Source organism: Lissotriton helveticus, chromosome 2_2, assembly GCF_964261635.1.
Source record: "Lissotriton helveticus chromosome 2_2, aLisHel1.1, whole genome shotgun sequence".
NCBI classification, from domain to species: Eukaryota; Metazoa; Chordata; class Amphibia; order Caudata; family Salamandridae; genus Lissotriton; species Lissotriton helveticus.
The window spans coordinates 134165523-134309701 of NC_136060.1; the positions used below are offsets into that span (position 1 = coordinate 134165523).

A 144179-nucleotide genomic window follows, 5' to 3' on the forward strand; every position below is an offset into this window, starting at 1 on the left:
GAAGTTTGCCCAGTTGCGCCAAGTCAACTCCTCATTTCATGACATCAATCATACAAGGCTGTGTCTTCCTCTACTATGGCCAGTTGGGTGCTAAATGTCATGCAAGAGGCCGGGATTGGCATTCCTGTTTTTGGCGCACATTTGGCGAGAGGTGCCATGGCTTCCAAGGATTTTTCCTTTTGGGGCTAGGTTGAGGGATATCTTGCACACTGCTGATTGGTCGTCTGAATCTACATTGATGATGTTGTATTTCAAACCTGTACTTAACATGCCATGCTGGTCATCAATAAGCTTCAAACTAGCATAATTCTCGCACCCTGACATACAGTATAACATTTCCTAGCTTTCGTAACGGAAAGTTTCAATTCTATTAAGGATACTAAGGCGAGGATTATTCCCACCCGAATCAGGGATTCCTGTCTCCCCCTAAGGATGTTGTGCTAGATGATAAGTGTCGAAATTGCATATGGTATAAGTATACTTTCCACCATTGTTAGGTGGGAGATAGATCACATATAAACTGTAATGTGATATTAGTATCTACTTGTCTTGTTATGAAATTGATATTGGGTCTTTGGATGGAAAAGTTACAAAGATGTCCTTTTTTCCTTCCAGGGAATGATGCATCCAAACAGGAATGAACACAATGGAACTGGAGGCTTTGGTCTCACAATGAAAGAGGGGCATGAACATGGGCACTGGACTGTTACTGTGTACATTATCCCCTGATTGGTTATTCATGGTTATTCCTGATCCAGGGTTGATGGGCAAGGAAGTTTTTTCTGCATTATTGAGGCTACTGTAATAAAAGTGAAGAAAGGTGAAAGCACCATACTTGCCTCAGTGTCCTTAATAGAATTAAAACTTTCCATTACGAAAGCTAGGAAATGGTATATTCTTCTCTGGTATGAATTCATTTTCTCAGGTGAATTTAGTGGCAAGCTACTGCTCCCTACTGAAGGTGCTGTGTCTGGAACTGCACCTTTATAGTGAGAAAGCTTTCCTGCCTTCCACTATCCCACAATAGCAGGAATGGAGGGAACAGTTAGGACCTTACAGTCACTTCATACTTAGCAGACGTTTATATCAGGCATAACACCTACATTTACTGACATAGGGTTCTGTCAACTAATGATCTGTGTGTTGTTTATAATGGTACCACACATGGTCTAGGGAGGACTTTATACACATTTAGCTGTATAAACACTTTAGAGTGACTGTGCATGTAGTAAAGCCCTATCTAGATCATTACAATGCACAAAAGGGTGCAATTCCTTTTTTGCATCCCATTCTTTTTATTAAATTTTTTGTAATGTGCTACTTACCATCATACAACAGCCTGAGTACTTGTGGTTGAGAGACCAGTAGAGGAAGCTAGAGAGGGGGTGTGGTTGAACAATAAGAGAGCAAAGAAAAAACAGTTCACAGCAGGAGGGATGGTACCCATGGAAGCTCTCTCCTAGATGTAAATTCAATATTTAAAAGCGTAAGCACAGAAAAACCAGAGTACTGGCGTTTGATCTGAAGCGTAGTGAACATAGTGCCAGTCCTAGTTGTATGACGATGAAAGTAAGAGGACGTGGTCTGGCCCTTTGCATTGCAGAGGGACCCTAGCTGTCGGCCTTAATGAAAAGGTTAGTTTTTAAGCTCCTTCTTAATTCGAGTAAGTCATTTTTGAGATCTACAGTGTAAAAGATGATGACTATTTTTTAGGTTTGCTGACCAAAGGCTGGAAGGAGGCAAACAGTTTAGCATGGTACGGGTGGCTATAAATTCCTTGCGGAAGAGGCATAGAGTCTTGATATTAGGTCTTTTTTTTGTTGGGAGCCAACAGGTAAATCTCTGTGCTGTTGTGAAATGGTTTTGGATACTCTGGAGTTTTGGGAAGGACCTGTGTGGGAAACGTGTAGATGTAATGACAACAATTCATCCAAGAGATTATCACTGGAAATTTTTGAGCAAGGTCAAGGAGAGGCAGGATTTTTCTTGGAATTCCAATGTGGCCAGATGCTGATTTAGAGGTAGCATTAACTTGCAAATTTATGGCCAGTTCAATGTCCAAGAGAACTCCCAAGTTATAAATCTCTTCCACATAAAATGGTGGAGTATCCAGAGATGTAAAGCAGGGAGTATATCGCTTACCAAGGCCAATTAGCAAAATTTCATTTTAATCACCATTCAGAAAATGTCAGCCTTGAAACACCCAATAGCGTTCCTGATCTAAGCAATGTGGCACATTCAGAGGATTTTCTCATTTGAGATACATCTGATTGTAATCCATGGACATATGCTAGCCAATCCTTTCAGTGTCCACAATTTGAGTGAGTGGTGCCATACAGTAGAAGAATAGAAAGGATAACAGAGCAGAAGGTTCTCATAATTGTGGGAGGTGATTTTTGGAGAAAATAGGGTCCACTTTAATTTACAATGTGTTTTTGTCCGTTCAGAGTTGTGAAATTATCCTTCTTATGATGAATCTATATGTGAAGGAGGTGGGACCAATGTGTTGTATCTGCGTCTCCACACCGTATTTGTTCGGATGTTAGTTTCCTTCGAACCAAAAGTTTGTCTCAGTCGATGCGTAGTCTCGCGAGAAAAACACTCATAATTTCTGAAATATCGATTCATCCGAATCCTCGAACACTGTGTGGAAGTTCATGAATGACAGGGGGTCTTTACTCTGTAAAGATTGAATTGTCCTGAGGATGGCCTTAAGGATTTAGCGACTACAAGGCCGAAACGTCGACTTTTTTGTCCATCTCTTTTAATTTAAATAACTTTTGACATTTGAATCATTGTCTCATATTATTCAAGATTCATTGTTAACTATTGTCTTAAGAGTGGACTATTACACAAGTGGAAGTGAAGAGCAATTCATTTATTTCTTGTCCATTTGTGTCTAACGAAATCTTACTTTTCTGTAACAGTACCCTTTTTAACAAGTTTATATAAAGAGAATTTGTCAAACTCTAAAATCCGTGTAGCTTTTCGTTTGTAGTAATTTGATTACTGTATTCCAATTTATGTAAAATCATAATATAGGCAGGTAAAAAGTCATTTTTGTTGATCTAAAAGTGCAAATATATTTGAGAGATCAACCTCCTGTAAATCGATTGTAGAATAAATTAAATTTTACACAGCATACAATCTGAGACAGTACCATCACATCATCCCATGCACGGGGAGTAGAATAATCCAGCAAAATCATAATAGCTGAACAAGATGCATTGCCCAATATATATCAAGCTCCTTCATTATTGAGTGGCCCAAGTGTTGGATACAGTTTCTAAACATAACGGAACTTGATGTGAGTCATTTCTGGTACAAGATAAGAGCAAGCAGATCTACAGAGGTTTCATCTTTCTTCTGCGACGGTAACTTCCCTACGTCTTCCAAGTGGAAAGTGTTACATGGAATGAACATAAATCATATACAAACTTATCCCAAACGTGAGATAACGTAAATAAAAGACAAAATAACCTACCCCCACCCTTCTCGTGGTGGCGGCAACAATCATACAGTGAAGGAGTCGTATGACACTAGATCTCTAATCAAAATTGAAAGAGATGAAGGGTTCTTATTGTGAAAGGACAAACAGCCGATGGGAGGCCTCGTGAAAGGAAGGAGACTAGGAGGCCCCTTTTAAATCTAAAGTTCTTATAGTTATCTCTGAAAATGTCAGACATGCGCTCCAGGCTAAGCAATTTCCATAGGCGAGAGTGCCAAAGGGAGATGGCCAGAGCCTCCTTCCTCATCCAGGCGGCTGCCAAAGTTATCTTAGCTGCTCCAATGCAAAGCCACATGATCATTTTATCAGCTCGGGTCTGGTGTTCTAAGGAAGCGTCACAAAGCCCCAAAAGGACACCCGCCATGGTAGTGGGGATGGGATATCCCAGCATGTCTTTTATATGCGCCAGAATTTCTTCCCAGAAGGGGCGACTAGTCGGGCAATCCCACCCTATGTGTTGAAAGTCCTCAAGTAATCCGCATCCTCTCCAACATCTATCAGAGGTGGCAGGGAAGATCTGCCTAAGCTTGGATGGATGCTGGTACCAGTCCATCATGGTCTTCAAGTGCGCTTCCCTGAGCTCAGTTGAGTGATTGAATTGTGTAATATCAGACCATAAATGTGCCCATTCCTAATCGGAAATAGGACGGTGTATCAAGTCTTCCCACATGAACATATATCTTGGGCGCGGGGATAGAGCGGTTTTAAGCAGGAAGCTATATAAACGATATCACCCCTTTCATAGAAGTAGTCTTGATGAGGAAGGCCTCAAATTTGGTGCGAGGTCGGGTGGCTGCTTCCCGTACCTGCGGAGTAAGAGCCCAATGCATCAATTGAGTATAGTGGTATCTTTCTGTGTGCCCTATTTCATAGTCCTGTTTACAATTATCAAAAGAGAGAGGGTCGAAGTTATGGAACAGGTGTGTCAGAGCTAGGCAACCTCCTTTCCTCCAGGCATCAAAGAGTCCCTCATGTAGGACCAGGGTGATTGCTGGGTTGAAGTGGAGCAGTGTAAATGGAGAGAGGAACGAAGTCCACCTATTGTCACCCGCGAATGAGTCCCACTCTCTTAGGGTGGTGCGTGTGGGGGTGCTGATGTATGTATTCTTAGGTCAGTCCTTTCTAGGGCACCAGACCAAATCCCAAATAGTCCTCCCCGTCACACTGCGGTCCATATGTAACCAATGTTTCTCAGAGTCCTGACCATTCAACCAAGACTCTCAGCTGCGCAGCTTTGTAATATAACTGAATGTCTGGGAGTCCAACTCCCCCTTCTTTGCAAGAGCGACGCAGTAGAGAGTAGGAGAAGCGAGCACGCCCCCCTGCCAAATAAAGCGTAGGATCATGGCCTTCACTCTTTGGAGGAAGTCACTCTCCAACTCAATGGGTAAGGCCTGAATTAAATAGAGGAGCTTAGGCAGAAGAGTCATTTTCACGGCGTGAATTCGGCCTAACCATGACAGGAAAAGAGGTTTCCATTTCATGAGTTCTGTTTGGATGCGTGCAAGGATGGGGGGGGGGGGGAATTGGCAGCATAGAGCCTCTCAATTCTTGGCGTTAGTTGAACCCCCAGATATTGGATGGAAGAGGTAGCCCACGGTAGAGGAGTAATGGACTGAAATCTGAGGACTTCTGCTGGCGGGAGGGTAAGGTTGAGTATATACGATTTGTCTAAATTTATTTTAAACCCTGACACTACTTCAAAACGTTCAAGTTCCGACTGTAAGTGCGGGAGGGACGTAGGACATCGTCTGCGAACAAGGAAATTTTATGGGACTTCCCTGTGAATGACAACCCCTGAATTCCGGGTTTAGTCCTGATCGCTAATGCTAACGGCTCTATGCAAAAAGTAAGGGTGAAAGGGGACACCCCTGTCGGGTGCCTCTCGAGTGGTGAAAGGAGGATGATTGTACCCCATTAATCACCACCTTAGAGCGGGGGTGGAGGTAATTAGCTCTAATAATATTGAGAAATGTAGACGAAAATCCGAATGCTGTAAGTGTGTGGAATAGGAATAGCCAATCAACCCTGTTGAAGGCTTTCTCAGCGTCCAGTCCTACTAAGACCGCAGGGATTTGGCGTCTATTGGCCTTTTCTATCAGGTGTATAATTCAACGGAATGAGGTCATTTAGGTGTTTGGCTATAATGGAGGAAAACAGTTTTGCGTCATGATTTAATAGGGCAATCGGCCTATAAGAGGCGCAGCACTGGGGATCTTTCTCCGGTATGGATATCACCGAGATCATGACCTCGGACATTGTGCCGGAGGTCGCGCCTTCCTCAACCATTTTGTTAAAAAGACGTACAAGATGGGAGCTAATGTCGGGGGCGAATGTCTTATAAAAAAAGTGCGGTATAGCCGTCCGGCCCGGGAGCTTTGTGGGGCTTCAGGGCTTTAATGGCCGCTGTAACATTGTCTATGGTAATAGGAGCGGTGAGCAAGTCATTCCATTCAGCAGACACCTGGAGTAGGGGCAATGACTGGAGGTAGTCCTGTTGGGTGTGCGAGTCTAAGGTTTTCCCCAGAGTATAGGCTTTCATAGAAAGAGCCAAAGATCTCAGCTTTGTTCTCGTCCTTATGTGTAAGGTCCCTAGAGGGATCCCAAATGCGACCTATGTATTCTCTCTCCTGTTTATCTTTTAATTGTCTGGCAAGATGTTTACCAATTTTATTGCCCTGGGTGTATGATAGGTGCCGTAGTTTGAGAAGTGTTAATTCCGCCCTATTATTATATAAATCCCTGAGTTTGCCTCGGAGTGACATGAGATTGCGTAGAGTTTGCCTTGTGGGGTTTCATTTATGGGTGCGCTCAAGAGAAGTCAGCTCAGTTCCAGTAGCTCTCTCTCGCAAGCGCGCTGCCTATTCAATGCCGCATTGAAGGCGATACATTCTCCCCTAACAACAGCCTTAAGTGTATCCCAGGTGGTATATTCCGAGGTGTCCTTAGGCCTGTTAGCAGCGAATAATTCAGTAATGGTTTCTCTTAGTTTGGTACAGGATTCCTTGTCTCGGATAAGCAATGGTGGAAAGTACCATCTGGGGGTAGTCGGGGCATTCCCATACCAAGTGAGACTAACAGAGATTAGGCTATGATCTGATACAGAGAGGGGGAAGATCTTGGCGTCCTATAGGGCTCCTTGCAGGGACTGACTAATAAAGATATAATCGAGCCGAGAGTATGTACGATGGACATGTGAATAGAACGTGTAATCTCGGATCTGCGGGAAAAAAGTGTGCCAGGCGTCTAGGAGGCCCAGTTCATGTATGCGCTGTTGTGTTTCCATAGAAAAGGAGCCCGTGTCCGAACGCTGTGGGTGCGTACTGTCCAAGTCTTTCTGCCATGTTAAATTAAAATCACCCATAAGGATTAGTGGACCCTCTACAAAGTCTGTTAATTTCCTCAAGAATGTGTGAAAGAAAACCGTCTGGCCAGTATTGGGGGCATATACTGCCGCAAAAGTGCAGATTTTCCCTCTCAGGCGCCCTTCGACCATAACCCAGTGGCCTTCTTTATCACTCTGAACTCCCAGTGGTTGAAATTGTATGGAAGAGCAACACATGATAGCCACCCCCCTGTGTTTCGTGTGAACTCAGGACCTATAAATTAGTGGAAAATGTTTTTGCCTAAGACGCGTGTCCTCGGCTCTGGCTAAGTGTGTCTCTTGTAGAGCTACTATTTTGAGGTGATAGTCAATAATGTATTTCCATACATTTTTTGGGGGAGTTAAGACCTTTAACATTCCAGATTCCAATAGTAATCTGCATTATGTCGCAAGGAAGAAGCTACAGCTCTCCCAAAGCCCCAAAAGACCCATCATGTCTCCGATCCTAATCTGTCCCCCTAAGGAAGTGTAGTTCCAGATCACGCCTTCCCAAAAATCAAAGATTCCCTCAGAAGCAACTGTTAAAAATCCGCCACCACAACCCTCCTGGACCCACCCCGTAACCCCTAAAGAATTGAGAACAAACATGAACGAGTAAACAGTACAAACACTACTTTTGGTCGCCCTCTGGGGTTGAAATGACCCCTCATGGACCAGGGGGAACAGCAGGTCTGAGGACCCCGTCCACGCACGTCCCGGTGGGAAATTCAATCGAAAGTAGATTTGTGTGGCTAAGAGAAAAAGTATGAAAGGGCAAGCCTTAATACAAATCCATGCCTGTATAAACGCATCGATAAGTTATCTGCATTAGCGAATACAACCTTTAGCGACATCTTAAGTAACAGCATCTAAGAGCAATAATATACTTCACCTTTCAGACCCACTTTACTATTTACGGTCGCCATGGCAGTTATGCAGGAGACTGTGAGGTTCAGCCCACGGTGCAGATTGGAAGCGATCATCAGCGCCCCCCTGCGGGTCCCAACAGACCATGCTGAGGGTGACGTAGATCCTCAGGTAGATTCTCCATTTTTACCTTGGGAGGGGGCATCCTCTTCAGAGAGGAGGCGCAGAAAAAACAAGCCTTCTTGTAGATCGGTGATATGGCATCGCTTGTTCTAAAATTCAAAGCTGAGCCCAAATTGGTAGTTCCACCTGTGCCTGATGTTGTCGTCTCGCAACTTAGTGGTAACGGGTTTGAGCAGTTGTCTCCGTGCCAGAGTAGACAGTGCTACATCCTGATAGATGGTGCAGGAGTGGCCTTCAAATGAGACAGAGTCCTTCGTCCTAGCTGCCTGGAGAATTGCCTCCTTAACTTTATAGGAGTGGAAGTTTGCCAGGACGTTGCAGGGTCGTTTCTTCTCACCGAGCAGTAGAGTCCCCACTCGCTGAACCCTATCCAATTTTATTTTAAGAGTTTGTGGGATCAGGATCTCCGAGAAGAGACCTACCATGAAGGCCTCCAAGTCAGGCCCCTCCGCGCCCTCCTCCAGGTCCCTGATTCGTATGTTCTCCCTCTATGCTCTGTTCTCGAGGTCCTCCATCTTGAGTTGTGACTGGTGGAGCTGATCCTTGAGTAATCGAATATCATCCAGGAGCACAATGGAGAGTTGCTCTTGCTCCTGGTGTTGTGTCTCGAGATCAAGGACTCTAGTGCCCACAGAGTTCACATCTTGTTGCAGGGAGGACAAGCGTTCCGTCAAGTCTGATCGCAGTTGATCCACGGAAGATTTAATGTCTTGGCTGATGACACTGAGTAGTTCAAATTTGAAATCTTTGAAAGTGGTTAGGAGTTCCGCCTTCATGAGAGCCATTGCTGCAGAGCTTGCGTCTCCTCATAGCGTTGATCGTTTTTATGAGGTCGAGAAAAAGTCTGAGACCTTATTCGGTGTCTTGCTCGTTGTCTTCTTAGGCGGCATATGGCTTAAACCTCCAGAGTCATGCAGGCGTATTAAGAATAGAGTGTGCAGGGTTCCGACTGGGGAGCGTCATGAGGTGGTGCCTGAAGTGCTGACACCCGTGCTGTAAGAGCTCGTACTTTGAAACTAACGAAGGATCTTCTCATGGAGTCAACTATTCAATCAGCCAGCGCACAGGAGAGGCCAATGTCGCCACGTGGGAGCACGTCAGTCAGGTGCACGTTAATGCCCTTGGCAATGAAGAGAGCCTTGAAGTATCACTCCCTCATCCAGCTATGAGGAAACTTCAGTGGGGGCAGCAAGGCACCAAACCGTGGTGTCCAAGGTCGCCTATGTGGGGCTCGTTAGCCATGGTTAGCTTGCGCTGATGTTCTCCACAGTTGGGGGGAGGTGTATAAGCATTGTGACATCGAGGCAATGACGAGTAGCAGCATCTCAATCCATCGGGCCATTTGTAAGTAGGCGCCGGCTCCACGGAGTCTGTTGAGGAGTAAATACTAGTGACAGTGCTTGATGAGCCCTCCGATGCGGAGACACCAAGCGGCTCTGGACATCAAGTCGCGAGTATCGGTGGCCGCCGCCATTCAGGAAAACGCGACCGCCATGTTAAAGTCAGGCATGCGCGGAGGAGGTAAAGTTCCCCCCTGAGTCAACTGCTACCTTAAGCTTGCTTCCGCTCCGCTTATGGGGTGTTCTGCGTCCGCACTGTCAGTGGAGAATCGGGAAAGGCTCCTGTCGCCGCAGGACTCACGCTGCCATTTTAGCCTGAATTTCGTTGTGCGCCCTGCATCGCAAAATACGATGCAGTGCAAGCTACGAAATTCATTTTATTTATTTAATTGTTTATTTACCTCCAATCATCCATATTCCGGTGTTTACTATCCACCACTCTACCCCTCCCCCGCCCCACCTTTTCGCCCCACAGAACTCCCTCCACAGGCCGCTCCTGTCTTTGGATCTTACTCCGAGCAATGCAGAGCCCCACAGAGCTAAGCCATGCACCTCCTGACTGAAGGCTTCACCAGATCCTATGCAGAGCAATGCAGAGCTGTGCAGCTCCTAACCAAAGGCTTCAGAGATTCTGATGCCGAACAACGCAGAGCTGCACCACAAAGTCATACACCAAAGTCAGAAGATAAAACTTCCAGTGGGACAAACTTGGTCCATGGCGATGGACATGAACTTGTGACTTTGACCTAGTCCAGCGCGACCATATACCCACAGTTGGTGCTTTGTGCTTTTGCTCTGAATTTTACCTAAAACTTTAAAAACTCATATATCCATTTCCATTCATTGTGTTTTTGCCATTCTGTTGTCATTTTTTCTATTAAAATATAATCAATTTTTCTAAATTTGTTTGGGATTTTTCTTGTGCTGTGTTTCTACTTTATTACTGTTTGAGGACTGCATAAATACTTTATACATTGCTTTCAATTTAAGCCTTACTGGTTTTGTGCCAAGCTACCAGTGGGTTAAAAACAGGTTTATTAAGTGACTTTTGTTGGTCAACCTTACATGGATTGTGCTTATTATTTGAGATTGGTTCATACTTCCTTCATCTAATACTCCAATTTCTTACACCGACCCTCTATTATTCTATGTATAGCCACAATGTCACCTGGAATATTAACAACATGTCAAAAAAGAGACCTTTTTTGTGAAGCATTGCAGCACCATTGCCAGGAATGCCCTCAACATGTCATAGGTTGGTCACTTTTATGCCTGGAATAGCTTGGATTGTGCCCTGAATGCCCACAATATATCAAGGATAGCCCCCTCCTTTTTCCGCTTTATATAAATGATGTACCAGTGAAATTTTTTTATGTAAACAATTCTCCCCCCTAAAGTAGCATCAGTAAATATACATGTGTTAATGTACGCTGATGATGTGATACTCTTTGATCTTACCCAGTTGGGGTTACAGAGGACTGTAGATGCACTCAATAAATATTCAGAAGAGAACTACCTAAAAGTGAACATCTCTAAGATTAAGGCAGTCCCCTTTAGAGGCAGGAAACATCATACTCATTATAAATGGAAATTAAGTGGTACTACAATCGATGTGGTAAAAGTCTACACCTATTTTCGTTGAGTTTTTTCAAAAACCCTAGAAGTACACTCCCACCTACAACAGATTAAACAAAAAGCAGTAGCACATATAAATGCCCTAAGGAAAATATACTCGTCTTCGGGCAAGTGGCACTTTTATGCTATTTTAGAAATATATAGGCAACCATCACCTATTCCATAGAGTATATTCCAATAGCTAGATGGAACAAACTGAATATTAGTGAAGGCAAATCTTTACGTAAAATAACATTGTTGAGCCAGGCCTTCCCAGTACAGATCCTTTGCTTAGAATTTGAAACTTTAAGTGCATTCTAAATAGCTTTAGCCAATCTAATCAGATGGGCTTTTAAACTCTTGCATGCCGAAGAAGGCTCTTTAAGGGCCTTACTGAAACATTAAACCTTTAAGTCAGGGAAAAAACAAGACACTTTTAAAACAAATCTTTAGATTGCTCTAGAAAACTTTCAATGCACTGAAAGCATCCTCCAATCCTGGTCCCCAGCACATCTGAAGCTCTTTTTGAAAAATATGACTCCCCGATTAAGCTATGAGCTTGATAAGGCATATTGCATTCAACTATCCCATTATAAATCTCTTACTCCTACTATAGAGTTTAAGAACCCCAAAAGCATGTGAGATTTACTCTGGAGCATAGTATCTGGAGATGTATTATCATACTTCGACTAGGTATACTTCCTTTAAAGACTCATACAAGAAGTTGGAGTGTCCTAGATGGAGATAATGGGGTATGCGACAAATGCAATAATGGAATCCACAATTTAATACATGTTTTATATTTATGTTCCAATAAGGAAGTAGTAGAGGCTAGAAATAGTTTTATAAAACCTATTGTTTTTAGATATAACCTCTCCTCCTCTACCGACTTGATCGCTTTTTTGAAATCCCCACCAAATGAATTTGTTTGCCATAAATCATACAAATTCATGAAATCTATTTTACTTATGTTTTAAATGAGATTTTAATAAAAAGTTTGTAAAAGAAGTTTATAAAAGTGATGGATTCATGTATTTAGTTTAATAGTTGATCTTGTAAGCAATCTAAATCAATAACATTAATTGAATTGATTTGAATTGAAAGATGGCCACTGTTATGCATAGCATAACCTGAATGCCACTATGAATATGTATGAGCAAACAAAAAGTAACTGTGGGTCTATACAACCTGCTGACTATCTACGTATCTGACACAAACGGGGAGAAACCACCACCAACTAAAGACTAAGTGTGGGGAAAGTGTATCTAAAAGTATGATACAAGGTCAAGAGGATACTTTCCAGATGTGAAAAATACCCATCAGTTATCGACCGATACCGCCCTTGTCATCATCTGGGACCATTCACACAGAGAAGAGTAAACCTTGCAACCACTTGTAGGTTGATCAAAATGTGGGTGCCCCAGTGGGCTGTGAGTATATGGACGTGTACTGATAACTGAGAAGCAGTGCGTGAATCAAGTGAAGGTGAAAAAAGTGCAAAAAAGCCTCAAATTGGAGAGACAGGAGGAAAATAAGTTTAATAAGTACCTCTCAGTGTTCCAAAGGGTAAAATCAGTGCGAAAAATGTAGTAGTTTCAACAAATAGCTACTATGTATAACAACTAGGTCGCATTTTGATCAACCTACAAGTGGTTGCAAGGTTTACTCTTCTCTGTGTGAAGGGTCCCAGATGCACTTTCCCCACACTTTAGTCTTTAGTTGGTGGGTGTTTCTCCCCGTTTGTGTCAGATACGCAGATAGTCAGTAGGCTGTATAGACCCACCGTTACTTTTTGTTTGCTCATACTGTTTCACTAGGGGTCGTAGCTGTGCCAGGTCTCTAAATATCCCCATGGACCCTCTTTTCACTGTTTGTTCATGCCACTATGAATACCCACACTTTGCCCAAAATAGGCCACTAATAAGCAAGGGGTAGCCAGAATGTTGCTATGAATGCCCACAATATGTCAAGGATCGACCTAATTATGCCTGGAATAGGCAGAATTCTGTAGTCAGTGCCCACAGTATGTCTTGGATGGAACACTCTTATGCAAGTTATAGCCTGTATGTCACTATGAATGGATAGACACAGTAATGCCAATGCCAGAAAATTGTTGGCAAGAATACCCCCAAAACAGGGCCCCGTTATGTTGGGGGTACCATATGCCACTGAAAACTAATGAGTTTCTGCAAGCTCGCCATCTCTGCCATTTCCTCTACATGCAACGATCATCACATTCAGACAGACAAGCAGACAAACACATATGTACACACAGTAAGACATGCTCATTCACATGTGCTCACTCACAGACACACACATACATTGAGAAATGCCAGCAGACATGTGCGACTCTCTTCAGCAATCCACCTCTTCACTCATCTACCAGCAGATACAGTGAATTCAGGATCCCGGCTGCACTGCAGTAAGTACTGTATCAGTTTCTTCAGATGTCTGTATCATCCTCCGGCAAAGGCCTGGGCTGCACCAGGTGACTGGATTAGGGTGAGCAAAACCTGGTACCTAGAAGCAAAGAGGCTGTAGGCTTCCGCAGGGCTCAGATAGGTAGAGCTGCTAGCTGGAGCTCTCCTTTCCATGCCCAAGGCAGCTGAGGGCCAACATCAAGTGAGCTCATAGGATGGGAAAGCGCAAGAGGGAAGGATACTGCCAGGGGCAAGGGCAGGGATGCAAACAGGCAACAGTGGTTGCTCACATTCTCTCACTCTCTACCTCTCTGATTTGCCTCCTCCTCTCATGGGCTGACTGCATGGATTGTCAGTCAATGGGAAGGAGGGGTGGGGTCCTGGAGGCAGGGCTCAGCTCGCAGCAGGTTTGGCCAGGTTCTGTCTCGGAGCCTAGTGCGTGTCTATCCACTGCTCTGCTGTTATTCTGCTGCCCGCCTCAGCAGTTGGAGAGCAGCAGGCTAGTATGTGAATCTCCTTCTTCTCCCTTCCCTTCCCTAGGACTGATAAGGCACCATCCCAAATGCCCTTTTGACCTGCTACCCTGTAAAGTATCTCAGAAGAGGTTTCCATGCCTGGATTGTCTAAGCCTAAAAGGGTATTTGTGAAGTTGTCCGTTTGAACTTTAGTAAAGTTTCCCAACATGATAGGTAGGCCTTATTCGATTGAAGGATTACGTTTTCACTGAAGCTGTCCCTTAATGAAAAGTTAAAAAGGGCATAGTCTGGCCAGGAGAGATGTTAGTTTGATAACCACTTACTCTAAGATCCACCTGGTATGGGAGAGAGTCTACTAAATCAAGGCTGTGCCTATCTGAGTTGGTTTGCTAATCCACAAATTTCATGAAATCTACGTTATCCATTATACGAAAATGGATTATTATTTGGGGCCGGCGACTGCCCACTTCAAGGAATAATCACAACCCTTTTCAGAGTGAAACCTCAAAGTCACTAAATTAACTTGAGCTCAACCCCCTGTTGTCTATGGCACAGATCAGACAAGGCAACATGTGAAGTGCATATGCAGTACGAAAAAAGTAATAAATCTAAAAGCAAAACAATAAAAAGCCCAAACTCAACAAGAATACACTAAAATTGAATAAACAAAATGATACCAAAATTACAAAAATCCAATAAGGGGAACCTGAGATGTTTTAAATAACAATAGCTCCAAAACGCACAAAACATAAATGATAGTTTATGGGCACAGTAGACCAAAACCTGACCACAATTCCAGGCTGAACGCAAAGGAGCACGGATAGGAAACACTAACCAAGTTCGTCCCAGTCAAAGATTTTACCTTCTGACTTAGACTGTTACATCCAAATCCACCACAGGAGTACAGTTCTAAAGCCCCCCCAGGACCTCAGGGGAGACAATCACTGGGTGTCAGGCAGATGTCAACAGAAGGGTCCAGTCCAAGTCCAGTTGCCAATGGTCAGCTGGGTACCTCCAGGAAAAGACCTCTTGCAGCTTGTTGTCTCCCTGTAGCCACTCAGAATGCCAGTCAACTCACCCTTGGAGTCCTGGGTAAAAGAGGGAGCAGGCCCATTCCTTCAGAGCTCCTCGCAGGTCACAGAGAGAAGGTCCAGTCCTCATCTGATCTTCCACATTAAAAGTCCCCAGGAGCTACCCTACCCACTTTTGCAGTAGCTCCTCTTTATCTTACTGCAAACAGGCCCAAAATCAATGTGTCAGAGCATTTTCAAGATGGCGTAAGTCTACAGCCACACTAAACTTGGGCTCAGAGGGCCGGGCTGAGAGTGGGGCGTATACTCATGTAATCCTAGTGGCTTCCCATATAGGACACTAAAATCCAGTTTGCAGCAGGCACTGTCCCCACAGTAAACGCAAAGACAGAAGTCTGGTAAGACAAAAGCATGAAATGTATCCCAAATGTTATACGTGAACTCAGCAGACCTGTGAAGCAGGATTTGACACTGAAGCAGGATTTGACACTGTAGTGCCAAAAAGGATGCCCACATAGATATATGCCTGCACAGAGGGTGTTTGGGTCAGCCCTCTACATCTATTGGTCTGTAAAATTTCGGTTCACATTTTGCTTCTGCCCACTACAGCCTAGATTGTGGGCAGTGGGTCAGCACACTTCAACCATTAATTGGCTTCCTCCACTGTGAGCAAAGCCATCATGCAGGTGCACATGTCCGTATCCACATAAAAAGTCGGCCGCTAGGGCTAATGATCTCCTCTTTCATCATTTATTTTTCTTTTATTTTGCTACTTTTATACGTATAATGCTTATTTCATATTTCATAAAGACAGCCACCAGCTGTGTTTCTGGGCGGCACTGGTCAACAGGGCCGGACTGACCGTAGCGGGCACCGGGCATTCCCCCGGTGGGCCGCAAGGATGGGGCACACCTCCAAACCCCGGGGGGGCCGCCCAAGCACTTTGCCAGGGCCGGTTTTGGTTCCCAGTCTGGCCCTGCCAGTCAAATATCCCAATGTTATAGTTCTCTTATGCCCACTCCTGTAGTTCTGACTGCCCACAAAACTCAATCCTTGGTAAATGCTTTCATTATATTAGGAGGGCAACCACATGTCCTTGTTCACATTGAACTTTTCAATTCAAATTGCATGTATCTGTAATCACTCTTTTGTTTTCAATGACTTTACAAATCACGCTTTTCAATTAATTTCCAGAAGTTGCTGTCTTTTTTCCATAAAGTTATTTTTCTTAAGTATCCAATTACATCACAAATTAATTGGAAAGTAATTGAAATCAAAAGAGTGATAACAGATACATACAATTCGAATTTGAAAGTTCAATTTGAACAAGGAAGTTAGGTTGCCCTCCTAATATAGTGAAAGCATTTGCCTTTTTCATATTTGCAAAGACAAAGAAAATAAACATTGCACGCCTACTATTGGCTTTGCAAAAGGTTGTTGAATGCATAAAGCTGGCGAAACGGGTAAAGCACCTATCTAGACTGCAGCCTTCAGGCAGTGATGACAAATCTTAAGTATTTAAGGGGTTAAATGTGTTTGCCTATCACAAAACTCTCAGCAGTTGTAAAGCTGCACGATGCAGAAAGTTTAGATTAGCTATCTTTTTTTTCAATAAAGGTGGGTGTTACTGCCTTTCTGTAAATATTTCATCAGCCAATCAACGTCTATTGACTTGAAGCAAAACCGAGTCTCTACTTCACGTCCAGCACAGACAGGAGCTGTAGTCGTCCTGGGCACGCGATAGCCTCAGCGCTGTAAACAGTCTGACGAAATGGCGTCCGAAGCAGCATCAGCTCCGGATCAAGCACAGCCGCCTGCCTCTCCTCCACAACCAAACAAACCGGTGAGTTAAGAACGTATCTATTTCCTGACGAGAATGATTTCCCTGACGAATGCTGGGGTCCCCTCATTTGAAGCACTATCAAGCCAGAGCAAGCAATACGCATACAGACACACAAGGAAACTAAATGCATAGAATCCAAAGTTTACGTGTGTTGCGAAAGGTAAACATTTGAAATTAAAACTTTTATGTTGTGGCTCCCTCTTAAAAGTGAGTTTCGCTGGGCACTTTTGCTACGTAAATTACAGCATTTTAACAGTGGCGTTTGAACCAGGCGATCTGGGAGCGAGGCGGCGTTTACCCTTCGCGTGCCCCCCACAACCAGCTCTCTCTCAGTTTCTCCTTTCCAAACTCTCCGTGCTGGAAATGCGTGGTTACGCCCTCTCACAAATTTAATAGCTGACTCATTCCAGTGAACTTTTTTTTTCTTCCCTTTTTCACAGATTTTCTTTTGCGAAATTGTTCACCTTCGTTCAAATGCAACGCAGTCTTGTCATTCCAGATGAATTTGGCCTTAGTAACAACGCATAGCCCAAAAAACATATATAAATGTAGGTGAGAGAAAACGGGCAGGCAGTTAGAAACACAATAATGGCAAACTATCCCAGTATAGACAATATCCGGTCACCTGTGGCACCATTCAGAGTTTCCATTCAAAAGGTGTTTTTAGGTCAGCTTCAACATTTTTGTGCACGGTTGCTGCGAGGAGTATTGTATACTGTAAAATGACTTGGAGCACGCCCATTACTTTTTACCATTACCTCTGCTGGGTTGATTGTCATTCTTTTTAGCTGCCTCCTAATTGGTTACTATATGCCTCAAGTCACTTCCTTTTATTTCTCCCTAGCATCTGCTTCTCGTGCTGTGATTGAGGGTACTTTCCCCCCCCTTTTTTCTAATCATCTTTTCCACTTCCATGCTACACCTTTGAGTTAATTTCCGTACTTCAATCAATCAGGGTACTTGTAAAGCGCGCTACTTACCCGTATATCATACGTTGGATACAGGGGACAGCGGCGAGAGCGAGGCTGGCGGAGCGGAGCTGGCGGATGGGGGTGTGGATGCTGAGTCTGCTGTTCAGATAGGCTGGTCCGGCGTTGTGGAGTGCTTTGTGTGCGTGGGTGAGGAGCTTGAAGGTGATCCTCATGTCGACGGGGAGCCAGTGTAGGTCTCTCAGGTGGGGGGTGATGTGGCTGTGTCAGGGGACGTTGACGATCAGTCGGGTGGAGGCGTTTTGGATGCATTGTAGTCGTTGTAGGTCTTTGGCTGGGATTCCTGCGTAGAGTGCGTTGCTGTAGTCCAGTCTGCTGCTGACGAGGGCCTGTGTCACCGTTCTTGTTTCGGTCGGGATCCACTTGTAGATCCTGCGGAGCATGCGGAGGGTGTTGTAGCAGGAGGAGGAGACGGCATTGACCTGCTTGGACATGGAGAGGGAGGGGTCGAGGATGAATCCTAGGTTGCGTGCATGGTCGGTGGGTGTTGGTGCTGTTCCCAGTGTGGTCGGCCACCAGGAGTCGTCCCAGGCTGAGGGGGTGGGTCCGAGGATGAGGACCTCCGTCTTGTCCAAGTTCAGCTTCAGACGGCTGCTCGTCATCCTGTCTGCAACGGCCTTCATTCCCTCGTGGAGGTTGGTTTTGGCGGTGTGTGGGTCCTTGGTGAAGGTGAGGATGAGCTGGGTGTCGTCGGCGTAGGAGATGATGTTGAGGTTTTGGTGGCGGGCCACTTGTGCGAGGGGGGCCATGTAGATTTTGAACAGCTTCTGGGCTGAGGGATGAGCCCTGGGGGACGCCGCAGATTATGTCGGTGGCTTCGGATCGGAGGGTGGGAGGCGGACGCTCTGGGTTCTGCCGGAGAGGAAGGACGTGGTCCAGTCAAGGGCCTTCTCTTGGATTCCGGCTTCTGGGAGGAGTGTCTTTAGAGTGTGATGGCAGACTGTGTCAAAGGCGGCCGACAGGTCCAGGAGGATGAGGGCTGATGTTTCGCCGTTGTCTAGTTGGCACCTGATGTCGTCTGTGGCGGCGATGAGGGCTGTCTCGGTGCTATGGTTGCGTCTGAATCCAGATTGGGACAGGTCCAGGATGTTGTTGTCTTCCAGGTGGCTGGCCAGTTGCATGTTGACGATTTTCTCAATGACCTTTGCCGGGAACGGGAGCAGGGACATGGGCCGGAAGTTCTTGAGGTCCTTGGGGTCCGCTTTGGGCTTCTTGAGGAGGGCTTTGATTTTGGCATGCTTCCAGCTTTCTGGGAATGTCACTGTTTCGAAGGAGATGTTGAGGACCTTCCGTAGTTGGGGTGTGATGGCTGCGTCTGCTTTGTTGAATACATGGTGTGGGCATGGGTCTGACGGAGATCCTAGGTGCATGGAGTTCATGACCTTGCAAGTCTCGTTGATGTTGGACCAGGAGGTCAGGCGGTTGGCGCTTCCAGTGTTGACATGGAAGGTGGAGCCTGGCGTGGTCGGGGCGGTCGTGGTGTTGAAGCTATCATGGATTTCAGCGATCTTGCAGTGGAAGAAGATGGCTAGAGAGTCGCACAGTTCTTGTAAGGGCGGGATGTCTTTGGCGCTGGGGTTGGAGAGTTCCTTTGCGATGTTGAAGAGCTCTTTGCTGTCGTGTGCGTTGTTATCCAAGTGGTCTTTGAAGGAGGATCTCTTGGCTAATCTGATGAGGTGGTGATGTCTTCGGGTGGCGTCTTTGTGGGCTGCGTGGTTGTCCGGTGTGCTTTCGTGGAGCCATATCTTCTCCAGTTTCCGGCATGCACGTTTGGAGGTCTGGAGCTCGTCGGTGAACCAGGTGGCTCTCTTGCTGGCGTGGCTGTTGGAGGGTTTCTTGAGCGGGGAGAGGGTGTTGGTGCAGTCTTCGATCCACTGTCTGAGATTGCGGGCTGCGGCGTCTGGGTTGCTGGGGTCGGTGGGTGGGTTCTGGGCGAGGGTGGTGATCAGCTGGTCTTCGGTGACTTTGCTCCAGCAGCGGCGAGGCAGCTGTGGGGTGCGGTGGTGCGTGGTTGGTTTCTGGAAGTTGAAATGGATGCAGCGGTGGTCGGTCCAGTGGAGTTCGGTGGTGTGGTTGAAGGTGACATGGAAGCATGTGGAGAAGACTGGGTCCAGCGTGTGGCCGGCAGCATGGGTGGGTGCGGTGATGAGTTGTCTGAGGCGGAGGTTGTCGATCAGGGTGGCGGAGTTGGCGTCGTTGTTGTTCTCGAGGTGAAAGTTCAGGTCCCCGAGGAGGATGTAGTCCTTGGAGGCGAGTGTGTGGGTGCTGGCGAGGTCGGCGATGGAGTCGCTGATCTGAGTCCGGGGGTCTGTAGATGAGTGTTCCTCTGAGGGTGGTGTTGGGGTCGGTATGGATCCGTAAGTGCAGGTGTTCGGCGGTGTTGAGGGTGTCGTCTGCATGGGTGGAGACCTTGAGGGTGGACTTGTGAACGATGGCTATTCCTCCTCCGGTTCCGTTGGCGCGATCCCTGCGGGTGATCTTGTAGCCGTCCGGGATGGCTATGGCGATGTCGGGCGCCGAGGAGTCATTCCACCAGGTCTCGGTCAAGAAGGCCACGCCTGGGGCGGAGGTGTCGATCAGATCCCAGAGCTCGACGGCATGTTTGCGTGCGGAGCGGGTGTTGAGGAGTATGCAGCGGAGGTGGTTGGGTCCAGTCCTTGGAGGTTTGGTGGTTTTGTCGCAGGTGAAGCTGCAGGTGCGGCAGGATAAGGGTCCGTGGGCCCGTTTCGGGGCGGCCTGGAAGCAGGTGTGGTTTCGGCCGGTGTTGAGTGTGAGGAGGGTGGTGGCGTCGTATCGGAGTGTGGTGGCGTGGCGTTCACAGGGTTCTGGCATTGGGCGCGGTCCAGGCGCGGACGGGTGCAGACGGGCTTGCCTCTGGCGTGCCTCCGGCATGCCTGTGGCCGCAGTTTAGTGCGAGGAAGGAGGGGGGAGCAGCTTGGAGGCGGGAGCGAGGCGGCAAATGAGATAGCGAGGGGGCGGGGCCGCAGAGGAGCAGCGGCGGGAACGAGACGGCTGGGATACAGAAGAAAAAAGGGGGGGGGCAGAACGGCGATGAGGGCACGATAATTAAACAAAACACGAAGGGGCAGAGCGGTACAGAGGCACAGTACAGTTACGGTACAGTTATGGCAACAAAATACAGTTATAGCAAACCAGGCGGCAGGGGCGCAGAGGACAGCAGCTGCGAACTTGCGGCAGAACCGGCAGCACGGGGGAGGGCACAGACACACTGGTGGTGCTGTGTGGCGTGGGAGCGACCGGGCCTGCAAGCAGGGTCAAGGGTCGCTTAAGATGTCTTTGTTGTTGCCTTAATTTTTTTGAAATTCGGCTCTTCATTTTACAGCACCAAACAAATGGCACAAACTATTAAAGCAGTTTATGACTTTGTTTTATAGTTCTGCACTTCCTTTTATAGTACCAAGCAAATGGCACAGAATATTAAAGTAGTCCGAGTGACTGCTTGTGTTTGTAGGCTGCTCCTCTTCTCTGCGCTTACAGAGTGTGTCTGTTTAAAGCGTACACTAGCGTGAAAACAGACTCCTATAGTTTTTCCAGACAAGCAGTCCAGTCATAGGCAAGGCTGCCACTAAGCAACATAAACATTTTGGACACATCTGTGTAAGAGACCGCGGCGTGTAAGAATACACGGAGCCGCAGTCAAATTTAACTATGTGCTTTATTATCCCGAGCGCCGGGAGAACGCCTTTCACTAACTCGGGCGTTCGGCATCTAAGATGGCTGACGCCACGTTCCCGGCATCCCCTGGTGACGTCGCTCAAACACTAGAGCGCTACACCACAATCTGTGCCTTTTCAAACACAAATATGTGGCTTTTTAAACTGCCTCAATTTTGGGCTGTGCTGCAGATAATCCATTTCTCCTTAAAAGCTCTGTCCTCAGTCTTGTATGTCTTCCGCCTCATTTCTGTGCATTAAAAGTATGTCCGTTTAAATCTTCAATTTTGTGCAGCACAGCAACTACTCTATTTCTCTCTAAAACCTGTGCCTAACTCTTTATTCTCATATATATTCCACCCAAAGCGCTTTCAGGCACCCTATTTTTACTGCAGGGCCCCACCAGCCCTAATGCAGCAACAGCATTAAGCGCGACCGCCGCGTGGAGCAGGAAAGCTATCCCCGGCCCGGAACACGGCGACTTAATCCCGATCCCAGACGTGAATCGGAGACTGTATAGGACTCGACTTGAACAATTCTCCAAAACCCTCTTTAAATATGTATATCCTCCTCCAAGCATACTCAAACTATGACCTCTAAATACTCACCTGGAACCATTAAGTTGAAAATCCTTCCATACCAGAGTGCTACATTAACCAGGCTTCGAAGAGACTGGACCTACATAGAGTGCGCCAGACACTCCTCCTCTTCATTTACCTGCTCCCTTAATTATTTCAGACTGTTCACCCTGTCCTGATGATGATCTTGACTAAGTAAAGATCGAAACGCCGTCGACCCTCCCCCCCACCCCCCAATGAAAATCCCCCCATTGTATATATTGTTGTGGATTTCTTGTTGTTGTCTTTGTGATATTTTGTGTATCTTCACTCTCACTTAGTCACGTTACGCACTTTTTCACTCATGTAAGCACCTGAACATACCTGTGTAAAGCCAACTTGCAATCATAATGATTAAAAGTATACATGTTGCCCTACATACTGTGCTCCCTAATTTATTCAATATCTAGATAAAATATCTTTTTCTTTGTATCTTTGGACCTAATTAGGCCACCCCAGAACCATTGTTTTTTGTATATACATTACAACCCCAGGTTCGCTTAACGAGGTACCCTTGTGTTCCCTAACCCGCAACTAATATAGAAGTCAATAAGCATCGGCATGTCTTGACTATAGCCACGCCCACTCGCCACATTTTAATGAGCACCTGCACTGTTTTCCCCATTTAAAGCACTGGGTAGGCCCAAGGTACCCCTGTGGGCAGGGCGCAGTGTATGTGAAAGTTAGGACATGCCCTGGAGTGTGTGGCATGTCCTGGTAATTAAATACTGCCAATTTCGTTTTTCACTATTGCAAGGCTATCTGTTCCCATAGGATAGAATGGGGAGTTTGCTTATAACATCTTATAAGCATAACTACTCCTGGGAACAAGGTAGGAAAATAAAGTTTAGTATGTCTGAACTCGGAATGTTAAAATGCTTCTTTTAGTAAGGGTGACCTTTACATTCTGTGTTTGAAAATACCACTTTTAGAAAGTAGGTATTTTCTTTCTTTGCCTTCCAGTGTGCCTCTGCTAGAATGTGTATGGACTGTCTGGTTTTGGAGTGACAGGGCTGGGGATGTGTGGTGGCTCCAGAGAGTCTGGTTGAGTTAGGGCTGGGCTGAATAGACCTGGGCTGCATTCAGAGGACGGGGAGGAGATTTCCTTTCACCTGAATGGGCCTGGTCTACCTTCCACAATGCAGTCTCCACCTCCTGCTTGGAAGCTACACCTGATAGGACAGCACTGGTTTTGACTGAGTACAGGGATTCTCTGCCACTAGAGAATAGAGGAATTTGCTGTATACATTTTGGTGCCCAGACCGCAGAACCTTAGATCATCCTGGAAATCAATAGGACCCTTTACCAAGGAGAAGAGCTTGAGAGACTGAGAAGTTCTGCTCCTTTGATGTGTGCTGTGTGGGGTTGGCCTGCAGATGCGGTTTCTGACAAAGAAAGGAGAAGTACTTTGCTGTGTACCCTTCTTGTAGGAGATCTGCAAGGGCCTGTTTGTGCTAGCCTCCTGTTCTGAAGTCTCAGGGACACAAAGACTTCATCCCCAGCTCCCCTGAACTCTGCTGCTGTAAGTTCTCACCTGCCAAGAGGTGCATGTGCCAGTTTTGGACCCTGGAGGTTGATGCTGCTGTTTGGGAGCAGTACGTTTAAAAGGTTGGTCGGAGTAGTCAGAACATTAGATACAAATAAATAGAAATGTATGTAGAGCAAGACAAATCACCACACATTAGAAGTGAGTTCAAAAAGTGGAAATTTTATTTCCATATATTACCAGCATAAAATGCGATTGTCATTCAAAGCATTACTGGGTTATTATGCATTACTTATTTGTAGTGCTCATAGGTGTAGGAAGCAGAGGGAATTAGGGCAGTGGTAGTGAATTGACGAGTGAGGGACAAGGTAAAGGTGTTTGTGACAAGGAATACAATACACAATATATGCAAATAGACCTTCACAGCCTATATTAGGTCAGTTGTTTCCTATATATACATTGCTCATAGGTACATTTGCATTTGATACATTTAGTTCAGTGAGCATGTAGGAGTTAAGTAGGACGGTCTACGTTGCGACCCCAGTGGAGAGGAGGGTTAGTGGTAGCCTCACTCCGGGGTCTTCATCAGGACAGTAGAGCACCTATAAGTGACAGATAAAGATTCAGTCTCTGATACTACTATGCTTGGATGTGGTGAAAAATGTTTAGTAGGTGGTTATGACTGGTACCTACTTGTGTAAAAGGAAAGACGAACAATGTTCGATCCTAGGTGGGCTGTCACAGTGCTCCGAGCTTACTAAAAGGGAAAGATATGATGGGTGAAAGTACATGCCACGGAAGGATTTCCCAAAACTTTAGGAAAGTCCAAAGGGTGGTTTACTCACATAGGTTTAGCAAACAACATGGGGAATCAATCTCTCGATGTAGACACTGGTTAATCCGGGAAAGAGTCTGCGGGAAGAAGGGATATCAACTAAGTCAGAGTGAACTCGAGGCGCTCAGGTTAAAAAAGTTGCGCCGTGTAACAAATGCAAAAGCACACAGTGCCCACACCACAATTACTCATTCAATATTCAAGAAGGGTAAGAAACCAGTTTATTGTAACCACCCTTAGACAGCATTACTCAGTGTCTATAATTTTATGCTTTTTTTCAAATTTTCAAAAAATCATGACAGAATAAAGGACTACGTATTGGAATATTTACAAGACTAAATACACTTTGTACATACATCAAAAAACAAACATTATTTACACACTAAAAAACGTTTCTGCATCAAACATTACAAAAAATTATAATAGTTGCATCACAACCAACAAATATTACAATAAAAAACATGAAGAAAAATGATTTCCAAGGGGGTATAAGCAACTTAATAGCTTGTAAACGCTTAAATACTGGACCAGCCGGTCCTAGTGTCGTGAAGTTGACAATTTATTCCACCCAAGAAAGACTGCCGACGCGTTTCAAGAACCGGGCACAAAGTCACTGGTCTATCATCAGGGCTGTTTATTCTTTGTATCACAATTGTTTTAAAGAGGGGCGTGATGGTTAATCTTCTTGTGGTCCAACTCGGTAGTTATTGTGGTGGCCAGACAGAGATGTCTTATTTTTTGTGAACTGCCGTAGCACGGCGAATTTTGCTTGTACGACGTCACCATCAAGGTGTAATTCTTACTGAAGTATCTTGTTCTTAAAGATTTAAAGGGAGAAACTGCAGTCACCGTCCTGCCCGTGCTCGAGTCTGCTTTCTTTCAATAAAGAAAGCAGACTTGAGCACGGGCGTGTTGTGGCAGAGGAGCAGGACGGTATAAACAGCCCTGATGATAGACCAGTGACTTTTTGCCTGGTTCTTGAAACGCGTCGGCAGTCTTTCTTGGGTGGAATAAATTGTCAACTTCACGACACTAGGACCGGCTGGTCCAGTATTTAAGCGTTTACAAGCTATTAAGTTGCTTATACCCCCTTGGAAATCATTTTTCTTCATGTTTTTTATTGTAATATTTGTTGGTTGTGATGTAACTATTATAATTTTTTGTAATGTTTGATGCAGAAACGTTTTTTAGTGTGTAAATAATGTTTGTTTTTTGATGTATGTACAAAGTGTATTTAGTCTTGTAAATATTCCAATACGTAGTCCTTTATTCTGTTATGATTTTTTGAAAATTTGAAAAAAAGCATAAAATGATAGACACTGAGTAATGCTGTCTAAGGGTGGTTACAATAAACTGGTTTCTTACCCTTCTTGAATATTGAATGAGTAATTGTGGTGTGGGCACTGTGTGTTTTTGCAATTTAAATATAAGGTCTAGCCCCCACTACGTGTTTATGGACCTATCCCCTTTTGGTTCTCAAGTGTAACATATGCGGCATGTTGGAGAACTGTTTGTCAGTGAGACCTATCTTGTGTCAGGTAAGTAAGGAAGTTCCAAATGATGGAAAGATGCAGAAGACGGAAAAAATCGGCGGTGATTAATTACCAGGAGAAGCGCGTTGCGTGCAAGATCTACAAAAGTGCAGGGTGTCTGATGTTACAAAAATTCGGGCGGTGAATTTATGCCGGCATTCGTACGTAAATGCATTCCAGGGTGCCTGGTGCGGGCAGAGAATTAGGCCGGCATCTGTGTGTAAATACATGCCCAGATGGGACTGACACAGTGAACCCGTTTGTAAGATGGTTCAATAAATACTGGCAGGGAGGCGCGCTGAGCCTGATGAGCGGTGAAGGCTCGTGAATGAGTTAAAAAAAGGCGATGATTCATTGCCAGGTAAAACGCCTTGCGTGCAAGATCTTTAAAAGTGCAGAGTGCCTGATGTTACAAAGATGCAGGCGGTGAATTTATGCCAGCATACGTTTGTAAATACCCAGACGGGACTAGCAGAGTCCATATTGTGTCCGTGCAGTTGGAAAAGCCGCTAACGGTGACTTAAAGTGCGTAGCGTTTAGCCGGATTAAGGGTAAAAGTACTCGGTAACGGCTCAGTGGCCCTGATTGTGTTAAAAATATAAGCAGTGATTTAATGGCAAGGTTTCATGCCTGGATGAGCCCTAAAGACGCGATCTCGAAAAGTGAGGGATACCAAAATAGCATGCCTCGACAAACCCCACCGAGTGAATACACCGTATTAGATTGCGGAATGGAAGGACGAAGGTCCAGTGACAGCTTAACCCTTACCTGCTTGATGCGGCTGAGTAGCTCGGGGAATGAGCTTACGCCAGCTGACTCACGCTAGTTGTAGGAAAAACCACAGCTTGCGTGCACCGCGCGGTGCAGCCACTCAATGGTTCCTGTGGGCTCGCCCTGACGACCACCAATGGCTGGTCAGGGGGGCGTGGCTCTCAGAGCAATCAGCTCGATTATGCTGAAAATCAGTATGTACTCTGGTGAGCTGATGAGGAATACGTGTTGGTTAATGGCATTAATTCGAAGGATAAAAATGTTAACGAACGCCCCAGAAAGAAGATAGCATGTATGTATCTAGGTGGACACGTTCACTAGTACCGCTGTGCTTGGTATACTGATCAGATACAGTCAGTTATACATACACCATGGTTATGTCAATTAGTAATAAATATAAATACGATAAAATAGTGCAGTTCATAGTGGTAGTTAAAACCCAAGACTTATTGTATATTTGCGCACTACAACATTAGTCTTCTTATGTATTGCCTGGATATAAATACAAAATGGCGACATAATCACATACAGTGAGGTGACACAAGATGTCGTTAGGCATAACATTTACAGTGGGGAGACACAAGATATGGTTAAGCATGTCATACTTAGAGAGATGAACATGTGTTGTTAAACATTAGAGAGGCTAGCCAGTGTTAGTTAGATCAGGGTGTCAAAGGGAGGCTGCTCTATTCTACATGTAGACCAGCCATTTAGGCGTATGTGGCATCTTGTTCATTTAAGCCATTGATCACAGTATTAAGTCTATGCATCCATTTGCATTCTCTGGTATTTAAGACTTGACATAAGTCTCCTCCACGTTGTACAAGGGACACTGTCTCTAGTACTATCCATTTGATGGATTCAGGGGTGTGTGAGGCAGCACTGAAATGTTCCACGAGTGGGGCTCCTGCTGTCTTGCACCAAATCCTACTACAGTGTTGTAGGATTCTTGTCTTAACCTTTTGTTGTGTTTGGCCCACATAAAGTTTGTTGCACTGGCATTGAATGGCGTAGATTACGTTTGCAGTGTTGCAATTTGTTTGTTCCTGCAAGGTGATGGAATGATCATTGTATTCAAAAGTCTTGGTTTCTATGCACATAGAACAGGCCTTACACTTAGTGCACTTGTAGTGTCCTACTACTTGTGGTAGATTCCACATTGTTTGGATGGTCTGGCTAGGTGGTGCATCTAATAGTGAGCGGACAACTTGATCATTAATGTTTTTGGCTTTTTAAAAAGCATACATGGGAGGTTCTTGTATTTCTACGGTGTCAGAGATTAATCCCCAATGTCCATTTATTATCCGTTTGATCTCGTTGCTCCTGGTGCAGTAGGTTGTGACACATATCATTCTATCCAGAGAGGCGGTACGTAGTTTGGGCGTGAGTAGGGTTTCTCTGTCATTGTACCATACTCTCTTCCTTGCTCTCTTGACCAACCTCTTCGGATAACCCCTTTCCATGAGACGGTTGATGAGGTCATCTGACTCTCTAAAAAAAGTCTTCTTTTAGTGAATAGTTTCTCCTGATCCAGAGAAACTGGCCAAAGGGAGGTTATCACGGAGTCCCCTTGTGTGGTGGCTTGTATATTGCAGCAAGGTATTCCGTTCAGCTGGCTTTCTATAGAGAGTTGTGTAGAGGTGGTTGTCATTGGCCTTGATGCTGATATCCAGGAAATCAATGGTGTGTTTGTCATACTGCATCGTGAACTTGATGTCATCAGACTGAGTGTTCAATCAATAGAAAAAATGGGTAAGCTCATTTTCTTCTCCCATCCAGATTAGGAGGACATTGTCTATATATCTTCTCCATTCAGTGATGTTGCTCCTGAATGGGTTATCAGATGATAGTATATTGGTTGTTTCAAAAACGTCCATAAAGAGTATCGCCAGGTCTGGGGCAAATGCAGCCCCCATCGCTACACCTTTGCTCTATAGGAAGAATTCATTTTGAAAGATAAAGACGTTTTTAGTCATTACTGCCTCCAATAGGTTGATTATGAATTCAGTAGGGACATTGTTGGGTTTTGGTCCTCTCTCAAGGGCTCTTGTCATAGATTCCAATGCTGGTGCTTGGGGATACTTGTGTAGAGAGAGACTATGTCCATGGTTACCAGCAGTTGTTTGCCCTCTTCAAAGTTCATGTTGTCCACTAGGTTGACTACTTGCATGGTGTCTCGTAAGTATGTTTTAGTTCACTCGCCAGTGGTTTCAAAAAGAAATCAACGTATTTACAAACTGGTTCCAACAGTGATCCACAGCCAGATATAATTGGTCGTCCTGGTGGTTTAAGTGGGTCCTTATGTACCTTGGGTAAGGTGTAGATGGTGGGTGTGCGGGGTTGATTTACATTCAGAAACGCATATTCTTTTTGTGCCAGGAAACCTAGTTCTTTGCCCCTATCGGTGATACTTATGATGGTTCTCCGAATTTCTTTGGTGGGGTCCATGTTGATATGAGTATAGCTGATCCCATCTCTCAATTGTGAGTAGATCTCTGCTTTGTAATCCTCAACGTTTTGCATCACAATAGCTCCCCCTTTGTCTGCCGGTTTGATAACAATTTTTCTGTTATTCTTCAGGTTGTTACGGGCTTGTTGTTCACCTTGTGTGATGTTGTATTTCACATAGGGTTTTTTGTCACACATTTTCATAACGTCCCGCAATACCGCGCTCTCATAAGTCAGGATCCTGTCGGATACAGAATGTGCTGGAGGCATGAACGTTGATGGTGGACGCATCCAAGTGAATGATGCTGATGATATAGGTAACAAGTGTTTGAAGAAGTGTCTTAGAAGAATCTTTCTAAAGAGCCTGTGTAGTTCGGCCTTTATGTTGAAACGATTCACGTGTGATGTAGGCACAAAAGACAGACCCTTCTTCAGGATGTTGGTTTCTTCAGGGGAGAGTATGTGGGAGGACAGGTTAATGATCGGGTTCTTCTCAGTTACCAACGGTATGTTCTCCTCCTGATGGTGATCTCCCCGTGGTTCTCTGGTTGGAATCGTACTTGTTTGGGATTCTGTCCCTGTTGGCGTCTTGCGTCCCAATTCTGTTGGTTCTGGTCGCGCTGTGGTTGTCTGTTCCAGGATCCACCTCAGCCTCTCGGAGGTCACCAGTTGGTTTCCTCTAAAAAAGGCAGTGTCCCAGTTTGGCGATCTTGTGGTGGTTGGTACCATGGATCCTGGTACTGATAGCTGCTGCTCGAGCTAGCTTGTTCACTATCACTTCCTGTGCTGTATGAAAGAAGAAAGAAGAAACTGCAGAAATTGACGCATCGCTCTTCTCGCGGCTGTTTTTCCGACGCATCTCCACGGCGCGAGAAGAATTTCCACGCATCGCTGTGCCGCTGTGAAAATCGACGTGGACCGTTGCCACCCTGCTCCCTCCATATTGCTTCCCCCACCTGTGCCGCCTCCTCTCTTCCTGTTGTCCCTTCCCCTACCTTCACCCTTCTTGTTGCTTCCCCTTAACCCCAGTGTTGTTTACCTGTTTCTTCCACCCTTCCCCGTGTTGCTTTTGCCTCCCTCCAACCCTCTCTGTGTTGCTAAGGCCTCCCATGTTGCCTTTGCGTTCCCCTGCCTCCTCAGCGATGCTTCTGAGTTTCAGCCATCCTGCACATTGATGCTTCTTCCCCCTGTTGCCCCCCTCATTTAAAAAAAGTGCTTTAGTGCCTATTTTTTTTTGTTATACCGATTGTTATAGGATGTGGTCCGTCGGCTAGACTGCCGACTTTGGTGCTGGAAACCAGGGTTTGAGCCTCGGGGTCGCGTCCACATCCTGTGATTCTGGGCAAATCACTTAATCTCCGCGTGCTCGAATGTGTAATGTAAATACGGTGCTCATGTAAAGTGCTCTAATACCTTCGAGTCGAGTTCGCGCTACATAAATCTGCAACAAAAAAAAATCTGTAAGTATAAAGAAGTGCCCACATCATTTTGCGCACATGGCGTGTCCCTACAAAATGACATGGGCTGCTGCATCAAAGGCTTTTAAAAAAGATATTAACCAAGCTGCACACCTTGGGGGATGCTCTACACCATCTCTAAAAACCCTGGGATAGCCAATAGGTGAGACCTTATGGCTTTGCCATTGCTTTTTAGGTCTCGGAACTGCGAACAGATCGCAAAGCGATCTGTCGTTCCGAGACTCTATTGTAATCATTCTCGGTTTCAAGGAGTCAAGGGAGACAGGAGACAAGTGAGGTGCACGCGCAACCTTGGAACTGGGATCAGGTCGCGCGCGCTTCCTGTCTCCCATGGCTCCTTGGAAGCAGACTCACACGCACACACACACACACACATACAGCCCCCCCGCCGCGCATACACACACATACAGACTCCCCCCCCCCGCCGCCGCGCATACACACACAGAACCCCCCCCTTACACACACATCTCCTCGTCTCGGCGTGTCATTGCGATCCCTTGCCCCCGCTCCTCTGGTGCGTGCGCACCACTGGTTTCGATTCCCGCGTCGGCCGGTTTCGATTCCGTGCTTGTTTATTTACTTTTGCTGTAGGCGTCCACCGACGCTTCTGGTGAGGTAGGCTGCCATATTGGAAGGGGGTCTGCTGTGATCACTGGCCTTAAGTCTACATCAGATACCTATATGTAGTATTTTTTTGTCACTTTGATCGACAATCTCATATTCTGTTTAATTCCAAATACTTACTAAGAAATTGAAAGTAGTCAAACATAATGTTCTTGCTTGCATCACTTAAAAATAACACAAACATATATATTTTTTAATACGTTTCAGCATGGGACAAAGAGTGAAATGTAATTTCTTGTACGCTTGATATATACGTGCTGCACTGTAGTGATAGCTTTATTTATTTTATTTTATTTTGAGAGTTTTATATAGCGCTGGCTAGACCCGGAGGTATCAGAGCGCTTTACATAAGGTTCCACAGAAATTACAAAATTACATCTCTTACTGTGCCGAATGTTCGGTCGCTGAATATGGGTGATAATCCCACTTGCAGCCGCCTACGCAACCCGGAAGCACAGCTAACTCCAGGTCTGGGAACTGCTTTACTACTCTGGTAATAAACAAAGAGGCCTAGCTATTTTCTCGTGCACTGTCAGTCTGGAGCAAAGTGGTTCCTGGAAAGTGTTTTCGCACCTTCTGTCTGGCGCCATGCAGTTGGAAATGGGAACCACCTTAACGAAGGATAGTGCTGGAGCTCTATCCTGACAGCTGCCCTCCCCTCTTCATTCTGCTTCGCTCTCCTAGAGCTGCCTTTGTTTTTATGTTCCCACATTGAACTGTTTGTTTTCGGACAGCTAGCAGTCTCTGTGTCCATCGCTTTGAAACCCTGGTAACGCTTTTGCTGTCCATTGTCCAGAAAGGGAGCCAGCTTTTTGTCAAGAATGTCCTGCACCGATGAATACAAAAACGCAACGCGTTTAGAGTTTCTTGTATTGCTTCCTAGAATACCTAAGCACCACACGGCTAGTGACTGGAGAAACGAAGCATCCTGCATCTAATGTGCCACGAACATAGGAGGGCACTGCACGGGTGCTGTCTATTATTTTAATTTATCCAGTCTTCGGTGATCGTGTTTTTGATCACCGTTCCTAGAATATTGATTTGTCGAGCCATTGAAACAATTGCGAGTCCGCTAGCAGATATCCAACAATGGACAAGAAATCCTTTGACGTGGTGCTGGATGAAGTGCGAAAGGTAAAATCTAAAAGTTCGTTTTAAAAGGTTTTTTAGTTTCTAAACCGGAGGTTGGTACATAGCTGGAAAGTTAACCCGGTCCATGCGCGAATAGCTAGCTGCTCCCGTGCCAGTTTTTTCCTAGCATGCAGGGATGTCGTTCTGATTTTATAGTAGTGGGATAAACAAGAGACCAGTCCAAGACTGCAAAGAAAAAAACTGCTCTCGAGCAGTTACTCATGGACCTGAGAAACTTGGCTAGGCTGGTGGTGGGTAGATAAGGGCGAAAGAAATCTGATACACTGCATGGGTAAATATTGTAAATCCAACGCACAACTCTACTCATTAGAAGGTTTTCGATGTATCAATTTGGTATTCCATTCTTCAAATGTCTTATGTTAACACACCCCATTTCTGCATCTTTCGTACACACTTGGCATGTATTTTATTTATTTATTTAAAAAGTTTTATATAGCGCTAGCTTGACCCGCAGGTATCAGAGCGCTTTACATACACACAGTTAAAAAAACACAGAAGGAGATTGCATTACATAGTAGGCAGGCAGGGGAGCAAAACCCGAGATGATAAGAAAAAAGAATACAGCATGAAAAATAAGTATGACGTGCATCGGAGGGGGAGGGAATAAAGAAAAAAGGTGGTTCGCTCAGACCGGTCACCAACTATCATTGAATGTCAAGAGAGGGAAGTAGTGAGTGCAGAGTAGTGAGTAGTGAGTGGTGAGTAGTGAGTGCAGAGTAGTGAGTGCAGAGTAGTGAGTAGTGCGTGCAGAGTAGTGCGTGCAGAGTAGTGCGTGCAGAGTAGTGCGTGCAGAGTAGTGAGTGCAGAGTAGTGAGTGCAGAGTAGTGAGTGCAGAGTAGTGACTGCAGAGTAGTGAGTAGTGAGTGCAGAGTGGTGAGTGCAGAGTGGTGAGTGCAGAGTGGTGAGTGCAGAGTGGTGAGTGCAGAGTGGTGAGTGCAGAGTGGTGAGTGCAGAGTGGTGAGTGCAGAGTGGTGAGTGCAGAGTAGTGAGTGCAGAGTAGTGAGTAGTGAGTGCAGAGTAGTGAGTGCAGAGTAGTGAGTGCAGAGTAGTGAGTGCAGAGTAGTGAGTGCAGAGTAGTGAGTGCAGAGTAGTGAGTAGTGAGTGCAGAGTAGTGAGTGCAGAGTAGTGAGTGCAGAGTAGTGAGTGCAGAGTAGTGAGTGCAGAGTAGTGAGTGCAGAGTAGTGAGTGCAGAGTAGTGAGTGCAGAGTAGTGAGTGCAGAGTAGTGCGTGTGCAGAGTGCGAGTGCAGAGTAGTGCGTGTGCAGAGTGCGAGTGCAGAGTGGTGAGTGCAGAGTGGTGAGTGCAGAGTGGTGAGTGCAGAGTGGTGAGTGCAGAGTGGTGAGTGCAGAGTGGTGAGTGCAGAGTGGTGAGTGCAGAGTGGTGAGTGCAGAGTAGTGAGTAGTGAGTGCAGAGTTGTGAGTGCAGAGTTGTGAGTGCAGAGTGGTGAGTGCAGAGTGGTGAGTGCAGAGTGGTGAGTGCAGAGTGGTGAGTGCAGAGTGGTGAGTGCAGAGTGGTGAGTGCAGAGTGGTGAGTGCAGAGTGGTGAGTGCAGAGTGGTGAGTGCAGAGTAGTGAGTAGTGAGTGCAGAGTTGTGAGTGCAGAGTTGTGAGTGCAGAGTGGTGAGTGCAGAGTTGTGAGTGCAGAGTTGTGAGTGCAGAGTTGTGAGTGCAGAGTTGTGAGTGCAGAGTTGTGAGTGCAGAGTTGTGAGTGCAGAGTGTGAAGTGTGAGTGTGTAGGGTGAGCAGTGTGTGAGCGTGCAGGGTTAACAGTGTGTGAGCGTGCAGGGTGAACAGTGTGTGAGCGTGCAGGGTGAGCAGTCTGTGAGCGTGCAGGGTGAGCAGTGTGTGAGCGTGCAGGGTGAACATTGTGTGAGCGTGCAGGGTGAACAGTGTGTGAGCGTGCAGAGTGAACAGTGTGTGAGCGTGCAGAGTGAACAGTGTGTGAGTGTGCAAGGTGAACAGTTTGTGAGTGTGCAGGTTGAACAATTCCAATCCAAACCACATAATTCCATTACACACCACATGCATACACTCCATAACACATGGCTAAAAGACATTGCCATTTACAATGCCATTAGCTCTAACTCAAATATATCCGAGAACTATTGCATTTCCAATGCTTGTTGTTGTTAGTCTACTGCCCAGCTGCCAAGAAAATGGAGGCTAATACCTGAAACAGAGAGAGGACATAAATAGAAAGAAAAAAACATAGGCCTAGACCCCAGACCTGCAACAAGAGTACAGTAGATAACATTGCTATTTGTCTCTTTTGTGTTCTATTGCATTTCCTTGTAAGAGGGATGTGTGGTGATCTCATTAATGTATGAACTATACACATGTACCATCTTTGTAGAGGTGCGTGTGTTTCTTTAATGCACCTGCACGCCTGCAGTTTGAAATCCTGCTCCAGTGTGGTGTGTTCCACAACAGTCATTTGGTATGCTGTGCTGAGGAGCTGGCTGTGTGTTGGTGGTGCTCCAAGACTAATAAAAGAAGATGAACAAGACAACTGGCCGTGTCATCTTTTAACATGAAGCAAGCAATAGGTAGTTTGCCTTGGCTGGAAATTGTTACATTATTTGTATGACAGAAAGTGCATATGTTTAAAATCTCTGTTACATTGAAATGAGTTCAAGATTTTGAACAAACAAACCAAAGGGGGACACGACCAAAAAACCCAGTTTAGACTGTGCGGGCTTCATCACAACCGGTTAAAAAGGGCTCACTTCAGCACCTAGGCATGACTGCCATGCCATCTAAATGCCATTATTTCCTGTATTTTCAGCAAAAACAAAGGTTCTTTGAATTAACTTCACAGAGAGTTACGATATCTCTATTTTTTCCCTTCAAAATAAATAATTAAATCAAGGCCAGAGGACAGAAAACATGACTAACTATTAATGGGCTTGGGATTTGTGTAAAAATAGATTGCATTATTGACCTGCCTGTACCAGAAAACTCTTACCATTAAAATCCTCAATTCTTACCTGAAACGGTATATAATTCCTCTTATCTGTCGCCGTCTCCTCTCTCTGTCGTGATGTAACTTAGAGGTTTCTCAGGGCACCATGAACCAGAGAGAACTTCCGCTATTGTGTTCCAGCCTGCAGTGGATAAAACAAATGTAATCATGGCAGGTAGCAGAGCGTCTTTCATTCACTGGGAAACTACTCAAGCAGTTCGCACTTGGATCCAATACAAAAAAGTATTCTGCTCAGCACAGATGATCAAATTAGAGTTAATTGTAGAAACAGGAGAGGCAGGGACACCAGTTTCTGCCACTGGCGAGGGCATTGTAAACGATCAGCACAGCTGTGAGGCAGGCCTGACTTGAGCCTGCTGACTGATTGTTCGGGGGAGGGAGAGCAGAGAAAATACACATGAATTAAATGGAAACCAGCACGGTGCTCGTGTAATGGGCGCAGCGCTGAATATCCACAATATTAAAACAAACAACCCAGCAGGAGCCATGGTGGGGGAGGAAGCAGTAACACAACTGTGGCATCAAAAGGAGGTGGGAGAAAGATTGTTATATTTGAATGTAAGCAGTTAGGGCTCTTAAGCTATGCACAGACAAACAGTAACAAAGTAGGAAACCAAGAAAAAAAATAGTCCCCCAAAGCATACAGTAAATGTAAAAAGTTACTTTTTTTACTTAAGTTATGAAATCCAATTTCACCATTAAATCTGATTTTGAAAATCAAGTAGGCAGTAACTTTGAAGCATTTCTCTATCCTTTTTTCAGATAATAAAAATGTATCCAGTGTCAGACCATTGGCTGTTGGACCACTTCAGAGAGTCAAATGCTTTCTCAACATCGAGTACCTCAACTACCACTTTAACCTTCGAGTTTATTTGATTAAGTACTGTAAAAAGGGTGTGCTTATTCAATGTGGTCAACCAGAACTGAAAAAAATGGATTGTGCAGCAGTGTCGATATTTTCTAGCAGGAGGGAGAGCCTGGTAGAAATAGCCCTGGCCAATATCGTATTATCACAGTTGATCAGGGAAAGCGGGTTATATGAAATACACTTTGTAGTATCTTTTCCAGCTTTAGAAAAGATGGATATGATCGCTTCGCATATTGATTGCAAGAGTTCCTCGTCTTATAGTGCCCCTGAATAAAGTGCCATAAGATGCTGGAATAATATGTTTCTCTAAGCCTTCTAGAAGTCTGTGGTAAGCCCATCAGAGCCTGAAACTTTCCCTCCCGCCAATGAGTCAATAGCTGCATTCACTTCATTTTTCTCTGTAGTGTGGCAGATAAATTGCAGACGACATTCCACTAAACACACTAGTGCGATGTCATGGAGGTATGCATTTATACTGTCCCTTCTCAGCAGTATAGTTGTGTAATAGCATACAAACTCAGATACTATTTCTTCACTGTCCGTAGCTATGGCTCTGATTCCATCATCCATGTGGTCAGTGCCTACTCTGCGCCTTTCCCTTCTGATGAGCCATGCCAGTGTCCTGCCTGGTTTTTCTCTCTCCCTGTATTGTGTATCCAACACATACTAAAATTATGGTGGTCTGAAGTTCCTCTTCTCAAAGAGCGGATCTAGTAGCAAATTCTCACGGAATCGCTCATGTGTTCAGCTTAATCTAGAGCAGTTCTGGGTCAATGTCAGTTTAACTTGCAAATGGAGAGTGTACGAGGTAAGTGACATCACAGATTGCTCAATCTCGGGGTGGCCAACCAGTAGTCACTACAAAATGAGGTCTTGTGAAGTGCAGAATAAAACATATACTCCCTACCAGCAGTGTGTGTGGAGTTTGAGGCGCCCTGCAGTTCATAGAGGCCGATAATGTCATGTAGCTCCTTTGCAGCTTGCGTGTTCCTGGAATGGCACACCCCAGAACAGTCCACCTGGGTGTCTATGCCAATATTTCTCAACTTGGCGAAGGTGTCTAAAAATTTTTAGGATCATCTATACGCTGAGCATAGGTATTGACCATCACCAGTCTTGGCGTAGGTGTCTAAAAAAGTGTTAGGATCATCTATACTCTTAGCACATGTATTGACCATCCCTGTCTAAGCAAGTTCAGAGTGCCAAGTAGGATGAAATAGCGACCTTCAGTTTCTTCACATTTCTCTTCCACAGATTTAAGGGATTCTGTGAGCATATCAGGATGCAGACCCATCTGGAGTAGCTACTACATGACAAGAAGTACCTGTGCGGGTCCATTTGGAGACAAATGGGTTCCGAGAGGTAGGGGGCAGATGTGTTTACTGCAAAAATGCAATGTCAATAGTATGTCTACCTAGGTATGTTGTGGTTCTGAAATTCTGGACCCTACTGTTATCACGATATCGAGATCCAATACCCGTGCCACAAAATATCAACGTACCATGACGAATTTGGTGTCAACAGACCGATAATGATTAGGACATCATCCCTATGCATTTGCGTCATGATTGGGGGATGCCAACACCCTTAAATCATAGTTTCCGTTCCGAACCCTTAGACTCCATTTTGTGAATGGCATCCATCTTGTGTCTTGCCCTCATGATAAGTCAATTAAGTAAGGCCGAGTCTGATCTAAAAGGACACGTCCGCCTTTCCTTGACTTCCCCCTGACCTGTCCCAACTGACTCCATTGCCTCCAGCCAAACCTGTTTGGGCAGCTCCTCACCCAGTGGCCGAATACGATAGCATCAATGCACGACATACCACAAACCATTCACTACATCCAGATCATGTTTTTACACACACACACACCTGTCCCCGCACCCTGTTTATGGCCAGTTTTATGACTAGGAGGTGCCTTTCTTTATTGGGGTTTCGTCGATATCTGATGGGAGTTCCGGGCCTGACCGGGTAATCTATCACGAACTGGACGTCTAAAATAGGGGCTTGCCTACATGACTTCGCTCTTTTGTATTATTGTAGAAATATGTGTATAGCCATATCATAAACTCAGGAATTCTTGCTTGCAGCTATTATTTTTGTATATAAGGAGACGGCTGGTTCTGTAAAAACGAACAGTCTCCTGAGAACACACGATCCGCGTTTGTCGTGCTTCTAGGACACATGTTACTTGGTAGCTGCCAATAAAACTTGATCTCTGACTGTGACTAGAAGACTCAGTGTTTCTGTGGTCCGGAACAAGGGAGAACTCAGAGGTCTTCGGGTGTTATCCCCTGGCACCAGCGGGTTCCTAAAAACCCGTTACCTCAGTTGGCGCCCAACGTGGGGCGGTATCAAGCGGCGACGGTCCAAGCCAGATGTTCGTGAGGAGCTTCGTGTGAAAATTCCAGAGGACGGCCGGCCACTTCAGCGACCCCTGTATGTCGACGTGGTTCCGAAGGTCTTTGCTGCGAGGTTCCCCGCGTCCCGACGGCTACGAAGGACTGCTGCCCTGACTATCGCCTTGTTTTGGACCCAGTGATCCTTGGTAGAGCGAAACGATAGACGAGTCTTCTAGCGACGTCACAGATCTTCAAATACTTCAGTTAAGTATAAGTGGAGCGTCTCCCAGTCCTTAGTTTGTCCTTAGTTTTTGGTATCCTTGAGATACGCTTTGATTTGGTACTTGCAAGCCCCAAAGCCGAAGGACTCGTGTTTTCACGAGAAATATCGTAACAGATAATCCTTTGAAGTTTGAAGCTAGACTAGTGAGCGAAGATGCCTGGTTTTAGCAGACTTGGAAACTTGTTTTGTCTTGGTTGTAGTAAGGACTCCCGATTAGAGGATTCTTGTCCGGTTCCTCCAATTGGAACTCCAACATATGAGCTCTATGTAAAGCACGGTGTAGGTCCTATCACATATAATGAAGTGTGGATAAAATACACCCGCAAGGATGGTGTTTTAAAATGGCCCCAATATGGTAGTTTTGATTCAGAAATATTAGATAACCTAGAGGTCAAATTGTTCAAGAAAAAAGCCCGGCCGGCGATGTTTGACTCCTTTCGCTTATGGCGCAAAGAAGCCAAACAGAAAGAAATAAAATTAGCAAAAAAGAATAAAAGAGGAATGTCAATGGTGCAAGCTGCCGTTGCATATAGGGATAACGAGGAAGAGCAAGAAAACGAACAAATGCTTAGGAGCAAGAAACTAGCAGTAGATAAATGCTACCCGATGTTACCACATAAGGGACAAGGTCAAGAGGAGAGATCCGAGAAAGGTCCATTAATGTCCCACTTATTAAGCTCGCCTCCACCGTATGCGTTAGACGCTATGGCATCCCCAAAGCGTTTTACTATACCGCGCCCCGGCGCATGTAACACAGCTCTTGCACAAACGCCAGCTACTGTTCAGCTGGTTCCTACTTCACCGGCGCAGCCTTCTCAAAGGCCGCTGTCTTTGCTACATACTCCGTCTACTTCTACCACTTTGCCTACGGCTCCAACTGTTCCCTATGATACTACGTCTGCCACTGTTTCAACTTCCTCTGCTATTGCCTCTACTTCTTCTTTGCCTCAGCATGTCTTTTCCGATGCACTTGCCCTTCCGCAAGGTTCTCCTTCTACTAGACAAAGAGTGACCGGTACCGTCACTAGTCTACTTTCACCTTTCTTCGGGTCGCCTAAAACGACCCCTAAAACAGAAGATAGACAGTCACGTAGTCAACTGCCTGATTACGAGGAAAGAAAAGTGCTGAATGAACTAGCCCGCCAATGGATTGCGGATACTGTTAGATATGATGTTCAGTCTGTTATGGAAGTTTTCCGTCAATGGAATGCACCCACTCAGAGATACGTATTCGAAGAGATGTGTGTATATCTGTGCGAAGATGTGAAGACAAATGATCCCAAATGCACAATGGACGAACTATGGCGTACGCGCTTTAAGTTCCATGAAGGTATGATTGTAGGTGCAGATGTTGAGAAAGCGATAGAGTTATTGCTCTCTTATAGGAGTAAGGGAAACGTCTCTATATCATTGCACGAAGACGACGTATCAGGTAGGAAAAGAGCGAGACAGTACCCTATGAGAGAGGTTCCCCCGGTTTGGAGGGAAGGTGATGCGAATGCAAATCCACCAATTCTGCCTCATTTCCAGCGTGTATGGGTACATGTCCCCTGGAAAAGATCAGAAGTTTTAGCGCTCAAGCAGACACTACCTGATCCTCGTAAAAACCCGACTGGGTATTATAAGGAGTTATCGCAAACTGCAAGCTCATGTATAATGAATTTAGCGGATGTAGACATGTTGTTTGGGAATGTTGTCCCACATCCTTTATGGAGTAAAATTCGTCATACGAACCATGACCAAGAACTAGGTGACTCATGGGAAAACATTACCGCTACAGATGCTAGACAAATTGGTGGTTTTAAACCTGAGCCGTTAATAGCTGAACTTCCCGGTAGGATTATCGCGTACATGAAAACAATAATGCCTGAAGTACGCGTAAACTGGGATAAGCTATCTGCGTGTAAGCAGAAGAAAGATGAGAATGTGTCTGACTTTTTCACGAGATTTGAGGAGACTTTCACCGATCATAGTGGTCAAGATATGGCTACCGAGGGTGGTCAAAGATTGTTTGTAGACAAATTCGTACATAACTTACTTCCTGAACTGTGTAATAAACTAAAAGATTCAGAGAGTGCTTGGGCTGTCTCTACGTCAGCGCAGATTTTAGCTACAGCCCAGTACTATGAAAATAGGCGCAAAGACGAGCTAGATAAGGCAGACAAAAAGACGAAAGATTTAAAAACTAAAGTTCTTCTCCAACAGGCCTATCCGCCTCGTATGGCTAGTCAGCCCAATTATCAGCAACAACAGCAGTATTCGAGAAACGCGCAAGGAAACGAGTTTTCCCATCAACGTCTTCCGTATGGCCCGAATCAATGTGCGTATTGCAAGGAAGAGGGTCACTTCAAAAGTAATTGTCCGGCTCTTGCGCGATGCTTAAACGGCGTTTCGGGTGTAAGGGGAAGAGGTGTTCAACATGCCCCTAGAGGTAGGGGTCGTGGAAATTTCTCCCAGAACACAGTTTCTTTTCCGCCTCAGAATTCCATGAACAGCTTTGACCAACAGAATAATGCATTGTCTAGGTCAGCTCGGTACTATGCTGACGACTATTACACCGAACACGACACTGAGGGTAATGATTGCTAGGACAGCCATGGACAAAGAGAGGGAGTCGTTTCAGTTCCAGTAGATCAGAATGGACCTTATGTCGAGGTAATTGCCTCAGGAGTGTCAGAGCCATTTCTGCTGGATACTGGTGCTACAAAAAGTTCTATTATGCACTCGAAACTTCCTGGCGCACCTTTGTCTGGCGAAATGAATGTCTCAGTAGGTTTCTCTGGCGCCCCTGTTAGAAACCCGATCTCTAGTCCTATATCACTTTCTGTTGGCCCATGCGAATTAGAAGCACCCCTCATTTTGACAACAGGTTGCGGTGAAAATTTGTTAGGTTTGGATTTACTAAAGAGGTTGTATGCGACTTTATACTGTTCCCCCTTGGGAGTTCAACTTACTTTAGGTAAGAAAGTCATTTCTCCAATGTATTTGTCAAAGGAAAATATTCCAACTGAATTGTCATCACTCCCTGATATACTTTGGGCTAATGGTTCTAATGATGTCGGTCGTTTGGAGATAGCACCGTATGTCATAACTTTGAAAGCCAACGTTAGGTTGCCACGTATTCCCCAATACAAAATATCTAGCGAATGCGAAAAGGCGTTGTTGACGATCATTTATGATCTGATCGATAAAGATGTTATCGAAGAAACAACAGGAAATGTTTGTAACAGTCCAGTTTTGCCCGTCTTAAAACGCACTGATCCTTCACAACCGCCTGTGTACAGGTTCGTGATTGATCTCAGAGAAGTGAATAAGGTAGTTATCCCGCAGTTTCCAGTTGTCCCCGACATTACTGCTTTATTGACAATGATTCCAGCTTCAGCGGCTTGGTTCTCGGTGATTGACCTGAAGAACGCTTTCTTCAGCATCCCGATTGCTGAGGAGAGTAGGGATATTTTTGGATTCAATTTAGGAGGACGAAGCTTCCGCTTCAAGTGCGCTCCTCAAGGCTACTGCGAAAGCCCATCAATATTCAGTCAGGCCCTGAAAACACAACTAGACACTATTGTTCTGCCAGATGGGTCAACTCTGATTCAGTATGTAGACGATCTGCTGATCGCTGCAGACACGGAAGAAATTTGCAGACAAGCCACGTTGTCATTATTGCGTCACTTATGTGACATGAAGCACAAAGTCTCCCTTTCCAAACTACAATTTTGTCGACAAGAAGTTACCTACCTAGGTCACATCTTATCGAAGGAGGGAAGGAGACTGACACCAGAAAGAATACAGGCAATTGCAGAACTGAGTGCCCCAAGGACACAGAGAGAGGTTCGAGCCTTCTTGGGCATTACATCGTACTGTAGACAATGGATACCGAATTTCTCACTACTAGCTAAACCCTTGCTGGCACTACTCTGTAAAGACACGCCAAATCCTATGCCTTGGTCTGAAGATTGCCAGACGAGTTTCCACGAGTTGCGTGATGCATTGTGTTCGGCTCCTGTTTTGGGAAACCCCAACTACAGTAAGCCTTTTACATTATACGTCCATGAGAAGGAAGGTTGTGCATTATCAGTCTTAACACAACACTTTGGGAACAAACAGCGCCCATGCGCGTATTTTTCGGCAACTCTAGACCCTGTGGCTAAAGCCCTACCAAGTTGTCTGAGGGCTACCGCCGCAGCAGCTGTCTGCATTCGACAGTCTGCTGGATTAGTCATGAATAATACTCTGATCGTTATGGTCCCGCATGCGGTAGACATTTTGCTAAACAGGACGAAGACACAACATCTCACTAGCGCTCGACTATCCAGTTACGAACTTACACTGTTAGCAAGTCACATCCACATAAAGAGGTGTGATACACTCAACCCTGCTACGCTACTACCCATCCCGACAGAAACAGACGAGATTGATAAACATGACTGCTGCTTTAGGACAGAAGAAGAGACAAAAGGGAGAGTAGACTTACAGGACACTCCCCTTCCCGAATGCAATGATACTTTATGGGTTGATGGTTCATGTTTCAAATTGCCGAATGGTGATACGACTGCAGCATATGCCGTAACGACATTACACACCATTATAGAGACCGCGCGCATTTCCCACAATTCTGCACAAGCTGCAGAGCTGATTGCGCTTACAAGAGCATGTGTGTTGGCGAAAGGAAAGCGAGTGAATGTGTACACTGACAGCCAATACGCCTTTGGTGTGGCTCACAGTTTTGGGAGATTGTGGCGTGAACGTGGGTTCCTTACGTCACATGGTGCAAAGATACAACATGGTCAGCTAGTTAATGAACTCCTTGAGTCACTGACCTTGCCACTACAAGTTGCCATTATGAAATGCAGTGCACACAAAAAGATTCAGGATGATGTTGGCCGCGGGAATGCATTTGCAGACGAGGTTGCGAAAGAGACTGCAAGGAACACGATGAGTCGGATGTATGTTGTAGGTCCCGCTAGATGGATTACTGATGTGGGAATGTGTGAGGACACCATTGAAAGCGTGAAATCTATACAAGCCGAGGCGACTGAGAAAGAGGTGAATGAATGGAGAGAAAGTACAGGTAGATTAGATACGAATGGTTGTTGGATCGAATTGTCCGAACACCAGCGATGGCTATTACCTAACGCATATGTACTTGCAGTAGTAACAATGGCTCATGGAATTGCACACATCAGTTTGAGAGGAATATGTAAACTATTGGCCCCAGTATGGCAGAATAGCAATATCCCAAAATATGCAGAGAATGTGGTCAAAAACTGTATGGTGTGTTTAAAGTACAATCCCGGTAGGGGAACCCCAACTCCAGCTGGTCATTTTGCGCCTCCAACATATCCGTTCGAGGTTTTGCAGCTTGATTTCATCCACATGTAGAGGTGCAACAATCTGAAATATGTGCTCGTTGTTGTTTGCGCTTTCTCCAGGTGGGTGGAAGCGTACCCCCTTAAGGACAATACCGCCTTGTCAACTGCCAAAGCCCTTGTCAAAGAGTTCTTCCCAAGGTTTGGTATGCCTAGAATTGTCTGGAGTGATAATGGAAGCGAATTCGTAGGACGTGTGATGAAGAGAGTGTGTGAGTGTCTAGGCATACACCAAAAGTACCACTCTGCAAACCACCCCCAATCAGCTGGACTAGTAGAGTGCTACAATGGCACGTTAAAACTCAAATTAGCCAAGATCCAAGCCTGTACAGGTCTTAAATGGCCTGACGCCTTGCCTCTAGCACTCTTGTCAACCAGAACGACCGTCCATTCCCGATTAGGACTTAGCCCCCATGAGATAGTGTTTGTCCGCCCAGCCAACGTCTGGGGCGTGCCAAGGCCAAAGAAACTCAGCGAAATAGACCACCCCGTACTGCTTGACTATTTGTGCGAATTAACAACTAAATTGCGTGTCTTACACCAACAGGTTCACAGTTCCTCTCCGCCAGCCTCTGACGATCCAGGTCACTCCATCGAACCCGGCACGTGGGTCTTGGTGCGGAACTTCCAGCGCACAAACAACGGACAGCCGAGGTGGACCGGACCGCACCTGGTACTTCTTTCCACGAGATCAGCTGTTCGGGTGGAAGGCAAAAAGAACTGGGTGCATGGGACCCATTGTAAAAGGGTCCCTCTACCCCTCCCATACGACCGGTGGGTCAATGAAGGACTTGCCGACTCTGAGACAGAATCCGTACCTCGCTTCATCCCTTTCAGCGATGCACGTTTGAAAGAGACTGGTTCCGAAAAGGAGAGTGATCATATTTTGCAAGGACTTGTGCCACCGTCTATGCAGTTGGACACTACCGAACCTGAGACATTGTTTGAAGACCACACCGTACATGGGAAACGACGATACAATCTCAGGTCTAGACAAAGGGACTAATAAAAAGCAAACTAATGTGAATTTCTTTTCCCCTAAGAACTATTTTTGATTTTTCAGCTCTCTCACTCTCAGGAAACTTGCTCATTTTTGATTTTCGAACCGCCATCCGGTTCTGCTGCTAGGGTCGCGGTTGAAGTCTGGGGAGTACAACTGGGGACGTTTAGGTCAACGGTTCTGGTTGGTCCACGGGAGTTACCCCGGACTGAACAGAGCGCACTCCCTGGCAGAATCAACCTACCACCACGGGCAGCAACTAGAGGATGGAGTTTCCTAGGGTAAAGAGACCTATCAGATTCACGAACTTTGAAAAACAATTATGCACGATACTGTCCAAAAGAAGGTTCCTGATAATGTGTGTTTTAATGCTGTGTAGCATAGCGATGTTCTTGACTGGTTATGCTCTATTCGTATTTCAAGTTTCCTTGTTTTCAAATGACACTCGGCCAACGCCTCCTCCCACTCTCTCTCCGCACTCCTTTCACCCTCTACCTGAACACGAGTCTGCCAGAAGACTCGAATTTGTAAATAACTCATTCATTAAACTTCTGCACCAACACCAGTCCGTAATGAACACATCGAACTGTTGGATATGCGGACTCATGCCACACACAACTGATAAGGGTATCCCATACTTTATCCTGCCATTGTTATTATGGTTCTCTGTGGGCTTTCCAGACCATGTTCCTATTCGCCCTAGAACCATACCCGACCCGTTCCACTGAGAGCGATTCCAGTAACAAGGCACTAGTGGCAGGGATAAGAAATATGAGTAGGGAGTTCGACACTTATCTTGAGATCCCAAAAGACGAACTCAGTCCCTACACTCGTTGGAACGTAACTAAATATGGGGTTTACCTGAGCAGCAGAGAAATCCCGCCCAGTTTGGATAGTGCCCCACCGAGGTCACTTATGTTTACAAGGTATCGGTAGGGATCCCAAAGCACAATTAGGAAAGAGCATATGCACGGAAACATATGTGTTCGCTTCCCGAACTTCCCCTATACTCTTAGCAGCCAAGGGCACGTATTTCATCTGCCACGACCAAGCCTATACATGGTTGCCCCCTGACTTCTCAGGTACGTGTTTTATCTCATTTCTGCTGCCTCCCACCTACACGGCCAGAGCAGATTACCATCGGACAAGGACAGCTAGGGGTGTCGTGAGTAAAGACGACACCGCAAGTCAGGGATTCGCTGACTTTGCAAAGGGTTTTCTCCCATTTTGGGGGCCTATGGTGAACAGCAGGAATATTCGTCAATTAGCAAGGATAGTTGAATCCGCCGTGATTGAAACGGCCGGAGCCCTTGGAAATTTAACAACCGAGCTTCAGTCGGATCGACTTATGACCCTTCAGAACCGAGTTGCCCTAGATATCATACTCACCGATCGTGGTGGTGTGTGTAGAGTGATCCAGTCCAGTTGTTGCATTTTCATCCCTGATAATGCGCCGACAGTGTACCAGGCCATCTCTAAGCTACATGAAATATCTGGTTCCCTTCACGTAGAAAAAGGGGACTGGTCCTTGCTAGGGTGGTTCTGGGAACTGATTACTGCCTGGGGATGGAAAACACTGATCTTCATTGGGATGATCTTAGCGCTTCTGTTTATGTTCTGCCTGTGTGTACAGTGCGCTCCTGCACTATGTGGCATCTGTGCTACCCCATGTGTACGGAAGCCTGTGTCAAGGGACGAACTGAGCAACAGAATGATGCTACAGCAGCATCTCCACGAATTTCTTCATACAGATTTGGACTCAGATTGACCTGAGTTATTGCCTTACATAAGGGCAAAAGGAGGGTCTGTGGTTCTGAAATTCTGGACCCTACTGTTATCACGATATCGAGATCCAATACCCGTGCCACAAAATATCAACGTACCATGACGAATTTGGTGTCAACAGACCGATAATGATTAGGACATCATCCCTATGCATTTGCGTCATGATTGGGGGATGCCAACACCCTTAAATCATAGTTTCCGTTCCGAACCCTTAGACTCCATTTTGTGAATGGCATCCATCTTGTGTCTTGCCCTCATGATAAGTCAATTAAGTAAGGCCGAGTCTGATCTAAAAGGACACGTCCACCTTTCCTTGACTTCCCCCTGACCTGTCCCAACTGACTCCATTGCCTCCAGCCAAACCTGTTTGGGCAGCTCCTCACCCAGTGGCCGAATACGATAGCATCAATGCACGACATACCACAAACCATTCACTACATCCAGATCATGTTTTTACACACACACACACCTGTCCCCGCACCCTGTTTATGGCCAGTTTTATGACTAGGAGGTGCCTTTCTTTATTGGGGTTTCGTCGATATCTGATGGGAGTTCCGGGCCTGGCCGGGTAATCTATCACGAACTGGACGTCTAAAATAGGGGCTTGCCTACATGACTTCGCTCTTTTGTATTATTGTAGAAATATGTGTATAGCCATATCATAAACTCAGGAATTCTTGCTTGCAGCTATTATTTTTGTATATAAGGAGACGGCTGGTTCTGTAAAAACGAACAGTCTCCTGAGAACACACGATCCGCGTTTGTCGTGCTTCTAGGACACATGTTACTTGGTAGCTGCCAATAAAACTTGATCTCTGACTGTGACTAGAAGACTCCGTGTTTCTGTGGTCCGGAACAAGGGAGAACTCAGAGGTCTTCGGGTGTTATCCCCTGGCACCAGCGGGTTCCTAAAAACCCGTTACCTCAATGTTAGTACCTTGCTGGCCTTGTGGCAGTCATTGAGACACCTATTGTTCCACGTTAGCCAGGCCAGTGACTACCTATGGCGGGACAAAGTGCTGAAGAGACAGAGAAGTAGCATTATGTTTACAACCCATGTAGTGAGACAGTCGCTGCTACAAGTGAGTCTGCATGAAATAGATCCCTCCCCTCCCCACTACACACACTAAATACCCCAACTTTCAGTGCCTTGTACCCCAAAACAAAAAAAAATACACATCCTATCATAGGTAAAGGCATCAAAGAAAATCAGACCAACACCAGGTGATCCACACCATGGGATGTGGCATCATTCCGTGGCATGAACTGTCGAGTATGTAGTGCATTACATTTGGGCGTTGGTCGGAGCATACGGTAGCCCGATATGCATAAGAAATATATTACGGGATAAGAACATCGCAGGGACCACCATACCTCCCCACCACCCTAGTGGGAGCAGGAACGTTAATGTCTTGGACATTTGGAGGTCAGCTGGACAGGCTAGGTGGGGCAGCCAAACACAGAATCAGTTGTTCGTGGCAGGGTTCTGATCAGAGTCACATGAGTTCCTGTGACGCAGGGATTTCCTAACTGAGTGCGCCTGGGACAATGGAGAATATACGATTTTGCAGAACATGGCTTCTCCGAGGCACTGTGGAATATATGGGTTTTCCTTTCCAGGTCCAATTTTAATCAAGCCAGCTACAGCATTGAGTATTTAACATTGAGTCTGCAAAGAATGCATTTTACTTCAACAATATTTACGCCACACCTCCTGCACCATAATAGTTAAGTTGGATAAAATAGAGATGGAGGAGCCCTGGTGCCCTGGGTAAACCTATAGAGTGATGTCACAGTTGCGAGGATTTTATAGCAGAGCTATGATCGGTCGAGGAGGCGTGCCAGCAGTGGGGCGCAGTCCGAAGGATCTATGGCCCGTCCCACTGAGAACAAAAGGATACATTCCATATTAGCTATGGTTTCTATTTTAGTTAGCCTGTCTGTACTTTAGTTCACAGTCCGTATAGCTGTCATCTATCACAAAACTTGTGAAGTAGACACTTACATTAAATATAAGCTAGAAATGATGCAAATCCTTAGCTGCTTTTTACATAGGTCAAGTATTTTGTATCCAACTAGTTAAGTCTGGCTGGTTAGATCTAGCGTCTTAAAATTCTCATTTGATTCTGAAAACAGAAGATAATAAGCAGCAGTTAATATCCTATTTAAACGCCAGGAATTGATCACCGAGGGAGAGGGAATCTTCACCCAGGGCACAGATACAGATGGAGATCCATATGGGCACAGCACCAGATTCCACTGCCTTAACCGAAGCTGCTACACTCTTGCAAGGCTGTGGCTGCACTGACTGGTGCCAGGATTGTGTCTCATACAGATTCAACCTTGTGCTCTAAATAGCTGGCAAGCTATTCCAAACGGACAACAAACCCACCTCTGAAATGCAACAAGAAACAGTGGCATAGCGGGGGGGGGGAGGGCATTCCGCCTCAGGTGGCAAACGGAGGTAATACTTGCCAGCACCGCCAGCACCCATTTTCTCTCCCCCCCCCCCCCCCCCCCCACGCTCTTCACTGCAACCGCCGTGGGGTGGCAAATGCAGAGACCGCCACGGGTGCACGCAGTCCTAGCTACGCTACTGACAAGAAATAGGCTTATTATTTATTGGTTCTCCTGGAACTGTCATAGTTAATGTTAATGTTAATGTTAACAGGTATTTGTTGAGCGCTCGTACGCCCGGAGGCTTCATGGCGCTATAGGAGGGAACAGGACGCGTCAGCCATTTGATAGAGCAGGCCAGCTCAAGGGTGTGCCTGAGAAAAGAGCCAGGTCTTCAAAAGGTGTCTAAAACTGAGGAGGTTGTCACTTAGTTTAAGGTGAAGGGGGAGGGAGTTCCAGAAGGCAGCTGCAAGATGGTCAAAGCAGCTGCCTCCGAGACGTTTCCTCTTGTATGACGGCACAGTCAGCAAAGATTTATGGGTGGACCGGAGGTGTCGGGAAGGATTGTATTTATGGAATAGGTTCCTGACGAATTGGGGGCCAGTATCTTGCAGGGATTTAAATAAAATGCAGCCCGTCTTGAAGGCCACACGTTGTTCCACCGGTAGCCAGTGTAATTGTTTCAGGCCAGATCTAATTGATTGCCTTCTGGGGATGTTCAGAAGAAGTCTGGCTGCTTGGTTCTGAACCAGCTGGAGGCGTTTGAGCTCTCCCTTTGGGAGCCCAAGGTAAAGACTGTTGGAAAAATCCAGTCTGGATAAAACCAAAGCGATGACAATCTGAGTAAGGGCGGAAAAGGAAAAAAAGTGTGCAATTTTGTTAATTTTTTTCAGCTGAAAAAAACTGGCAGAAACGACTGACCCCACCTGTTTCTTCAAGGAAAGATCTTCACTAATATGGATGCCCAAACTTTTTACCGATGATGATTTAATCGGAGGGGCACCCATACAGGAGGGCCAAAAGCTAGAGTTCCAACTATGTATACTCTGTCCCGGCAAGACCAATTCGGTCTTTCCTGGGTTGAGTTTTAAATGATTGCAGCTCATCCAACTCAGAATGTGGGACATGGTGTTCTGAAATTCTACCACTGAGTCCTTGGTGTTAAGGGGGAAGATGAGCTGCAAATCATCAGCGTAGTTGAAGATGGTTACATTGGCATTTCTAAGAGAGAACAGAAGAGGACGCAGGTATAAATTAAAAAGTAAGGGGGACAGCGATGAGCCTTGAGGCACTCCGCAGTTGGTGGATATGGTAGGGGCCGTAAAGGTACCCAGTCTGACCGATTGAGTTCGGCCGGAAATAAACGAGCGGACCCAACTCAGAGCCAGGCCTCTGAGGCCAGCCTGCTCGACACGGTCGACCAAGATGGTGTAGTCGACCGTGTCGAACGCAGCGGAAAGATCCAATAACACCAAAGCCTGGTGGATCCCCTCGTCCGCGTTCCGTCTCAAAGAATTTTGCACCGAAAGAATGACTGCTTCGGTTGAGTGGCAAGGGCGGAAGCCGGCCTGGTTGGGTGCAAGATACTCAGATTTCTCCAGGAAAGCGGAGATGCAGTCACAGACATGGGATTCCAGAAGTTTGGCGCAGTAAGGCAACAGAGAGATGGGCCTATAGTTAAGTGGATCTGATGGGTTGGCTCCTATCTTTTTTAAAAGGGGAATGAGTAGGGCTTTTTTAAAGTTACTTGGGACTTTCCCTTGGGTGAGTGATCCATTCAGCAAGGGAAGTATACCCTCAGGGATGAGGGTACCCACTTCTTTTAAAATGAAGGGGGGGCAGATGTCGTCAGGGGATCCTGATTTAACTTTGATAAGAAGCTTGGATAGAATATCATTATCAATAGGAGGGTATGAAACCAAGGTAGCAGGATTGTGAAAGACATCGGAAAACAGAGGGGATGGCAGAGTAGTGGAAATGCTCTGTTTGATGGTGCAGATTTTATCAAAAAAGAAAGAATTGAGAGAGTTGCAGAGTTCCTGGGTGGGGGTTATCAAAAGGGAGGTTCTATCACTTGTAGTAAGATTTTCCACTATATTGAATAGTTCTCTAGATTTATTGTTCGCTTAGTTTTTAGAGATAGCATAGTTAGGGTTACAAATTATGATAATGTTACAATTTCTCCCTGTTGTTTTCACTGTTCATGAAACACTTGGCTACTTTAAATTTGTACCTTCTGTGTTGATGCCGTACAATATTGTGTGCACTAGCTTCATGGGTATTAAAGTAATATTTTTAAAATAAATGTCAAAATGCATCTTCTGTTTCTAATGATCCTGACATGTTTAGTTCCTTTACAAAAGATGGTTTTGATTACTACTGCTTTCCTAAACTCTTTATGGGACTATTAGTAACCCATGAAGCACGACACCACACCTGCTCAGTGGGTTGTGTGGGGCTGCAGTATTCTAGACTTACTTGCTCAGTGATGGTTCACTGAACTACGTCCTTTACACCCATGGGGTAAGAATCTAAACCCTGTAGACCTGAGCCCTAAACCACAGGATATGCAACAATGGTCTCTTTTTTATATGATGTTTAGCTCTTTTATAAGAACAACCATGTAAAATGAATGAATAAGCTGCAACTGTTGCAAAATGCAGCCGCTAGATTGCTTACTGACACTCCCAAATGTATGCCTATTTCTAATGAAATAAAAAATCTCCACTGGCTGCCTGTGAGGGAAAGGGTGCGGTTTAAGGCCCAGTGTACAGTGTACAAGGCTCTGCAGGGCACTGGCCCAGAATATCTTAAGCAGCGGCTAAAATGGTACCAACCTATAAGAACACTGGTCTCCCTTGGGGGCAAAGTTGGTATCAGTGCCAGCCACAAAAAAGCTTCATGGGGTGGAAGAAGCTTAATAGCTTGTGCAGCAAGAGCCTGGAACGATCTCCCCTTTTTGCTTGAGAAACTCCACGGATCTGCACATTTTTAGGAAGCAACTGAAAACTTGGCTTTTTTACCTATAATTCGTGTCTTGGTCTTAATGCCCAGAGGAAAGCAGTTAGCGCCAAGACAGCCTTGAGTAACCGTTCGCTCTCTAGAAATACCAATAACATAACATAACATAAAAAAGAAGATATTAGGTGCTGACAGACCCAACTTGCCGTTGGATCAAATACAGAAGGAAGGGCCTGAAATGGGGCTTCCTAATTTCATAGCTGACAGCTTAATTCATTCAACCTGTGTCAATCCTATAATTATGAACTCGGTGTCAATCCATACTAATATAATAAAGAGAGAGCCCAAACCTTTGAGGCGGGTAATCTCAGGAACCACAGCACCAATCACAACACCCAATACAGCGTTGGAAAGGGCAGTTGAAGCAGAAGAACATAGGCTATGCAGACGCCCACCATATACATTTAAAAGGTAAAAGAACGGTGCCAGCAAAGTAGTCCCTTGTGGGAGTGTCTGCGTTATGCTGTGGGCGTGTGCTGGGGGCGTGACAAACGCTGGGGGTGTGTGGTACGTTCTGCCCTTCTTGCCATGTCTCATATCGTGTGCTAATCCCACCCTGCTCCCTTTAAATACCCCTGCACCCCATAATCATAACCCACCCTTACTCCTTAAAATACCCCAACACCCTTAAACACTAACCCATCTTAACCCTATAAATATACCCTGTACCCCAAAACCCAAACCTATCCCTAAACCCTAAAAATACCCCTGTACCCCAAAACCCAAACCTAGCCCTGAACCCTAAAAATACCCCTGTACCCCAAAACCCAAACCCAGCCCTGAACCCTATAAATACCCCTGTACCTCAAAACCCAAACCTACCCCTGAACCCTAAAAATACCCCTGTCCCCAAAAACCCAAACCTAGCCCTGAACCCTAAAAATACCACTGTACCCCAAAACCCAAACCTACCCCTGAACCCTAAAAATACCCCTGTACCCCAAAACCCAAACCTAGCCCTGAACCCTTAAAATACCCCTGTACCCCAAAACCCAAACCTACCCCTGAACCCTAAAAATACCTCTATACCCCAAAACCCATACCTATCCCTAAACTCTAAAACTACGCCGGTACCCCATAACCCAAAACTATATCTGAACACTTAAAATACCCAAACATCCCAAAACATATACCTTAGTACCCCAAAACATATACCCCTATAGCCATACTTCCCTTATCCAAACATTAAAAAAAACATGCTTTTACCATTCATGCATTTACCACGAATTTCGTTGTAAATGTATGCGTGGTAAAAGCATATAAAATGTAATGCCATGCGTTATAATGGCATTGCTGAGTCATGGTACTTTCGTAATGAAAGTCTGCGGAGTGATGGTATGTGGAAAGAAAGTTGCGGAATAATGGGTGTTTACCCTCCCCCGGTAAGTACATTGGTGGCACGACGGCCCACATGTCCAGCAACATACTCATATTTTTTCACCACCCATTTGAAAAATGCACAGGTCTCTCTCATTGATGGCTAGCACCCACATACACTTTTAGACACACCTCCCGCCACAAGTTCTAGAATTGCGAACTTTAGAGCTGGGGAGCTACGTTCGAATCTCGGCATCAGCTCAACATCCTGTGATTCCAGGCAAATCGCTTTGTCTCCCCGTGCCTACCACAAATGAATGTGTTCTTCTGTAATGTAAATTGTGCTCATGCCATGTTGTCGAGTTCGCGCTATATAATATTCCAAGGAATCACAACAACCATTGGACGTCAAAATACCCAAATATTCCTAGGCGACTTCAATCTCCATTGGAATGACAACGATGATTCAACGGTCAACAGTCTTCAAAACTTCCTCGCGTGCTTGACCTCGTCCAAATCTGCAACAACCCCACACACAAAAAAGGTGCAATCCTGGACTTAATAATTTCCCAAAACAATTTCATCCAGCTTGACTCAATCCTCCCCTGTGATTGGTCAGACCACCACATCATTATTATTATTATTTGTGTATTTATAAAGCGCAGACCTGTCACCCAGAGGGCATCCTGGCGCTTTGAACTTCTGGACGGATACACTTCTCACTGCTCAAACACTTTTCGGAAAGAGGTGCGTTTTCAGCGCTTTCCTAAACGGCAGGTAGTCCTTGTGGCTTCTCAGGGAGCCAGGCAGGGAGTTCCAGAGTTTGGCCGCCGCGACACTAAATGAGCGGCCACCCATCCTAACTCTCTGGAATCTCGGGACAACCAGCAGTTGTGCCGGAGAGGAGCGAAGGGGCCTTTCATCAGGGAAACAGTGAAACTTAACACAGCCCAATCTGCTAAACCAAAAATTTGGAAAAGACTTGAAAAAACTCAAGCCCATCACCTTGCCTATTCACTCACATAAACTACTCCTGCCTCCGGATGACCTCTCCTCCGTAAATGACCTCACCAATCATTATCTTAACACAATGACTACGGTTATCAATAAAGCCGCTCCTCTACAACTAAAGAGAGTTCCTTCTAAAAACTCCAAACCCTGGTTCAATGACCTGCTGAACGATGACAGACGCTCTCTTAGAACCTCAGAACGTCTCTGGAGATCAGTCCCTTCTGGCAAACACCTGAAAACTCTAAGAAGGAAGAGCAAAGACTATTACAGAAAGATCAAACGCACTAAAGCCGAATTTTCCTCTCACCAACTAGATCAGGCAAGAAATAGACCCAAAAATTGTTTGAATTAATCAAATCACAATCTAGAGACGTACCTAAACAACTACAAGATACCTCAGGCACCCAACCCACTTGTGAAGAATTCTCTGCTTTCTTTAACACCAAAACAGAAAACATCAAGAGGGATCTTCTCAATGACCTCACAGTCCTACAGTCTTACCCTCCTATAACAATACCTCCCTCTTCTCCAACTCCGCCACAACAAATAACCTCAAAACTTCAACTAAAAAATGATGCAGCCTGGTCTTCCTTCGACTCATACACTGAAGAAGCCGTAGGCAAGATTCTGAGCACCCTCATGCCAGCCAATCATATCACCGATCCTCTCCCTGCTAACGCAGTTACAGATCTAACCCCTCTGATCCTGCCGCTCTGGACCCGGATCATCAACAGCTCTCTACATTAAGGGTGCATCCCTGACGTCCTCAAAATAGGGCAAGTCACACCCATCCTAAAAAAAAACCACAGCTGACCCAATGGATGTTAAGAACTAGCGACCTATTTCAAACAGCCCTACCCTAGCCAAACTCTTGGAAAAATGCATCCTCCAACAATTGACAAAACATATTGACCTCTTCAACCTCCTTGACGATCACCAATCTGGCTTTAGAGCAGGGCATAGCACCGAAACAGCCATGACTCACATTATCGATGAGGCGCTACAAATACTCGACCAGAATGGATCATGCCTACTCATCTTGCTAGATCTCTCCTCTGCCTTCGATACGGTCAAACATGAGAACCTGGCTGAACTACTGAACCTCAGAATGGGTCTACCAGGGTCAGTGCTCAATTGGTTTACCTCCTTTCTTCATAACCGGACCCAAAAATTCAAGGTCAATAACTCCTTCTCCAAACCAGTACCAGTAACTCTTGGAGTCCCACAAGGGTCCGCTCTATCTCCCACACTTTTCAATCTATTCATGGAACCTCTTACTGTCTTGTTGCAAGCATCCAACTTCCAATTTAACATGTACGCAGATGATACACAACTCTATCTGCAGATTCATACTCCTGAAGATGTCAAACTACTCAATCAAACACTGTTGAACACCCAAACATGGCTAACTGAGAACCATCTCAAGCTTAACGCACTCAAAACTGAATTCCTACTTATAGCTCCACCCTCCAAAACTCCCCTCCTCCAGGATTGGTTCAAACACCTCACGGCATTCAACGTGCAACCAACAATCATTGACTCAGCTAAATCTCTGGGTATCACCCTTGATGGCAACCTCAAAATGCATAAACACATTGCCAACGCAACAAAAGGAGCACATTTTCAGATTAATATTCTAAGGAAACTTAAACCCTTCCTACCAAAAAACAACTTCAAGACGGCAGTTCAAGCTCTAGTTATCCCCAGGATCGAATACGGAAGTGTCTCTCTCTGCGGTCTCCCCAAAGCCACAACAGCACCTCTAAGAGCCACCATCAACGCTGCAGCCAGGTTCATCACGGGCTCAAAAAAAAGGTCCCACATCTCCCCCGACCTAAAAGCATTGAACTGGCTACCATGGGAAGCCAGAATTCACCTAAAAATAGCATGCCTGACCCACAAAGCCATTCACCATAAAGCACCCAGCTATCTCTCTCGGAAACTGTCTATCTCGGGAGGCAAGAGATCCACAAGAAGTGCAGAAAGCCTATTACTGAAACCAAGGCGAAAACTTACAAGCGCTCCTTCTCAGGGATGGCTCCTAGGATCTGGAACGCACTACCCCCCTGAAACCAGACTTACCACATCTACTTCACTGTTCAAAAAGGAAGTAAAGGCGATTCTCATGAAAAATTCACATGAGCCTCACTGAAATTCACGACCTATATAGATGCAAACAGACAATCTACATGGCACTTTGGCTCTCTCGGCCCGCACATTTCTCTGTATCCCATTTAGCTCAACTTAGGATTCAGTTTTTTATCTACCTCTCTCGTCTGTTTTATTTATGCACACTATATCCTCACATGTCTGTATTTCTGTACTTTGTACTTCTTTATTGTGTTTTATATCTCTTACTGCTTGATATATATACTGTTAGTGTGTACTGTTGCTGTATAAATTTCATTGCTTGTAAAGCGCTCTGATATCCGCAAGGGTCTGGTTTGCGCTCTATAAAACGTTCTAAATAAATAAATAAATAAGGAAAAATAAAATAGGGAAACTCGAGTTCACACACTACTGAACGCGCACTCTTAAGTGCATCAGCAGTGCACTGTGAATCGGAGCGTTTCACAGGCCTGTCACAGATAAGAAATGCTATCTAAACGAAATCCTACAAAACAATATACTACTGGCCGGCATCAATTCATACCCGGACAACGTCGGGACGGGCTGCTAGTCATTTATATTTTAAGCTGAATATATGCAATGTTTGGATTTCTGCACACATGAATTTATCTTTTGATTTTGATAAGGCATGTTAATCATTTGTTACTTTCTGGTGATGCTATGAAATGCACCCCAAATTAACCTTCTGTCCTTCTTTTTGGCAAGGGCTTTTTCGAGTGCCCCATCTCAAATACCCATCTTCACAGAAAAGATATTGCCAACATCATACACGAATGTAAAGAGGAAAGCTTCTATTACAGAGGTAATGAACATTTTAATGGCTCATTCAAGCTTATAAATGTCTATATTTCCTGTTGGGCTGTTCTTTAGATGTAGACCCTTTCCTTATTCTTCCAGTTGTAATCTTTCTGCCCCGGAGTGCCCTATCTTGGGCGATGCCATGATGGCTGTTCAAGGCTCAGATAAACACAGCAAAACTGATCAATTAACCTGGCTGTGATATAGTGTTAGCTTTGCATGTTTGTTCGCCTTTCCCAATTTTTATTGTTAAGAGTTATGTTAAGGTTTATTTATTTATGAGGCGCACTTACAGTGGATGGACAATTATATGAACTAAAATGAATAACAGGTCCATTCCTCTTCTGAAAGAGCTACTATGTTCACCAACACTCTTACTGTGAAAACATTTCGTAAACTGGGTAAAAACAACAAGTGGAACACACTCTGAAGAAATGGCAGATCAAACAATTGAGTTCCATTCCTGTTTCCATGTTACACATGATGGAAACTAAAATTGCCTGTTGGTGGACATGAACTGTATGTTTCCTTCTTGGTAGCAGCTTGTCGCGGTAAATAATTATAGAGAAGGCACAATGAGCCTGGGACAAACCGGGATTTTGTCCAACTGCAGGGCCCACTTGCATTATCTGCAGAGCTGTAAGTCAGAATACAGTGGTTCACAGTGATTTCCCTTAGCCCAGTGCTTAATTTGAGCCTGTGGTTTCCAGTGCTTCGTACCAGTACCTAATTGTCAACACCGGCACTTGTGACAGTCTGCCACAAAGTGGCACTGTCTGGCAATTATAGAGATGACCACAACAACAGTTAATTATTAATTCAATATACATTAAAAATGACAATTACCTGCCGCCCAATTGATTCTTACAGCTTTGTGGGAGTGTCCGAATTGTCACACTTGTGGAGTGTGATGGTTAGTATTTGTGTTGGCAGCATGGCAGGGGTAATGGGTGGTGCAGGCTGCTGTGGCCTCTTGGCGAGAACCCTGGCACTTATTTATTTTACAAATTAAGCACTGCCTCAGCCAATGGTATACATATAGGAAGGAAGGGGAGATCCCATGTCTTGTTGAGGCAATAATGATAGTCTACCTCAAACTTGCAGAGGCTTAAGCAGTTGTTATTGGGACTATTCTCCCTACAAGCTTAGGGTATTGAAGGGTCTGGATGAGGGGGAAGTGTGAGCTCCCCAGCAGACATAATACTTCGACTCTGGGATGTCCTGGACACTGCTGTCACACAAATGTGTCAGAAAGTTTTAGAATTGAGTCCAGAAAAACAGAGTCACATTTACCCATGGCTGCAGGGCAACTATTTACTAAACCCGCCCTGTATGAGTGGCTCAGTCAGCATGGCCTTGGTGTAGTCACAGCATCAGGACCTCCTCTCTTGGTTCTACACTTCATCATGGTTGCTGGTGTGAACAGCAACTCAAAAACCTGGTTGTGGTACAATGTTTTCTCGTAAATGGGACAGCAGACTCTCTTCAAACAAGTCAACTAATAAGTACTTGCTATTAAAGGGAAAAACGTATGAAAATCTAGGCACTGGCAGAACACCAGTACTCTTTAAGAATTCATAACCCCATCCAAACACAACGTGGGGTAGCTTCCCTGTCATGATCCAAGGAAGAGATGAGCAACTAATGGGCACTGGGATGTTACCGGCCCAACACCTCAATTGGATTGAGCTATGGGCAGATCAGGGCACTGGAATGCCCAAACACCACGGCTGCTTTTAGTAAGTTAATTTATCCATTCCCTTCTCGAGGCAGGAGGTGACTGTGGATGTGTAAGAGAACTAAGCCCCACCACCCAGCCTGGAGGAAACCAGTGCAGGTTGTCACATCAAGCAGAGCACAACAGAGAAGTCAACCTGAAGAAGAGCCTCCATTTTGTTCCGTAACAACTGTACCCATGCACCTGGCACATAGACCCCTCCTACATGCCCACAAGTACAACCATGTCATAGACATTGAGGGAGAAGTAGAAACAGCCCATGTTATCTGGGATTGAATGGATTTACTCCAAGGGGTCGGTAGATCATCTTCTGGTGATACATGAAAAAGGTGTTGTCCTTTGCACTGTTAAACCGCTGTTTCAGGCTGTAGTTTTCCCAATAGGTATGTTCTAAGTTAGAAGCCAGTCCACCTTGGGTACATCTGCATTCCAGCAGAACCTTGAACACTGGTGGGGACAAACAAAAATAATGTGGGGTAATGATGTCAAGTCAGTGGTGGAAAAGAGAGTTAGGAAAGGTTGATCAGAGGCAAAATGGTGAAGCTTTTCTTAGAGTCTTTATATGCCCATACACCTACCCCACTCTAATGAGTGTAAATACCACAGGTCGAGGCAGGGATTCCCTGTGCTTTTGTTAGAAAGCACATTTTCTAGAGCACTACGCATTCCACTTGGATGGCTCATGGGCAGTAATATTTGCTAAAGTAGCCGATATGTACCATATGGGAATGTCTAAGTGCCACAGAGCTGGGCACCCAGCTCAAAGAAAGAGCTGCCTCCTTAACACATTTTTAGAAAGTAGGAACATAGCATGAATTTGTTTTCTGAAGACCTACAAATCTTTTGATCTATGCTCAAGCCAGTTCCACATGACCTTTGATCGCCAGTGCATATAAATAATCCCCCATCTCTACCAAATATAGACTTAATGGCATTCCAGTCAGAGACACCTCTGAAATTATGAAAATAAAGGAAGAATCTGGACCCTTATGATATAAATGCCACAATTAACATAGAGCAGTGGCACAAGCATGAGCAGAGGTGACATCTCTGCATTAGTAATACAAAACATCAAATGTCAGGCATGGAGAAGTCCAATAGTTAACAACATCTGGGGCTGTTCCAGAATCTTCAGAGGAGATTTATATATTAGAACAGAGTCTTACCTAAAGTAAATCAAAAATGAGGGATCAATGAAGGGACAGGTACTGTGAAGTGAGGCCGAGTGTGGAGTGAGAGCAGGATTGGAAAACATCTGCTCAATCTGCAGTGTTGCTAGTCACTTGGCATTTGAAAGGTGTTCCTAAAATTCTGTCATGTTTCACAAAGCACTAAAATTGCTTTCTCTCTCATTCCGATATGTGTCCTACGAACAGCGTATTTAGATCCTGAAGGTAGTCCCTGCAGTGGATGTCACCATGAAGTCCTAGAGAGAGGCATAACTGTCTCATAGGCACACAAATTCCTTAAATGTCAGTAGTAATATGAAAATCTAACTCTGCTACTAAAGCTACAAGCATCGTGAATACTCGCTGAACCACTATTACTCGCCCCACATGACACCGTACACCTGCAGGCAGAACGTTTGAACACCTTGATATAAACGGTGCCCGAGATAAGAGAAAACGTCTTGCTGGTAACCCTTGGGGGTTGATACATTAACGCTAATGGCAAGTAAATTAGAGGTGTTGTACTTAAAAAACACTACTATTAATGAAGAACACCTAAAGTCTGTGTAACGTCTTGAGAGTGGAGATGTGTGCTTTTTCTTTCGGGGATGTGAGTACATTTCAGACCACGTTTACCCAACATTGACAACAAGAAAATATACTATGTAGAGTCTACTGTTAGAAAAATCATGAACATAGTAACGACTAACCAGCTTACTAGAGGCATTGGGAACAGAATTATCTCTACTAAGGGGTTTGCGAGACACCTATGGGTATTTGCGCGCTTTATAAGTTGTTTTAACATAACATAACATGGCCATTCAGTAGGAATCCCTTATCTTACAGCAGATAGACAAAGCTTGAAGTTAGTAGCCAAAGCTTCCTGGGTTTTGTTTATTAAAAGGCCATTGTTTGTCAACGTCAACATTCATTAGAAATAAAACCCAGAAAAGAAATCAATATCAATGATTGGTTGTCGGAGCACTTTAAAGGATGTATGGAAGGCTGAGGGACACCACATATTGGTGATTTGATCTATCAGTTGAAAGGAGTCCGCCATGGAGGACGTTGTAAACTGTGGACTCCCACCTTCAAGCTGCACCTCTTGCAGAAGGTCCAAAAGAAGGGGATGGTCAATTGTCTTTCACACAGCCAAAATATATAATATTACAAAAGCACTGAAAGTACTCCCAACAAATCTGATGCCGAACACACATTGAAAACTAACCTTTGTGATGTGACCTTTGTTGTCCTAAACAGTGCCTTCAATTTCCTCAATGCACGACCCACTAATAAAAATGCAGACATTTGCTCAGCCCTAGGTTTTCTTTATAATTTCAGTCCTGCATCAACTAGAATGGGAACTGCAGTTCTGACCTTGGTTGGTGTGCTGTTTGTTCCTCAGAGCGCTTGTGCTCCATTTTTTTTTTTAACGGAATGGAATGTCTAACAGGTGGATAGAGCATTACGAAATTGATCACACTGATCTGTGTATAAACCTATGAACTGTTGTTATTTTATTTGTGTCAATGTGATATTTTGCAAGTTCGTACGTCCTTTCTCTCATTTAGAAAATATAAAAAGAAAATGACTTATCAGCTTACAACAAGGTAAAACATGTCCATGGTCAAGCACAGGGAAATCACTGTAATCTGTTTTGTAAATCTGAATTTGATCTGTTTAATGAGCGAGTGCGAATCCCAGACTTGTGAATACATAATAATGACGTTATTACAGTCACCATTAAATTAAAAAGGTGAAAATCTGTCACAAGATTTTTTTACTTGTAGTTGATTTTTCTGACTCTTTGACTTGCCGAGAGTTGATTTACCAAGAGAGACGGGATTCAAATATTTTTCACTGACTCTTTACAACTAGTTCTTGAAAAAACTGTCACGCACTATAAACAATGAAAGAAACAATTTAATTATTGGCTTACCCCTCTAAAATATCTATTTTCTGTATACCACTGATAGTAAACTGTGATTTTAAGAGAAAAATACAGCTTGCATTCATGCATCACTGACTAATTATTCTAATAATGCGACACTGTGAGTTGTAACATTAAATAGTTTAATGTACTTTTCTGTTTGATTTTCTTTGTAGCTCTTCCATTGTCCCTTGGAAGCATGCTGGCCACTCAGGGCCTTGTCTATAAAGGTAATGTACACTTTGTATCATGAAATTCATTGCTACAAGGTATTTTAACCAGGACTATTCAAACGATGTACCAGAATCTCTGTATTCCTTTAATGTCTCTGCATTGCAAATATACCAATCTGTTTTCAAATAAAGTTGTTTAGTAAGAGTAGGTATTCTAACCAAAGTATAACATTTTGAAGCCAACAACCACTACAAATCAATGATTTAACCATAGGAAAACATGGTTTATTTTGTTCAGTTGCCCATTATTGTTATTTTGCTTTATCTAAATGTATAAAGCACATACAGTGTTTTTTCAATACATTGGTTGGTTATTAAAGCGCGCATTAAGGCAGGTGCTGAAACACCAAGTGTTCAGACCGATGTCGGGTGCTACTTTATTTTTTGTCGCTATAGCTTTATCAATAAAACTGCATTTCAGGGCAAATTCTGCAGCAATATCAATGAAAAATGTGCTGCCAGTTAAGGTAATATCTTAACTGGCAGCACAGTATACTCCAAAATTCACCATCGGCTACATACCACACTCCTACCATTCTCCTGATGATAGGAGGCGTCTCATTTGCTATACTTACTCTTTGTATGACGCTTGTTTTTTTTTACAATTCTTTTGACTACAGCGATGCAACATTGATGGCAGCTCTCCGAAAACTGCTCAGCACAACTGCACCTATATTCAATCCTTTTCTGAATAAAAGAAACGATTTGTTGGAAATCTAGAGCATTAATCATGTTTACACTGGATAATTCAGGAGTCCCTAAAGCACTTTATGACTAATTAGCATACTAGGTAAAGTTAATTTACTCACCTTAAAATTTTAAAAACCCATTGTAGAAGAATATAGAAAATAAGTACAGTTGGGATTCCCATAGTCTTTTTATATTGCAAGTACCTAGATTGTCAAGACGATACTGGACTGTCCTATACACTGTGTATATTAGGTGCAACAGCAGCTAAAGATTGGATTTGAAGTCACTATTCAAATATCTTGAATCCTAGTATCAGGATTGTAATTGCAGTTCTATTGATCGTGTTTTTAAAAATTTCCAAATGCAAATTACACGTATGGCTGAACAAAATCTACCACTGCATGATATAGCTTCCTGGGAAAAAGTCTTTAAAGTTAGGTAGACATATTGAATCCAAGACACTACCGGATGGTTGGCTTAAATGTTGTTAGGACACCGAGAGATTGCCTTTGTTCTTATTGGAGAGAAAGCTGTAGTTTCAGTGTTGGTAGGTGTGACCCGGGAATCACAAGATTAAACTGAAACACTCATGGGTCTTGTTCAAATATAGTCGTGCTTATATTTTTTCATTGGACAGATTCTCCAAATATTACTTCATGCTCTGTAGTTCATCACATTCATTGGGTTTGTTTTCAGTGTAGTTTAAACTTCCCTCTTAAGCATGGTCCTTCACTTTTCATTTGTCTAAACCTGTGAATGCTCTGAGGAAAGAGAAGATGATAGACGGTCTTCCTCCCCTTGATTCTGCATCTCCACCTGGTAGAGGCTGCAGGACCCTTTATATATTTATAGCCATATGAGATGGGCCCCTGGTGTTCCCACCTCTACCCTTCTTGGACACTTGTATTTCCCCAAATCCATATTGTTGGACTGTTACTGGCCGGCGTTGGGTAGTGGAGCTCATCTCTGTTGTTTTTTATAAAGCATCTCCAAGTCCAAATTCATTTTTCTTGTAGGCAATATTCTTGTTACTCTGACTCGCTTCTCTTGCCTTGGACTGTCTATTGGATTATACCATCTTTCTATGTGCCTGACAGCTAGCACCATCCTCTCACAGGAGATGGCGAAAAACACAAACTGTGTTCTCTGTAAGGCGGTGCTTCTTTGCATCTACTGTGCGTCCATGCTGAAACCTGCTTCCACAGGTAAAATGGGCTTGGTTGGCCAACTCTTTCTCTGACAAACTGTTGCCACTGCAATGTCCGCAAGAGCCAGCTAAGTTGAGCCTCTACCTCAAGGGACAGGTATTATAACTTTAAATCGTTTTGAGAAATAACATGCTCCTCCTGTTGTCCTTGTCATTACAATATGCAAATATTACCAGAATTCTCTGTGGAATGTGGGTGTTGCACAGCAAATTGCACAGACATTTACCAACAATACTGTGTGTTAAAGGAGGTGTGATTTTTGTTGGAAGAAAATGATTGTATATTGTCTTATATCCTTTGTCCAAAGGTCTGTTTGTCACCCATGAGGATATTCGGGCACGGAGTATGGTAGTTAGGGTGGGTCTGAGTTCAGGCAATCTTGATAGTCCCGCAAGGAGACGAATTGAAAAGCCAGGTCTTCAGCTTCTTGTGGAATTCAAGAAGTGAGGAGGAGGCCCAGATATGTTGGGGAAGGTCGTTCCAGAATCTGGCAACTTGTTAGGAGAATGATCGACCTCCCATTCTGCTTCTGTATGTTCGACTGAGAGTGATGTGGAGCGAAGTTGTCTGGGGGTTGGTGGAAGTGAAGCCAATGATTGAGGTATGCTTGTCCTGTGTTGTGCAGTGACTTGAATGCATGTGTGAAAAGTGTGACCATATCTTGCAAACCCCTTCCCCCTGTGTTCACATTTTAATGAAGGAGAGACACTACATTACCTTTCAAGTAAGGAAGGACATGTTTTAGGAATTTGCTCCTTGCACTTGGATTCCTCTGTGGCAAAATAACTGTTCCATAATTGAAAAGTGCCACTCTCCGGAACAAGACTCGAGCCACGTTGACCCTATGACTTCCAGGGGAGCTTTTTTTGTTTTACTGCTGGAGGAGGTCTTGGTTTGTAGAATGTGTGGCCTGGGAAGTGTCCTGTATAGCCAGAGGAAGGTGTTTAACAGTGCTTGGGTGCCAAGTTAGCTTGAGTACTGGTATCCTGGAGTGAAATGTAACCAGTTGCATAAGTCGAGCTGGCTCAGTGTGTATCCGGTTCCTGACGTGTGACTATTCTGTGTATCACCTATGTGTGGACAGGGTCCCTTGACAACTTTGAGATATTTGCGGGAATCATGGTAGAAGACAACACCATTTCTATCATTTGAGCCAGACGGCTCAGTATGCAGACTCGGGTAAACCCAGACACCCCAGCCATTTGACCTGCTGCCATTGGACGTGGTTTTAAAGTTTGTCGAAGTTGAAGCTCTAACAATTGAAAATATCTGGTTGAGAAAACCCCGGGTTTGTAGAACCCATATAGTCTAGAACCTCTATTTTGATCCAGGTCAAGATTTTTGGCTTGCATATTTGTTTCAAAGTCAAATTGTAACATTTTTACATGGCCCTCCGTTGCATCTGTCTTCGAAAATTGGATAGTGGGAGATAGCAAGTTCTGGTCATCTTTTAGGAAGTCCTATTTTTTTTTAATTTAGCATATTTTTGGTTGAATTATTTGGAATGTTAATGTAATGTGTTTACTAGTTATTGTCTTATTGGTGATACATTTAATTTTTTAGTAGAGTTTTATGTGGTATTTCAACCATTAATACCTTTACAGTCTTTCTATGTTTTGCTTACCCTGTGATCTCCAAGGTTGTATAGTTTTTTTTTTTTTAACATACTTTTTTGGTGACCGCAATATCAGGTACATTTCAAACAATTTTCTGCTAGATAGTCTTTTTTTGGGGGGATTTTTAACCCCCGTCCCACGGGGGGTCACAAATATACCTAACCAGTTGTTTTCACAGCGTTTTGAATGGTGTAAGTGTCATAGAGGTCAGTTTCGAGCTGGACACATGATTAAACAGACAGAGTACATGACATATCTTCAGCGGCCCTATAAAGTTGTGTAGAATTATATTCAACTAGTGATGAAGGGTTAAAATCACGTTCTACCATCTGATTACCAAGAAGAGTATTTTATCAACCTTAATAGCATTAAGGTCCTATATGGCCCCACCAGAGAGAATCTGAAAATATGCTTTAAAACTCTCACTTTTTGCCATGTATATTCAGCAAATATAAACCCACAAATTCCCTGAATTTCGGGGTTATAGACCCAAGTCAAAGGCCAAAAAAGGCACTCCTTAGGCTAACAAAATACACTAGGCCCACAATAATGTTAAACGTGCATTTCTGTTGCACTGAAAACAACGAGGTAAATTAGGCCACCACGAAGTACAGTAACTTTCCACAGCATCAAGACCAACGCCCACACACACGTACACAAACACAGCTGGTACAAGTTGGTACATATTGGGACTTTTCACTGAAATGTTGTTATGAAACTTAGCTTGCCGAAATAAAAGCCGCAACGTCTTGCAATACTAGCACCTGGCGTAAGTTCCGCTCTCACATACAGTTTTAGAAATATGTACAGAACAAAATGATCTTTGTTGATGTTCTGCGGTCAAGCATGGCCAACCAACCGTTAAGACACCTGACCGCCCCCGCTGTCCTAGGACAATGCGGTCAAGCCACCTGCTTCAGAAAGTACGTCAGGACAGTGTCAGTTCTGCAATTTCAGATATAAAAGATTCACAATCAGAAGGCAGAACTCTCTTGGTGTGATCTCCACATGCGTGAGGTTCTCCGGTCGACCGATTAGGGACTGCCAAAGCCTACTCTATCGGGTGATGCCCTCCCGAATAAGATAGCATCTTAAACTCTCTTAACTATCTTGACTTTGCCAAGTGCTTTTTCATCCACACCCAATTCCTTGCATTTTAAGGTATCTTTTTAGCATTAGATCCTCTAGGGTTCTTCTCCCTAGGTAGGTGCTTTAAGGCACTAGACCTGATAAAAAGGTACTCTATATAACCCAGTTAAATTCATTTGTATCGTATAAGGATCTTAGCCTCTGATATTCTTTGTTCTATCCAAAATGCTTGAACCTGTAATGTTGATTCTCTGCAGGAAAGTTGTGTGAAGGCGTAATATTTTCTTGAACAGGTTTTAATGTCTTCTTAAGCTTCAATTTAATCAAATCTCGCATTTTAGTAATTAGTAACTTCTGCTCGCCTCGCAACATTTTAGAAATAATTGATATCTTGCATGTACTCCTGGCAGAGTGAAGCCAGGGTTTCCTATGAGTGTTCTTTAGCAATATGCTTTATTGATATACATGTGTTTTGTGAAAATAAAAGTGCCACTCCAACGTGAAATGTCGTCATCTCACTTTATTGTTCCTCCTTTCTCAGTGCATTATTGAAACGATACTCCATACCGATGCTACATACCTAGGAGTATGCCTTTCTACGGAAGTAAGCAAGATTAGCGATTTAAATTACTCCCCTCTTATTGATAGAATTAAAGTAGATCTTAGAAGGATAGATAACCTGCATCTGTCGATAATTGGTAGGACCAATTATGTTAAAATGAACTTATTTCCACGGGTGTTATATTTGTTTAGAGCAATCCCTGTACTGCCTGGAGAACACTTTATCAAGAGTATCAATTCCCTTATCTCGAGGTTTATTTGGAGTTATGGAAAAATAAGACGGGCCCTCCCTCTGCTGGCACTACCTAAAGATAGGGGCGGCCTAGCTATACCAAATTTAAGATTATATTTTTGGGCAACATTAGTGCAATATATGGACCCACTTTTGACCGCGAAATCTGGGGCGTTAACCACTATAGCCCCATATATTCCATCGATATATGAGCTTAGTTTGGGGGAGAAATATAAGGGCCTGTTTTTAAGACAGGTGGAACCATCATATTACAAAAAAATTAAATTAAAGACAGTATTAGATGCGCGAGCAGTATGGAAAGCTATTTGTAAACATATGGACATTCCTACATTTACGAAATATACACCACTATGGCACTGTAAGATTATTCCCCCCATCTTTAATGACACTAGATCCAAGAGGTGGGAGCTCCTTGGAATTAATACAATAGGTGACTTTTTTGGTCATAGCATTCCATCATCTTTTGATTCCTTTCAAGAAAGATACAACATCCCAGTTTGCGATTTTCTAAAATTTTATCAAATATCGTCCACCATCTGCAATACTACACCAAAAATTCTACTAGATAATATACCATTATTGGACACTATAGGGAAAAACTCTACAAGAATTGGGGTTTTATATCAGATGTTTATGATCAATACTCCAGACGACCTCGAGCGTACGGAACAATCTTGGGGCTCGAAACTAGCAAACCCCAATGTAGATATTGATCTCTCACTAGCTCTTTCAGCAAAGCTCTTTATAGCTTCTAATTTAAAGGCCCAATATTATAAAACCATATACAATTTATACTATACACCAGCAAAATTATTTGCGTGGGGGCTGAGAACTGATGACAATTGCCCTAGATGTAAACAACCACTTGCAAATCTCTTGCATATGTTTTCCGAATGTCCTTCATTGGCAATAGTTAAAGCTATGATACTAGAGTACTGGGCCCAAATTTTTGGGCATCGGGTAAGAGACTCTACAACGTTGTATTTATTAGGCCATGATGACTCCCTGGATCACAATAGGGAAGAACAGGCGGTACTCTTTCTGGGATATGCTGTACTTCGGATAATATTGGCAGCTAGATGGAAAGATGCAGACCCCCCTACCTTTCAAATGTGGCTTAGTCGATTTATTGCCATTTATAAACAGGAAATCGCAATCTATGCCACAAGAGGTAGGAAAATGAGGGCAATAGGTAAACAGCTGTGGGAGCCCATTACTAAATGGTATGACACTGAAAGTGGAAATCTTGATTTGAATGTATGATTTGTTTTATCTTACTGTGCTTCTTTTCGCTCTACATTTTTCCCTTATGGACTATATGATTCTCCGCTTTGTTGGCTCAGAATAATGCTGCTATTTGACATGGATAAAATGTATATAGGTTTGGTTGTCTTTACTTTTACTCCATTATTATACTTATAACTGGCGAAAGATTATATCTTAGATACCATATTGCAACATAAGACATATATTCAAGTTGTATTCTGCATTGTTTACTTTGATCTACTTATGTTATTTGTCTGAATTTGCCAAAATAAAAAAAAAAATTAAAAAAAAGAAACGATACTCCAGATCACAGTGAACGTGACCACACCCTTGAAGGGGGCTCGAAAGGGCCTCTAGTTCCCCTCTTTCACTAGTTAAACTCAAACACACTCCGTTCCCCCTCCCTCCTCCTAATCCCACCCTAATGCTCTCCTGGTCAATCCTACTCCAGCTACCACAGTGATTGCAGAGAAGTAACATTTAAAGCACCCTCCCAGAGGGTACAATGGACAAGGCAGTGGCACAACGTCTCTGGTGTACGGGCAGGGGCGTGTGTGGGAGATAGGTCCAGTGCCTCTAACTCGAGTACCATAGCCTCCCACTCTAAGGAAATGTGTTGTTTTCTCAGCCCTCTCTCCTCCTCTCTATTAAGAGCTGCGCCCTCCGCTCTCCCCCATTGGAGCATGTCTGACTGCCAAACAGCCACCGTCGGGCACCAAGGCGACTTCCATCTCATGGGGAGCGCCCTGATCGCCAAAATTAACGCTAGGTCAAGAAACTTCAACCGCACCTTCTGGACCTTTGAACGGGACTGGCAGTTGTGTTATCGTGGCCAAGGAGTGGCGCACTCCGCCCCCCACCACCACCCCCCCAGTAATCCCGTAGGCGAGGGCAGGACCACAGCATGTGAATGAAGTATTCCTCGTCTTCCTGACAACGGGGGCAACAATGGGGAGCGCCCGTAAGCATGCGGTGTATCTTATGTGGTGTAAGATACGATCTATGGAGAATCATCGCCTGTATGAATTTAAGCCTCGCATTACGTGACACTCTTTTGGGGTGCTCCAGCGTGCGCTTCCATGCTTGATCCGTGATCTCCATCCCTGAGTCCTCCGCCCAGCGTGCTCTAAGGGAGGTGAGTGTAATTGCCGCATGTCCGTATCCCAGTGTAGAGCCAGTGCACCAGATGTCCACCCGATCCCATGTAATATAAAAGATGTACTAAGGTGTGTTGTGGTGGTTCAATCTGCTGCTGGGGCCACAAAGTTCTGATATAATGGGCCATGATAGTGTTTAAAAGATACAGGCGTGGTGGCGCCCCGGTAGCTTGTGTGAAACTGTCATGATCTAGCATACTCTAAGGTTGTATAGTTACGATAATTTAGTTTTTGAGGAATTTTTGATTTTCCTTGGTTACCCTTAATTTTTAATGTCATAGTTTTTTACCATTATTTTCATTGTTCACATTTGTTATTATAATGCATTTTAAGCACTGATTTTTGCTTGTGATGTTTTTCATTATGTTTGGCTTACCATTAATTTTGATAATAACTTCTCAAATGTTTATCTCTGTAATGTTGTCTTTATCTCTGATGTTTGGACTCTTTATTGTCTTACTCATTTTATTTGTTATTTATGTTGCCAAAATGTTATCTTTTTACCAAAACTGATTGTGGATACTAACATTCTTTATTTATTTATGTAATTGTGTGATGTTGGTTTGCTCAGCACTGCACTTATATGCCCCTTCTCTGAGATTTACCTTGTAACGAAGTCCAGGGTATAATAAAAGAGTTCTGATATATTTTATGTTGATATAATATGCGAGTATGACTCATAGTCTGCCTGTTTTGTTCTTTTTAAGAGATAGAAACAGTCAAACTGATGCAAAGGTGCTATACCTTTGACTGTCACCGAGACCTGTGTTTTTCAGTGTGCCTTTTGGCTAACTGTAAATAAGTACGTTTTTGTTATAAAGTTGTGCCAAACACTATGTGGACACTAGTGACAGTAATAGGAACATGAACTATTGTATGATTCACCCTTGTATATGACTTTTCTTCCCCAGCGAGCGTGCACCCAGGTTTGTAAATGTTTATTAGCGGCTTACCACTTGATTCAATGCTTATAAGCCGGGAAACATCCTTTACAACGCAACTTTTACCACGCAGTGCCTTTACGACGCAACTTTTACAACTCAAACCATTACAACGCATTGCGCTGGGGTGCGCTCTAGGATAGGGAATAGGTTTAATGTACTATCCAACACCTTCCCTACTATCCACGGGGACTGGAGTTGGAATAGTAAATTAAACTATTCACTATCCAGCGCCCCAAAGCACTATGCGTTGTAATGGTATGCGTTGTAAAAACCGCGTTGTAAAAGCATGCGTTGTAATGTCATACATCCTTATAAGCCCCATATAACTCATGTTTAGATTTTACTATATTTTTGACTATTATTCATGTTTGATTATTCACTTAATACGCCTTCTAACGGGAAGCAAAGAAATTCCTCATGAAGAAATTCTTACCTTAATAGGAGGGACATTATATATACCTTTCTTGTACTTTATTTTCAACCCGAAAGGTGTCGTTCATTGTATAGTATGATTCACCCTTGTATATAGTTTTTCTTCCCCAGCGCGCGTGTACCCATGATTGTAAACGTTTATCGGCTGCTTACCACTTGATTCAATGCTTAGTATAAGCCCCATATAACTCATGTTTAGATTTTACTATATTGTTTACTACTATTCATGTTTGAATATTTACTTAATACCCTATAGCACCACGCTACTTCATATAGCCCCTTTGTCCTCTCTGGACTATATTTGATTTGTTATGCGTGAACTATTGATCTTATGTTTATTTTACTACCCATGTTTAACTCAAATTCTGATTGTTACCTTCCCTACAACTGTAAAGCGCTCTGATATCCTTCGGGATCTAGTCCGCGCTATATAAAACTTTATAAATAAATAAATAGGCTGCATAATGGGGGTAGTCTAAGTGACACCCACTGTGCTCCATGGTACTCTGCTCTCTGAAGGAAGCACCCTGCTCCTTGGCGGCTGCTACACACTCCCCGAGCTAGGACAGGGTAAATGGCAGGAGTCATCTTTTAGAATGATAGAACATTTGATGCAATGAGACTCTTTACAACATTTATTTTTTAAATTAATGTTTATGGAATTAAATCTGGTTATAATCTTGCCTACTTGTTTATTTTATTTGCAGGTTTTCTTTCTCGCAACCCTAGGTTTGGATCCCTTCCAAAGGTTGCCTGTAAGTAACATATTCCTCATTTGTCTGTTCAATGGTAGCTTCAGGATAATCAAAGATGCTTACGATAAATGTTTTTAGGAGAGTGGGTTCTTTTTTGGAGTGTATAAATTTGATATCAAACGCCTATTCAGTTGTCCTTCAGGTCAAACTTCAACTGTTATAATAAATGATGACTTCAGCTTTGGATTGCTTTTTCATGATATTCCTCAGATAGACAATGAATTCTAATAAAATGTTTTGACAGTTGAATATTCTCAATGTTAAATGTAGTCCTGAGATTACTGCATTTATTCATGAGGTTAATCCATTTGTTTGCCCCTGGCCTAGTTATTGTAATGGTACATAACCCAGCCATGCTTTACAGACTAAAGCCAAACTGCAGCCTTTGCATTGCCTACTGCATAGTAGCTACTGAGACCTCATGTTTCCTGCTTGATGGTTACTGCGCTGTTTGTTAGTCACCTGTTATTTCTCATTCGACGCTGTCCGTTTGACTGTGTCCTTTCAGAGATTGCCCCTCAACTGTTGACAGATTTGGTTGGTGGGCTCTGTGCAGAGGTTTACTTTCTTCCTACGTATTTTTTCAAGTGCTTTCAGTTTAGTTTGCAATACTAGAAGGTTTGGCCCTTTCAGTACATTCTTCTGTAGTCTGCAATTCTCCTTTAGATTTTTCGTTGCCCCTGTTGAGCATCATTTGATTCCAAATTGTCTCCTTGAAGGTGTTTTATGGAGCCAGAACTCAAAGCCAATAGAAGAACAAACATAATATGTCTAGCTTACCCCACATTTGTCACCTAATAGGGGAGAATGATCCAACGTACTACCTATTCCATGGGGACCTTTGTGGAAGAAGGATGGAGACCCAGGTTATGAAGCAGAACTTATACGGTTCTTACAACTGTAAACTGGTATTGACTGCTACCAGGGGTTAAAGTCAACCTTCATGAAACCTTTGACGTTTCATGAACCTTCTAAGATACAGAACCATGGGCCTCGCGTACAAAGGGTTTTTGCATTCGCAAACCCTAAGATTCAGTAAATCTGAGGTTTGGAAACGCTTAAGCCATTTTTTAAATGTGCTAAGCCTATTTCATGATTCGGTAAATGGGTTTATCTGGTGAATTGTTTGATGGGTTTAGAACACCATAAGGAATTGGTATTTTGAAGGGCGTGTAAGGACATTCCTTCCAAATACTATTTCCTTATGGTATGTATTAATGTTTGTAACTGAAATCCGGTTGAAAGACATTTAATATTTTACCACCACCTTAAAGGACGTGGTAGCCCATTCATAAACTAGGAGAAGTCCCCAAGGGACTCCCACGCTTTTGTGAATGTAAAAAAAAGCACTGATTTAGGAACCCCTGCCTGATCCTAAAAAAGTATTGCAAACGTTTTCATTTTCTTTTTAGACGGATCATATTTTCTTTTCAGGAACATTTTCTGCATTTAAAAACAATTTTAAAATGCTTTATTTGAAAGCAAACACACACATGGTGGTCAGCTGACCCTAGCAGGTCACCATGCCTGTGATTGTAGCCAATGGTAGAGAGTCGCAATTTGCTACCTACCTCATTGATGTTTATGAGGTAGGTCAAATTGCGGTCCACTCTGATTTTGGATTTTGGGAACCAACTGTTGGAATGGAAAAGTCCCTAGCATGGTGATGGGTGTGCACCCCTGCCCTGAGTTGCCCCAACTGTACTGATGTCTGGATCCGTGATGTTGATTTTTGTTGTCATGGGCGAACACAGATCATGCGCCTGTGCCATAATATAGACCTGTCTCATGGAATGTGGTCTTTTTGGACTGTGGGGCTCCCAAAGTGCTGCCCTTCTAGTGGTGAAAGGCTACTGCTTATGCCAGGAGATACATAGCACAAGTGATGTGGTCGCATCATACCGTGTAGTGATCAGAAGGACTTAATAGGCCTTTCTAACTGTGTCACTGGAGTGAGATCTACAGGCTCACTCATTTCAGCTACTATGTGCTTAACTCACCCTTGGCCTACAACTAATTGGTGTGTGTTATACATAAACTGGGTGTATATGTTCCTTTGAATGGTACAAAGCAGTGCTGTGCAGTACATGTATATTATGCATGTGCTTGGTGTGCGTGTGTGCCTGTGAATGGTACTAAACATGGAAGTCTGTGGGTTTCATTATGGGAAACATGAGGAGGTAGAGGAATTCCCCCAGACTGACTTGTGGATTGCTGCATTCCTGTGAGCTGGGTGGGACACACTGGAGAAAGAGAGAGCCAAGCTCTTCGGTACACTTCAAAGGGTGCTCTTTAAAATGGAAGGAGTTCACTAGAAAGGGGCCAGAGCACACCCCACCAAGGAGATAAAGCTGATAAGTGGATCAGAAAGAGTAGGGGGAGGTCCTGTACTAAACTTTTGATACACATATCACTGTGGTTGACAACCAGGTGTGAACCTCTAGTCACTGCCATGGCCTGTGTTGTGGAGATATCAGATTTGGAGTCACTCCTGCATTGACGGACTGCTTTCTGGAGGAAAGGCAGGACTGCGGAATGGGCACTACAAAAGGAAGCCAACCCCCAACGCAAACTTCAAAGACTCTGACTTTAAATCACATTTGGTTTCTAGAAATGGACTATAAGAAGGGGAGCTCGAGGACCCCAAAATTGCAACAGTTAAGCAGACAAGTCAGACTGTGCAAGGAGGAGACGCTCTGCAAGACTTCTGCCTGTGACCAGCATGGGTGTCAAGACCTACCAGTCTCCCAGCTGGGTGAGGGGACATCGCCGGATAGTCCAAAACCACCAGCCCTTGGAGCACCAGTGCATGCTTACTTGCCAAAACCAGTGTGCCCTGTGATGAAGAGGAGAGCGTAGGAGGGAGCGATGTCTAGTCGGAGATCCTGGCGATTGGATACCGGTAGCAGGGTGTGAGGACATACCTGCTGCACCAGTTGGTTCATTGCCTATGTGCAGGATAAAGTCTGTGACCCCCATATGTCAAGGACGGGCTGCCGCGAAGTTAGCTGTAACCTTTACAGGACTGGTCGGGCAATAGCCGGTCCGTGTAGTGAAGTAAGCGATCCTGTATGCCACGTGGGACAGCCCTGAAGATTGCTGTCATGCTGATCAGGCCATAGGCCGTACAAGGATTGAAGTCAGCAACCAAGTATGCCAGGTGGGGCTGCCATGAAGATTGCTGCTCTGCTGATCGGACATGTGCATATAGTGATGTCTGAAACCCTTTATGCAGGGGAGGCTGCAAAGAAAATTGCTGCTGTGCAGATTGGATAGTAGCGCAGATACCGAGCAAAGTTGGTGGCCGTGCTTGCCAGGTGGGGCCACCATTCAGATTGCTGCTATGCCAGTCGGGCCGTAGCCCTATACAGAGTGAGGGCAGTAACCCCGTATGCAAGCAAGGGACACCGGGACAAGGCAATGAGAGTTGTTTGTTTGAGACAGTCTTTGCGAGGAGGAGGCCACAGCTGGAAATTTTTTGATTTTAGTGTGAGTGGCACTCCTGAGACTCAGACAACTAGTGGGGCCAGATCTGAATATCTCCTTTAGAGAATGGGGAATAACCACTACTGATAGCTAGTGGGAGTGGGACTTAGGAACTCACCTGTTGAAACACTCGAGTCCTCTCCTCAAGGGACTGTGTGTATTGCTTGGGAATACCATATTCTATTTTGTGTTGGTATCTAAATACTCCTTTTTTCATAAAAACATGTATTTTGACTCCAACCTATTAGTACATAGGTCAGTCCGCAAAATACAAATTAATTCTGTAAATGTTTATGCCCGAATTGCAAAAACGTTTACCAAATCCATTTTTGGAATTATTTTCTATAATAGATCTGCATAAATGCAAGTAAGGTATTTATAGACAAGGCAACATTCGAAAATGTAGTACCTGTCTGCAGTTAAAATTAGGTCACAACTTTTGTTAAACTACCTTTAAAATCTGGTTGGATCTAGTTTTTCTCTTCCATCTCCAGTGCTTAATGTTGAAACACTTGACTCAACTGTTATTTCATGCAGACTCTTACGTTTTTCTAATCTTCTGGTTTTATTTTAGTGCTAGATTAAGCGACTGGCAGTGTGTCATATACCAGGAAATATATAAGAAATAGACACCTTTTGCTTCAAATACCTGTTAGAGTCCACTGCTTTTTAGGCCTGGCATTAGCCAAGACCTTTTTGTTTTTACTAAAATTATATCTGTAAAGTATTTTCTGACGAGGGCTTTCCACCAACCCACCCCATTCACTGCTCTGTTGTGTCATTCACATCTTTCTTCCACCGACTTCAGAATGTGGCAGTAGGTGAGCCCACTTCAAGCATTGACTAACTTCACTGTAAGTGACAGCATTCTTCCATTTCACAAGGATCCCAGCCACACACAAAGTAATTCTCTAAAGTGCCAGGGACTACCATGGGTGCTTTATGAGAAAGAACTACAATCCGTTAGTAAGAGACACTTCTAAACATTATATTGGGGTCTATAATGCCATGATCATAAAGGAAAAGACTTGGTATTTCACCAATAAGATTGAGACCTCTAAAAACTCTTTTAGAGAACTTTTTAGGAAAGTTATGAAACTTGCCAATCTGCCCAAGAAAAATAATACCAACTGCAACCACGCCTTTTGCAATACCATAGAAGGCTTCTTTCAAGCTAAGGTGGAGGATGTTTATATACCTTTGTGGCAAATGAGCCTTTAGCCTGAGATTCCTAGAATGATAATATCTTGCCTACTAGTTCAGAAATATTGTGCTATATCTATGCTTGCCACCGATCAGGTTTTAAACATGGCCAATTCTATCAAATCAGGTTCTCCTCTGGACCTGTGGCCTCCAGAAATTATACATCTAGCACCTGAGATCATAGGTTACCGCGTGGTTAATCTCTTTAATCATATGATCAATCTTGGCTACTTCCCTAGAGATTGGTAAAGAGCCTCTACCATTCTGCTTTTGAAAAAAAAACAAATCTTAAATCTCAAGATCTTAGTAGCTATAGACCCATCTCGCGTCTCCCATTCCCGGCTCAAATTATGGAAAAGGCCATTAATCTTGAATTGGCTTCTTTTTCAGACCTTAACAACCTATTTGATTCAACACAATTTGGATTTAGGTGTAGGCAGAGTACCTAGTTTGTTGCCTCCGAGATAAGGCTGCCCACATTTTGTTAGATCTCTCAGCAGCATTCACACGGGCAATCATGACCTGTTGATTGACCGTCTTTTTAATCTAGGCATCAGTGGAGCCGCTTTTGCTCTCCTGAAATCCTTTTTATCTGAGCGGGAACAATTTGTTGCTATGAACGGATTAAGTTCTGATGCTTTCTCCCTGCCTTGTGTGCGCCTCGGGGATCCTCCATGAGTCCCACCTTTTAAAATCTTTGTCACTCCACTCAGCTCATTAAATCTTTTGGATTCTCAATAATCTCGAATTATGATGACACATAAATTGTGGTCTCAGTGTCCAGCAACCCAGACGAGACAGCTGCCGGATATAACAGCTGTATTCAACAAATTGACAACTGGATGAAAATATATTGTTTCAGTTAAACTCTGTGGAAAACTGAGGTTCTTCTCCTTGGCAATGGCATCTTCTTCTGGACTCCCAGTTGGTGGATACAAGAACAAGGTATGTTGCCAACACCAGCGAAGAAAGTCAGGAATCTAGGACTTCTGTTGGACAATAAACGTCCCTTTGAAGATCAGGTGAATGCACTGACTTTAGCTTTTTTCATCTTGAAGATCATTAGGAAAGTTTGTCCCTTTATTCCGCCTGATCTTCAGAAATCTAATGTGACTGCTCTCGTGTTATCCAAATTTGATTGCTGCAATGCTCTGTTTTTGAACATGTGGCAAGGACACCTCCATTAACCGCATGCGTGCGGGCGGAATTCCGCTCGTACGCTGAGATATGCGAAAGCGCATGTTACGTGACGAGCTGGGCTCGTCATCAGCGTAGCAGGAGGCTACCTCATGACGAGCCCAGCTCGTCATCAGCGTCGAAGGGGTAAATTGCAGATTTTGCAAAATGCAGCAGCACATCTGCTGTTAGGGATACCCAGGAATCAATCGGCCTCTCAGGCCTTAGTCAAGTTGCATTGGCGCCCTATTAAAAATTGCATTGAATTTAAAGCCCTTTGTATTGCCTTCAAAGCCATGCATAATTCGGGCCCGGAATACCTCCACAAATGTTTACCTGATATACCCCCCCTAGTGCGCTTCCATCTGCTACAGCCAAGTACATCGTCGTTTCCAAGTTTAAACAGGATTACTAGGGCAGTAGAAGTTTCATAACCCTTACGGCCAAACAATGGAACGCTCTACCTGTTGATCTGAAAGACAGATCAAATCTCCTTTTCTTCAGAAAAGCATTTAAAAACATGGCTCTTCCGTTAAAATAGCCGGATTCTTTGACATGCCTTCATGTAGACACAGAGCCAAAACACACGCAGGCAATCGAGCGCCTTATAAATATACATTTCATTTCATGTGTCCAAAAATATTTTGGCATTTAGCCAATGTTTATTATAACAGGACCTTGCAGCTTTTCCAACAATAAAGTATTGCAAAGACCATGACCGAACAAGCATTGGCAAAGTTCAAAGACTATCTGCCAACTGTAGACCTACTGGTTTTGTCAATGATTGTTAAAATAAGTGTGCTCTGAGACATTTTCCTATTCGTGCTACACGCAGGTTTCATCTATTCAAGACTGCTCAATGGTTGTCGTTTTTTATTAAAGCCTCATATCAAGGGTTGTTATGGGCTTAACTTAACGGAGCTACTACACCTAGATTTACTTTTCAAAGCGCACCTCAGGGTACTGACCTCTCTAATGCTCAGCATAGTAGCACACTGACTGTTGTACCACCCTCTTTAGACAGTACCTAAATTGCATTGTGGACTCTACTGTGTGCTCCTTGGTGCCAGTCTGGTGTACCCTGAGCTGTACCCTCCCGGCTACCGATGCACCCAACTTCACTTGCTGGGCGGTTTCCAGCACGTTGCCCTGTGCCCAGCTGGAACACAGGAGCCTTCCTGCGCCAGACCATATACCTCTGAGTCTGCCCACCGCCTCACAGCTCCTAGATTTTTACCTGCGGCTGTTTATGATCTCCTGAGGTTTGTTCCAACCGTTGGGCTGCTCATGCTGTGTAGCGCTTCACCTTATCTGGGTGCTCACAAGCATACCCTCAGCAGCAGGCAAGACATGTTTCTTCACTAGTTCTGCGAATGCTCACTTGGCAGCCATGAGACGAAATCGGTCCGTAGTGCTTCCTTCAGCCCCGCCCACACTTGACCAGAGGGAGGGCGTCTCTTCAGAACCCTCCACCACACTCACCACTGTGGATGACAAACTGAACATTGTCCTGACTTCCATAGTAAAATGCCAAGTATCTTTAGAGAACAATTCCCTGTGGTGGACTTTCCCGAGGACACTGAGGGCCAGGATGCAGTGTCCCTACTTAGATGCATGGCTCCGCTGTTTTGTTCACTTACTACCATCTCGCCCTACTTATCAATTGAACGGGCACACCGAGTGCTGACAAGGAGGCCCTTTCCTGGCGCCTTGCCGAGACCGCTGCTGGTGCATTTGTTGCACTACAAGGACTGCAATGTGATCCTGAGAGGCCTGCAAGCTTACCACTCTTACCACTCAAATTGATCACCTGGTTTTGGCACACTGGATCTAGTCCCCCACATCATTTACATTGATTACCTCGGTAGAACTCACTTTGACCATAATGCCCGAACACCTGCGTATATGCTGGGACTGGGGCCCCACTCCTATCTCATTATGACGCTTACAAAAACAGCTCTAGAGGATCTTCCCTTCTGTGTTTCCCGCAGCAATAGCATATCGGAATACTTTGACATTAACAGTGGCGCGGCCATGTCCCGTCTGGTTAAGTGGGATGCCTTCAAGTAGCTACCAGAGGACATTGCCTGGGCAGTGCCCCGAATGTGCACTGCTAGCTCGATAGTGAAATCTTTCAAGTAGAGAGGGCAGTGCTCTACCTAGAAACACAGGTGCAATACACTGTAGAGGACAAGGAGTGCCTGGGTCAAGCGCGTTGTGAACATGCTGCATTACTGGAGATACTTTGCTGCCTCTCTGAGGCAGATAAATTGGGTGGCAACATGCCTGGCTATTCTGACAAGATCAGCCACAACGTCACATACTTGTCATACGAGCAGAATCTGGGGCTCTTATCCATATGCAGAGGGCTATAAAAGCTGGATTCATGTGGCAGTACACTTCCCTGTACACATCGGCATCCACTGCATCAGTGGCAGATATCGGGCTCTTCCTAGCTAATATCTCTCTCCCTCAAGTAGTACCGGATCAAAGGGAAGAACTTAATAGTAGCATCAAAGAAGCTATATTCATGCTCACATGTGGCAGGATTTGTTGCCCTGAGGGGCTATCGCCAGAGTTGAATGAAATATACGCATCCCTGCTTTCCCCACGATTGAAGACGCTTTACGACAAGGCTATGACGGTTGCTTGTCTTCCTCCCTCGATTCGCAAAGCTCTTCTTAGCTCTGTACCTAAATCAGACAGAGATCCGTCTGAGCTGGAGTTTTATAGACCACTTGCAATCCTTAATGCGAATTGCAAAATACTCTCTAAGATACTGGCAGACCACCCCCCACCCCCACCACCCGTTCCCCTGTCTGGTCCACCCAGACAAAAATGGGCTTGCACCGGCAAGGAATACTTCCTCTACCTGCATAGGTTCTTTCACATCCTGGAGTATGCCTTTTCTGTCTGGCACCGGGCAGGCTGTCTGGTGCTGGATCAAGAAAAAGCCTTTGATTCCCTGGAGTGGACCTACGTGTTTCAGTTACTTCAGACATATGTTCTGGGAAATGGCTTCATTCGCTTGATTAAACTCCTTTACCTTTCGCTAGCGTAAAAACGGGCCGCCCCCTCTCTGAATCCATATCGATTCTTGGTGCACTCGTCAGGGATGTCCACTGTCCCCACTGCTATTTTCTTCAGCAAAGGAACCGATGGCTCACGTCTGCCATGTGCATGGTCAACAATGGGGCATCCCGCTAGGAGACACAACTCATTCGGTCTCCCTCTATGCAGACGATAGGCTCCTTACCTTGGGCCCTTGGCATGAAGTAGGAGTTCATAGCTGTGGTGACTTTAATCAAGATGACCTTCTCCTTCCATTGGAGGAACTCATCACTGATGCCAGGCTTCACCCGGGTCAATTCCTACTATACCATTCCCCTACCCGGACGATGGGGGCTCACTGGGGCGCAATACAGCAGGAACACACTGTGCACCTAGTGATGCAGTATTTCCATGTCATAGGGACGGGCCACCATCTAATAAAATAGTTTGCTAGGTCATTACGTACGTACGCACGCTACACCGTCTTTTACATCACTATGTAAACTGGGATCGCAAGCTGAGTCTCCCATGTTCGGACAAAGAGTAGTAGGGCAATCTGGCATACTAAGCCTTGGAGTCCTGTAACGCTTGTTAATTCAGTACTACATGTTGCACAGGGCCTACCTCACCCAATACAAAATCTACTGCTACTTCCACTGCACAGACACCTTGCCCTCTCTGCCTGTTGCCAGACTATGATTTTCTGAATATGCTTTGGACGTGCCCTGCGTTCTCCCAGTACTGGCTAGGTGTCACAAATGTCTTCGCCCGCAGTATGGGGATCCTCTCGTAATACACATGAGAGGCGAGCTAGGTATGTTCAGACGCACCACCTGCCTCTTTTGCTAGTTAAACGTTTGATTACTAGCAGATGGCACTTAACCACCTCTCCTCAGCTCTCTGCCTGGGCTCACTCCATGGATGCCTGACCTCAGGCTGAGAGCACTGCCCTGCACCAGGAAGCTATCCGGGGCTTGCGTAAATACCCTATTTCTGCTGGCTGGGACACTCTGATGACCGAGGTTCAGTCTTCTCTGAGAGACTATAACCTGTCTCCTTAATTGCATTATTATACCTAATGCCCGACCGCTGTTTTTGGTTTCCCAGAATGCCACTTCCATTCTTGAGAGATGTTGTCCGTCCCTCCATTTGTTGTAACAGCTATTTCCGTGCTCTAATACTGTACCAGTTGTCTTTGTTTTTAGGGCTGGGGCCTACGACACCACGAAGTGGGGCGGAGCTTCCGAGCTCTTATGTATTAGAAAAAAAAAAGAATTCTGAAAGGGGTCCGGGCTGCCACATTCCTTAGTGCGCGCCGCGTTTTTTATGGCATCTGCCTAGTGATTCGTCTTCGCTGTGCTGTCTATTTAGTAGCCTTGACGTGATAGGCTATATTTACTTTTCGTCCGTCATTTATTTCAGTTTCATGGCATATTGTCTGTGGTTACGTGCACGGCAGACTTATTAATCTTAATTAGGAGCTGTCAGGGTGGCCGTGTAATGCATTCCAGATGGTGTGCGCGCGTTCACCATAGAGCAGTGCGTTTGTCGTGCGCGCGTCCTCCTCACTTGCACACAGGCATAGCGAATCAGTGTCATAGCGAGAAGACAACATTTTGTCACGTCTGTTATTAATTTATGACTTGTAATTTCAGGTAGGTTACATCAGCTCGATTAATGTTTCAACCACGGCCTGTTTCGAATACAAGTTCAGTTGTTATATAGTCCCGAATTCAAAATGGTCTCTCGCAGTAAAGTTTTCTACGAGTTGAATTTAATTCTGACAGGGTCCGTTTTGCATGCATGTGTTTAAATCACAAAGGCGACATGCAAGGGAAGTGTACAATTGATGTTGTTTTTTTTCGGTTTGTGTTTATTAAATGAGTGCAGTTGGAGGCATGAAAGGGCTCTTGGCAACAGGCGGTGAAAGCTGGGAGGCGTGATGTGGCCTCTTTGTTTCCGTAGTGCTGGTCGGTGACGGCGCGCTATTCTTCTGCTGCGGTTGATGGATGACCTGCTCAGAGGAGGGCAGATCTGAGGGAATGGCCTGCCGACAACGAAACGTCATCTGTGTGACTGGAGGGTTTTTAAATACTAAAGTTGTGGCCACCAACGAGACTTGCCTCTTCTTCGTAGTTCAAGAACTTGTCTTAAACAAAAACGTCACCGCTTAATAAATCATTATCTCGCTTAAGACCGCTAGCACGCTTTTTAGAAGCAGTTTGCACCCCACACAAGTTTGAGGAAAGGTCTTAACACGCTCCACCCCTTGAAGGTGACCGTGACTTCTTATGCTTCGTTTTTCGGTCATCTTTTTTATTTCGGTTAATGGGGAAATATGATCTGGGAACCTACCAATTGGGTAAAGGCGATTGTCAGAAGGCGGCACCAGGAGCAGAAGACTTCAGGACAGCCAGGCTACGTATTGCAGTAATACCCTCACAAGTTAAAAAAAAAATCATCTGACAAAATGTAAAGTTGTCCGGGGCTTACGGTAATGGTTACAGACTACATTAAATGTTCTTTGGGGATAAACCAGCTGCTGCAAACAACTGTCTGACCTGCAAGTCTTGGGGTATAATAGTGGTAAGATGCAACCTGTGGTTATTGCGCTCGAGAGATCTGTGTGTAACCTCTGGCCGTAGGTTTGAATGTTAAAATAGTTCAAATGATTAATATGCCTATTTCAGAATATAGCGTATATTTGTAGATCACATATTTATGTGTAACATAGACTAGTGGGATAGCGAGTTTGTTGCTTAGAGCCTTGTACAACCCGCATGTTTTAGACTACAGGTGAAATAGCTCAGGGAATTATGTCCTAGCTGCAAACTGCAGCATAAAAACAAGAATAACAGGGGAGATAAATAAATACACCTTCTCTTTTTTTCAAATGGATATCCGCTTCAAAGTAAGGACATTATGTATGTTGATGACCTGGGTCTTGTCAACCACATCTTTAATAATATGGTGAATTTACCTTGCTAGACGTGCACCTTCCAGCGAACCATGAAACCCGGGCTTTTCACACCTTGCTTTTGCCAGCTGCAGGCACTCACTAGGAGAGAACACAGTCTCCCTGCTCGTGCAGAGTGCAGAGTGGTAGTGCAGAGTGCAGAGTGGTAGTGCAGATTGAGAGTGCAGAGTGCAGATTGAGAGTGCAGATTGAGAGTGCAGAGTGCAGATTGAGAGTGCAGAGTGCAGAGTGGTAGTGCAGAGTGGTAGTGCAGAGTGCAGAGTGGTAGTGCAGAGTGGTAGTGCAGAGTGCAGAGTGGTAGTGCAGAGTGCAGAGTGGTAGTGCAGAGTGGTAGTGCAGAGTGCAGAGTGGTAGTGCAGAGTGGTAGTGCAGAGTGGTAGTGCAGAGTGGTAGTGCAGAGTGGTAGTGCAGAGTGGTAGTGCAGAGTGCAGATTGAGAGTGTGAGTGGTAGTGCAGAGTGCAGATTGAGAGTGCGAGTGGTAGTGCAGAGTGCAGATTGAGAGTGCAGAGTGCAGATTGGTAGTGCAGAGTGCAGATTGGTAGTGCAGAGTGGTAGTGCAGAGTGCATAGTGGTAGTGCAGAGTGGTAGTGCAGAGTGCATAGTGGTAGTGCAGAGTGCAGAGTGGTAGTGCAGAGCGGTAGTGCAGAGTGGTAGTGCAGAGTGGTAGTGCAGAGTGCAGAGTGGTAGTGCAGAGTGGTAGTGCAGAGCGCAGAGTGGTAGTGCAGAGCGCAGAGTGGTAGTGCAGAGCGCAGAGTGGTAGTGCAGAGCGCAGAGTGGTAGTGCAGAGCGAGAGTGCAGATTGAGAGTGCGAGTGGTAGTGCAGAGTGCAGATTGGTAGTGCAGAGTGCAGATTGGTAGTGCAGAGTGCAGATTGGTAGTGCAGAGTGGTAGTGCAGAGTGGTAGTGCAGAGTGGTAGTGCAGAGTGGTAGTGCAGAGTGCAGATTGAGAGTGCGAGTGGTAGTGCAGAGTGCAGAGTGCAGATTGAGAGTGCAGATTGGTAGTGCAGAGTGCAGATTGGTAGTGCAGAGTGGTAGTGCAGAGTGCAGAGTGGTAGTGCAGAGTGGTAGTGCAGAGTGCAGAGTGGTAGTGCAGAGTGGTAGTGCAGAGTGCAGAGTGGTAGTGCAGAGTGCAGAGTGGTAGTGCAGAGTGCAGAGTGGTAGTGCAGAGTTAAGAGTGGTAGTGCAGAGTGCAGAGTGGTAGTGCAGAGTGGTAGTGCAGAGTGGTAGTGCAGAGTGGTAGTGCAGAGTGCAGATTGAGAGTGCGAGTGGTAGTGCAGAGTGCAGAGTGCAGATTGAGAGTGCAGATTGGTAGTGCAGAGTGGTAGTGCAGAGTGCAGAGTGGTAGTGCAGAGTGGTAGTGCAGAGTGCAGAGTGGTAGTGCAGAGTGGTAGTGCAGAGTGGTAGTGCAGAGTGCAGAGTGGTAGTGCAGAGTGCAGAGTGGTAGTGCAGAGTGCAGAGTGGTAGTGCAGAGTTAAGAGTGGTAGTGCAGAGTGCAGAGTGGTAGCGCAGAGTGCAGATTGAGAGTGCAGAGTGCAGAGTGGTAGTGCAGAGTGCAGATTGAGAGTGCAGATTGAGAGTGCAGAGTGCGAGTGCAGAGTGCAGATTGGTAGTGCAGAGTGGTAGTGTAGAGTGCCTAAAACACATTGCCATTTACAATGCCATTATCGATTGGTAGTGCAGAGTGCAGATTGGTAGTGCAGAGTGGTAGTGCAGAGTGCAGAGTGGTAGTGCAGAGTGGTAGTGCAGAGAGTGCAGATTGGTAGTGCAGAGTGCAGATTGGTAGTGCAGAGTGCAGATTGAGAGTGCAGAGTGCAGATTGAGAGTGCAGAGTGCCGATTGGTAGTGCAGAGTGGTAGTGCAGAGTGCCTAAAACACATTGCCATTTACAATGCCATTATCGAGAGTGCAGAGTGCAGATTGGTAGTGCAGAGTGCAGATTGGTAGTGCAGAGTGGTAGTGCAGAGTGCAGAGTGGTAGTGCAGAGTGGTAGTGCAGAGTGGTAGTGCAGAGTGCAGATTGAGAGTGCGAGTGGTAGTGCAGGGTGCAGATTGAGAGTGCAGAGTGCAGTTTGGTAGTGCAGAGTGCAGATTGGTAGTGCAGAGTGGTAGTGCAGAGTGCAGAGTGGTAGTGCAGAGTGCAGAGTGGTAGTGCAGAGTGGTAGTGCAGAGTGGTAGTGCAGAGTGCAGAGTGCAGAGTGGTAGTGCAGAGTGCAGAGTGGTAGTGCAGAGCGCAGAGTGGTAGTGCAGAGTGCAGATTGGTAGTGCAGAGTGCAGATTGAGAGTGCAGAGTGCAGATTGAGAGTGCAGAGTGCAGATTGGTAGTGCAGAGTGCAGAGTGGTAGTGCAGAGTGCCTAAAACACATTGCCATTTACAATGCCATTATCTCTAACTTAAAACAAACCCGAGCCCTAATGCATTCCTAATGCTTGTTTGCTTAGGTATGGGCTGGTTCTCACGTTCGAAGTTGAAATGTATTCTTGTAATTACTCTGGCAAGCCTATGCCCTCTCCACTCTGACGCAGTAGTGCGCACACTCCCTATTAACTACTGTTCTGCACACCTTTGCTATATTTGTTATGCTTTTAATGGAAGTGCATGCATTGTATCACAGTGTTAATTGCAAAAAACACAGTTGATGGACAGAATGTAGAACAATGTCATACATTCACCCCAGTACAAGGATCTGGGCCTAAATCCATCGTTTTTTTGCACTCCACATCACCCTGGGTTAGACACTGGCTATATGCAAATCAGCTCTGACCCTGTGCCTCGTGGGAACAGTCCAGTCCGAACTACCAAGCCATGTCTTTCCCAGACCGGAATCAAGCATCCAAGGACCGGTTTCTGGCTATCAGCCTTTATTCAGCCTGGATAGCTTGACTCCAGTGATGTGGAGAGCCTGGGACTCACGTCTGAGCATCCCCAGCCCACTCGGGGTGAAAATTGCAAAAAACACAGTTGATGGACAGAATGTAGAACAATGAAAATTGCAAAAAACACAGTTGATGGACAGAATGTAGAACAATGTCATACATTCACCCCAGTACAAGGATCTGGGCCTAAATCCATCGTTTTTTTGCACTCCACATCACCCTGGGTTAGACACTGGCTATATGCAAATCAGCTCTGACCCTGTGCCTCGTGGGAACAGTCCAGTCCGAACTACCAAGCCATGTCTTTCCCAGACCGGAATCAAGCATCCAAGGACCGGTTTCTGGCTATCAGCCTTCATTCAGCCTGGATAGCTTGACTCCAGTGATGTGGAGAGCCTGGGACTCACGTCTGAGCATCCCCAGCCCACTCGGGGTGAAAATTGCAAAAAACACAGTTGATGGACAGAATGTAGAACAATGTCATACATTCACCCCAGTACAAGGATCTGGGCCTAAATCCATCGTTTTTTTGCACTCCACATCACCCTGGGTTAGACACTGGCTATATGCAAATCAGCTCTGACCCTGTGCCTCGTGGGAACAGTCCAGTCCGAACTACCAAGCCATGTCTTTCCCAGACCGGAATCAAGCATCCAAGGACCGGTTTCTGGCTATCAGCCTTCATTCAGCCTGGATAGCTTGACTCCAGTGATGTGGAGAGCCTGGGACTCACGTCTGAGCATCCCCAGCCCACTCGGGGTGAAAATTGCAAAAAACACAGTTGATGGACAGAATGTAGAACAATGTCATACATTCACCCCAGTACAAGGATCTGGGCCTAAATCCATCGTTTTTTTGCACTCCACATCACCCTGGGTTAGACACTGGCTATATGCAAATCAGCTCTGACCCTGTGCCTCGTGGGAACAGTCCAGTCCGAACTACCAAGCCATGTCTTTCCCAGACCGGAATCAAGCATCCAAGGACCGGTTTCTGGCTATCAGCCTTCATTCAGCCTGGATAGCTTGACTCCAGTGATGTGGAGAGCCTGGGACTCACGTCTGAGCATCCCCAGCCCACTCGGGGTGAAAATTGCAAAAAACACAGTTGATGGACAGAATGTAGAACAATGTCATACATTCACCCCAGTACAAGGATCTGGGCCTAAATCCATCGTTTTTTTGCACTCCACATCACCCTGGGTTAGACACTGGCTATATGCAAATCAGCTCTGACCCTGTGCCTCGTGGGAACAGTCCAGTCCGAACTACCAAGCCATGTCTTTCCCAGACCGGAATCAAGCATCCAAGGACCGGTTTCTGGCTATCAGCCTTCATTCAGCCTGGATAGCTTGACTCCAGTGATGTGGAGAGCCTGGGACTCACGTCTGAGCATCCCCAGCCCACTCGGGGTGAAAATTGCAAAAAACACAGTTGATGGACAGAATGTAGAACAATGTCATACATTCACCCCAGTACAAGGATCTGGGCCTAAATCCATCGTTTTTTTGCACTCCACATTACCCTGGGTTAGACACTGGCTATATGCAAATCAGCTCTGACCCTGTGCCTCGTGGGAACAGTCCAGTCCCAGTGTATCACAGTGTTGCCACCTGTATGCTCTACTTTTAGACTACTTATTTATTTATTTTAAAAGTTCTATATAGCCCTGGCTAGACCCGGAGGTATCAGAGCGCTTTACATGAGCATCAGATCATTGTTACAGGTTACATCGTTTCAAAGGTTACACAGTTCTTAGAGCTCAGCAACATAGTTACTTGTAAGGTCGAGATAAACAATAAGCACACATGCGTAAGGAGAAAAGAAGGCAAGGTGAGAGATTCAGGAGGGGTTGGAGTAGGGGAAGTAGACAGATAATGAAGGTGGGAAAGAGGAGGGGAGGGTGAGAGACACAGCATGGGGAGAAGAGGGGAAGGGTGATGGGGACACAAACCGGTAGACGAGTCAAGGTAACGTCCAAAGTCCAGTAAGCTGTGATCCCAGGGGAAGTCTATTGCGAGAGGCTCCCTTTACTTTGTGCAAATGCTTAATAAAAAATATGTATTTTTAAAAAAAAGGGGGATTGTTATGAGCTTTCTTTTAAATTAATAATGCCATTGAAATTTGTTTTTGGCTTTCCTTACAATAATTGACCTTCTGTATATTTGAGCTACAATCCATGATATAAGGTATATATATCTTTGACTTAAATCCTAAATGTGGCTGCTTTCAACAGTGTCAAATTGACTTGCAATAGTTTATGGACATAGGCACCGTTTTTTATTTAATATTACTAGTTAGTCATGCAGTTTACAATTTTTTTTTCCTTTCTTGATAGTGGCCGGTGTCCTTGGCTTTGTCATTGGAAAGATATCTTATATAGGTGTGTGCCAGAGCAAATTCCATGCCATAGGCGTGCACCCATTTGGAAAAGACTTCCGTCCACATCATAAAAGGTATGGATTATTTGCACCTTCCAACAAAAAAAGTAACTAATAAAACTACTGCTACTTTTGTGATTTTCGCCTAACTCTCTCAGTAAGAGTTTCTTTCGCTGCCAAATGGACCTGGGAGCCTGGCTGTTTACAGTAATATAATATGAACTAAACACCACACTCTTGCTCAAGACACAATTTAATACCCTCCTTGTTCTAACCTGTTTAATGGTAATAATTTATTTGTAGTAGGTGAGAAACTTTTTATCCGTACAAAATAGAACTTATTTAGGTGTTGTGTTCTGTACCAATATGCAACCTTTCAGCTGCTTTGCAGTGCCAAGATTGTCACCGACAATAGTGATTTTGCAGTCTGTCATACTGTTGATTAGTGGATTCCAGGCTGTTTCTTTGATTAGAGACTTTGGTTTTGAGACTCCATTGGAGCTGCAGATTGGTGGTTTGATGCATTCTATGGCATTTTCTTTCAATAAGTAACAATAATAATATAAACATTTATTATAGCCCACAAATCACTCCCGAAGGAGTATCTTGGTGTTGCACTAATAAGCAGGAGGAACTTCCTAAAACAGCCAGGGCTTCAAAGCATTCCTAAAAGCTATAGTATCCGAGCATAAGCAAAGATTAAAGGGGAGTTTATTCCAACAATAGGGGGCATTGTAGGAAAAAGATCTACCCCACTGATTTGAGCTCCGAATACGGGGGATAGTCAAAAGAGCCTTATCCGAGGATCTAAGGCATCTCGCGGGTTGAAAAGGGGTTAAACGCATGGGCAAATAGATGGGGCGGGATTTGTGAAGTGCCTTATGTGTCAGACAGCAGAGTTTAAAAATGACCCCTTTCCTGATTGGCAACCAATGAAGATCCTGAAAAATAGGGGAAGAGGGGGAACGAGAAGGAAGATTACAAATAAGTCTAGCGGCGGTGTTCTGTACCGCCTGCAACTTTGTCAGCAAAGAGTCATTTACTGATGTCAACAGAGCATTCCCATAGTCCAGGCGACTCATTATAAGAGCTTGGACCAAGTTTTTCTGGCACTGTCAGGGAGCCAAGGAAGACCTTTTTTTAGAAGCTTCATAGAGGCAAAACATGAGCCGCAGGTGGCGTTTTTTTGGTCCTTCATAGACAGAGACCGATCCAGCTTTACTCCGAGATTTTTCACAGACTGGGGCTGGGCCCAATTCAGGCGGCCACCAGTCAGCAGACCAGAGCTAGGGGGAGAGGCACGTACGATTGAGGACTAACAGTTGTGGGACTAGAATGGGCTCTCAAAGAGGACACCAGTGAAGTTCAGAATTCCAAAGATGAGTGCGCCCCCAAGTGATACCTTTCCCTTCATGCTTCGCCCATCCAAACTTTATTGGTAGGTTGTTCTGGCATTTCTAGATCTGGATTTTGTGTGCTGGTTTTGTAGGTAGCAAAGAGGATTTTAAACCTGCTTGTGTGCCAGTGTAATTCAAAAGAAATGATGTGTTTTGTTTTTCTAAGCTTCAATAGAATATGGCGCTTGGTTTTGGAGCTATTCTGTTTCTGTATTGAAATTTCGGGCATGGCCATGTTGCAGTATTCCAGGTCGGAACGATGGCCGCTGTTTGCTGCTTCAGTCTAATAGATGTTCCAACATCAAATACGGATCATTAAATCAGTCTGATGTCTAAAAACATATGCCTTGAGTGTAGGAGAGTAGGGTCTGCAATCCTATGATCACCCAGATTTTTGCTTTTTTTGCTTCACTGGTTTACGACTTTCCCTGGCTGTGGGCCTGCTAATCAGACCCACAGCCTAGCGCTGTTCTCTCTACTCCAAATTGTACCCAGGTACTGAATTGGCACTGGGCCCTCTCCAAGTCGCTGTACCCAGGGCTGAGGTGCACCCAGAAGTCTCCCAGGGGCTGCAGCATGTATTATGCCACCCCTGGGCTGACTAACTAAATCAGACACAACTGGCTGCTTGACAGCTGGGGCAGAGTGGTGTACTCACCCTCTGCTGTAGATATAGTATTCCTATATCTAAACCTAAATGGACACACAGATCTCCTATCAGTCACTCCTATGGCAGGCCTTGACAATCCTGAAGGCAGAGTGCTTGGAATCGTGTGAGATGGTGCCCTGGCATGAGCTGAGCCTGTCTGCGGCTTTCGGGATCTATCCCTTAGCCGTTTCCATGATATCGCATACCATATACTCTTAAGTGCATTATAATCCTCGCGGTTATATGCCAACTCTGGTATCGCTTTATCAAAACATGTCGAGTAAGGTGTCATACGAATTGGAATACTAACCCCTCGCCAATTCTGGCGACGGGGTTAGCATCCCACCCTTCTAGAGGGACACGACATGTATGTAACCTATAACCCCGGTTAAAGTCAAACAGAGCCTTAGCTCCACAAAATGGATGCTGCCACCGAGACACAAGTCTGCCCTCCTGCTGCTGGGAGTCCTCCCAGAGCAGGAGGCAAGGACAAAGGGTTTCCTGCCAGGGGCGGTGCTAGCACCATCCCAGACAGGGTTTTGTGTATTCTAGGTAGGCAGGGCTTCAGAGGAAGGTGACTGCAAGTGGCACCCCGGTGCTCACTGTGCATAGGCCGGCTTGAACCAGTTCCAGAGGCACACCAGACCCTGGGCTGGAGAAAGCCCGCCAAAGGAGAGGGGTGTAACCACCCCCCCTCCTGGTCCCACCCATAGGGCAGGACTTAGTCGCGTGCCAGCCCCTTTTTGCAGGATAAAGGTAGGAACTGGCCCCCTTCCAAATCAGATCATCTTTGAATCCTGAAACTACTTTCCACGAAAGGAACTCAAGACTTCTTCCCAAGATTCTCCCTTGTGACTAAGGAGTAGTCACCCTGCAGCAGCAGGCACCAACCAAGCATCGCGGTTTGTTGCCAGTCTCTCCTTCGGATCAAGACTGCTCCAGCACGACGAGAACCGGCTTCCCTGGCACCTCTGACCTCAAACTACATCATCAGCCCAGCTGTGATCCGTGGGTGCGACGAGACCTCGAGGGACCGGCCATCTTCAGAACTGCACGACGCTTGTCCAGCACGACTCCCGAGTGACCCTCGACTGAGTGCTTTGGGGTAAGAGAAGCCCCGACCCTGAGCAGCTCCAGCACCGAAGTTCAGCCCCCCTGCATCCACGAGATCTGCGTGGGGCCCTTCTGCTCTTTGCTGCTCACCGCGTTGTCCAGGTCGCTTGCCCGTTGGCTAGTGGCCCCCTCACGACGCTCCACGACGACAACCACTGCTGGTCTGGTTACTCCAGACTAGCCCTTGCTCCCCTCCAAAAGAGGAGTACCCTGGACCCTCCTGGTCCACTCAAGACGCCATTTTAGGTCCACCGCGTGGGCCTTGCATTTGCCAAGACTTGTTGCCCAATCCTGGGTCCAGCGACGTCGACAGCAAGTACCTTCGTGGGACAGCTCACACCTCCATCCTGGTCGCCGACAACGCCTCCTGGTCCGAGAGACTGCAGAGCCCAGCAGCGCCCACTCACCTGGCTGAGGTGACTTCGTCCGGTGCCATCCTGGTGCCCACTCAAATCACTGGCTAGTGATTCAGAACTTGGACCCCTCTGCATACAGGTTTCTTCTTCCCTGATCCAGGCTTGGATCACCACGAACTTTCTTCACTGGCCGCCTGCCAGCAACTTTTTCTTCAGGCTCCTGGTTCTTCAACGAGGGTTTCCGACGCAACTTCAACCCTATGCAGCCGCAGCCCCTGGGCTAGGTAACCTGAGTGCTCCGGTGCTCCAGCATAGTCCAACACCCTAAGTGTTCGGATCCACTCCCGTTTTCGACCCACCTAGTCGGGTTCGCCCGAGAACAGTAACTTTGCAACTGCTAGCCTCCATAGACTTTTTCCCGCCTTACGCGTGAGAGTTCCCACTCTGCACACGACGTCCACAGGCCTCCTGCATCTAATCCCAGTGTTTAGAATTGTAGGCCTAGCGATTCCTGAGTCTAGAAAAGTATTACTTACCTGCTAGCAAGTTCGCATTCCACTTACTGAGTATATGGTTTTTCGTGCCCCTAGGGCATTTGTGTAAATTGTGCGACTTAAAGTATTTTCGTAAGAGTTTTGTTGTGTGCTTAGCTCCCTGACTCATAAAGAGTTCAGGGTAGTCTTGTTATAAATAAATATCTGTTTATTTTCATAACAACTTGTGTGGTGTCCTTTCACTTGGTGTTCAAGGGGTAATGTGATGGTAAAACAGCTGGCTTAACACGCCCTCTAGAGTCTTAGCCTTAGACTGCTCGTATCCATGCTACTAGGATAGCTGGTCTATAAGGTTGACTTACAACCAATCATCAATAAGGGTTGTTTGGACTGATACATAGTGATCACTAGAATAGTGAGCACTGCATATCAGGCCAACTTCTCACATTGGTGAGCAGCGGTTGGGATTTGAGCTTGCTGTTGTTTTGCCACACATATCCTAAGAATATCATTTGAAAGATCACATAAGTTCTGAGGTACATATAACTTAGCTTAGAATACTCTGAGTTCTACTGAACCAGCTGTTGTAGCTCCTAGGGCCTAGCACACCCTAAACTACAACTCTAGCAAGGGATCAGTAGGCAAACATATAGTGTAGGTAAGTGCACCACTTACACCTCACTAGAAAAGCATGTCTACCCAGGGAGAGTCTACTGAGACCCCCCTTGTGGTTATTGACCCTCCACAGGTCAAATCAAGATATGCAGCTCTCAGTTTCCAGGAGATGAGACAAGTGTGTACCTCCAGGAAACTGAAACAGGGGTCTAACCCCACCATTCCCTTTCTGATAGGTCTCTTAGAGACTTATGATGCGAGAAAGATTTCTCAGCTAGATGGGAATATGCCGGCCTTAGAGGGTACCTCTGGGGATCCAGACCTCCCCAACACTGCCAATGCAGTTGAGGAGGAGGATCAAGAGGAACTCTCAGGGGATGAGGTAGACAAAGGTCTTGAGGTAGTCAGAAGGCTAACTAGGGCCAACTTAGACTTACTTGGGCTAGGATCTGGGGGACCCCCAGTACTGACCCGAAGTGGGCCTAACCTTGGAGTTAGGAGAGATAGATCTCTTTCTAGGGACTCCAATAGATCTCTGCACTCTAATGCCTCTTCTCAGAGGAGAAGGAACTCTCCCCAGAGGAGATTGACTTCCCCCCAGAGAATAGAGCATGAAGCTAGAATGAGACAGGCTGCTCCGAGGATTGAAAGGGAAGAACTTGCCCTGGCCAAAGAAAAGCTTGCCTTTGCTAGAGAGCAGCAGATGAGTGGGATAGTTCCCACTGGTGGCAGCAATCTCCCAAGCGATAGAGAGAAGGGTTTAGATACTAAACACCTGACAAAAATAGTGCCCCCCTTTAAACAAGGGGATGACATCCAGAAATGGATGGCTGCTCTGGAGAGGGCCTGCACTGTTTGGGCATTCCCCAGAGTCAGTGGGCAGCTATACTGTGGCTCTCCTTTGATGGTAAAGGTAGAGATAAGCTCCTCACTACAAGAGTGGAGGATGCTAACATTTACCAGGTCCTGAAAAATACACTGGTTGATGGGTTTGGTTTAACCACTGAGCAGTACAGGTTGCTGTTCAGAGACACCCAGAAAACTCAGTCTCAGGACTGGTCTGACTTTGTGGATTGTGCCACTAAGGCTTTGGAGGGCTGGTTGCTGGGTAGCAAGGTTACTGATTACACAGGATTGTATAATCTGATGATGAGAGAACAAATGTTAAATAATTGTCAGAACCAGTTGTTGCACCAGCACCTTGTTGATTCAGATCTGACCTCTCCCCAAGAATTGGGAAAGAAGGCAGACAAATGGGTCAGAACAAGGATCAAGCAGAACCAGAACCAGAACCAGGGTGGTCAGAAGAAAGCAGACCAGAAGGGTAATACTAAGAATGAACAAAATGACCAGAAGTCTTCACCAGGTCCCCAACAAACCAAAGAGGGTGGGGGTCAGGCTTCCCAGAAGAAGAAGACTCAGGAAGGCCAGTCAAAAAGGTGGTGCCAGTACTGTAAAAGTAAGTCTCACTGGTTTAGTGAGTGCACCAAAAGAGGAGGACAAACTCCTACCACTACAGCCCCTAAGGCAACTGCACCCCCTAGTACAGTCAGTAGTGGTAGTGTACCTCCCAAGGCATTAGTTGGGTTAACCTTGGGAACTTAGGGGTCTGACAACTTAGTTGGCACACTCACTCAGGCTGTCCTTGTCTGTCCAGGGGATATGGATATATCCCCTGATGTCAGTCCCAATACTTTGGGCAAATACAGGCAGACACCTTTGATAAATTGCAAAATGGCTCAGGCCCATAGGGACACTTGTGCCAGTGTCACCATGGTGACACCTAACTTTGTGGACCCTGGACAGATCATGCCAGGTACAGATTTCCTGGTGACCAATGCCAGCAACGTCACTACCAGTCATAGTATGGCGATTGTTGCTTTCTCCTGGGGAGGGGTAAGTGGCCAAAAGAAAGTTGTGGTTAGTTCAGACCTCCCAGTGGATTGTTTGTTGGGCAATGATTTGGAGTCATCACTATGGTCAGAAGTGGAGCAGAGGACTCACATGGAAATGTTAGGCTTGCCAGCACATGTGCTTGCTGTGACTAAGTCACAGGCCAGAAGATGCCCCACTGAACAGGTGCTGGATCCTGGAAGAATGGACCAGACACCTTCCAAGAAGAAGAGCAGTAGGGTTAAGGCTTTGCCTTCCCCCTTGCCCCAGGTTGAGGATCAAGTCTCTGAGGAGGCTGATCTGAGAGAGCTGAGGGAAACTGAGCCTAAAGAGCTTGAACTTGATCAAGTTGAGTTTCTGGGCTCAGGGGGACCCTCCAGAGAAGACCTGGGGAAGGCACAGTTAGACTGCCCTTCCCTTGAACCCCTCAGACAGCAGGCTGCTGCTGAGGCTGCAGGGAATGCCACAGGTGCCCACAGGGTATACTGGGAAGATGGACTCCTGTACTCTGAGTCAAGAGACCCCAAGCCTGGTGCAACCAGGAGGCTGGTCATCCCCTTGTCTCTGAGAGGTTTCCTTCTCACCTTGGCCCATGAGATTCCCCTTGCAGGTCATTTAGGTCAGACAAAGACGTGGGACAGGCTTGTCTCACACTTTCACTGGCCCCACATGAATGAGAATACCAAGGAGTTTTGTCGCTCCTGTGTCACTTGCCAAGCCAGTGGTAAGTCAGGTGGCACAACAAAGGCCCCCCTCATACCACTACCTGTGGTGGGGGTTCCCTTTGAAAGAGTGGGGATTGACATTGTTGGTCCAATGGAACCCCAGACAGCATCAGGGCACAAGTTTATACTGGTGGTGGTGGACCATGCCACCAGGTATCCTGAAGCTATTCCACTTAGGACCACTACAGCACCTGTAGTGGCAAGGGCCCTAGTTGGAGTGTTCTCCAGAGTGGGCTTCCCTAAGGAGGTCGTTTCTGACAGGGGTGCAAACTTCATGTCAGGATATCTGACTGCAATGTGGAAGGAGTGTGGTGTGAACTACAAGTTCACCACACCCTATCACCCACAATGCAATGGGCTTGTTGAGAGATTCAACAGGACCCTCAAAGGGATGATTCATGGACTACCTGAAACTCTTAGGAGAAGATGGGATGTCCTGATCCCCTGCCTCTTGTTTGCTTACAGAGAGGTCCCACAGAAGGGGGTTGGCTACAGCCCTTTTGAGCTTCTGTATGGGCATCCTGTAAGAGGACCCCTGTGTTTGGTGAAGGAAGGATGGGAGAGACCTCTCAAAAAGCCTGCAACCAACATAGTGGACTATGTACTTGGTCTCCGCTCCAGGATGGCTGAATACATGGAGAAGGCATCTAAAAACCTTGAGGCAAGCCAAGAACTCCAAAAAGCTTGGCATGACCAGAAGGCTGTCCTGACTGTGTACCAGCCTGGACAGAAGGTGTGGGTGCTGAAGCCAGTGGCCCCAGCAGCACTCAAAGACAAATGGTCTGGGCCCCACACCATCATTGAGCAAAAGGGAGAGGTTACCTACCTGGTAGACCTTGGAACTCCCAGGAGCCCCCTCAGGGTGCTCCATGTGAACAGGCTCAAGGCATATGTCGACAGGAAGGACATGAGCTTGCTCATGGCCACAGATGAGGGACAGGAGGAAGAGAGTGACCCTCTCCCAGACCTGCTCACTCAGAATCCTGATGATGGGTCAGTAGATGGTGTTGTCTTTTGTGGCAGCCTCTCTGAACATCAGCAACAGGATTGTAGACAAGTTCTGCAATCCTTTAGACATATGTTCTCTCTGACACCCAGCCAAACTGATTGGTGTACCCATGAGGTTGACACTGGGGACAGCCTGCCTGTCAAGAGTAAAATCTACAGACAGCCTGATCATGTGATCATGTTAGAGACTGCATCAAAACTGAAGTGCAGAAAATGTTGGAGCTGGGAGTCATTGAGCCCTCAGATAGCCCTTGGGCTAGCCCAGTAGTTCTAGTGCCAAAGCCTCACACCCAGGGTGGTAAGAAAGAGATGAGGTTTTGCGTAGACTACAGAGGCCTCAATGCAGTCACTAAGACTGATGCCCACCCAATACCAAGGGCAGATGAACTTATAGATAGATTGGCTTCTGCCAACTACTTAAGTACATTTGATTTGACAGCTGGGTATTGGCAAATCAGGTTAGCTGAGGAGGCCAAACCCAAGACAGCATTTTCTACCCCTGGTGGGCATTATCAATTTGTGGTAATGCCCTTTGGTTTGAAAAATGCCCCTGCCACCTTCCAAAGGTTGGTGAATCAGGTCCTCACTGGGTTGGATGACTTCTGTGCAGCTTATCTTGACGATATTGCTGTCTTTAGCTCCACCTGGGAGGATCACCTGGTCCACCTGAGGAAAGTGTTAGAGGCCCTGCAAAAGGCAGGCCTCACTATCAAGGCCACTAAGTGCCAGATAGGGCAGACACAGGTTGTGTACCTGGGCCACCTTGTAGGTGGAGGCCAGGTTCAGCCATTGGAGAGTAAAATACAGGCCATCAAGGACTGGGCTCCTCCAATCACCCAGACTCAGGTTCGAGCTTTCTTGGGCCTGACTGGTTACTATAGGAAGTTTGTCAGAAATGATGGGTCCATAGTGACCCCCCTTAATGACCTGACAAGTAAGAAGATGCCAAAGAAAGTTCAGTGGACAGAAGGCTGTCAAAAGGCATTCAATGACCTAAAGCAGGCCATGTGCACAGCACCTATCCTAAAGAGTCCAGACTACTCCAAGCCATTCATTGTCCAAACAGATGCTTCTGAGTTGGGTGTGGGAGCTGTTCTATCTCAACTGAATTTTGATGGTAATGACCAGCCCATTGCTTTTATTAGCAGAAGGCTGACCCCCAGAGAGAAAAATTGGTCAGCTATTGAGAGGGAGGCCTTGGCTGTGGTTTGGGCCCTGAAGAAGCTGAGGTCCTACTTGTTTGGAACTCACTTCACAGTTCAGACCGACCACAAGCCCCTCTTATGGCTAAGTCAGATGAAGGGTGAAAACCCCAAACTACTTAGGTGGTCCATTTCCCTACAGGGGATGGATTTTACAGTGAAGCACAGACCTGGTACTGATCATGGCAATGCTGATGGGCTCTCCAGGTATTTCCACTTGGAGCAAGAAGACTCACCTGGTCAAGGTTAGTTTATTGTCCCTAAGTTTGGGGGGAGGGGGGTCATGTAGGAGAGTAGGGTCTGCAATCCTATGATCACCCAGATTTTTGCTTTTTTTGCTTCACTGGTTTACGCCTTTCCCTGGCTGTGGGCCTGCTAATCAGACCCACAGCCTAGCTGTTCTCTCTACTCCAAATTGTACACAGGTACTGAATTGGCACTGGGCCCTCTCCAAGTCCCTGTACCCAGGGCTGAGGTGCACCCAGAAGTCTCCCAGGGGCTGCAGCATGTATTATGCCACCCCTGGGCTGACTAACTAAATCAGACACAACTGGCTGCTTGACAGCTGGGGCAGAGTGGTGTACTCACCCTCTGCTGTAGATATAGTATTCCTATATCTAAACCTAAATGGACACACAGATCTCCTATCAGTCACTCCTATGGCAGGCCTTGACAATCCTGAAGGCAGAGTGCTTGGAATCGTGTGAGATGGTGCCCTGGCATGAGCTGAGCCTGTCTGCGGCTTTCGGGATCTATCCCTTAGCCGTTTCCATGATATCGCATACCATATACTCTTAAGTGCATTATAATCCTCGCGGTTATATGCCAACTCTGGTATCGCTTTATCAAAACATGTCGAGTAAGGTGTCATACGAATTGGAATACTAACCCCTCGCCAATTATGGCGACGGGGTTAGCATCCCACCCTTCTAGAGGGACACGACATGTATGTAACCTATAACCCCGGTTAAAGTCAAACAGAGCCTTAGCTCCACAAAATGGATGCTGCCACCGAGACACAAGTCTGCCCTCCTGCTGCTGGGAGTCCTCCCAGAGCAGGAGGCAAGGACAAAGGGTTTCCTGCCAGGGGCGGTGCTAGCACCATCCCAGACAGGATTTTGTGTATTCTAGGTCGGCAGGGCTTCAGAGGAAGGTGACTGCAAGTGGCACCCCGGTGCTCACTGTGCATAGGCCGGCTTGAACCAGTTCCAGGGGCACACCAGACCCTGGGCTGGAGAAAGCCCGCCAAAGGAGAGGGGTGTAACCACCCCCCCTCCTGGTCCCACCCATAGGGCAGGACTTAGTCGCGTGCCAGCCCCTTTTTGCAGGATAAAGGTAGGAACTGGCCCCCTTCCAAATCAGATCATCTTTGAATCCTGAAACTACTTTCCACGAAAGGAACTCAAGACTTCTTCCCAAGATTCTCCCTTGTGACTAAGGAGTAGTCACCCTGCAGCAGCAGGCACCAACCAAGCATCGCGGTTTGTTGCCAGTCTCTCCTTCGGATCAAGACTGCTCCAGCACGACGAGAACCGGCTTCCCTGGCACCTCTGACCTCAACCTACATCATCAGCCCAGCTGTGATCCGTGGGTGCGACGAGACCTCGAGGGACCGGCCATCTTCAGAACTGCACGACGCTTGTCCAGCAGGACTCCCGAGTGACCCTCGACTGAGTGCTTTGGGGTAAGAGAAGCCCCGACCCTGAGCAGCTCCAGCACCGAAGTTCAGCCCCCCTGCATCCACGAGATCTGCGTGGGGCCCTTCTGCTCTTTGCTGCTCACCGCGTTGTCCAGGTCGCTTGCCCGTTGGCTAGTGGCCCCCTCACGACGCTCCACGACGACAACCACTGCTGGTCTGGTTACTCCAGACTAGCCCTTGCTCCCCTCCAAAAGAGGAGCACCCTGGACCCTCCTGGTCCACTCAAGACGCCATTTTAGGTCCACCGCGTGGGCCTTGCATTTGCCAAGACTTGTTGCCCAATCCTGGGTCCAGCGACGTCGACAGCAAGTACCTTCGTGGGACAGCTCGCACCTCCATCCTGGTCGCCGACAACGCCTCCTGGTCCGAGAGACTGCAGAGCCCAGCAGCGCCCACTCACCTGGCTGAGGTGACTTCGTCCGGTGCCATCCTGGTGCCCACTCAAATCACTGGCTAGTGATTCAGAACTTGGTCCCCTCTGCTTACAGGTTTCTTCTTCCCTGATCCAGGCTTGGATCACCACAAACTTTCTTCACTGGCCGCCTGCCAGCAACTTCTTCTTCAGGCTCCTGGTTCTTCAACGAGGGTTTCCGACGCAACTTCAACCCTATGCAGCCGCAGCCCCTGGGCTAGGTAACCTGAGTGCTCCGGTGCTCCAGCATAGTCCAACACCCTAAGTGTTCGGATCCACTCCCGTTTTCGACCCACCTAGTCGGGTTCGCCCGAGAACAGTAACTTTGCAACTGCTAGCCTCCATAGACTTTTTCCCGCCTTACGCGTGAGAGTTCCCACTCTGCACACAACGTCCACAGGCCTCCTGCATCTAATCCCAGTGTTTAGAATTGTAGGCCTAGCGATTCCTGAGTCTAGAAAAGTATTACTTACCTGCTAGCAAGTTCGCATTCCACTTACTGAGTATATGGTTTTTCGTGCCCCTAGGGCATTTGTGTAAATTGTGCGACTTAAAGTATTTTCGTAAGAGTTTTGTTGTGTGCTTAGCTCCCTGACTCATAAAGAGTTCAGGGTAGTCTTGTTATAAATAAATATCTGTTTATTTTCATAACAACTTGTGTGGTGTCCTTTCACTTGGTGTTCAAGGGGTAATGTGATGGTAAAACAGCTGGCTTAACACGCCCTCTAGAGTCTTAGCCTTAGACTGCTCGTATCCATGCTACTAGGATAGCTGGTCTATAAGGTTGACTTACAACCAATCATCAATAAGGGTTGTTTGGACTGATACATAGTGATCACTAGAATAGTGAGCACTGCATATCAGGCCAACTTCTGACATTGAGGAGAAAGCGAAAATATTTAATTGACCAGTACGTTTGTTATACTTATTAGGCACTCTGAGTTTTGCTCGAGAAGAAAATGTCATACGACTTGTTGGGCTTGGTATTGCTACCCAGGAGCACTACTGTTGAGTTATGTGAATCACAAAAAAATCTTACATCTGCTCCCTTGAGGAATAGTACTTGCCCTAGGTTTGATTTACAATTCCCTTTGTGAATCGGGCCCAGTGTTGCTAATCCCCTTCAAAGTCTGCTTATTTTACCTTATATCATCAGTTGATTTAAAATTAACAGCACAGGGGAAGGTTAGGGAGGAGAGGAAAGTGCACAGAGATGAAGAGTGGAAAAGACTAAGTAAAGACTGGGGAAATAGTCAGATAGATGCCAAGTCTCCCATGCTCTAGAGTGTTTAGCTGTCTAGTAGAAGTACCTTTCTTGCTAACCAAAGATCACAAATTGACCCTGAGACCGCGAACAGGCACCAGCTAGTGCAATAAATAATTAGAAGCAGCTCTTAATACATATGGGAACATTTCCAGAGGTGGGAATTCCTACAGAACATAGAACCCTGGGAGCCTGGCCATAAGATATTGCCACTAGTAGTTTGACTTCAAAGGGCAGAACTCCATCCCTAGTATCGCAATGTATCCCCTCCTCTGTTATCTTCTATAGGAATGAATGGAAAAATCGTAGAGAAGACACATGGGATAAGAAAGATATAGTGAATATACCATGTTAGCTTGCCCAGTGATCTGAAATAAAAAGTTCAGTAATGGTGTGAACGGCCTGGGATCACCAGTGCTAGTGCCCCTGCCTCCTAGGATGGACTTTGGGCTGGGGTGTCCCTACTACTGACTTCCTCACCTGGAAACACAAGACATGGAGTTGTAGAAATGAGAACATTGTCGCCCATGTCAAGACCACTGGTGTCAGTAAAAAGGATCAGTGAACTCGGAAGATCCAGAGACCCCCCCTCCCTTTCAAAATGCCAGAGAGAGAGAGACCACATTGGAGAGTGCCCTAAAACATTTCTTATACCAGCACCAACCATTTCTGATCTTTCAATCTAGGAGCAAAGCAGGTGCAAGAATGACTTGCTCAGAAGCCTTATTTAAAGGAAAGCAATGTGACACCCTCCCTCCCCCCCACGCTGTTATCTAGGATTAAGATGGAGCCTCTCCAAGGTACAGCAGGAAGACCTGATAGGATTTCAGTTTCACTGCACTGTTCGCTAGAACCCTAAGAAGTAGTGTGATCTTTCTCATGGGTCTAGAATCAGTGTGACTAGCTGAAGCCAGTGCAAAACTACCACGATGACTACTGCGAAAACAAACTGGCTTTCTGGGCTTGGAGAGTGGAAAACGTAGGCATCCACAAAGTCAGGGATGTTACAGTGAGTCCTGGAAAAAATCTCTGCAGGTCCTCGATCCCATATTCACCCAGATGTTTCTGTGCCCCTCTCAAGAAGACTTCTCCACAGGCTTCAGTCAGCTATGGAATGCTGTTTGTCCTTTTGGTCTCCTTTTATGATGCCGGTCATTACAAGCTATTCTTCCAGGGCAGGTTCCTGCCATTAGGACGACTGCATTGAGTAGGTGGACTGGAGCACAGTCTTCAGACGTCAAGGTGAAGTAAACCATCTGGCAGCTTGAGGACAGTGTAACTTCTTATGGAGTCACTGGTGGGACCCCAGTAACAAACAAAACATGAGCTTTCAGTTACACGTACAGTTATAACAGAGTTTGTCCTCCTGTGCTTTACAGCTTTTTCCAGGTGTTCTAGAAGAGTGAGAAGTGGCTAGTAGCCAGTCTAGCCCTTTTTTATTGCTGGGTCACACCCAGCACAACACAAATTGAGGGGTGAAAGGAAGACCAACTTGGGTACCATTGCAGAGTTGTACTGGCAGACAGGGAAGCAGATGTATATTCTTCCAATCCCCAGCTCGCAAACGTGTGGCTACAGTTAATAGTAACCTGTCAGTTGTCGCATTCAAAGAGAAGCCACTTATTTTGTTCTTCTTCAGTAGGACACCGTTCATGCTGTACATGGTCTACGTATCATGCAGTACTCCTGAAACACACTGCGTAGACATCAAGTAATGCTGCTGTGCGTGAACTATATGAACTGAGCCATTGTACCGACCTAAGACCATCCACTTATCCCTAATACTTTCTTTGACCCACCCTGTACACATGTATAACATCCAGATATCACCCTCGTGAATCATTGCTAATCATCGGCCGTAGTTTTTGGTTATCAGTTGATACACATTACAACATGCTCGATTGTGTTTAATGGCACAACGAAGTGGCTAAAAGGCACAATGCAAACCCTATGTAAAAGAAAGAAAAGTCAAGCAGACTTATGCATTTCCCTACTACATTCACCTGATGCGTCTTCTTTTGATTCCTAGAGCCATAATTGGTTCTTTAATTGCACCCTTCGCAAATTGACATTTAAGCAGTACACAGTCTTACTTTTAGGCCCGAGTGGCTAAGGAGCCCTGCAGTGGCCAAGTTGCTGTATCTTACCCAGCTTTTGCAGCCACCTCACAACTTATGATTTACCAAGCAAGGACCTATAAACATGCCTTTCCTGGCTTGCCTTATCTGCAAGCCCAGCAGGGCCATGGAATTGATAAAATCCCCTTTGGCACCACATCCACCTTGATGAGATGCCGCCCAAGGCCCATTCATATCTAAGGCAAGTTACTGATCCATAATGAGCAGCACTTCTCCTCCTCGATGTATTGTGGAGGAAACAGAATAATAATAAAGAGACACCTGTCTGTGGGAACCAAGGGTTTACTTTATTAAAGAAAGAGAAAACCCATGATGAATGCTGTCGGGGTTACTTTATTGTAAGGGCATCTTAAAGGAAGACTGTTAAGCTTGGATTCCAGCAATGGAATCTGAATGTGATGAGGACGGGGCTCGAGTCGGGGGTACATGCAGTTGGACGGCGTCCACCCACTCTTTTCACAGGGTAGATGCCGTCCACCCTGCCAAGAAGTTGAGCCCCACTCTAAAATATGGTGAATTCGTCCCGGTGTAAGTTTGAGACACCGGGATTCATTCAGCAAAGCCTGTTCGTTATCGGCTTTCCTTCCAAGCGGCCACTTGCAGACGGGGAGGGTGGTTTTGTTAATTGAGGCTCCAGCTGGACCATAACAAAGGCCGAACTTAAGGGTTCATCTGGCCTTCTTTTTCCGAGTATCCTGGCTGGGGCTGCCGGTAGCCTCACACCTAGATGTAAATGCAGAGGAAGGGAAACAAAAGTTGCAGCTTGTTAACACTTCTAAGGCGCATAAGAGAGGCACGATTTTGACTTTGTTCAGATCCCCATATAAAAGAGATATTCATGCACTGTAAGAATGTCAGATGCGTTACTCTGTCCCAGTGCAAAGAATTTAAATACAAGTATTTTTTATTTGTTTTACAGCACTATTCATCCCAATGTAAGGTGCCAGTTCACTTTACAGCAAACATACATTTTATATTGTCAATAAATCACACAAGTTTGTAAATCATTGCACACTATATGTTACATAAGACAGTGAGGGTTATTGGGTGTAGGAGTCACATATCATCCTTCATAGCTCAATGTGCTCTACTAGAAGGATTACAATGCAACTGTGTGTAACAAACGGATCTCTGTGTTCAAAGCAGTAACCTACTTACCTATCTACATAAAATAAGATCTACCATCTGCATGTTACATAATGTGCTTTACAGGAGGCGCATTAACCCTGTATGCTACTTTAAGTCAAAACTAGGACTCGACAAAAAAAATCTTTCATCAAATGTGTTCACCACCAGGCAGCTAAAGCAATCACATCTACATGGAAATGTGCTGCACATGGAATATTACGCCTGGTGGGGTAGGCTGGCAGCAGAGTTAGTTTGTCAATCCTTGGGTAAAGGAATCTTTCACGTGCCGTGAGGTCACTTCCTGCAATGCCACGCACTGTGATGTCACTTCCTGTGATACTACCTAACTTGGAGAGTCCCCCCACTTCTTTTTTTTAGAACTTATGCCCTGGATTAGGGAATGTTATTGTAGAAACAGTTGCATTACTGCTCAGTTAGATGCTGTACTCTTGATCTTAATAAAATATTTGGAAAACACACACCTCGGAGTCTGCAGTGTGCTTTCTCATAGTGGTGACAAGGGGGACTACCCTCATTTATGGACTGACGATCCACTGAGGAATCTACACAGAGATCGTCGACGGACCCCCAGGCATATTCTGGACCTTGGCATTGGAATTAGTGCTTGTTGTGCAGGGCAGTCTGCCAAATCATGCCTGCTTTACAGGGGCTAATTTGCCAGAGCCATTTTCGGATTCGGGACAAATTGGCAGTGCCGCTTTCCGATTTCCGATTCAGTCCACGTGGCAGTGCGCGAGAATGCACGTGAAGGCATTGCATTTCTGTCCCGTGCTCGTTCTCCACATGCCCATTTGGATGCACGCTGCTCCTTAGTGAGGCCTGGAAACCAACGTGCTAATTTCCAGCTTCTGCGTCATGGCTTTGTTTTCAACTTTCCCTTGACTGCTTTGACAGCTGTAAATAAACGCTAGACAGGAGCTTATTGGAACTCCTTCTGTCAGGTATTTGGCACATTGTGCAGAGCTTCGATGATTCACACACAAAATATAACTTTATGATTCAAAACAACAGGTTTATGGGTGCTTTCACACTGATTCGCACACCTTATAATTAAAATATATATATATATATTTGGTGAGACTACTGTACATGCTAATTGCAACACCAAAAAAGAATATAAATGGTGATTCGCACACCGCATATGCCCAAAGTTTGAGTACTTCTAAAATATCAATTTTTTTGGGGTACAAATATCAGCTTTATTTTCCGTTAATTGCATAATATTTGAAGGAGAGTGACAAAATGCTGCAGAATATTATTCCTCCCCCTGCATTTTCACAACTCCTGGTTCTCCTCATATTGAATGGGAACAGTGGAAGGAGGGTTTGGGGCCGATTTAGACGCCATAGAAGAGGAGGTTTTTACAAAACAAAATATGCCATTTTAAGGCCTTCATTGGGTTCTGAGGTAAGAGATTTTTGAAAAATCTACCCATAGCTAATGTGATGGAGGATGGTGATGTTTTAGATGAATACGTTACAGCCATTAAGACCATGGACATGTGTTTCAAGAAAAAGATTCATATAATTATGGAAAGACACACATTTTATTCCAGAAATCAGGGAAGTCCATTGAGTGCTACACAGGAGTTTTAAGAATATTGGCAGCTATTTGTGGTTATGGGACATTCAAGGAAGAAATTATGAGATCAGATGGTGAAAAAACCCAACTATAAAAAGTTACAAGAAAGTTGTTAACTCCAGAAAAGGTAACTTTGGAGAGAGAGCAGTTCAAATTGCAAGCAGGATTGAAGCAACCACGATTTGCATGGAACAGATGCCTGTAAGCCCACATCCAGGTGTGAATGTTGAAAAACATAAAGAAAAGACATTTGAGGGGGGAAAAAGTTATGGAGTGTTACAGATGTGGGAAGAGAAATCATTTAGGTAAATCCTCATTGTGTCCTGCTGTTTATAAAAAAGTGTGCATAGTGTAAGAAAAAGGAACATTTTGCCAAAGTATGTAAATCTACTAATGACAAATCTTTTCCTAAGTAATGTTAATATGATTGAATCTACTTACAGTAATGAAAACAAATCTGAATCTGATAAGGGCAATGTAGTGCTTCCAAGAAGCAGAGGAGGAGGACATGAAGAATAATATTTTGCAAGTAGGAACGGATAGGATTAAAAGACCATATTTTCTCATGAATGTGTTGGAGGTTCCCATCAACATGAGAGCGGATAACGGATCTTTTTTTAAACTAATTAGTATGCAGGAGTGCGATTTAAAAAAAATATATATATATATATATATATATAGTTAATAAAGTCATGTGAACGTCCGGGTGCGTATGGAGTAAAATTCAAAGAAGTAGTAAAGACAGTTTATACCATTCTGGACTTTAAAGGGAACAAGGTGCAGGCCACAGTGTATGTGGCCTAGGATGTTCATGCCTGTTGGGATGGTTGGAACAGAGAAAACTGGGGATCATCTTGGATTCCAATAGCCCTGAGCAGTTGTTATTGAAAAACAAATGTGTCATGGTTGGTGCAGTAGATGCATGTCCTTGGTTGAGTGAGATTACAGAAATCTTCCAAGAAAAATTAGGTACATTGAAGTGTTTTCCTATCAGATCATATTGAAGTCTGGGACAACACACGTTGTACATAAAGTAAGATGTGTACCCATGACAATAAGGGAAGAGCTCAAGAAGGAATTGAAAAATCTGTGTGATCAAGGCAAATTAAAGCTATTGAGAGCGCTGAGTGTTTGTCCCCAATCGTAATAGTGAGGAAAGCAAATAGGTCGTTGAGGATGTGCATCGATCTGAGAGACCTCAATGAAAGAATTTGGCATCCCCTACCAAATATAACTGAAATGTTAGCTTGTCTCAAGGATGCCAAGGTGTTCTTAACTTAGACATGATGGCTGCATATCATCAGATCACGTTGAAACATGAGTTGAGGTATTTAACATCATTCATTACTCCTGAGGGAGCATTCAGATTTTTGCGCATGCCATTTGGTTTGGCCTCGGCCTCCTCTGTATTTCAACGTGTGGTGGTGGCAATATGCAGAGGTATACCAAATGTCAGATACTTTCAGGGTGACATCCTGATATTTGGTCATAACGTGTCATCTAATGATAAATCCCTGGCTATGATGTTGTACCTACAATTTATTCCCAAGTGTGCAGAAAGAACATGCAATCTTAGGACCTAGCTCAAAAAGCATGAGAAATTTGTGTGGAGCGAGGAAATGAATCACGAGTTTGAGGTAATTGAGATGGAGGTGGCTAATTCCATTCCTTTGAAACCATATGACACACGTGACCCCCTCCATTATTGCCACAACTGCTAGCTAGCATGGTTTGGGCACTATTTTATTGCAGACTCCTGGAGAAAAAGACAAAATAGTTGCTATTGTTGCTCGTGCCCTGAGGGGTGCTGAATGTACCTATTCAGTCATAGAGCTGGAAACTCTAGCCTGTTGGTGGGGGGTCAACCACTTTAAGAACTATTTGCGGGTTGTGGAATTCACCATTAGAGTGGATCATAAACCCTTAGTAAATGTCTTTACAACCAAGGGAGCTTTTCATCTGATGCTACGTTTAGCTAAATGCTAATTTAGGCTACAGGAATCCCAGTAAAGAGTGAAATAGGAATACATTCTGGGTGTGAGGAACACATTTGTGGATTGTTTATCCTGTTTACCCTTGTGTGACTGTGACAATGTGGTGGAGGAATATGGAGGAGATTTTAGTATGGTTGGTGCGGTGTGAAATCTTACAAATGGTTGCATCTCAGAAAGTGAGTAGAGGTCTCCTCTTGAGAGCAACGAAATCCTGCAGGATATTACGAGTTTGATTGGCAAGGATTGGCCCAAAGAAAAGCCCTTTATGCATATTGATGCCTTTAAACATGTGTTTTCTGAATTAAATATAGTCAATGGCATTCTAAGAATGGATTATGCATTGCTTGTATCCAGTGGTCTTCATACTGAAGTATTGGAGCTAGTGCCCGAAGCCCACGTGAGAATGAGAGCTATGAAAAGAAGGATCGGAGATATGTTATGGTGGCCAGGGTTGGATAAGGAGATGGAGCATTTTGTGAGCGAGTGTTTAGCGTGTGCTATCAGCGGGAAATACCCAGTCCAGTTGAAGCAATGCCTGTACCAGACAAGGCTTGGACCAAGTAGGGGATGGACATTATAGGACCTATCAATATGGTCAAAGAACGTTGCAAGTATGGAATTGTGTTTATGGATTACGTTTTGCGGCGGCCAAAATTGGAATTCGTGAGGTCATCTAACACCTCACGATGTCCTAAATTTCTTGTCACCCATGTTCATGAGAGAAGGGGCTCCTGAGGAGATAACAGTTAATGGGGTTCAATTTACATCGTGTGAGTTTTACGACTTTTTCCGATTGGGGTGTTAAACATTCCAAGACATATCTGTACCAAATTCGCAGCAATGGCCTGGTGGAAATGTGTAATCGAGTTATCAAGAACAACATTCGTTATCCATTGCTACTGGGTTGGATTGGGGCAAAGAAAAGGAGGATTTATTGTGGGCAATTCACACCACTCCTAATGCAGTCCAGAAGCGTCTTGTTTGCCCTGCTTAAAAACTGTGAGCCTGCTACCAAGTAGATTTGTCCTTGGATGGATGTGTCCAAGGTAGAAAGGAATTTGTTATCAGTAAAGTTGGAACATGAAATAGTACAAAATAAGTATGCTGGTTGCATATAACCAGATAGTACAGATAACTTGCTTATTAAACCAGGTGATGTGGTCCGAGTTCGGCTACCAGACATCATGAAAAGGGCCAGTACAAATAATCTCAACCAAAGAAAGTTATCCTGGTCAAGGAACCAGTAGTCATGTTGGAGCATAACAAGAGGTGAAACAAAGATAGGTTGTCTCCCTGGAGGGGTAGTGGTGTATGTAGAGGTGATTGTGAGAGAGGGGATAGTGTTCATCCTGAACAGACAAAAACCTCCAGGAGAACTTGTGAGAGATCACCCATAAAACTGAGGCACTGTGTAATCTTCCCATTTTCCATAATCTATTTGATATATATATATATGCATTGTTAGTTGTTCTAATGATGTTTACTGTTTAGATGTTGTTTTTGTTTTGTTTGTATTATTTTGGGAAAGATTGTGAAAAGGCGAGATGTGTTGGGTTTAGATTTCAGCAATGAAACTGCGTTTCTGTTCGGTCGATCGCTGTACTCTCGATCTTAATACAATATTTGGAAAATACACCTTGGAGTCTGCAGTGTGCTTCATCATACAGACCTTACATGGTAGTCTGTATAAATAAGGATGGATGTAATTTGACAGCAGATCCCAGTCGCATGGTCGCAAAGAAATCATAGGGAAAACGTACATTTACTAATCTGAGTCAAGGTGAAAAAAGGATGTGTAGGGACAGAATGATATACCTTAAGCCACTTGTATAAAGTGGGCTTATCGTTTATTCTAATTTACATTCCCCTTTTTCCCTCGTATGCCCATAAAAAACTAAGGTGAAAGATTTTATCTCTAAAACAAGCTTTCCTATAAGTTATTTCTTAATCGCAAAATATCTCTCTGAATGGGAATGGGTGTCAGAGTAAAGCTACTCCAGAGCAAATTCATAGGTTTGTTCTCCAAGATACTACAAGTACATTAATTATCATTAGTCACCTGTTCGAGACTTGGAGTTTGTAAAGCTTTAGTACAACAAAAGTGTTAGTAAAGCAATCCACTTCATGATGTCAGTGGAGATCCAGACATCTGAGAGGGAATGAAAATACTGAAGCTTTATGATCCAGGACCTACTCATTAATCCATTGAAGACCAAGGAAAAGTTTGAGGATGTGTGTGCAATAGAATGATCAGTTGTTTCAGACTATTGGTACAAATAGCCACCCTGCACTGGTAATGTTTGACTGAAGCGTGCCTTTGATATTTCCTGATATCTATCCAAGGGGATATTGATTTCCCTTTCGATGTCAACCCTTGAGAAGGCATTGTCTGCATTCAGTTAAGGGCAGTACGTGCCACTTCAAGCCTCCTTTTCCTAGCCTTTGAAAATTTGATTAATTTGTGCATAGTTCATTTTATGTTACCAGCGTTTTTATCGCACACTCTAACGTTTTTGGGTACAATAGTTTTTTCTGAGCCAAGGCACACTTTATGGGTCTGTGATTCTTGTTGAACGGAGTCAAGGTGGTCTGTAGTCACTCTGTTTAGATAGTCACTGTGCTTGGATAGTGACAATCAGTCTGTCCATTGCTTAGTAAAGTTTTGTATCAGATGATGGCTTGAATAACGAAGGCACATATGTACTGCCATTGCCAAATGTTTCCTGCACATCTTCTTCAAATCATCTTTAGTGAACATTGGGGGTGGAGGGGAACATTTTTAAGCTGGATCATTCAGATTTCCCAACCTAACAACTCTTCATGCTCTCTATTCACCTGCCCCCACTGAACCATCCTGACTCCCAATTTACAATAATAATTTCTTTAAAATTGAAAACAAACTTTACCATTCTGCTGTATGCATGCTTCCTTTTAGACACTGTCATCACGTGTGTGAGGAATGCAAATCAAAAAATGCAACAAATGAAAATAAGACTACTCAGCCTTCGTCATCTTAAAACCATGCAGGTAAGATGAGGACGAATGTTTATTAATCCGATAAGAGGATAACCCCATTCTTTCCCTGAATGTGCTGATGAGGGTCTTGTTGATTTCATCATACACTGCTGGTAAGTCTAGGAGGGTAAGTAGGCACAAGCCACCCTTTTTCCTTATGAAAGTGTGTTGTCAACAATTTTAAGTCTATTTGTTTCTCTGCTACACTCTGATCTGAATCCGTACTGTAGGTCATCTGATACGTTGCAATCTTCAATTAATAACATTTGAGATGCTATACAACTTTATAGAATTTTGACTAACAAATTAGAATTTTTTTACTGGATGAAAGTTATTTGTCTTCAAGCCTTAGTGTAGTGGGTGGCCTGGGACCCGCCCCTCATTCAATAAAGTTGCGTTGTTAATCGGCCCCTTTCAATATTGAATGAGAAATATGCTGGTCTTTCTTGTAGTAGCAGAATTGGATGTTTGTAGTGAGAATATAGTCTAGTGTTAATTTTAGTTTTACCATGTTCGCTTTTAGCAATTACAGTGAATTATTCTAGATTGAACAATTTCCTTTTTGGAGCTAGAGTGAGTAAGGTTTCATCCACTTTTGGGTGTGAAGGGGAATGTTCAAGCTTTCATATCCTACTGCAAAGAATTCTGAGAGCTCTTTAATCCTTTCCTTTGTTTTCTTGATATCAGGAGTGGACATCAGTTTAGTGTGTTGTTTAACAAGGACAAAAAGAAATAGAAATAACTATGTTTCAACCATATTAGAATATTTGAGTTTTTCCCAGCTGTGAGAGCTTGTGCTCATATGTGTTTGAATGCACTGGTTGTAGTAGCCCTTAATTGAGTGACTATTCATCTGTAGAGATGTTGGCATCATCCAGGTGGAGGAGAATAGATGCTTTCATTGCCTGTTGGGGGTTCCCCCTTGATGCCAAATTTCCCTCTGCACTAGGAATTAGTCCGGGAGTATGTACAATACAATCCATTAACACAACCCCGCAGTACTCTGGTGCTCAATCTGGGCGAATAAGGAAGCTGAGCTTAATCGGCTGTCATAAGAGATTGCCTATCTTGTAGCCATGGGTTGCACACACTTGTTTGAGAATCCTGCTATTATTATTAAAAAAAAGATAAAAACTGGTCTCAGGACAGTTTCATCAAGCATAGACCTGCCTCTATGGAGGCTGTGGAGGTGGAGAAACCAGTTGTGAGAGATTATTGTCACTCTATCTACTTTGTGATGGATGTGTATGAGCGAACAGTACTGGCCCGATTTTAGACTGGGTAGGAATCGTTGGTTGCTATGTTTTCCACAAGAAAATACTCTTTTGCAGATAGACATTTGTCCATGTGATCAGACCCAGTGTTTATTGCACTTAGTTTTTTTCTGTCATTATTACTTACCTTATACAGGGAGATTTTTCTTGGCATTGTTGTGTAGGTGCAAGTTTACTAATGTAAAGTTGACTTGCTCTTCTTCCAGCAACTCGATCATTATGACATTTGCTATTCTGTCGATTGTTTTTTGAAGTGTATTTTAGCACAGAGAAGAGAAAGTTGTTTTAATTGATTCCATATTGAGCACAACTGCACTTTGTTAGGTCTCACCTGCGTGGGCTGCGCACATGCGCAGTCTCGCTGGCGAGATTTTATGTTTTTGAGGGAGTTTCACTAGCAGACTTTAAGCCCCGCCCCTCTTTCCCATTGGCCGGCGTCACTATGCTAAACGGTGGGCAGCCATTGGGAAAGAGCATTCTGAGACCTGGACTTTTCTCTTTTTGAGACGGCCCACTTGGACGGGCTCGTCTCCCTTCCGTTTGGCGTAAAAGGTTTCTTATCTTTATGGGGCCATAATAAACCTTTTACGCCAAAAGGAAGGCAGACGAGCCATCCAAGTGGGCCGTCTCAAAAAGGGAAAAGTCTCTGTCATAAACGGGCTGCCTGGCGAGTGGTTGTTATTTAGTTTGCAAACATCAACGCATTCTAAATTTCTCACCAGTCTTGCATGTACACGCAAGGTCATTTAATACAATAGCATGAATGTATTTCTCTGCATCCCGATTTTTTTTAATCCCATAATTATTTCCAAAGATGCATGTGTTACTGCAGGTTTCCATTGAGCTAATTACTTTGACTGGTCTTTCCGTTAATCCAAGCGTTCACGATTAACGGGGCAACGCAATAAAATTGTTCCGAGCCCTTTTTCTGTCTATTGAAAAACATTTCCACATAGCTTCCCTGAAATTTCAGGAATCAAAGTGATAATCTGTCTAGCAAAAAATCAGCAACCAGTTGAAAATAAGACAAGAAGTGACATTTTGCCGGCTCCAGCACGAGGCCTGCCTTCCTTCTTCGACTGGCAGTGATTTCTGCCGCACTCGGGCTTCAGAGCCGAGTAGGAGAGGGCTGGAGGAATGAACGCAGGGGGCCCAGGAGATAATTGGGTCTGACCGTGGACCTCCCAGGGCAGTATTATACAGCAACGTAAATCACCCTGTGGTATTACCGACACAAAATATTTTCTCTACGGCCACCAGTATGAATTTTAGCCGTTCTTTGGCGATTCATTTTAATTTCTCCGATTATTTATGACAGAGCTTGTGGTGTTCACAGAAGGTTCCAGAACGATGCATCGTTATGACACTATGCAATTACCATAATTTGGAACTTCTCCTATCCTAATTGAACCATTATGTTGTAATGCGTTCGATGATTCCTAGCTGAATCAGTCCGAAGGAATAGAAACTTCACAAAGCTACTACGACCGCACCTTGAGCCACACTGCAACTTTTCATCAGCGAAAACCATCTATTTTCTTTCAGTTTTATTAAAATAGTTATGTCTAGCCTGAACTCGACTTTCAGCACGTACTTGGAAAAATATATCACGTTGCAGTACAGGGGCTTAAATTATATTAGTGCAGTTTGTGCCCCGGCGCCCATAGTCCTGAGGGGCCCACTGAACTCTGATAATTGTTATATTTTACTACTACAACTGCAATCGAAGGGGCCATTTCCGCGCTTTCTCAAGGGCCTGTGGCATCCGAAACTGGTCTAATAAATATATTAATGTATTAGTAGCATAATTATCAATCAGTAATGTGGTTACTTTGTGTACCTAATTAGCTTTTGATACAGAGCTTCATGCCACATTTCTATATACTTAGCCCTGTAAATAACCATTTTTACTAGTACCCAATTCAATTCTGCCTACTTCGGAAGGATAAATGGGAGGGGTTTTCCTGTCTGGAGTTGAACGTGTGACCTGTAGGTCATAGCAGATGTCAATGATGAGAGGTTACAACCATCGATCCTTCTTCCAGCTGTAGAGCCCTTGGATTTAACAAGCATTTGCAATGCAATAGGTCTCGCATTTACTCGAGTTTGAGCTATTAACATTGCAAATAACAATGCCTTTTATTTTTGTTTTTAAAACATAAATAAAAGGCAGTGTCATTTACAATGCCAATAGCTTAAACTTGCGTAAAATGCGAGACCTATTGCATTGCAAATGCTTGTTTTTTGGTTTTCCCATATATTGTTTAAATCGACCAATGCACTTCAGATTTTTTTTTTTAAGATAAACATTCTAAATGTATTACTTTCCGGATGGTTTTATTATGCTCTTAATATGTTTATATCTGTTCTTATAACAATGTTGTGTGTTTTATTACGTTTTTATTTTGTTCATCTGCTATGTGCTCATCTTTTATGATCTACTTGGTAAGATCGAATAAAGATCATTAGTGGGGTACACAAAGTTGATTTGGGGTACTTCAGAAAAGAAGGGCTCAAAATTGCCCTACTTGGACCAGCCAGTGAAAACTTGGAGACCCTTACCATCTTTTACAGCACCACTGCATAGCAGTAGATGCTTGAAACCTTTTGTTTATAATACAACTGTAATCCTTTGTGAAGAGGGGAGGTTATTGAAATGTAGAATTGTGTTTATTGAGATGTCCCTTATAAATCATTGCTATTTCTAACTGTTCTTTTATTTTATCAGATGAGGACTTTGCTGGAAAAAGGAGCACGAAGAGAAGCTGTAATAGCCTTTTCAAACAAAATATTTTTTTATTTCTTAATCATGAATAGTGCACTATCGTTTTTGGACAGAAAAGAAACTATAATGAAAAATGTTGTACAATAAAGTTTTTTGAAGTAACTGTGCCTTTTCGTGGTGCCTCTCCTAACTGCATTGCACGTCATAATGTAAACCTTCACAATGCTCTCTTGTGCTATGTAAGTTTATGAACTTCTCTTCGAATGATAATTCACATAATATATTTGAAAACAGAGTATTCATCTGTTCCACGAACATTTTGATGTCTATTGTTAGTGTGAATCCCTTGGGACATGAAAAGATTTTTGAAAATGAACCATATTTAGTCAGTGACGTCGTCAACCGCCCTCTTTAAACGCTGGAGCAAGGGTGAGGAAATTGCATAGGGGTTCTACGAGACTGGTAAACTGCATGCCCCTTGAATATTATTCTGTTATTTATGGGCCTTTTATGTCTGACAGTCTGCAGACAATAGATTATAAATATCCATGTGAGCAAATCCATACCAGAGCTGTGGTAGGGATACAGGGCTGCAATAAACCAAGTACTGTGAAGGCAGAAAAAATAAATGATGATCATGAGTGACAGCAGAGATAAAGACAAACATAAACAACAAGCTTGAGATAGAAAGGTAAGAATGAAATTGTAAGTAGTGGAGAAAGGAAAGATGGAAAGGGGAAGGTAAAAGAGAAGGTAAGTAGTGAAGGCAGGGTGAAAGCATGAAAATAAATGTGAGAGAAAGAAGGTAGGGGTAGCACAATGGGGAAAAACATTAGGGAAAAGGTAGAAGGAAATGTGAAGTGAAGCAAAACGAAAAGGATGTAATTGTGAAAGGGACAGAACAGAGAAAAGAAGGATGAAAGGAGACAAAAATAGGGTGGATGAAAGGATTGAAGGCTGGGTGACAGAAGGGATGGGTGAAAAGATGAATCGGAGGGTAAGAACAGGCGGGCGAAAGGATGGATGTAAGAAGAAATATAGATGAAAGTCTGAAAGGATGGATGGATGGAAGGGAGAACATATAAATGGGTGAGTTGGCAGTTAAATAGGAAGATGGCTGGGTTGATGAATAGAAGGATGGAAAGATCGAGGCTGGAAGAGTGTAAAGTAGAATAGGTGAGCAGATGTCAGGAGGGATAGATAGATGGAAGGGGAAAGATATATATGGATAGTTAGAATGAAATAATTTGAAGTTTGAAAGGTACTTTTCAGAGTGGGTCAGGGTCACTCAATTCTCTTGCGTAGTACCATTAGACATATAGTTGCAAGTGGTGGATGTTAAATGTTTTGGGCTACTTCCTCGTTTTTAACACTGAAAAAGGCCATTTCAATGGGCATTATAGCAATTCCCTTCGTTAGTCGAGATCAGTCCTCTTACCCTCTCTCAATGTGTCCCATCACCCCAAGGTGGCACAACATGGCTCATAGGCACAAGTAATGGAAAGCCCTCTCCCTCAAGGCATCCAAGCCCCATTAGGTGGCCAATCACCCTACAATGCAGTGCCTCCACCTTGTACAGACGTTTTCATGGAAAGCCAGCTCTCTGCAGACACCCAAACCCAATTAGATGATCAAGCCTCTACAGTGCACAACCTTTGCTTTCTACAGGACCTTTTACGCATAGGTGATGTCATGCTCAATGAGTGACACGCAGATGGCTAAGTCCCTACAACACACAGCCTTCGCTTTGTATAGCAGTCTTCATGGACAGCCCAGTCACACCAAACACCCAAGCCACATTAGGTGGCCAAGCCCTACTATACAAAGTCTCTGCCCTGGACTGGACTAGTCAAGGGCTGAATATCTCACTCATTTCTATTAATGTCTTCTGTATAGTTTCCCTTCTGGTTCGTTCACAAAAGCAAACGTCCATCAAAAGAAGCAGTCCAACTTACGTCTAAAGGGTTCTATAATCATGGCCTATCATAGTGACTTTCATGGTCTTATTGAACCTCTCGCCAAGCCCAGTGGTCTGCAGATGGTATGGTGTTGAGAACTTATAGGTAACATCACACTCATCATATAGCCTTCATGTACACTGACATGAAGTTGATGCCTCTATCGGACACGATTTTCTTGGGATATCCCACATTTCTGAATATTCCCATCAGCGACCTGGCCACTATGTTTCAATCTCTGTCCTTAATGGGAATAGCCTCAGGGCACTAGGTGGCATGGTCCAACAACACCAGGATAAACCTGTTCCCTAGGACTGTCCTGGGATCCAGAGACCCAACAATGTCTACACCTACTTTCTCAAAGCGTGTTTCCACCTTGGGGAAATCCTAGAGGGGAGCCTTGCACTTCCACGCCCGTACCACCTCTCTTCTTGGTGGGAACCTAGGCCCTCTTTCCGACTGCAGGTCCTTCCTATTCCCCTGACGGGCTGCCAAGGACCGTGTGGTCATGAGCACCCACTCGGGCAAAATATTACAGCATGTGACCTGAACCCTACCTCTCTCCAGATAGTTTGCTCCAGTTCATTCCCTAGCAGTCAGTCTACAGGCATAGCTGGACTCGGAGCTATGTTTAGAAAGCCAGAGACCCAACCCCACTCCAGGGCAACAACTGCCATGGGGTAGTGGCTCACCTGCTTGTGAGTTGTCACTACTTTGAGGATTACATTGGGGATAACCTGCTCTGCAAACATCAGATAGTCATCAGGCTAGCTCCTATGTTTATCGGAGCCTCCACCCTCTGCACAATTATGGTAAGCCACTGCCTGTACCTTTTTAGTGTTATCAGGCATATAGGGTTTGGGTACCATCTCATTGTCACCCATGGATACTAGAGTTACCAGTGCAGTGGTCCCAAAGCTAGTCTCCTCCAGCGCTACACTACCAATCCCTGGTGTAGGTCTATCAGTAGAGGTCTTCTTGTGGCAGGTGGCATCTGCCCTCTGGTGCCCTGACTGGAGATAGTCATAGCACCTGGGCTGCTAAGGCCCCTGGTGCTTCTTTGCACTAAAATTTCAATTTTTGTGGTATAGGGAGGAATGGGACTCCTTAAAATGGGAATACTTTTAGGGTGCTTTAGAAGACTCCCATTGGTTATTTTTTCCTCCCCTGTTCTTTTGCTGGTGGGGACCCGGTCTACCCTTCTTTTCCAATCCCTCGCAGCACAGTGAGCCGGGTGTCTTTCAGGTGTAACTTGTAAATAAACCACTTAAAATATGCTCTCTCGGTGTAAATACTTTTTCTGTAGTAGGGGAATCTCTGTTATAGTCATAATCTAGTGAATAGTCCCGCCCATGTGCGAGGACCCCGGCAATCAAAAATAATCTCTTAAGTTGTCAGAAAATTGCAGAACTGCAAAGACACTTAAGAGAAAATTTAAAGACAAATAATGCAGCCTATATCCACAGGCTACACTGTCCAGTACTTCAACTAGAAATTCCACCAAAAATCCACAAACAGCAAAGCCTGTCCAGATTTCCCTTGCTTTTACTGCAAAACCCCTCAGAAATGATAGAGAGGAAGGCCTGGACAGACAAGCCCCATAGGCTGCCATTATGTGGCTTAAATAGGATCCTGTGCCTTTAAGAGAACCTTCCAGAACTTTCTCTCAGCATCCCAGAACGAATAGCAGGTCCAACTTACTTTCAGTTCTTTTTTCCGGCTCCTGCTTACAGGACCCTGTGCATTGAGCTCTCCCTTGTTCAAGGGTTTATTGGAGTTTTTTGTACACTTTTTGGATAAAAGTGTTCTCATTTGATTCTTGGTGTTTCCTTTTTCACTTCTGGGTGTTTGTTCAGGCTTTTAGGGATCTAAAATGCCTGCTTTGTTCGACAAGTGCCCAGCATGTGGAAGGAAGAAGGCCAAGTCTGATCCACACGACGTCTGCATTCTTTGCCTCCCTGAAGAGCATGTCCCTGAGGATTGTGGCATCTGCCAGACCTTTTCTACAAGGACCCTGAGGGACAGGCTGAAGATTAGGCTCCAAGGCCTAGAAGAGAGGCGACTGCAGGCTGCAGGTGGGTCTGGGAAGGCGCCCTCTGCCCCTGCTGAGGCCTCTGGGGGGCTCCCCAGAGGCAGGAAGACCAGCAAAAGGTCCCGGTCTCCGTCGACGTCGATTGCATCGACGACGACGTCGAGAGGGATGACGACGGTGTGTTCCCCTTCTCCACGGCGCTCCGGGTCGAGACAGCATGGAAGATCAACGTCGAGAGGCCTGGGTAGGCCGCCGTCGAGATCACCGGCGACGGCATCGTCGACGTCGGAGTCGAGGCATCACCGTCGACGAAGAAGGCACCGGCGCTCGCCGTCGAAGCGACACCGCCGGTCCCCGTCGACCAGATCGCCGTCGAGGGGATCCTCGACGTCGAGGAGGAAACGGTCGACGAGGAAGAAGTCGACGCTCGACGTCGAGGTCTGACCGTTCGTCGTCGAGGGGGCTTCGATCGGCGTCGAGGAAGAAGCACTCGACGTCGAGGAGACGGCGTTCGACGCCAGAGTCGAGGGATCGACGTTCCACGCCTGAAAAACGACGCTCGACGTCGAGCAGGAAGAGATCAGCGTCCCCGAGAGGCTCAACCTCCCCTAAGCGACGCAGGAGAGATTCTGGCGCGGAAAGTCACGCTGGATCTGGTGAAGGACGTCGGAGGCGTCGCTCACGCTCTGGAGGGTCTGGGTCACAGGTCCCTCCCCCGAAGAAGTCACCGGGCTCGGTGTACTCGGTGGTATATACACCACCACGGCCTACGACTCCTCCACCTCTGCCGAAGGAGGCTCCTCCTGTTACTCCGCCTCTACCTCCACTTCCTTCGCTTCCGCCTGCAGGCCAACCTCCGCCGCCGGTTCCTCCTCATGGACCAGCGCCTTTGCCAGAGAAGCCTCCGGTCAGGCCACCGAGGTCGGTGTCATTGCCTCTGCTTCCGACACCTCCCAAGGGGACTCCGACTCCAAAACCCCGGGATAGGCCACGGAAGACGCCTCCACGGAAACCGGTGGAGCGCCCACGTGCGAGGAGGTTGCGCTCCCGTTCCGGAAGGAGGGAACGTTCGCGCCACAGATCCTCCACACGATCCAGACGGCGCCACAGGAGACATAGGTCCCGTTCACGGACCAGGTCGTCAGGGACCAGGGATTACTCCCCGACCTTGTCGGACTCGCCTGATACGAGGGTTTCGCCGATTGACGATCTGGTGTCCTTCCAGGACGTGCTGTTACGTGGTGCAGCGAAATTGGGCATTACCTTGACAGTGCCCACTCCCAAGACCTCAGTCATCTTCGAGACGCTACACCAGAAGCATTTGTCTCGACCGCTATTGCCACTGGTGCCGGGTCTGGAGGAACCGGCCACGGATCTTTTTCTCACCCCAGCGGCGACTAAGGCGGCACCCTCTAGGCTACAGAAGAAGTACCGGGCTCCGGACTCGGACCCGGCCTTTCTGAGGATGGAGCCCCCTCCAGATTCGGTCATTGTGACGGCGGCGCGCAAACAGCACGCCACCACACCCTCCTCCACGGTTCCACCAGATAAGGAATCTAGGTGGTTGGATTCATCTGGGAGGAAAGTTTGTGGGACTTCAGCGACCTCGATGAAGGCTGCTAGTGCCACCGCCTTGTTGGGTCGGTATGACAGAGCCCTTTGGGAATCCCTTCAACAATTTGTGGAACTTCTACCGCGGGACAAGCGGGAAGATTTTCAGGAGGTGCTGAATGAAGGGATGTTGGTGGCAAATCAAGTCATCAGCGCTGCAGCTGACTCTTCACTGCTGGCGGCACATGGTTTCTGCCATGGAATTAACCAACGGAGACATGCATGGCTGCGTCTCATGTCTCTGAAACCGGACGCTCAACAAAGGGTCGCCAATCTTCCATTTTCCGGCGAGACCCTGTTTGGAAAGCACGCTGACGATGAAATGGCCCGCATGAAATCGGAGGCCGAAACTCTCACAGCGGTGGGTTTGGAGAAACCCAAGGAGACGAAGAAAGCGTACCGTCCGTTCCAACGACGGTTCGGTGGCCAGGGCAGAGGACCTGGCCAGTCTTCTGGGCAACAGCAGCAACAACAGCAGCAGCAGTTCAGAAGACCGTTCCAAAAGCGCCAGAGGGGCAGAGGCGGCCATCAGTCGACCCCAATGACTAAAGGCCAGGCCGGGTCTAGGCCCTGAGCACTTACTTCCCCTGCGACTGTTACCCGCTCCGGTGGGGGGAAGCATTCAATCTTTTCTGGCAGAGTGGAGAAAAATTACTCAGGACAAGTGGGTGCTGAATATTGTTTGCAATGGATACAGTCTTCGGTTCACCAGCCCGCCTCCATTGATTCCTCCGGTAGGCTCACAGTATCAACTGCGAGAACTCCAGGCGGAGGCCGATATCCTGTTAAGGAAAAGGGCGATAGAAGACGTACCTCTGTCTCAAAGGGGAAGAGGTCTGTACTCCAGGTTCTTCCTGGTTCGCAAAAAGGACAAGAACGAGTTCAGGCCCATTCTGGATTTGCGACAGGCAAACAAATGGATTCGCAGAGAAAAATTTCGCATGCTGTCGTTGCATCAGATTTATCCTCAGCTGCAACGGGGAGACTGGCTGTGTGCCATAGACCTCCAGGATGCGTACTTCCATGTGCCCATTGCACACAAAACAGGAAGTTCCTGCGGTTCCAAGTCGGCGCCAATCACTATCAATACACAAAACTGCCATTCGGACTGAAGTCGGCGCCGAGGACGTTCTCGAAGTGCATGGCAGTGGTAGCCGCACACCTTAGGAAGAACAAGGTGTTTGTCTACCCGTACCTGGACGACTGGTTGATCAAGGCCTCCTCCTTCACGGAAGCGCAAGCTCACTTCCAGAAGACGTGCGTTCTATTGAACAAGCTGGGGTTGCACATCAACATGTCCAAGTCTGTCCCGACTCCGGTCCAGTGCATTCAGTACTTGGGAGCCTCCATCGATACGCTGTCGGCAAGCGTGTCTCCTTCGGAAGAGCGACGGTTATCACTGCTTCAGAAGGCTCAGGCTCTTCTGACCTCTCCGTCCACTACAGTGAGGACGGTGTCTTCCCTTCTGGGATCGATGGCCTCTTGCATTTTCCTGACGCCACATGCGCGGCGGCACATGAGACCGCTGCAGGAGTGCTTGGAGGATCAGTGGGATCAGAAGAGAGGATCTTGGGACGACAAGATACGACTGTCTCAGCATGCTATTCAGTCTCTGAAGTGGTGGTGTTCAGCGGAGAATCTCCTCAGAGGGGTTCCCTTCCACAAGGACATTCCCACTCAGACTATCGTGACGGATGCTTCTCTCCAGGGCTGGGGAGCGCACTCCGGAGACCTACAGATTCAAGGGACGTGGTCCCCGACGGAGTCCACGTACCACATCAATTTCCTGGAACTCAGAGCTGTTCACTTGGCACTGAAGGCCTTTCATCCGTCCTTCCAGACCGACTCTCTGCTTGTACAGACGGACAATATGACCACAATGTATTACCTCAACAAGCAGGGGGGCTCGAGATCACGCACTCTGTCGCAGGAGGCGCAGGCGATCTGGCACTGGCTCGAGGGCTGACGATAACGGCTACACATCTGCCAGGTGTGCAGAATGTTCAGGCAGACGCACTGAGCAGACTGATTCAGGAAAACCACGAATGGGTCATAAACGACGAAGTACTAGGAGAAGTCTTCGCAAGGTGGGGGACTCCAGACATAGATCTGTTCGCCACCGCCGAAAACAGCAAATGCCGAGACTTCGCCTCCAGGTACTACCAGCCGGGGACGCTGGGGAATGCGTTATGGATCAACTGGTCGAACAGCTTTCTGTACGCTTTTCCGCCCATTCCCCTGATTCCGACGGTTCTCATCAAGCTGTCCCAGTCCAGGGCGCGGAGGATACTGATTGCCCCGGAATGGCCCAGACAGTGGTGGTTCACGGACCTGCTTCACCGGTCTCTCCTTCCTCACATGCGGCTGGCGTGCAGGCCGGACCTTCTCACGAAGTTCGGGGGGCTGATGTTGCACCCCAACCTCTCGTCTTTGAGTTTGGCAGCATGGCTCCTGAGATAGTGCAATATGGCCATCTGAATCTTCCTGCAGATTGTATGGATATACTGAAGGAGTCTAAGACACCTTCCACTAGGACTTCTTATGCGTACAAGTGGAAGAGGTTTTGTATCTGGTGCAAGTCCAAGAACTATGACCCGACGACATGCAAGGAAGATGTCATCCTTCCTTATCTTCTACAGTTGGCGCAGTCTGGCCTTAATGTCCACTCTATTAAGGTTCATCTTGCTGCTTTGACTGCCTACAGGAAATGCCCTTCACAGACTTCCTTCTTCCAGATCTCTGTGATCAAAGACTTTTTGGAAGGCTTGAAGAAAGTGTTCCCTCCTGTCAGGCTTCCTTCGCCTTCATGGGAATTGAATGTGGTGCTGTCCAGATTGATGAAGGAACCTTTTGAACCTATTCATAAGGCTTCGTTGCAGCACCTGTCCTGGAAGGCGGCATTCCTCGTGGCCATTACATCGGCCCGCAGGGTGAGTGAAATTCAGGCGTTGTGTTGCCAAGAACCTTATACTGTATTTCATGCTGCTAAGGTTGTTATGCGTACTCACCCTAAATTTCTTCCCAAGGTTATTTCTGATTTTCATGTTAACCAGACTATAACTTTACCTACGTTTTTTCAGAATCCTTCGTCTCCAGCGGAAAGGTCTTTACATTCCCTGGATGTTAGGAGGGTGTTGAAATTTTATCTGGATAAGACCAAAGACATTCTTAGGTCTGACCAATTGTTTATCAATTATGGATCAGTCAGGACGGGTCTTGCGACCTCTAAGCAGTCTATCTCTAGGTGGATTGTGTCCTGCATACAGCTATGTTACCAAAAAGCTAATAAGACCTTAGGAGGTAAGCCTAAGGCTCATTCCACCAGGGGCAAATCTGCCACGACAGCCTTGCTCCGTAATGTTCCGATTGCAGAAATCTGCAAGGCGGCCACTTGGAAGTCGGTTCATACCTTTGCTAAGCATTACTGCCTGGACACTGATGCCAGGGCAGATGCTCAGGTTGGACAGGCTTCGTTGCGAAATCTGTTCGCACAATAGTGGTGTTAATTCTCTTTTCTCCACGGCCGCTTTGGTGTGGGGATGGGCTTGCCATTCTATTCACTAGATTATGACTATACACTGAGATCCCCTACTACAGAAGGAGTAGTTTCTGTCCTGTAACTCCAGTTCTGTAGTAGGGGTATCTCTGTTATAGTCATAAGCGCCCTCCCGCCTCCCCGGTGGAGAGAAATGTTCCTTTAAGGAATGCGACAGGTCTGGTGTGTTAAGCCTTCAAAAAGAACTGAAAGTAAGTTGGACCTGCTATGCATTCTGGGATACTGAGAGAACGTTCTGGAAGGTTCTCTTAAAGGCACAGTATCCTATTTAAGCCACATAATGGCAGCCTATGGGGCTTGTCTGTCCAGGCCTTCCTCTCTATCATTTCTATGGGGTTTTGCAGTAAAAGCAAGGGAAATCTGGACAGGCTTTGCTGTTTGTGGATTTTTGGTGGAATTTCTAGTTGAAGTACTGGACAGTGTGGCCTGTGGATATAGGCTGCATTATTTGTCTTTAAATTTTCTCTTAAGTGTCTTTGCAGTTCTGCAATTTTCTGACAACTTAAGAGATTATTTTTGATTGCCGGGGTCCTCGCACATGGGCGGGACTATTCACTAGATTATGACTTTTACAGAGATACCCCTACTACAGAACTGGAGTTACAGGACAGAAACTACTCCATTTCAGTCAATTCAATTCGCAAAAGAAATACAAAATAGAAAGCACATTGTGATAAGTGAAATTAAGATAAACATTTTCCAAGTAAAAGGACCACAATGTAAGATTTTAAATTAAATTAAATCTGAGTAAGATCAAATTTATGTTTTAAAGCACGATTTTAAAAGCAGATCTACGTCAAAACATCATCTAGTTATCAAACTCAAAGTTTCTTGGCAAGTTATATTTAATAGTCAACTGGGCGAGGGTGTACAATGGCAACTATTATTTTTATACTCAATGTAACTATTTAAAACATGCTCTCTCTTCTGATTTTACATTTACTTTGCTGTCCTGCAGCCATCAATCCAGTGCCTTACTAGATGAGCCCACAAAATGTACCCATGACTGGTCTGACTGCTTCTGGTAACAATTCTCAGAGATCAAAACAATCTTGCAGATAAGCGGTTCCTTGATGGGGCATGCTGCATCTGGTCAGCTATTTCTAGGCCTCTAAGTATTCCTTCCAACATAAGCATGTGTTTCTATAGAGCCATGAAACTCACCCGTGAGGGTCTTTAGTCTCTGGAGAAGTTGACTGCTGCGTGGTGGGGTGTTCAGTCGAACAGCCAGGCTTTGAGTTCCTTCCTGAAAAGCTGGAGTGAACGTGCAGTCCTGAGGTGTAGGGGAAAGCTGTTCCATGGCTGCAAGGTGCAAGAAGGAGCGTCATTGGCTGTTGGTTTGGGTGATCAGTGGGCTGTCTGCGAAGGTGAGGGAAGCAGATTGAAGTGGTCGGGTCAGTTGATGGAAGGTCATGCATTTTCTCGATGTAGACTGGTCCTTCGTTGTGCAAAGCATTGTAGGGATGGGCTAGCACCGTAAACTGGCATCTCTTCTGGTTCGGGAGCCAGTGTAGTTTCTTGATGTGGGGCATGACATGGGTACTTCTGGGGAGACCGAGGATGAGTCATGCTGCTGAGTTTTTTATGGTCTGGAGTCTCGTTAGGAGGCGTGCAGTGATTCCCACGTAGAGTGTATTTCCATGCTTGTGATGTGGGCCAGCGTGGTGGTCCTTCTGATGTTGACTGGGCGACATCTGAAAATCTTGTGGAGCAAGCAGAGGATGTGAAAGCAAGCAGATGAGACTGTGTTGAATCGTTTCTTCATCGAAAGCCTGCTGTCGATCATGCGCAGGTTATGGGCGTGGTTTGTCAGGGTGGGGGGGAGGTCCAAGTTCCACGGGCCAGAGAACTCTTTTAGTATGGCGAAGAGTTCCTTGCTGTGGTTTGTGCTGGATTCAAATTGGTCTGCCAGGGCATTCTTCTTGTTTTTTTCAGGAGGTAAGATACTGCCTCACTGCGGTCCAGAAGGTGACGCAGTTTTCTGACTGTTTGCTGAGGCACCACTTTCTTTCTAGTTGTCAGCAGTTGCATTTGATTGCTTGCAATATTTCAGTGAACCAGCTGGCTCTTATGGTTGTTCCTCTGACCTTTACAGTCTTGGCGCGGGCAATTCTGTTGGCACCTTCTATGATCCACTGGGAGAGTATTTTTGCTGCTTGTTCTGGGTCAGGTGTGGAGTCTGGGATGTGGGAGCGAAGAGTGTTGTTCCATTGTTCTGATTTTTTTTTCCGTCTCACGCATTGATCTGGGGGTGTGGTGCCTGCGTTGTTGGGTCCTGTGATGGTGAAGAGGATGCTGGGATGCTGTAGTGGTTGGACTAGGTGACTTGTGTGTCGTGGGTGTACTTGTTTCTTTTGCTGGAGGTGAAGATGGGGACGAATGTGTGTCCTGCGATGTGGGTAGAGTGGGTGAGCAGTTGCTTGAGGCCGATGTTGCTGAAACTTTACAGGAGTTTGGTGGTGTTGCCAAGTTGAATGTTGAGGTCCCCTAGAAAGATGTAGTGCCTGAAGTCAATGACGATCAGTCTGATGAGGGATGGGATGGCGTTGCAGAAACTGGAGTATGGTCCTGGTAGGCAAGGATGCCTCTGATGGTGATTTTTCAGTCTGTGTGGAGTTGGAAGTTGAGGTGTTCCGTTAACAGGGTTGGGCCATCTAGGGATGTCATGCAGCGGATGATGATGGTGATTCCACTTCTGTGTTTGTTGGTTCAGTCTCAGTGAGTTATTCTGTAGGGCCCGGGGGAGGGGTTCAGCCAGATCTCTGTGAGGAAGATTATGTCCGGGGTGTCCCAGATTTCCATGGTGTTTGCTTAGCAATGGTGTGTAGAGTAAAATGCACTGGAGTTCTGTCATGGTGCTATTGGTCAGCGTGGTGTCTGTGTTAATGTCTCTAGTGTTGTCCACCCCAGTGAGCCACGGTTTCTGGCCCTGGGTGCGTTCCGGGTGCAGATGGGCTTGCCTTTACTGCACCAGCAATGCAGCCATGCAGCAACCTGTAGAAATAGTCCTGGGAGGTGGGAAGAGCTGGTGAGGAGGTGGGGAGAAACTGTTGGAAGAAAACAGTGTTAGGCAATGAGGAATTTGAGCACAAATCAACACGCAACAAACAAAGTAAGTTTATATAAAATACAGCGAAAGGGTATTACAGCAATCACACAATTTCAGAAAAACAAAACACAACTGGCAAAGCAAAAAGGATGACCGTCAAGTTTACCACAATATTACCGAACCAGCGGGATTGCAGCGTGGTCGCCAGATCTGTGGAGCTAGAGTCAGCTGAACAGTGGCAGCAGGGGAGCGGTGTCAGCTAGACCAGGGAGGTCAGGACTGCTCCCAGTGGACTTCAGAAATAATCTTGGGAGGGGCTGTCAGGGAGGTGGGAGTGCAGGGAGAAACTGGCGGTAGAAAACTGTGATAGGCAATGAGGAATTTGGGCACAAATCAACACACAGCATACAGAAATAAAGTTTATATAAATACAGTGATAGGATATTACAGCAGTCAGACAATTTCAGAAAAGCAAAAAAAACTGGCTAAGCAAAAAGGAAATGACCGGCAAGGTTAACACAGTGGTGCCGTACCAGTGTGGGAGTGGTGTCAACTAGTCCAGGGAGGCCAGGACTGTTGACTGTTTTACCTCTCCTAGGCACTTCAGTGTCACTGCCATCATCATCATCACTGGACCCAGGGGCTTTTTCTCCTCTAAGGCCAGGGTCATCATCTTTTCCTTGAAGCCTAGAGTGACCAGTTGCAATTTCAAGGCCTTCTCTGCTTGTCTGTCCTTCAGCTTTGATGTAGACAAACACACAGCTTCCTGTCCCTGCTCAGGACAAGTCGGGAAATGCTGCCTCTGTGGGAATATACTCTTCTGACACTGGAGCCTCGTCACTTTCATTCTCATTTCCCTCCTCCACCTCCTACTCATCCTTATGTTCCTAAAGCGTAGATTGTAGCAGGCATATTTCTTCCCAAGCTCTTAGTGCAAAGCTGTAGCCCTCCTTCTGGGACTACCTAATCAGCCTAAGACATCTCTCCTTGCACATCTTTCTCAGCTCAACAATGCTGAGGTTCACCATGCTGCTCAAGTCTACCTCCCAGTTTGCAAAAATCACAGGTGCAAAAATTGAGGACAGGAATGAAATTAGACCAAATAAAAAAATAGCAATTTAACGCCAAAAGCCAATTCAAAATCCAGATAGTTACAGGACATAGCAGTTGCTTCGAAAGACGAACAGGCATAGTCCATGGAGGGTTTGGAGAAAAAAACTCAACCTAGAGTGACCTTTATACATGGTCCGGGGCTGCTCCCAGGAACACAGTCAAATAAAGAAGGATTGAGCCCTCTATAGAGACATTCAGCTACAGCCTGGTGGTGGATGGCAACTGGACATTGATTCCTGATCCTCAGAATTGCCCAATTTCTAGGGGGGGGGGAGGCAAGAGTGAGGGGTGGACTGGCTTGGGTAAACCCGTGATCGGAGTCACGAACCAATTAATACTTGTTTTTGTATTGACTTAATTTATCCACAAGTACTGTTTGACTACTGCTGGGTTTTGTTTCATAGTAAAAAGCAATAAAAATTGTTCTAAAAAATAAAATCCAAAATGTCAATTTTTGCTACAATTTTAAAATAAATTTTTCGTTTTAACTTAAATCACTGAGTGGTACTGTAAAACAAAAGTTCTGGATCCCAACACTGAATACAATGCAAGAAGTAGGCTTGTTAGTTAAGGGGGGGAGATAAATATCCTTTTTAAGAAAAAATATTTATTGTCCGGGTGAACCACAAAAGTCTTAAATTAGCCTGAGAGCAACCCTTTGGTAGCTATGCAACAGAGTGAGCAGACCTAACTTGGAGGCAAAGTGTCTTTATGCAGTTCCAAAACACAACACAAGAAAAATCCCAACCGAATTTACAAAAATGGAGTCAAATGTAATAAATAAAATGACACTAAAACAATAAGGGGAACCGGACATAGCGGCAAAAAGTATTAAGAGCCAACCATGGTCAACTGGTCGTGAAAGACAGACAAAATTTGAGGCCGACCACGATGGTGCACAAGTCAGCTACAGGTACGACCTGGTAGGAGGATTTTATTTACCTTAGGACTTATTCTCAAATATGGAAATGCAAAATCTTCATTGAAGCAAGGCGGCAGTCTGTATCTGAGACGGGCTCCAGATAGTCAGATAGCGCTAGACGAGCTCCCAGTGAATGTGTTGATTTTTTTTTTCCAGGAAGGCTTTGAGCAGGAGAAATTCAGATTTCGAACCCAGGAAAGTCCCCTCATGGTCACATACTTTTGGCGACTTCACCGGATCAATATTACTTCGGTTGCACTTAGTCATCCTGACAGAGGAACAGAAACACCTTCCCACGCTCATGCCTTTGTTTCTGCTGTGGAAGCAATTTCATGCTTCATTCGGGGCTTGAGCACACTGAGGCCTGAAGCTGGAAGATAATGCAAATTAGCCCCCAGAGGCTTTAGGCATAGAAAAGGCAACTTTCTAAATGTATGTTTTCCTTAATATTTATTAAAAACCCAACTTTACCAGTGAATTAGGACTTTAATTAATATTAAGAAGAGTCCAAGAATGATATTCCATTACTTTCACAATACCAATCCTCTTTGAACATTACTTACAGCCGCTCTTCCTTCAGTCACCTCCACCATTCACCTCTCTCAACTGATCTAAACCTTTACTTTTAATCCCAGAGTGAACATCACACCTGCTCCATTCAAAACCTCACAAGATAGTGCAACATGCCATAGGAGTACTACATAAGACACCATGTAATCCTACACTGCCATGCCATCTTGACCACGTCTTTATCCCGCCTCATATTATTCTTACACCACCACTTACTCTACTGAACCAGACAACTCACTGATGTACCAGACAACCAGTGCACTTTGCAAAATCACATCCAACACATTCATGAATGCACCTCAGGACATTCTACCTCAAACTCCTTAACATCCTCTACACATATTGCACCACAATCCGCACTACCTGTTAGACCGTGGTTGGGAGCAGGTCTCAGAGGGTTGTGGATCCATGGGAAATTCAGAAACCAAAGAACAACATGGCACCTGTGACTACAGGGGAGATGGAGGTTGGTGAGCCATGGAGGCAAATGATGGAATTGTAAACCTTCCAGTAGGGATCAGACCAAAGCAAGAGTGGGATCAGGCTCCCCTTCCGGTTCACAATTGGCAGAATAGTATTTAAGGCCTGCATTCTTAATTGGTCTATATCTGGCAACTGTACATGTTGTTGGGCTTACTGGTGTGTCATTTCACTTCCTACTCAGCTTCCCTCCTGTTAGCACGTTTGTTTTCTTCCATTTTTGTGGGTATCTTCACTAGGCAGGAATTAGTGTGCTGTTGCTACTTACCTCTTGTTCATACTCATTCAGCTCCCTTCGTCCTGGAATCATCCTGTTTGCAAAGTTGTCCCATAGCCTCCAGGTGGTGAGTGGAATGACCAATGAGTGCAAATATATGATTTCCAAATATTTAGTTTTAAAGCGTGTTCAAACTTTGAATAGATAAAACTTTTGCTTAGAGGTGATGGCAAGGGGTCCCATACAGCTGACTCTCCAGTGTTTGTCCCTTTCCCCCATTTCTCCCGAGCCTGATTGTAAATGTTTGTGATTATTAGTTAAGTACAATATATCTTGGGTTTCAGGGAGGCTTTGGATTTTCGGTTTGATTCCAATTATAGCCACGGTTGTCACAATATTACTCCATATGACAATTTGCACCTTACCAACCCCTCACATGGCTCGACTACATCAACATACTACACTACACTAGACTCCAGGTTTGAGCACAACAGCAGGCAATGGTTAATACTTTGACATACCCTCCTTCATTATTACAATTACACTGACCCACACCATGCAGTCCTCTACCTCATCAGGTAAACCGATCAAATGACAGATCACACCAACAGCGCACATTATAGAAAACATTTGAAATGCACACACAAACAAGGGGTGATGAGGCCACTCTTAGACATGCTCTGTGACTTCATGACATACTGGGGGGGCATATTTACAAGGGCAATGCGCCACCAGAACGTAATTTTTTCTAACATTCCGGGGGTGCAAAGTCCTGCTCCATATTTACAAAGCGGCGTTAAGCTTTAAAGTTATTTGGTAACATTTGGCTTATTATATGTTCAGGCTATTTTGCAACTAAGGGCCTGATTAAGAAGATTGGAAACTAAACAGCCTGACTCCTTGTCGGGTTCGGTTCCAACTGACTTGCTGTCTGCGGTCCCAACCGACCAATTATGATGCTTCCGAACACCGTTCGGAAGTTGGTGTTCCGACCGTTAACACAGGCTTCTATGGGGAAAATGGATGTCTGCAGAAAACCTTGCACCCTGTGGTGGGCACCCAATGTTGCCTGCCACACTGTGCATGGTTTTACAGGGGTGACCCCTCACCCCCAAACCGGAACACTCAGGATGAAGGGGGGGCTGCTAGGGGCCCCCAAAGTCAGTTGTGAGAGCCTTTTCGTGTCAGACAGACCGAGCCGGAAAGGCTGTCGGAATCTGACATTGTAATCAGTTGGAAAAGCTGTCTGTAGGGCGGTACGAATTGGCTTTGACTGACCTGGATTCTCGGAATGCCAGTCGGAACCGATTTGGAATGACTGAATGGTTCCCCTGCATCATAATCGGTCAGTCAGAATTGTTTCTGACTGACCGATTACGGTGGGTTCCGACAAGATCTGGGGGAATCCGACTGTCGGCTGGAGGCTTTCCGACTGACATCATAATCAGGCCCTAAGTTTGTTGGGAGTAGGCAATCTGCTAAAAAAAAACATTCTCGAAATACTGTACACAATATTAAACTTTTAAGTTTATTGGCAGTCACAAATAATTTCTTAGCACATTCCCATCATAGAAACCGCTGGAGATTTTCTCTGACCAATGGCAGCAGTAGGTCAGTTTCCAGCGTGTGAAAAGGAAGGGAACGGTCCAACGGGTTTCTCCAGAGCAAAAATATTTCCTCCACAGAGAAAAAAGAAAACCTAATTATCAAATACAATTGCTCAGAGATTTTCGCATGAGCAGGGCTGGACAAGCCTTTTATTCCTCCAGGCATTTCCCCAGCGGGCTGGAGCCTTGGGAGGCTGGTTTTGAAAGCTCAGGGCCGCTGCTGGTGGCTCTTTCCCTTTCCCCAGCTCCAATGTTTAATTGCATCAGACACGGGAGTCTTTAGTGAGAAAGGGAGGGGGAGGTAGAAAGAAAGCGATTAGAGAAGGGAAAGAGCGAAAAGGAGAAATAGAGAGAACGGGAATGAGAGTGATAGCGCGAGATGACGAAGGGAGTAGGGCTGGTTTTAGTATTTTTGCCTGGGCTGCTTTTGGTTCCCCATTATGACCCTCCTGCACTTCAGCAAATACACAGAAAACCTTACCAGGAGGACTCATGGCAAAACTGATGCAGCTTTTCTGGAACACTCCTGGATCTCTTTGGGAGTTGTCAAACAGATAGTGGTATTTTTTTTTTAATTGGGCCTATATATATAAGCCGATTCCCTCATCTCTTCTGCGCAGCTGCTTGTAAGTCTTCCTTATCAGGAGGAAACAGTTCAGCAGCTGATTTCTATTTGCCCGCCATCTTGGCTAGGCCCCATATTTTATTATCTATTAAATGTTCTATTCTCAGAGGCTGAAACAAGTTATAATGGCAAATGAAGTGCTATATCTTTACTGTAAGAAGTGATTCACAATTGGTACAGTAATGTCTCAATGGCATTACGGGAGTGCTGCCCCTGTGCCACAGACGTGCCAGGGTGAGAGTGAAAACTGGCACTAGAGATCGGCTCTTACGCTGAAAATAACATTGCTTCATTCCGCCTTTTATTATCCTTTTAGGTCTCCATTAACGGGTTTTCAAGCCAGATTGATCTGTGACAAGGCAGACTGATTTTCTAGGGTTTATATTTTATTCATCCACTAGAGGTCACCACAGACCAGGACAAACTAAAGATCCGTAGCATGCCCTTCTCAAATTGACTTCCTATGCTTTGTCCATTTATAGCAGCCCTCTGGGCCAAGTCGGGGGTGGAGGCAGTCCCTACCTAGCTCGAGGTCCAGAGTTGCTCGGAGATGTCTGCTTTATTATGAAATCAAGACTCGTTCCACCATTTGCAAAATCTAATTTTCAGTGGTTGAATATTTTCTCACATTGTTATGACTTTGAGGTTACAGCTTCTAAAAACTGGCAGGTCTCAAAACTGAATCCCACCAGTACCTTTAAGAGTAGCCTAAACTTTAGCTATTTCCATATATATGTGTCCTGATATTTCTTTAGGTAGCCTGATTCTAGTACAAAAGGACACCATAATATTAGTGATTCTTCCACTTCTAAAAAAAACCATCAGCTGATCCCCTAGTAGTAAGCAACTACTGACCTATATCACTTCTACCTTGTTTCTCCAAGGTTTTGGAGAAATATGTGAATACCCTCATCACAGATTTTATTGAGGTCAGCCAGGTACTTCATCCGGGTCAGTCTGGTTTTAGAGCAAATTTCAGTACAGAGACTGCTCTGTTAGAAATCTCAGAGACGATCAAAACCACCTTAGACAGAGGCGGAAAGGCTGTGCTGATTTTATTAGATCTATCAGCGGCCTTTGACACCATGCCACATGATTGCCTCCTTCAGAGATTGAGGGAGAGTGGCATTGGGGGCACGGTGCTCAGATGTTTTTCTTCCTTCTTGGAAAACCGCCAGCAAACAGTCTGGGCCCCCTCTTTTTCAGCCCGCATTCCACAACTGAGCGTAGGGGTCCCACTGGGTTCTGTCTTAAGTCCAACCCTGTTCAATATATATATATGGCCCCCTGGCTCCTATTGCAGAACAATACGGGGCACAAATTATATCGTATGCAGATGACATGCAATTGCTGTTCATCTGTGAGAAGGATGAGGTGCTAAATGGCAACAAAGTCAACGTTTGCTTAACCAAGGTTTTTGAGTGGTTCAGGCAAAATCAGCTGCTTTGCAACTCCGACAAGTCCGAAATTATCTTTTTTGGACATACCCCAGGCGATGAGTGGCGTCAATGGTGGCCTAAAAATCTAACTCCTCCTGAAAGACCAGTCTCCACTGCAAAAATTTTAGGAGTGAAGTTGGACTCTGACATGACAATGAAGTCCCAGGTTCAATCAGTAGCTGGCACCTGCTTTGGTCTTTTAAAAATGATGAGGAATTTTCTCTCTTTGCTTCCTATTCCGCATAGGAAAACTGTGGTCCAGGCCCTGATTATATCAAGGTTGGACTATGTAAATGTGTTGTACCTGGGCCTTCCGGACTACTTACTGAACTGCCTGCAGGTTGTTCAAAATGCGGCAGCTAGGTCCGTGCTTAACGTTTGTCACATATGTCTCCCCACCTTAGATCCTTGCACTGGCTTCCAGTGAGACAAAGAGTCTTTTTTAAATCCCTGGTCCTAACTTTTAAGGCTCTAAATAACATTGGGGCCCCATATATCAGGAACAAAATTCAGCCCTACAAACCTCTCAGAACGCTGTGATCCTCCTCCCACCAGCTGACAATTCTGCCTAAGTTTTACCGTTCTTACAATAGAGGCCGCTCTTTTCAAGTAGTAGCCGCAAAATTATGGAATGGTCTCCCTTTTTCCCTTAGACAGGAACGAGATCTTCTTAGCTTTAGACGAAGCTTAAAGACCTGGCTCTTCCAACAGTAGTCGCAGTCCAGTCAGTTACCCCAGGCTGTTTCTTCACTTGCTCTGTTTTGGGGTTAAGACAGCGCCGGGACACTCCTTGGAGTAGCCGTGCGCTTAACAAATACCCCTATAACATAACAATATGACACTAGCTTCACATGCAAATAACGTTTCTTTCTACAGTCTTGCAACTAAAATTGCATGCAATCTCAGTAAAACATCCTCTATATGCTAAAATCCAATATGAAAACTGCTCTTTCTGTTGCCTTTACTTTTATCTTTATAATGGTCATCTCCTGCCCTTCCATCCTTTGAATTTCTGAAAATTGCTCTCAAGTAATTTCAAAGATCACAACTTTTTCTTCCAAAATCTGACCCCTGCAACCAAACAATATGTAATCATACCTAGCACATCTATTACCTTCAACTACTTGAAGGAATTAAGCCTCTTCCTCCCCACTAATTATCCTACTTAATTCCTATTTAATTTAATGTACCAGAAAGACACTGAAGTGAATGTATGGCATTGTTTGATTGTGCACACACGACTAATGACAATAACTACCAACACTGGCCTAACAACTACCCATGGGTTCTGGAGCAGCGTGCTTCCCAGCGTAAAGTGCTTCAACACCTCGTCAGAGGTAGTAAGCACTATGTTAGTGTAATTACAATGCAATACAACGTGTGAATGTAGCAAGTTTTTGTTTTGATGCAACATAAAACATCTATTTGAACAACCACCAAACAACACTTAATATAATTCAGGCACCTTTAACCTACTCTGTGACAGCTGCAGATTAGAAACCAAATGCCACTTGTGTATTTTGGTGTTGCCACTATAAGTCATTTCTAGGCTTAATTGCCATACATGAAAATCATGCAAGGGATTTACAAGAAGAATCAAAGAAAATAATATTTTCACACTTCTGTGTGGGAATATGTTTACTATAAAGAGCTCGTGCAGCCAAGAGGCCGTTTCAGAGGCCTTATTGCGCACTTCACGATCACAAGCCTTGTTGCATATGGCAAGGTTTTTTAATGTATGAGAAATAATTGCAATGCCACCATGGACGTCATTTAGGGGTTGCCAGGGGGTCACATCTGCCTCCTGCGACCCCCAGCACTGTCACTGTGACCTCCTGACCTCAGAGGACAGTAGCTAACTTGGAAAATAATAATTTATTGTTCTAAGTGGTGTGGAAAGGGGCAGCTCCTCAGTATTTATTTATTTATTTATAAAGTTTTATGTAGCGCAAACGTGACCCACGAGGGTATCAGAGCGCTTTACAGTATATAGTTAAAGACATAGGAAATAAGGTAGTCTACATGCATTTGATAAACAACATTACTCACAAAAGAGGTATGAGATAGCATAGGTGACCGATGGACAGCACATGATGATCTTAGGAGCGAACCCTGAAAAGGCTCTGCAACCAGTTCTCTTTTTATGAAAGGGTTGTGGTTTCAAAAGTAAAGAACTAGCGCTTCTCAGTTGTCTGCAACCTCCGGATCGTTCAAGCTTTAGGGCTAGATAGCTGGGTGTGTTGTTATAAAGTGCTTTATGGGTCATGCAAGCAACCTTTAGTTGTATTCTTGCCTCATATAGTAGCCAATTCAGTGTTTTCAAAGTCGGGGAAATGTGGCTATTTCTTTTAGATCCTGATACCAGTCTTGCTGCAGCGTTAAGTGAGGCCCTCACCGGAGGCCAGCTTGTATCTTGGGAGGCCACAGAGTGATGCTTCCATAGTCTAATCTTGATAGTACTAAGGCTTGCACTGCCATTTTTAAGTCGGTCTGAGGGAGGAAGGGTTTAAGTTTTCTTAGTAAGCTCATCTGGTGATTGGCTCCATTGGTGGCCTTAGAAATGTGCGACTGCATATTCAGGTGTTTGTCTATGGTGACTCCCAGGGATTTCACTGAGTCAATGATGAGTGGTGCTCAGTCCATGGCTGTTAGGTGTTTCAACCATTGCTCTATCTTTGGTGTGTGATTGGGTGGGGAGATGAGAATGAATTCTGTTTTGTTTGTATTAAGCATGAGGTGGTTGTTCATGAGCCAGCTTTGCGTGTTCAGAAGAATAGCGTTGGGGGAGATGAAGTCTTCAGGAGTGGAGATTTTCAAATAGAGTTGGGGGTCGTCCGCATACAAGTGATCAAGGATATTCGCTGATTTCAATGCATTAGCCAGGGGTTCCATTAGTTAGTAGGTTGAAAAGAATAGATGAGAGGGCTGATCCCTGGGGAACGCCTATGTCGACCCCGGATTGTTGAGAGAGAGCATTCTTCATCTTGATTCCTTGAGACCTGTTATTGAGGAAGGAGGAGAACCAGTGTAACACTGTGCCTGAGAGGCCCATCCTTCTTTCTAATAGTGATAGTAGCTTGTCATGATTAACAGTGTCGAAGGCGGAGGATAAATAAAGCAGTATCATTAGGCAGGATTTGTTGCAGTCAAGCATTAATAATATGTCATCCAATATGTGTGTGAGAGCAGATTCTGTGCTGTGCCTTTGCCGGAAGCCAGATTGGTGAGTGTTAAGAAGGTTGTAATTCTCAATATGGTTGCATAATTGAATTTGTATACATTTATCCAGCAGTTTCGCCAAAGTGGGGATGTTAGAAATAGGGCGGTAATTGTTGAGATCAGATGAGATGGCATTGGATTTCTTTAGTATAGGCGTAACCTGCCCAATTTTAAGGCACTCTGGTATGGTGCCTTGCATCAGGGAGGCGTTTACAGTTTTTGCCCATTATGGTAGGATGGATGTTTTTATCATTTTGAAAGGGGTCGGCGAAGTGATTGGAGAGATTGATTCCCAGAAGAGTATTATATATTTTTTGTTCAGAGATTGGCGCAAAGGTGTTCCAGGAGGCATTGTTTTTTGTGATTTCCCGTGGAGAACTGATGAGGACCTTGAATTGTGAGTGACCGTTAGCATCATTGGCCAGAGGTTGTGGGAGGGCCATCTTAGATTGGATGTCAAGCTTGATGACCTTTATCTTTTCATGAAAGAAGTTGAAAAGATCATCGCACAAAGGTGTAATGGTGGAGGAGCGTCACCTCACAGCCACTGCCAGCAGACGATAGATCAAATGAAAATAACACAATGTTATTATCATTTTATTCAAGCTGTCTGTCTGAGCCCCACAATAAGCATGGGGTGGGGGGTATGCCAGGGAGGAGGAGTAGAAGGCACTTAAAAGTGTGCTTGCCCGGCCGTCCTAAGCCGGCCAAACGCACATGCGCACTTATGTTTCTCCAACCCGGCTTTGTAACACAGTCTGGTTGGAGAAAAGGCACAGACTCCACTGCACCATCTGAGCTGCAAACGAGACCACTCAGACCAATCCTGGCGCTGCGGTCATGTGAGAGCAGGGTCTGGATTGGGTGTGGAGCCTGTGCCCTGAGGGCCCATCCCCTTTCGGCTGATCAGAGGAGCAGCGAGGCAGGCGTCAGCGGAGCAGTAGGTACTTTATTTCTACCCCCCCAGTGCCGCCCTACCACATTTGGTAGGCGGCCGGCGCCACTGGTTGTTTGTTGTCTTCATGTCTCCCGCTGCCCCTGATCTTGAAGAGAGAGTAAGAAAGAAATACAGGGGAGAAAAGGAGAGTGAGGAGGTGAAGGTAAAACGCTTTGAAGTGAAATAAGAGTAAAATAACGAAAGGAAGAAGACACTACAGAGTGAAGATTAAGCAATCAAGAGAAAAAACAGAAGGATGTATGTTTGAGAGAGACAAAGAGGGATAAAAGAGACACCAATAGTACTGTGACTTGCATAGAACGTCGATAATAATAATCATAGTCTTCTTTTTTTATTTTTTTAAAATACTTTTATACAGTTTTTGAACTCTTTTAGCCTCATAAGCCAGCACGTGTTTCGACGATCCAGAGGAACATATCCCACGACTTCCTCGGAGTTATATTCGCTTCAAAAGTTCCTTATGATCGGTTGTGATTCTGTCCCACTCTTTTAATTTCATAGACCTATAATACTCCTTGTCTTTATGTCGATATAGGACCTGTAACAAATTATCAGTGTTTTAAATATAGCGTACTCTCTGCAGGTCATAGCGAGAGAGATACCCTGTATCGGAACTGGTACAAACCTGAAAGATACGCGTGGAGCATTTTATTGATGAACCTACACACTGATAATTTGTAACAAAGATTGTATCAAGATTATCTAGTAAGTAACTCTATACACAGAAGGACGTCGGTCTTCCAGAGGCTGGAATGGCATATAACATTGTACACACATACAACATTACATGTTTGAGGTATTAAATGATTTGGGGTTTTCACAATTCAACTTTTGTGCCTTCCAATCCTGGAAAAAGTTTGGAAATTTCAGAAAGAAACATTAATTCATACAACTAAAATATTTAAACAGTTCACAAAACTTACTTCATCAATTGTGATTGTAACTTTCTTAAAGCACTTTGCCAAATTTACTTCATATGATGCCTTTCTCTTGTAATAATCTATTTGAGGGTAAACATAAAAAAAATGCAGCACCACTGTCTGTTGGTTACAACTTTAAAAACAATGATCAACAGCATAATTGCTTGTTCTTATATTGTTTTGTTTCAACATCTATCACAACATTTCTTGTTCCCACATCTAGCGGGGGCCCAGAAATCTGCCTCTCCCACCATCTGCCGCATCCCCCAGGCAGGGGTCCCAATATTCAATAAGAGTACAGATGCTGCTGCCTGGGTGACAACTGCCTTTCTTCTTTTTGGGGGGGGCGGGCATGTTCCCTCCCCTAATAATCCCATTGAAAAACCCTAAACTGTGTTAAAGTGGTTCATGCATATAGGCTGCATTTTTCAGTGTGAATCTGAATGCCTGCCTCTCTAAGCACACAAGATACAGTACCTTCCTTCAAGCAGTTCCCGAGGGTCTCTCTAGAAAGGTCTTTAGACATTATGAAAGGCCTGAAATCCGGCTCTCCCACCGACCCTTGCCCTGCTGTTATTTTGGCCGGGACAGCCACAATTTTGAATGCGGTAGTCAACTGGGTTCTCAACCTCTCCTTAGAGTCAGGGCAGGTCCCTGATAGATGGAAAAAAGCCAAAATTCTCCCCCTATTGAAAAATGCTACACTGGACCCAGAGTTAGTCTCTAATTATAGGCCAATTTCCTTGCTCCCCTTTTTTTCCAAAGTTTTGGAAAAGGTGGTGAATATTCCAACTACGGCCTTTGTTGAGACGCACTCACTATTACATCTGAGTCAGTCCGGTTTTAGGGCCAACTTTAGTACAGAGACGACATTGTTGAAAGTCTCCGAGGCCATTAAGGAGGTGACGGATGGAGGCGGCAGAGCTATACTTATACTGGTGGATTTATCGGCAGCTTTTGACACCGTCCCCCATGACCGGCTACTTCAGCGGTTGCGGGAGAGTGGATTTGGGGTACGGTATTTAAGTGGTTTGTCTCCTTTTTAAAAGACCGCCAGCAAACAATGTGGTCTCCTCCTTTTGCTGCCTCCATCTCTCCACTAGAGGTGGGTGTACCTCCGGGCTCTATTCTGAGCCCTACTCTTTTTAACATATATATGTCACCGTCAGCAACTCTAGCGGAAGAATTGGGAGCTAAAATTGTATTGTATGCCGACGATACGCAGCTGTTATTTACCTGCAAAAAGGATGTCGATTTCAATAGAGACAGGAATAACAGCTGCCTCACAAAAGTGTTCGCCTGGCTCTGCTGTAACCAGCTTAAGTGCAACTCTGGGAAGTCGGAGATCATCTGCTTTTACCACCACCCAGGAAATATTTGGTGTAGTTGGTGGCCTGCCGACATGTCTCCCCCTTTGACATCAGTAAAATTAGTGAAAAATCCGGGGGTGAAGATGGATGAAGATCTCTCCATGAAGCATCAAATCCAGGCAGTAGTCGGTACCTGCTTCGTCATGCTTAGGATGCTGAGGCAGTTTCCTCCTCTTCTACTTATCCCCCACAGAAAAACGGTGGTCCAGGTCTTAATAATATCTAGACTGGACTACGTGAACACACTTTTTCTAGGGCTACCAGAGTATTCACTGGCCAGACTGCAGGTAGTCCAGAATGCAGCGGCCAGGGCAATTCTTCTGCTCGGCCCCAGAGTGCGTATGTCAACCCAATTGAAATTCTTGCACTGGCTTCCAGTCCGCAAGAGAATCCAATCTAAGTCCTTGATTCTCATCTTTAAGGCTCTCCACTACAATGGAGCTGGATACATTGCGAAGAGAATGCAGTTTTATCATGCTCCTCGTACTCTCAGGTCCTCAACTCTTCAATTGGAATGTATCCCTAGTCATCGGCGAGCCCCCATCGGGGGACGCTCTTTCCAGGTGCAAGCCACTAAACTGTGGAATGAGATGCAGCTGAAACTAAGGATGATGACAGATCTCCTAGCATTTAGGAAATCACTCAAAACGTGGTTATTGCAGCTTTAAATGCCTTGATACTGTAAGTCAGTGATTCTCAGTCATTATGCTAGAGCCGGGACACTCATCTGAGTATCTGTGCGCTTAATAAAACCCATATAACATAACATAACATAAGAATGCATTGTTCATGAACAAGGAGAAGAAAGAAACACATGTGAATAATCTTGTGCCTCTCTAGGTGGTTCTTGTTGCAGATTAATACCCTTGCCTAGAAGCAGGTGTGTAAGATTGTGTGACTTGGTCGGTGTGCATTATTTTGCAAGAATTCAGCACAATTCAAAGGCCCACAATTTTATCCTTAATTTAGGTCTGACCAGCTGTCTAAAAACTGTATAGGAGAAATGGCAGAAGTTCATTTTCTCACAGGGTAGGAATGGATTGGAAAATTAGCAGGGGTGTTGGGAGATGGGTTTCTCTGTGGTGGAGAAAAGAAAAGTTAGAAAGTGAAGTGCCACTAGCTTTGCATATTTTCACATAAGGTAATATAAGTTTGCATATTTCCTCATTCAAAAATGTTCACAAACCTAGTACCTGGAAAACTGCGATATGGCATTTCCTGAAACTTTTGCGAGTTCCTGCCAATTGTAAACCTGCATCTGCAGATTTGCAGATTTCTTTAAGAACAGGGCATGCAATACACAAAGCTATTTGTTTGTGTAGTCTGATTTCAGTCAGTCTGCCATAAAAACTTTATTCGGATGCACAAGGCATCCATAAAGGCACAATGTATATCATAAAACCTACAAATACATAATACAAACGGCAATTAAAAACAGTAATAAAATCCAGATCTGTACAATACTTACTTTAATCAATACAGTAAATTCCAGTCAATAATGCAAACTTATTTGGTAAGCATGGAGCTACGAGCCCGGAAAGTTATTCTCAAAAAAGCACCAATATAAAAACTTATCTCATCGTCAGGGAATTGTAACAAAATATTAAAAGCTGTCCTAAAGTCCCTGATGTTACATCTTTTAATGGGAGAAAGTAGGCAATGCTTTATATACCGGATATAAAAATTATTTTACAAAAAAATGTAAAGTGCTTCATGGTATGCCTAGATCTCCCATCACAAGGGCAGGGGCCTAAATCGAATTTCTTCTGGAAGCACAGTAAATATCTAACTGTGCCAGCCCTAAAGTGCAACAATAGACTGAAGGTGGGACTTTTGCAACCATATTCATGTAGGCTGCCACGCTCGTCTTCCCCCTCTCTGCATTCACTCTTGTGGTATAATCAAGACTGTATAGGGCTTGCTGTACCTGCTGTTTGATTATATTAATATTGTTAATGGGATTTATAAAAGATTTATAAAAGCGCATGAATACCCGGAGGTGTCCTGGAGCTATTAAGCTTAGGATCCGTAAACACATGTTGCAAACTGATTCCACTATCGCTAGCCCTGGGATTTGCTAGGCCCATTTT

At 45.0% G+C, this 144179-nt stretch overlaps 1 protein-coding gene across 1 annotated transcript; it reads left to right on the forward strand.

Moving 5' to 3' along the window:
* The first annotated feature begins 16511 nt into the window (after nucleotides 1-16511).
* Nucleotides 16512-116610, forward strand: OCIAD2 (OCIA domain containing 2). Its single transcript, XM_078678956.1, has 7 exons — nucleotides 16512-16646; nucleotides 57460-57556; nucleotides 62566-62619; nucleotides 72546-72593; nucleotides 89698-89815; nucleotides 112365-112456; nucleotides 116447-116610. The coding sequence occupies exons 1-6, from the start codon at nucleotides 16575-16577 to the stop codon at nucleotides 112444-112446; spliced, it is 471 nt and encodes a 156-aa protein (XP_078535082.1). The 5' UTR covers nucleotides 16512-16574; the 3' UTR covers nucleotides 112447-112456; nucleotides 116447-116610.
* Nucleotides 116611-144179: the final 27569 nt, after the last annotated feature.

Coding starts and splice junctions, on each gene's coding strand:
- OCIAD2 (XM_078678956.1), top strand. CDS start 16,575: ATGGCGTCCGAAGCAGCATCAGCTCCGGATCAAGCACAGCCGCCTGCC. Junction 72,594..89,697: donor ATCCCTTCCAAAGGTTGCCT/GTAAGTAACATA, acceptor CTTTCTTGATAG/TGGCCGGTGTCCTTGGCTTT. Junction 89,816..112,364: donor TTCCGTCCACATCATAAAAG/GTATGGATTATT, acceptor GCTTCCTTTTAG/ACACTGTCATCACGTGTGTG.